Raw genomic sequence first — 107,500 nt, forward strand, 5'->3', positions numbered from 1 at the left:
TGCGAGCATGTGTGTGACAGTGAAAATGAGACAGAAGGCCAACAAAGGTTGTCATCACTTCCTGCTACGCTCTTGTATATATTGCTCCTGCTACCACTTCAAGCACAATTGCGGTTGTTGATGTTTCTCATAAAGAAAGTCTCACGCACACTATAGTGTTGGGCATTAAAAAAAAAAAAAGGAATGTACAACACACAGACACTCACACTCATGCACACACAAGGGCACACACACACACACACACACACGAAAGCCACCGAGTGTGAAAACCGCCTCTAAAATTAGCTGCACATTCTTTAAAAAGCGGAAGGACGACACAAACAGCCTGTGGTCTGTGGGAGGTATTGAAAATAACCATCACTTTCCATTCATCTGACGTCTGATACGTCCTGTAAACACAAATCAAATACACGTGGCAACTTGCTAACAGATCTAACCATGACACTGTTCTGATCAAGGACAGGATCTTGTAATTACTCACAAGCTTAAGATTTTTAGATCATTCAGAGATGGTTTGTCTTTATCTGTGTGTAATGTCACGTAACTGCTTAAAGATACATGAAGTATGTTTATTAGAAACGTTAACATGCTTTATTGGGCATGTGAAGGCAGCTTTCAATTTTGGTTGCTAGCGTAGCTTAACCTGAGCTGCTACGGACTTAGCCGAAGCTATGACTAGCACGTTTCCACAGTGGGTTAGTGGTAGGTCAGCAGTTACCGCAAGATCAAAAGGTTTGGTTTGACTTTAACTTTCCTACAAAGTGATATGTCGAAAGGGGGCCTTATATTGCACTTTTCCTTAGTTAATCATTCATGCAATCGCTCTGTAACCTTAGCAGGACAAAGTCATAACTCCCAACCAGAGCCTTAAATCACAGGCAGATAAACAAGCCATCCGTAACTGTAAATTGTGTAAATGTTGCAGTTTTGAAAACCAAGGATTCATTTGAAACACTAAAAATCAAAGCTCAGAATTAACAGCACTATATGGTGGCATCATGGCATACAGAGCTACATATTTTATACTTTTGTATGAAGCATGGATAGTAGCATTAATCCATTATTATAGAGCATCAAAACTACAAGTGGCGTTCAAATCAAACCAGGACTGTATGAGTCCTTTTATTTCTCTATATAATTCCCTGCTGCACTAATGCACTTATTCTAGCGTTGCACTAGTGCTTGGACACCATCATGGTAGAAAGTTTACTCAGTACACTGGAGCCATGATCTGGCCTGTTTCACATATGAAACCCAGGAACTTCTTTAATGGCCCAAACATGTGGAAATGGGATAACTGCTAGCTGAGTTCCTAATGTGCAAGTGGTGTGGGTAAATGATTGTGATGAATGATTTGCAACAATTTATTCGTCGACTTTCAAGGATCAGGTGTTCTGCCCGCTAAATGTTCACAGCAACATCTGCAATGGGCTTTGATCCACCCCGGCTGGGATCATCATTCACGGACATACATCCTTCTTTAAAATCCAGACTTGGCTTCCCAGGTTTGCACCAGTCAAATATTTTACCATGGCTAAGAGTCTCATCTCCATACTTGACGTCTTGACAGCTTCACTCACCAGAAATGGCATCACAAGTCCTAGTTTGACTTGAACACCCCTCGTAATAAAGGGAAAACAAAGATGTAGACAGGATAAAAAGCTATACACTCGCGCACACAGTACTTTGGCTTTAGCACTTATAACAGGTAAATCTAAATTGAGGTGATTCATAAACTATTCTCATGACTTTATTTTTTTCCCTGAGTGTGTGTTTGCACGCTATCAAACAGGATTTCCTGCACAAACATCTTCTTAGGTGCAGTCGAGTGCAAAAGTTTGCACCCTCCACCCCCGGTTTTTGGATGGCAAAAAAAAAAAGGAAAGAGAAATACCTTTATTTTGCACTTTATCTTAAAAAAAAAGATTCCAAGGTGTTGCAAGAGAAATGTGGGTGTATGGTGCAGAAAGACCACAATCCAAAACGTATTATTAATTTACCATGGTAATGCTAGGCTTTTAAATACTTTGGAGCAAATAATAATTATTAAATCGCATTAATAAAGTAACACATCCTATCATTTCAAATTATTGTTAAATTATTATCTATTAGTAAATGAATATTAAATGTTATTCATTTTTTAACAGAGAATATTTGATCTTATGATGAAAGGTCACCTTAAAATTTAACTAATTAAACCCACAAATCGTCCATGTTTTCTTTATTTTATTATCAGGGAATGCAAACTTTTGCTCTTGTGTCTATACTGTATGTGTCCTAAGAACCTGTTTTTTGTGTAATAGTTAAAAAAAAAAAATAGGATTTAGGATTTGTATCCTTTCAGCCTAATGAATCAGATCGAACTTCACACATGGTTGAAGGTTAACGTCAGCATCACTTCTTGGTGATCCGATCCTGACTGACTAAGGGATTTCCCCTTGCTAATTTACCAACAAAGCGGAAAAAACACACTCAGTTGTCGTTAGATGTATCAGGATTAACACTTTTAGCCCATTCTTTAACTCTACCTGCTACGTTACACTTGACATCTTCTTTTGTGTGCGTCTACGTGTAATGAATTACGTCTATTCTTGGTCACTGCTCTATGGAATATAGAAGAAGAATTGTATTTTCTCACTTCATTTAGAGTTAAATCTGTTTTTTATTAGGTGGTATAATAGCTGGCAGCTTTTTTCGAAATGGGTTTCATGCATTTTATTTTCAAAACGCTCCAACATGTCTAGCCTGATGTTAAAATAAAATATAGGAGAGATAAATCCAACACTGTAAACCTCTCACATTTGTGCATGAAAGAAGCATTAGGAATGTGTGTGTGTGTGTGTGTTTGAGAGTGTGAGTGCAGCTCGCCTTGCTCCCTCCTCTCGCTCTCGACGTGAGCGTCACTTTTCCGATCGCACTTCCAACAACTCTCTCGTGTGCAAAGTCGTGACGCAGCGTCTTGTTCGCTCCTTCCAAATAAGAGACATTCTCACCAACCACATAAAACAGAGGCGAAAAAAGGGCTGGAACAGAGGAAAGCCCACTTTAGCTGTCGCTTCTCGGAATCCCTTTATTTTTACAAGCACAACAAAGATTCCTTCACAATATCGAGTTCTATTAATAACCCGAACGGCGGCAGGCTCTTCAGCTCAAGTTATCCTTATTATAAGGGTGGTGTTTATTGTAAGGGTGGTGTGTTTTAGTCTTTGTTTTATTACTTTCAAAACGACTTTTAAGTCGTGACAATAATTGGACCAATATTGTAAAAGAAAAAAATGGACTCCTAAAATGTACTCGCTCCAAAAATAGCTTTTATTAGTCGAATATAAAAGACAAAGATGATGTTGAGGTCATTTTGAGAGAAACAGAATGGGTTTGTGCAGTCGTGGAGAAGACGTTTGGCAAAGTATGGGACTGAAAGTGTAGAAATTTCGGAACATTTGGAACATCGAATTCAATGACGGTTAAAGTTTCCAGACAATAAGGTTCTTTTACTGCATTGCACAGTTCATGATTTACAGACCTTTTTTTTTATTATTATTATTATTATTATTATTATTATTATTTTTAAGCTAGTAAATTGTAAAGTTTTTTTGTTTGTTTGTTTTGATTTGTTTTTTTAATTATACAAAACAAAAATTACTAAAAAATAAAAAATAAAAAATATATTATTTTTAAGACAATTATACATAAAATAAATCTTTAAAATATCTAAGATTTTTTTTCAGGGAGAAGGGGCACTTCTGAAATGTATTTATTCATTCATTTATTTAGTATTTACTTAGCATGGATAAATAAATTAATATCTTTTTATTATATAGTTAAAATTGTATATAGTTATAAATAAATATATTATTATTTATTTATATATTTATTATGAAAGGAACACAGTTGAGCAAGAATCAATAAAACTTATATTTAATAAAATGTAATATTTATTTACTGTATTTGTTTTTTTGTTTGTTTGTTAAGAAGAGGAACAACATTAAGTAAAAATAAATAAAAATAGTAATAGATAGATAGATAGATAGATAGATAGATAGATAGATAGATAACCGATTTATTTATTTAAAAAATAAATGCATTTATTTTAGAAAATAAACAACTCAGCAAGAATAAATAGAAATAGTAATAAAACAGAAAAAGAATGTAATTTTTATTCTCACCTACACACATGCATGTACTTGTGCACACACACGCACACATATTACATTAATTTTCAATTCCCATAGACATCAATGGGACGTCTGTACAAGCAGTAAGAAAACAGGGTTTAAAACAAAACACAAGACATGTCAATGAAAGCTTGTTGACCTCTCGTTGTGTAACTCTTTAGATGTTTCAGCCAGTTGTGGCTTTGTCCAGCAACCAAAACATGACTAAGCACCATAAAAACCAACGCTCTGTGTGGCACAACACTCACCACACACATAACGTGTCCATTTTCCAGGACCAACTGACCGTCTCATGCATACAGTGTCCACTTTGTGTATTCACAAAAGACTTCAAGACAGACATTTCTCCGACACTTGGTATGCATTAAAAAAGTAAATGATTTTTGAGGCGTCTCCTTTATTTCACCTTGACAGTCTTCAGAAATCGAGACGTTCTGTCCTGTACGAGCCGTGAAAAAGTGGCAGTCCAAGTTTAGGGACTGATAGTTTGCCAGGTTTGAGGAGGCATGCTGTTTGTCGTGATTGTGTGGAACTGGAACTAGCGCTGGCAGGGCAGGAGTTGGCACGGGTTCGGGCCGGTGACAGACACAACCAACTGGTCCATATTGATCGCCAGATTGCTCTTGCCAGGGGGCTTGTAATTATTACTAGGCCCTTGTGACGTAATTAAGAGTCACCTGTGTCATACGGAGACTCCTTCGTCCTTTCCTTCTGTCTCAAACTGCAAAACTGTGAGACTGCAAAAGTATGCTGGTTACAGTTTGTAGGTGCATACTGATAGGTACATATGCTAGTGTTTTGTACACTGTATACACTATTAATTTCATTTTTTTTTCAATACTAGGAGTTTTCACACATCTAACATTAATTACACATGAATATCTAATCGATTTTACACTCTGTATGCTAGAAAATAACTTAACTCTTTAGGGATTTAACAGAATAAAAGGTCCTCATTTAAGAAGGATCAAATAATTGGGCTACATCAAGCAAAGATAAAAACATCCCATACTGTCTATAGGATGAATCTCGTACAGGTATGTTTTGTTGGGTAGCATGAAGATGGGCAGTGTTATGAACTTGGGTTGCTTTTGCTCAGGACTAGGCTCAGCCACGTTATGTGGCAATAAAGTGAAGGCAGCCGACGACCTGAATGTACTAAAGGCCAGGTTAGCACATCTATGGAGATTTTGGCACGGACCCTGATGGCACGGACATCTTCAAGGACTCTTGAAAGAACAAATTGGGAATTGGGAACACAAGGAATAATTTTCACACATAAACTGGACACCACTGTGCTGTAATTAAAGAGTGTGTGATTCTTTTCATATATGTTATTTCATATACACTTACGAGCTGTAATGTTACTGTCCAACAGCATTATAGACAGTAAAAAGGATGTAACTTTGCATCATGAATGGTTGCGGTACAGGACATTACAGAAGCAGTGCTGGAGTCCCTCTGTACTTTGTGGCCACAAGAGAGAAGTCACCGTTTGGAAACATCCACTCCGGGCCTGATGATTTTTTATAGAAGTGATATAGAGATATAAAGAGATCCCCAAGATGTAAGAGAGAAACTGGAACTAGAGCTGGAGGAAGAACTACATGATGTTAGTGCCGTGAGAAGAAAAATAGATCCTTATCCGTGCTTCATTTTTGTTCATGTGCAGGTTTAATTATTAAGGCTCTGGGTGAGGTTGAAAAAACAGTAGAAATAAAAAGAACATTGCATCTGGGCTCGTCTTCTCCGATGGAGAGTAAGAGCTGGTGTTGTACCAGATTAGATCTGAAATACATTTGGTCCTAGACTAGGTTATGTCCGGATTTGATATTGATCAGACTTTTAATCTGTCATCAATCCAATGGTTTTAACAAAACTGTCATCGTTTCAAATCATCATAATTTTTTTTTTTTTTTTGGCCGTGGACATTTTGACTGCAGGGTATTGCATGTTGTTGAGTCCACCAGTCCTTCGTTAAAAAAGTAGAACATACTTATCCCAAGGTGACTTAAGAGCCTCACTCCAGATGCACCAAACAACAGCCCGGCCAGTGCTGGTAGGTGTAGTCTCTAGAGGAAGTGCTTAGGGAGAGCTGGAGATCATGGGAGCAGCTGACTCGCACCAGGCAGGGTGCCCAGGGACACCCACAGCACTCCCACGCCACTTAGAGCAGACAGCAATGACGTAAATCCATGGCGCGCTGGGGATCACGGGTGCGAAAGAACCATTTCGTTAAAAAACTAACAACCTAGGAACAAGAAAGTCCGAAATCTGACAGGGCGCTTGCTTGGGTTCATTCTACGCGTGGCTAACAAGTTGACTTAAATAGTCCTTGTACATAGATTCACAAGCTGTTACGTTGACCATTTGGGGGGAAAAAAATCAACAATTTAGTGTTAAAATTGGATTGGAGTCTTATGATGTGGAAGGTCGTCGATATCATTTCTGCTTACATAAACTGATCATTTAGTTTTTTTTTGTTTGTTTATAGACTGGATAGAGATGTGGAATACTGTATGTTTGCCTTGAAACCAAAAATGTAGAAGATAATTAGAATTAATTACCTGTATTATTTAAGTAAGTCAGTGTACTGAGGGAAAAAAAATGAGGGGTTATCTGAACTGAGGTGGCTGCTCGGTGGACTTCCTTTAGTTTTCCTTCTTCTAAGCCTCAGCAACCACATGCTGAGTGGACTCACTCAACCAGCTCTAAGTACCTAATCAAAAGTAAATCATTTTATTTCCTTTTTTTTTGTACTTTAGAACAATATTTGGTTATCCAACATGGAGCCCATGGGATCTAAAACTCCTCCAGCAGCTTGCTCCCTTTCAATATGCCTTCTAATTGCACATTAAAGCAGGAGACCAGCCTAAAGAGAATTTCAGTATTAGAGCCAGCTGTGAAGCTATCCCTGATGACTCATTGTTTCTACTTTTCTGTTTTATGTTCTGTGTTAAAATAACAGACTTCTCCAGCTCTCCTTATGAACAGTTGATTTGGTTTAATAGGGTATCCTTTTCACACTCACCATCTTTCCTTCTTACTCACTTTTATGTTTTTTTTCCTTTACTTACTTGCTTGCTTGTCCACGGTCTTGCTCACTTTACCCGTCCCCCCCTTTCTCTTGCAGTTCCGATGATAAAGACAGAGCCGGCTGATGATTATGAGTCCCGGATGTCCATACATGCAAATCCCTACTTCGGCCAGCAGAGACTGCCTACCATGATGCCTTTGGATGACCCTGAGCCCTGCATGGTGGCCAGCTATGCCCCTTGTGCATCTCGCCCCACCCCAATGCTATGCTCTTCCCCAAGCTCTAGCCCTAAACTCCATGACCTGTCGCCTGTACCTTTTCCTAAGTGCCTAAACAACAGCCCTACACACTCCACCATGCCTGGACGTATGGCATCCATGCAAGAAGCATCCACCCACCCTGGGCTGGCCCTGCCAAGCTCTCCTGACCCCTCCTCCCTCGCCATGCACCACCCTCAGGGTAGTCCACACCTTGGTAGTCCCTCATACCACCTCTACCCCAACAGTAGTCCCTCTTCCTCTCCTACCTCCCATCCCTCAACGCCTGGAGCTGCAGCTGAAAGTCCTTATCTGGGCACCTTTGGCTCCGCCCACACCAGAGGAAGCCCACCAACCCTGATAGCAGATGAACACAACTCCCCTGCACTGCCTGTTACCATCAAACAAGAACCGCAGGAGCTCGACCAAATGTATCTGGATGATGGTAGGTTGGAGAAACCATGCTCCTTTCATCACAAACTTATCATCTAGTTGGATGAAATGTGGCACACTGTCCTTTTGCATGGAACATCTCATCCAAAGGGTTAAGCTTAGAGCAAAACTACACAACAGATACTAACAGAACTTGGGTTAAACCTGTTTAGGTTTAGTGACCCATAAAAGAAAGACTTTATTGTCCCATATGCTTATATAGTAAAAGAAAATATTAATAGCACACGTCCCACAGCTTGATTTGTGTTATTAAAATTAGAGTTGCCTGATTCAGTTGGAACAGAGTTACTATATTCAGTGGTATTTTTTAAATACCAGGGTTTAGTAGCAGGGCCTAGAACAGGGCTATTCAACTGCAGTCTTGGATGGCCAGTATCCAGCACAGTTTGTAATTCACCTGCACATAAGGACACCCACGGAACCTACAATAGCAAATTAGTTGAATCTATTAGGTAGAAGAATCACCATAATGTGCCTTCCAGGAACCAAGAACCCTGGTCTAGAGTCTCTATAGTTATCTTGGGACAGGTTCTAAGTCTTGGGTTCTGATTGTGCTTTACAGTGTGCTTTGCTTACTGATTTGGCTCATTTGTCTTGTTGGGTCTTTTGCACTATCGGTTGTCTTTCTCTTTTCCACCTTTCACATTACATGTCAAGGTTCATGTCGAAGAGCAAATTTTATTATGAAATGAGTTCCATAGTTGTCAAATTTCCCAATATTTTCATGAGCTCATGCTGGTGATTATAAGAAACTGGAGCTTTGTATCTGGGGCATTTGTTGTTTACAATAATCATATCCATTCCCAAAGTGGCTTAAATTAAAACCTGTTACACACTGTTTATTTGGGCCCCACCAGCTGCAGGTGGATAGACACGTGTATGTGCGTAGATAGGGGAGTTACGAATACACCCGTTAACGCGACAGCAGTAAATTAGCACAGCGGGATTTCAAACAATCTGTCCAAACACACTAGGGTCAGGGGTCTGGCTGGGAGCGGCCGAGTGAAAACAGAGGCACACGCGCCGCAAGCCCAGACTGTTCACACGAGCTCTAATGAAGGAAGCAAAACAATGGGTAGGGGTTTCCTGAGGCCAACTTTTTTTTTTTTTCCAGAATTGGATTCATGGCCCCTTGTTTTCCCTCAGCCTCCTCTGTGGAGCCCTCCAGCTCTTAGTTGGCGTCATCAAGGGAGCTCAGGGGGCCTTGGGGTGCCCCCTGGCACTTCGCCTGCCAACACTCAGGGGGCCATTGGATGTTTGGCCCTGAGATTTCTCACTATTTCTCTTATAATTACCTGGGATCTTTGCCTACCTCGAACTTGGTCACCTGCAGCCACTGGCCTTTACATAAATATATGAGCATTAAGACAGCATTGTTTCCTTAGTGTACAGAATTTGAAAAACATTTTTAAAAGACAATAACGTCTATTTTATAAGCATAATGAGTATAAAATTTTGTGACCAGTTAAAGCCAAAAAGCTTTTTTTTTTTTTTTAATTCCAAAACATTTTCACTAACAGGACACATTTTTCTTTAATATATGGTAGAATTCGAGTGAAGTTTAAAAAAGTCAAAAATAAATTTAATGACTTTGATAATAGTGGGTAATGGTTTTCAACACTGGAAAAAAAATAAAAAATACAATTATGGACCTCAGTTCATATGCTTTACAATCCAATGCTGATTACAAATATAGCAAGTTAATTTTTTTTAAAGCGATAAAGAAATATTAATTGAAAATGATATCATAATATCTGTTTATATGGATATTCAATACGCAATGTTCTTTTCTTGCTAATAGTGAAAGAAGTGAAAGGAAGTTTAAAGGTGCCTGTTGTGGTCTTGATGTGTGTGTGTGTGTGTGTGTGTGTGTGTGTGTGTGTGTGTGTGTGTGTGTGTGTGTGTGTGCATATGTGTATATCTGACTGTGTGGGTGGGGAGTATTTAGGGGCTGAGCAGAAATCGAGTTAGAATGTAGCCTTCACTAAATCTGTCATCACCACATCCTCAGCTCATAAATAAACAACACGGTTGCAGCCGAGGTCATCTATTTGTCATCAGCCCCATTAATGACTTCAAACATGGTCAGATGTGACATTTTGAAAGTCATGTCAATTCACACTCAGCCAGAATTTATCATCTGTTGGTGTCAGGCAGATCCGTGCTGTTATCCTTTATGTGTCAGGAAACAAAAGAAATCGAATAACCTCACGGATATCGAGTGTAACTCCATCACATATTAAGTCTGTAATGCTAAAGGACATGTTTATTCGTGTGTTCTGAACTCTGGTGGTATTAAGCGAATAGAGCTGAAACTTTAGCTCGGGTCAATGCACTATATAAGCTCGTTATTGGATCGTTTTACCCAGTAGCTGCCCTGCAGCTTGGCCAGACGTGAAAGTATTCCGGATTTCCACCTGAAAAAAAAAAAAAAAAAAAAACACGTAACCTTGTTTTCGGTGTTTCGCCCTGCACCTCATTTTCGTTCACTTTAGCTCTCGTGCTTCGAAATGCATTTGGCCTGTGATTACACTTGCACTAAGTGAGCTGCAGGAATGCATATCGATTGGCTAGGGGGCCTCCAGTTCTCGTCCCAGGGAAAAAAAAAAAAGAAAGGAAGAAAAAAGCTCGATCGGGGCCGCCATCTCGCGCGCTCTAATGCTTGAATAAGCGTCTGTGGTCAGCTGCTGGAGTCCCGGTAAGTGTGCGGTGGTAACTGCATCCTCTGAAGGAATCTGCTCGCTCTCTGCATTTCAAACGAGCCGAGCAATGAAATAAACAACTCCGGTGCAGGGGTTCGGACCAGCACTTTGAAGGCCTCCTTTGCCAGGCTCCTTAAACATCCTGGAGAGTGAACCCCCAAGAAATCGGTCTGCTTCTCAACAGCTGGATATGAGACTAGAGGAAACCTGAGGCAGAGTGTGTGTGTGTATACAGTATGTGTGTAAATCCTTTCAAATTGCCCACCACTCAGCACTGCTGCTAACATCACAAGAGGACATGATGTTCAGGAGCAAAAGTACACGTTATCATCACCGCTCTCCGTTTTCACTAGCTGAACTCTTGCTGGGTTCAGCACGTTGCTCCGCCAAACGCAGTAGCTTCTTTGCTGAAAGGATCCAAATAAACAAGTTCTTCTCCGATCAAGTGTTGAAGGCTAGTCGGTCCGACGCCAAGACACAGAGGACACTGCGAGCATTTTTCACTGCTACTTGAAATCAAAAACATACTTCTTTTTTCTTTGCAGCGTCTCCATCTCCCTTTTTTTTTGTTTGCTGTGTCTAGCGCTTGCGTAATCCAGCCTGCGGTCTCCAAACTGAGTAGCGTCCAATAACAGTTTTAGTTGGGTCATTCCTTTTCATACTGACAGTGGTTTACAATGTACAAGGCACCCACATGGCATTTGGGGGAAGCATGTGAAAAACAGGGGCGTTTTAGATGGGATTTGCATCAGGCTAATTTTGTTTTTCCCTAATTAAACAATAAAAGGCTGGACGAGATGCTGGTGGGACGGGAGTGATATCATGCATCTCTTTTGTGTGTGTGTGTGTGCGCGCGCATGAGTTAAGTTACTGTCTGCAGTGTTACGGTTTTAGATCTTTCATAGTGGGTGGCTAATGATTTTGGATGTGTAAGAGTTCTCTCGTTTGGGTTATCAGGATCTGATTAGGTTTCAAGCATTTTGAGTGGGACTAATCAGTACGGTGGATTCACTCCAGCTGTTCACATGAATACGTTTCACCTGTTCATGTCATAAGATCCATGCTCATAACTATAAGTGGTTAAGCAGCTTTCAACTTTGGTAACAAATTATATATTTTGCTAAATATCACATATCGACAAATGCTCTCTTTCACTGATGATTATTAGATATAATTTCTGCTGTAGGATGACGTCAAAAACCTGCTTTGTGTCCCTCCAACCTGGCATCCTGAACCCAGCCCGAATCTCAAAATGTATTGTTTTTTTTTTGTTTTTTACTTCTAAACACTCGCTAACTATTATATATCTTTGTCTGGTACACTTGACAATACTTGAACTCTTTCTCTGTCCAAGTTTTACACTATTGTAGACTCCCTCTCTTTCTCTCTCTCTCTCTCTCTTTTTCCTAATGGAGCAGGGGTCTTAAATTACAGAGGATCCCTGTGACCCCCCTCTTCCTCCCTCCCCGATTTGCGGCTTCCCTCATGGAAACTTTGACGCGCTCTGGCAGCAAGCCCAGGGCAGCAGGACTCCACTCGAACCTCTAATGATGATTGAGAGTGCGTCCGGTCCCGTGCTGAAATCGCTGAGTCGCTAACATTGTAGCATAGAGCTCTGGGATGGGGTTTGAGTCTTGCATTAAGGGGGTGGAGGTCACAAACATTTTGGGAATAGCAGGGTCTGGAGCGTCTGTAGGGAGCTTGAGACGCGGCCTGAGGCTAGGATCGCAGCTTTTACCGCGTTCAAACTTTGACCTCTGTGGCTTGGTGTAAGAGGGTGGAGTTAATCGAACAGGAATCGGGGCTTTCTGGTGAAGTGCCCTCAGCCTTTATCGATAGGTAAAACATGAGGGTGAGGGTTTTCTTTATTATTCATTACCAGAGAGGACATGCTTGTAGTTGTAATGTTTGCGGATTACGAATCTAGAAGATGAGCGAACCGTTGGGAACCTACGTTATTTTTTCCAGCGATTACCGAAGACCAAAGCAGTGGCCGCAGAGGGCTTTTTGGGTTGGATAGAGTGCTAGGAAGGCAACCAGACTGTCAAGTCCAGAACATTTTGGGATTTGTCGCGGTGATTTCCATCATTGGAAATATAAATCCAATCCAATAAACATATGAACCCAATAGTGCTTTAAGTTAAATTTCCTCAGACGTCTGCTTTTGTTATTATCAGCCACGGACAAACACGCCACAATTTATGACCTGATTCATTTCTCTTTTGCTAACGCTCATGTCAGAGACAGGAAATGAAACAAATACACTCATTCACAGCCTTTTTATAGCATAAAGCTTGGGTAAATAGAGTATGAAAATATGAGCTGGTTGGAGGTTAGTGTCGTAAGGAGCTTCCAGACTTTGCAGAAGTGCAATTGATCTTTATTTATTGATCAGATTATGATCAATATAATTAATGGATTGTAAATCTAAGACTACACCATTTTCTCCACAATGCATTTTATTCGGACACACCAGGCTCCAAATGTCTGGGTTCTACTTCTATTTAATTTATGAAACTCAACTTTTGCGGCTCTTTAATGTGTCACAAAAAATACATGTGTTAAATAAATAAATAAATAAATAAATAAATAGTAATCCTATTACCCTATAACACTTTCACTCGACATTACTATTAAGATAAGGGGTCACAACAATGCCTGGCAGAAATTCGTTGGTAATTATGTCTTTTGGCCTAAAAAATAAAATATTACTTGATGGTTACCTGATTATCCCCTGGATTACCTAATGCTTTGTTACACCAGAGCATAATACAAGAGGAACCTAGCAATTGATAGCTTCTGTTTTACTAATTATTTTCATTGTGTTCACTGATCATATGTCATTGTGGACTTTGTAACTTATTCCAAAGTGAAACAACTGTGTTAAAATGGATGGAGCAGGTAATAAGGATATTAATTTTCAGAAGTTTGATCTGTCAAACCTGTGTACAAATATATGATTCGGTGGCGTTTGCTAGCGATAACGTTCGGTGCTCTTTCAGTGCGTTTGTTGCGAATAAGACGATGCTTATGGAATACGCTACGTTTAAGTTTCATAAAATGATGTACAGATAAAGTAAACTAATACTGACATTTCAAGCTTTCTAATTAATAACTAAATAACTGTTCTGGGGTTAAATTCCAAATAGTGCAAAAACACCAAGTAGTGCTCTTGATCAGGGGTTAGAGCCTTGTGGTAGAATCTAGTTAGTCCAGAAGTAGGCGAACCAATGGCGACAGGCTTTCAGACTATCCGGTGCAAAAGATCTTTAGCAATTGACTGTACGGTGGCTTAGTGGTAAGCACTGTCTCCTTGCACCTCCAGGGATCGTGGTTGGATGGAGAGTCCGTATGTTCTCCCTGTGCTTGGTGGGTTTCCTCCAGATTCTCTGGTTTCCATGCAAAATGTTGTATTGAATGATTCTTAATAAAGATTAAAATGACTTTGTAATTAGAAACAAGACAGTATTAGTTCTGAACCCTACAGTGTTATGATTATTAAGTATCAAGTCATGAAATGATTATCATAAACGATCATAGTTATCCAAATGATTACCATTGTTCATATAATTTTAACATTATAATGAGTTCTAAATATGTCAAGACTTCATAAAAAGTGCTACCTATATAATCTCACTTGTGTTAGCCTGCGTTCACTTTGTATTAGACACATCCCCTTTAGACCCGACAGTACGTTAACGACTTTGTGAAAGTCTTGGTCGGTATTTGGATTCTCGTTCTTTGAAGTCATCGAGTACTAAAGTGCTTCATGATGAGCTTAACAGTCTCCTAATGCTCGGTCTGACTTCATAGCCTTCGCTTCTCGCGCGAGGCTCAATCCTGTGGCGCGGCTCATTCGGCTCGCTCAGAGTGGTCCAGTTTCAGCCACTCCGTCATTATCTTTACGCTCGAGTCACGGCAATGGAATCCGTCTGGTGCGTAACGACGTCACTGTCTAAACAAATTGGCTTTCTTCATGTCTGATGAGGAAACCTCAAAATTAAAACCTGATTTTCTTTTTCCTTTTTTAAAAAAAAAAAAAAAAAAAAAGGGGAAAGGGTCGTCACGGTGTTCTGGTGAAAATATCGCAGGCTTGAAAAACCAGAGTGCAGGAATGTTTAAACTACGCTGTCCAAGGAATTAACTACGAATGTCTAAAACCATTTGATGGAAGAGAGATTGGTGAGTCCTGTCTCAGAGGGAGGAAGCAGGAGTCGGCATGCGCCGCGAGTTTATGTGGTGGAGGTTTGTGGGTTGGTACTTCTACGCTCCTGAGAGAGAGTTTGAGAGTTGTGGCTTGGAAAAAAAGCTTGGCTCTAGTCGAGTCACGCTCCAATCCAAAGCCTAAATTCAAGTTCCTGTTGGTTTCTTCAACATACCACGGAAAGCTTTATTTGTTATTTGGAGTTGAGTAATTGTGCCTATTTATTACTAGCCACATTGCTTAAGAGTTCAATCTTGAACCGTTCAAAATTCGCATTCAATCATATTTCCTGTTTATAATTTACCAGAGAAATTATGCCGTCGTGGAGGATGTAAACAGGCGAAGCCCCTGCAGAATGCGAGGCCAAGGGAAGCCGAGTGCGTTGCTGATCTTGGCTTGCTTCTGTCCTTCTTTCTTGCTTCTCTCACTCTCTCTCTCTCTCTCTCCCTCACCACAAAACCCTACTAGAAGAAAGTCCGAGAAAGAAAGCGTCATAAATGAAAAGGACTTTTCTTCCCTCTAGCTTGCACAGCTGCCTGTTTCTTGATTTCAGTAGAACGAACCACACACAGTACGGCCCTGCCGAGATCTGTAAACGTGGGGCCCGAAACAGAGCGGAAGGAATTTTCACGGCTCAATTTATTGCCTTTCTTTCCTTCATCATCTTTCATCCAGAATAAAAAGAGTTAGAGCTCTTGGCCACAAGCTCACAGATAGAGTGAGAAGAGACTGATAAGTCCACACACTCTCACACACGGACCCGAACACCTCCACCTAGACAATACATAGACACGCAGACACACTTAATCACACATATATATATATATATGCAAAAAGACAGCCAGACTGATAGGAAAAAGTGTGGATGGAGACGGATCGGAGCTCTGGCTTTAAACAGTGTGTAAGAGAAGTGGGGTTTCCACCTGCTTTTAGATCGATAGCGTTCACATGAATGGAAAAATGATGAAATCAAATTGGATAGCAGGTGAAATTTGAATATTTGTGAAAGTATACAAGGCAAATGACACGACGAAGTTCTAACGCCGGCCTTGTTGTTCGTTTATGTTGTTCAGGACAAGTTAATTACTCAGCTCGTGTTCCTGACTGTAAATCCCATCACACCACTCGCACAAAATCACCACTTTAGCTTGGCGTGTCCTACTAAATAACACACAGTACGCACACACACACACACACGCGCGCCTTTTTCGCTAGATGAAGTTAGCGCGCTTGAGTTCGGTGGCTTTCAGCAGCTCTCATTTAACGTATTCTGGCTCGCTCATGAATCACGGCATGTTTCAAATCCCATTCAGGCCTTAGACTCGTAAAAGTGTCCGCCGCACATATGTTGCACTTCATCTCGTTTCCACCTACGTAACTAATAACTCAGTAAATACGGATTACTTTGAGGCTGGATTATTCCTCGTGTGACTGCAGACAGAACAGATATCTTTACGAGCGAGACGAAAACACGAAGAGGAATTTTAAATGTCGCAATTTTCACGCTTGTCCTATTATTTATTTAATTTATTCATTTTTGGGAAAGTTTAGTGGTATAGTGCTACATGCATGATAGAGGCAAAAAAAAAGTTTTTTGCAATAAACAGCTAAAATTTGACAAAGGGACTGATTGATGTGATAACTAACGCACTATATTAGTGACTGTTTGTGTGGTGTAGTGGTTGGCACTGTGGCCTTACACCTCCAGGGCCGGGGGTTCGATTCTCGCCCTGGGTCTGTGTGCATGGAGTATGCAAGTTCTTCCCATGCTTGATGGGTTTCCTCTGGATAATCTGGTTTCCTCCCACAGTCCAAAGACATGCAGAGTAGGCTAATTAGCATTTCTTAATTGCCCGTCGTGAGTTTTATTCCTCAAACTATAATAGTCGATCAGTCTCCATTAAATAAACAAAAGGTTAAAAAAAATTGCACACGAAGTCAGCATCATAAGGTCACGATCCAGATCCTCAGTATCAGCTTACTCAGTTTCCAGTGGTCATTCCCAATCCTCCATCTTCCTCTTCATGGAATAGTTTAAGCATGGCGTTTCAGGAAAATGGGCCCCCTGGGGGACATTGTGTGCATCGAGGCTTATCATCGGTGTTTATGTTAAACCTGCAGGACTTTTACTGGAATCACACTCCTCGGCTCTGCTAAGACGCTCATACCCCGAGAGCTCGGGACGTAAAGCGATATAAAACCTACCGGTGATGAAATCGCATTTTCGAACGCGAGGTTGTGATTTATGCACGCCGCGTCCATGCTGCATGTGTTTGGACGTGATAAACCTGTGTCTGTTGTCTTCTTCATGAGTTATGAATATGTCTGTGCTGGGTAAGTTTTCATCTCAGCATGCATGGTGTGTGAGTACGTGTGTGTGTGTGGAAGAGTTGGAGGGGATGCTCAGTAGACCCTAGTGGATTCTGATCGTTGTATATTGCTTAATGGGTATTTCAGAGCGTCCAGATGTAGGAGCCGTAGAAGCATTTAAAGAATTCCTTAAAAAAAAAAAAGGAGGGAGAGTGAAGTGGAAAAGCCAGCACAAGAACGGGGAAACACTACAGATGGATTTCAAATATGCCAACCATTTAATATGGACAGATTCTGGAAGATTTTCTAGCCAGTAGTATTGTGATGAAATAAGAAAAGGAAGGTGCTGAAATAGTGAACAGTAGTATGGGTTAACTCTACTGAGATCTCAGTTTCAGCTCCATAACCTGAGAGAGCGGTAACGACACCACCTAAGGAGACGAACTCGCGGATTCTCTCCGCTCAGGCGTGATAAAATAAAATGAAATGGAATGAAAGAGATGGTCAGGAAAAATGCTTTGCACTGTCCCTAAGAAGGACAATAGAGTCCAATAAAGCCTACATTGATGTAATCGTTTTGGACAACACAAGGACCACATATATGCAGAATATACACCATGTTTTTGGTGACTGACAGGCGACAGGTGATTTAAAGAGGCATTGTACAAATCCTGATGTTCTAACTCCCATTAAACGCAACCGTGATTGCTTCAATATGCTCCTGCTTTCCTTGCTCTATCTGAATGTCAGATGACGAACCTCTTTTCTCAGCTTGTCTCGCCAGGTCGCGTTTGTCAAACGCTGCTTATCAGATGGCTGGCGAGCTTTTCTCATGAACCAGCGCATGTGGAAATGCAGACGTTTTTTTTTATTTTTTATTCATAACACATTGCTCTTTAAAAAGCCGTGCACTTTTTATTGGGGTTAAAACATCTGCGCTCACGGTACGGCTTCGTTTCGGTGTTGCACCGTGCCTCGTGATGATGTAATAGGCCAGCCAGGAATAAAAGGTAGTCATGGTTTTTGCATTCGCCGACTCCTTGTTGTGCAAAATGCTCAGTGAAATGATTGTGTGTATGAGAGTGTGTGTGTGCAGCTGAGCAAATAGTAAATAATTTCTGCACATCTCTGATTAGGGCACAGGAGAGCAGGCCTAACCATGTAAACACCCCTTGCACACACACACACATACGCCACCCTAGGGGACACCGCCCGACACATACACCCTGGCCTCCCTCGAGTCAGAAAGGAAGTGATTGCAGGAGAAGAGGAAGATAGCAGAGAGATGAGAGGGGAGGGAGGGGAAGACGAGCGCTGCAGGGAGACAGACTAAGGTTTGGTGGATCAAAGTGAAAAGGGGCCTTTCTTAAACAGAGCCAATGCAAACAGCCAGTGTTGTTAGATTAACCGTCTAATTTTGGCGACCGTTTCTTTCTGGTTGCGCGTAGGCAGAGAGTCGCATTGGAAGCATGTGTTGCGCGGAGGTTTGTTTTTCTTTCTGTCTTGTCTGGGTCGAGTAGACTCGTGTATCCCCTGGGGTTCCTCGCTCACCCTGGCAACTGTTGTAATTGATCATGCTCGAGGGAGCCTCAGCGCTCACACTTCAGCATCAGCCTCTATCAAACAGGTGGAGTGCCAGAGCTCATCGCTTTATCTGCTGTGCCTGCAGCAGATGAAGATCTGTAAGAGTGAATTAAGTGTGTGTGTGTGTGTGTGTATGAAGGGCATTGAGTCACAAAGGAGGGAGGGGCACACTAAAGGCCGAGGGACTTGCTATTACAAGTAAAATTCTATTTATTTCAATGGAATTTGCAGCAATGTGTTGTTTCGCAGCTTTGATACAAATATAGTTTGTGAGTAAAATATAATTTTCGAGTTCACCTTCGGCACCACTTGTCAGTAGTACAACTATTTTAAATGCATTGCTCTCCAAAGAGTTGGCATGGGAATTTACGTCATACCTCCCGAGCTGCTTAGCAATTTTTCAATAATGCAGTCAGCCAAGAGGTTAAATTTAATGATGTGACTTATTTCATGAACACTATTTCAACGTATATATTAATATTCTTTATATTTATTAGAATCAGTCATATTTCTATTCCTGAACATTCACGTAAAAAATGGATACTGTAGATACTGTAGGGTGAGTTATTTTTAGCTGAAGTCAAACTCCAGGACTAGCTGAGATCTAATTAGGGCTTAAGTGACTTAAGAGGGTGAAGTCAAATCAGCGTCAGAGTCAAAGTGAAAGCAATGAACACCAAAAAAATAATTTCTTTTCAAGGTTTCTTCCAAAGTATTCTTATCAGATGCTTTGGAGATACAACTGCAACCTAAAGAGAATATAACAGTAAAGAGCTTAAAGGCATGAGTTGGGGTGGCAAGGTTTATTCCAAGGATAGGAGTCGTCTTGGCCTCTCCGCTGTCAAAACGTACACAGGTAGTCTGGAGAAACTCCTTTAACCTCTCTTTCTCTCTTTCTGGGACACGGTGGGGATTTGAGAGGTTTCGGCAGCTGCTGCCAGGGCCTGGTGAATAACACACCAGAGTTTATTCAAAGCCATTTTAAAACAAACTCTCCCTCCTTCTGTCTGTCCCCCTGCTGTCAGCCTCTGAGCTGAATGCTTCCACATGGCCAGTGCAGGCTTTTCGAATCAGTCAAGTTTTTCTTGACGGGGCATGCTAACCATATACTTTTTTAATATTATTATTATTTATTTATAACCTGAACTGACTAATGACAGATCCAGTGGAATTTTTCATCATGTGTGTATTTGTTCTGTTTCTTAACCCCTCTAATGTCTTTCTGTATGGGGTTAAGCCAGGAGCTTGGCATGCTAGCTCCATCGCTGGCGCGGCTCCGCGCGTGGGAGGCTGCGAATGGCCCATTAGCGTTTCGGCTGAAAGCGAGAGCAGATTTGATATTGTGGGGAAACAATAAGTAATATGTAGCAGGAAATTCAATTGCCCTTCTCCTACAGCATCAAATTCAGAGTTAAGCTTCCTTTGCCAAATCAATTTCACGGGCGGTTTAAACAAGGTTAGAGCATTTCTGTGAAAGCCGCCCTATTGAACATATACAATTTCAGAGCGGGATATTGTGATCTCACAATTATGCCACAAACATGTTGAATTTCAGTTGATATTCAGTAGATATAAAAGGGGGCGATAGAGCTCGTCATTTAACGTTTTTATTTTTTTATTTTAGCAAATTTCAACAAATGCATTATCTTTTATTAATTGTAAACCATGCAAAAATAGTAAACAAGTTGCATCTTAGCTGCTGAACTCATCATACTTGATTGAAAAAGCTGGTCCGGAATTAGTTTCCCCTCATGCTCATCAAGAGAGTATCAGGTTTCATGCTAAGGATTGTCCAAGGTGTGATGGCCATCCATCTCAAACCAAACCACAGGCTCCCTGCTCTTACCTCTCGCTCACCTCGGTTAAACTTACTTTAGTAATCCCCCCTCTTTGTTTTTTAGGGATTAATGTACATTTAAGCACACAATAGGTCCCTAAATGGAGCTTCGATGTACAGATAACAGCTAATACAGCAGTACTCATCATGCTTGATTACGATAGAAATTGTCAGTGTTATGATGCCGGGAAAACTGTGGGATAAGCTATAACATAATAAAATATTCAGTTGTGAGTACTTTGTCTCCATAGTATTTGTTAATGTCAGATTAATGAATAGCTCTAGGCTAACTGTTTTGCTGAGTTGACCTACAGGAGTTTTTTCACTGACTGAAACCTGGATGAATTAATTAGTGAACTGTAGACTACAGACTAAAGACTACTTCATAAGTAACATAACACTAAAAGTTACCATCCGTTATCTCCTTGCCTACATGTATGTGTGAATAAGAATCTGCTTTTTTATTATTAATCATTTGCATCTAGTTTGAAAAGGATGTGAAACTCAGGATTCTGATTTTTTTTCTCAGAAATTGAGTTTTTTCTCTTAGAATTCTAACTTATTTTCTCAAAATTTGACTCTTCTTAGATTTTTTTTTCTTAGAAGAAACTCGGGATTCAGATTTTGTTTTTCCTCAGAATTTGACAGAATTCTGCCTTTATTTATTTTTGCCTAAAAATTCAGACTTTTTTCTTAAAATTCTGACTTTAAACTCAGGATTTGGATTTATTTTTTCTCAAAATTTGACCTTTTTTTCTCAAAATTCTGCCTTTTTGACTTTTTATCTGAATTATAGTTTCTCAGAATATTACCTTTTTTCTTAGAATTTGCCTTTTTTCTTTCATATTTGACTTTTTTTCTTTCAGAATTTGACTCTCTCAAAATTCAGGTTTTCCCTCATTATTTGACTTTTTTTTCCCTCAATAAGCTTCCTCAGAATATGACTTTTCTTAGAATTTGACTTTTTCTCAGATTTTTTTACTTTTAGTTTTCAGAATTTTACTTATTTTTCCCCAGAATTTTAATTTTTTGTCTCAGAATTTAGATTTTTTCCCCTCAAGATTTGATTTTTTTTTATTTTAAAATTCTTACTTTGAACTCAGAATTCTGACTTTGATCTTAAAATTCTGACTTTAGTTTGAAGTCAGAATTCTGAGATTAAAATTCTAAATTCAGAGGAAAAAGTCAAGATTATGAAAGAAAAAATTCAGAACTGAGCTTTTTTTTCCAGTGACACTTATCCTATTTTTAATGCTGACTCTAATCATCTTCCAGAAATTAGCTTTGTATTAAAGTATCTTGCTAGCTTAGTGGCAATTAGCAAATTTGAAAAACATTTTTCAACTGCAACTACAAACCAAATTTCTACAAATACAACCATGGCTGGTTTTTTTTTTAGATATAATGTAATGACTATCCATGGACGTATCTATATCTGTGGGAGTGGCATGTTTGTTGATAATGTTTAAGACTTGGTAACGTAAGCTTCGTTATAGGATTGTCTATATATGCGGTGGGCCTATTGTATATAAGAACTTATTTTATCATTAGGACACAACGCAAGATAGAAAAGAAGCAATTCCCTAACAGCTTGTGGTTTTGTTATCAGCATTTTTTTTTCCACTACCTTTTTGAAAGCTTGCATACCCAACTGATGAATAAGCTATAACGGAAAGTGCGTGAAACAGCTTCACATCGGTATTGACAGGAAAACAGTGTCATATCAAAGAAAAAAAAAACATGTCAGCTTGCTGAAAGTGAACAAAGCCGGAATTCCTGTGGTGTATTTTTAGCCCAGCAAACGTCAGTTGCCAGTCCCTGATCCCTGTACGGGGAATGAGATTTAAAGATACCTGAAACAGCACCACACCCAAAAGGAAAATCAGGAGGGATGGTTTGGCTGCCCTCCCTATACACACGTGTGTGCTGGCAGTGCCAGGATTACAGGCTGGGGCACTGCAGGGATGATGCATGTTTTAATAAAGCACCTTCTGTGTTCTGTCACACTTAGAAACACTCTGTCTGAAACCAGCCATGCTTGCTTGTTTGCTGGCTTTGGTGGGTTGTTGGTGTAATTGCTGACTTGGGTTATAGTCTAACAGCTTGAAAATATAATAATGTGCAGATCTGCTTGGTATCAGAGTGACACTTAAAATAAAAATAAAAAAGACTGGAACAACCCTTGAATCACAATGGATGCTCAGATTTTTCTACGAAACAAGATTTTTCACTACTTTTTTTTTTTTTTTTTACATATGATATTTATGCTGTGTTAATTAATCAAAGCTTTTGTAAAATGCTATTTTCAGCTTATAGTACTGTTTAACATTACTATTTTTACTTTACTCATTTCTAAGAATACTATTCCCACTGTGAAACATGGTAGTGGTAGCATTGTGTATTTCCCCCACACTTCACTTTCTACTTCCTGGGTTATTTTGTGTATAGTCATGACCTAGTTGCAAGTAGTCACACTCCAAAGTGCTGAATAGTTACTGAATACCTATCCTATATTTGTTTAAAGCCTACCATAAACTCTAGTTACTTTTAAAATTCCAGGCCCCATTACAATGCATTGCATCAGGTGGGCCCAAGCCCTGGAGACTATCCTACACCTCAACATTCAACCTGCTTTTTTTATTATTGGTATTTTTATCTTCTTTCACCATCACAAACAATTAACTGATCTTTGCCATCTTTTTTTTTTTTGTTGCACTTGTTGATCATATTAATAAGCAGTCTGGCAGACCATATTAATAGAACGCTATAATTAGCCACACATAGGTAAAGCATTGAGGTTTAACAGTTTACAGCATCCTGTTTCGGTGGCTTTTTGAACGTCAAAAGAGTGATTAAAAGCCTCTGGACATGTTTGCTGGCATAAATCAGTCTTTTTTTTCCAGCTCTTGTCTTTTTTTCTTTTTTTTTTTTTTGCAGTGGAAAAGCTGATGGCTTGGAAATGGAAAGTATTAGTTGATAAAGCAAAACAGCGCAATGTTGTGGTTGCTGTGTAGGTGTGAAAAATTTCGGAGAAAACCCGACCGTTACCGCGACTGACAAGAATAAAAAGGAAGCGAGCACTTATCCTTTGCAAGAAAAACTTTTGTTTAACATTTAGTGTTATTTTTTTTAACTCTACCTCCACTCTGTTTTGTTATTAATTTTTTTTATTCGAGGTTTTTTTTTAAGTGGAGACATTAAAGATTGATCACATAATTGAGATCCTGGGTTTGTGGTTTTATGTTTTTTTGCAAGTGTTTACAATGAAGAACATGGTTTCGGCATGTTAATGCCTGTTTTGCTGTGAGCTGTGGCAGGCACAAACAGCCAGTGGTGTTGGCTCAGCCTGCACTTTTCCACTGGGACTCCCTCATGTAGGAAAACGAGATCTGGGCGTTAGTGTGTCTGTGTGTTTGTGTGTGTGTGTGTGTGCGTGCCCACATGTGTGTATACCATTGCTGGAGGAGCTGATAAGGCAATAAGCCGATGGTGTTCTGTGATCATAAAGGCGTGAGTTATAATCCGCCCTGATTCTGTGGTATGGAGCACAGCCAGATCTTCCTGTGCTTCATCCACTCTTGGTGTTGGTGTGTCATTAAACAGCTTTTAGAGGTCGCTGTGATCTCAGAGGTCATCAGGAGCCTTTAAGGGTCACCCAGCCACTCTGTGTAGTCACTTCCTCAAGTCCAGCCAAAGAACACAGAGATAAGGATAAGTCTGGATGAAAGTGTGGGAAATGTGCGGGTGCAAAAGCCGGCCCAGTGCTCACTCGAGCCTTTCAGAAGAATTTATTTTGTTTGTTAAGCCACACAGTGGCCTATAAATCATTCGATTCTAAAAGAACTTAAGGCATAAACCAGTGAGAAACAGGTGCAGATGATGACAAATGATCAGGTAGTCATTAGAATAATGGTGATGCTGAATGCTGAGTGGTTGGAACAGATGAGAGGGGAAACGAGGTCGCTGCCAAGGTTGTTACATAAAAAGGGATTTTTAGGCACTTTGTGGCCTGTCGCAGTAAAAAAAAAAAAATCTGTTTCTTTCATTTAATCTGCATCAGTGAAATTTATTTACTTTGAAAAAATGGGGGTGGCTCAAAACTTTTGCACAGAACTGATTTTACATCATTTTCAACCCTAGCACAGCAGGGCGGGTTCAACTAATAAGAAACCATAGCCAGGGTTGAAATGTTTCATCATAGAATAAAGGGGATCAATTAGAAGGGACAGAGTATTGATTTGCATAGGAACTTACATCTAATTAGAGAAATGAAACAAAAAATAGATAGTAGTCTATCTATAGATAGATAGATACCCCTACAGCTTAAACAAACTGCTTTCCTTTAAAGTCACCAAAGAACTTTAAAGTTCAAACTGTGAATCTATCGCTGTAGCATCTCTGTAAATTTCCCTTTTTTTTCTAGTTGGTACGGAGTAGTAGTAAACCTCAAAGAGAAGAAACTGCACTTGCTTTGTAGTATGTAAATTAAATATTTTGTTTATTTTGTTAGTTTTCAGCATAGCAAGAGATCAATCTCAGTATCTAATAGTTGATGTCTGAATTGGACATTTTGCTTGGAACTTAAAATGCTTCTTCTTTTGTCTTTTTGTCTCCACAGTTAACGAGATTATCAGGAACGACCTATCCTGTACTTCCTCTCACGGTCACTCATAGATGGCCATGAACATGAAGATGCCTGACGAAAGAAGGGACCAAGATGTCTTCCCTCTGAAGCCACCCGCAATTGGACAATCAGTCCTCACGTTTCGAGGAACTTCTACAGTACGAGGATGACGTGACGTCATGTTTCACATGAAAGGCCTTAAATTTAAGGGTGTATAAAAAAAAGCACCATGACAAGAAGTGACTGTTCGTTTCATTTGTTGGTTGTTTCGTGTGCTTGTCCTTGCTCTTGCCTTAAACTATTAGAACTGCTCTACGGTGGACCAAGATCTCAAAGACTTTAGTCTTCTTCTCTTCTCGATGTGTGTACGTGCTGGCGTTCAGGACAAACGCTGTCGATCCGTAGCGATGCGTCCCGACTGGTTCATCACACGGGACAGATTTCTGCAGTGCCTTGCTGCAAGACCAAGCGGGGATGCAATTCCGTTCGTCTTCTTTTTAATTTCACTTCTTCTTTTTTTTTTTATACCTTTACATTTTGGTCGCTCATTTGTTTACAGTAAATATGAAAGGCTGGAATGTGTCGATGTGTGTGGAAACGTGTGAATAAAGTAGACCTGTGTTTAGACCATGTTTTTTTTTTTTATACCGCATACATATAGAGATGTCAGTAGTACATAGTCTTTGTATAAAAGTGTATGATTTATGTGCTGTATATATGCCTTAATGAACCTTGTGTAGTGCATGGTCTCTTGATGAAATCGGACCACCAATTGGACTACCTCCCTGATCCCCACCTACCCCAGTACTACAGCAAGAAACCAAGTGGTTAACGAGATTAGACCAAGAATCCAGTTGAATTCCAGTTGAGAGATTAAAAGAAAGAGCACTTATTCCTGCGGTAGTGGTCACTAACCGATTTCCTGGAGATCTCGGCTCCTCAATTTTCATGAGTCATAACTAAGGCTAAAACGGCCGACTGAGCTGTTTTTTTTAGGCTAGCAAACATTAGAATTTGGTAGCTTTGTGATCGTGTTAGACGTTAGCACATCTCGTACGATTTTATATTATAACACTCTTGAAAGATCTAGTCTGATTAGTCCAAGGTTGTTGATTCGTTTTCTATACCAACGCAGTTCAGACCGTGGTTCCGTCTACAAGGTTTTAACCCGTGGTCTCATTCTGATAGGTGTACTTTCTTTGACAGCACAACTTTTATACAATGGATGCTCCACGAATATTTTAAAAGACGTATGTTGATATCGGGGGGGGGGGGGGTGGGGGGGGGGGGGGCTTTCATAAAAAATTTATGAAAGGAGTCTCCAGTGTGAGTCTTTTGTTACAGTCACCTTTAAAGACATTTTGTTGTTGTTGTTGTTTTGCAGGCTTTTTTATATTTATTTTTTTATATTATTATTAACGTTTTAAGAAAGACCAAAAAGAAAGCCTGGTGAAAGAAGGGACGTTGATAGCTGCTAAATGGAAGTGAAAATAGTAGAAGGATGTTCCATAACATTAACATAACTTCAAAAAAATTTTTTTTTTTTTTTTTTTTTGCTTTAAAGAAAAAAGTGTGTCATTCCTTGACTAAATAAACAGCTGTAATTGTTAACTAATTTCTGTGGAAAAGTGGAATAAACCACTTTGGAACGTGCTGTTATTGGAAAATAACGTGGAACACATTTCTTGTTGACTCATATAGAGGTTTGGCCGAAGGAATCAGGGTTGCCGTGGAGTTCTCAAAAACCTCAAACCTTTTTTTTTTGTTTGTTTTTTTTTTAATTAGGGCAATTAATAAGGTGTAAATAAAACTGCTATCGTATGACAATCATAAGGTTGAAATGAAATTGTCAAATTGACCTGGGACTTTTTACTTAACAGCCCATAACCTCTGTTAGCATTTTGTCCTAGCTATAAAATCACATCCAACTTGGAGAATATCTAAGCATCACATTTAGGGTTTTAGTTAGACCACTTGCTGCTTAGCTGCATAAGGCATGTTCGATTTGGCTTGCAAATTGGGACGATCTCCAGCGACAGGGTTCGTGACCACTCCAAGGACGCTGTCTCTGCAAATGAGCAAATGGAACCGAAAAAAAAAATCATTTTGTTTTAATTAAACCATTTGCGCTCTGTGCTAGCATTACTCTAATGGGACTTTTTCCCTTAGCGCCATCACACATACAGAACTAGAATAATACAGCAAAGCCTGTTCTCTTTTAATAAGCATACAGCAATATGTGTAATTAATCAGAGGTCGAGGTTGGGTTCCATGGAGATGAAGACCAGCAGCAATAAATGATGCGACGACACCAAAGGATTTATTACATTATCAATGTTTTTTCTATAATCAGCCGTGTGTCCCTAAAAATGAAGAGGTGGACCTTGCGTGAGCTTCTTTGACAAATATCACTTGATAACGAAATAATAAGACATGTCATGCCTCAGACACATCCAGAGCTTTCAGTGTCCAGGACTGGAACTGGGAACGATTGTCTAGGAACTTCTACAATACCAAATCTGAGAGGTCTGCTCTCAACGAAGGCTCACTTGTCTTCTAGTGAAAGATGTCTTTCTAAAGCATGCACTTAATATCACTTCGTTCATTCTTGTGAAACAGATACTTTGGGATATTTTTTTTTCTTTTTGTTGTCTATGAACGCATGATCGTGTGCCTTATTCTGCTAAGCTGTTAAACTGAGCTGATTGTATTCTTTATTTTCCCCTCCTCAATTTAGGCACACGTTGGATCCGCTCCTCTATCTTCTCTAATATGGAATATTTATAGAAATCTCAAGGGTATTTTATGTATACAGTATGCTTTCTGCTAATTAAAGGAATAAAAAAAAAATATTTAAAAGGTATTGTGTTGACCGGTGCTTTTTGTATCTCGATATATTTAGACAACTTGTCTAAATACAGAAACACAATGTCATTGTCTCTATCTGTATTTGTATTTGGATACAAATAAACCTGAAGTATGCATAATGAAGGTTTTTTTTTTTTTTATCCAATCCATCTTTCCAGTCCCATTCACACATCCTAAATTTATGCAACTCCCAGTTTTATTAGCTACTGTACTTCTCAAGATAAAAAAAAAAAAAACAGTATTGTCGTTTAAACCAGTGGTCCCCGACCATTGCAGTCTCTTGTAGTGCAACTGAAACAAACAATCACCTATGGGTGGCAAAGCATTGTTAAATGATTTCCTGGATAAAGTCAGGAAATGGATAAAAAAATATATTTTAAGTTATCATTCCTAGCAGTGTTGGGTAAGTTACTCAAAAAAAGTAATCTACTACAAAAAGAATATCATCAGATTTCTAATTACGTTACTTTTAAGTTACTTTGAAGACACCTGTCACGGCGTGCTCCTGTCATGGGCGTGCACCTCAACCTGTTGTTGCATTCTCACTCACTCCATAGGCTCCCTACGTAGGCTCCCTACGTAGGCATTTCCCCCCTCCTGCAGGTGCACGAATGGGCAAGGTCACTAGGTTGGGCCGGCTGGCGATACATTACTGCAATATCAGGAAAAGTAATTAGATTTTATTGGATTCTAGAAAAACTGGAAACTAGTCAGAGAGGCTACCAAAAGGCCTACAGCAACTCTGAAGCAGTTGCAGGAATTTATGACAAAAAGTGGTCATTGTGTGCATGTGATAACATCACAAATGAGGCTTCTATTGCAAGAAAAATGCCACTCCTTACCAAAGGCAACATGCAGTCACGACTGAGCCTTGGTCAGATGAGACTAAATATTTCCATAACACCAAACGATATGTCTGGCAGAAATCCAATACAGCTCACCATCCAAATGACATCATTCCTATAGTAAAGCATGGAGATGGTAATATCCTGGTATGGGAGTGTTTCTTTGCAGCAGAGACCAGAGCACTTGTCAGGAAGGAAGGAAAATAGATCAAATAGGATAAAATACCATCAAATTCTTGAGGCAATTCTGCTGCCCTCTGCCAGAAAGTTGTCAATGGGAAGAATGTGACAATGAACCAAAGCACAAATCAAAACTTGAAGAAGGAAAAGTCCTTACGTGGCCTAGTCCGAGACCAAATTAATTTCAAATTTAAGTTTTGCAAAAAAGAGTGGGCAAATATTTAAAAGTCTAATATTGCTAATCTATCCAATTTTGCAAAGCTTTGTGTGCCATTGAAAAAGTGATTAGCTTCACCTGATGAAGTGTAATATATATATAGGTCAATCGATGTTACTAAAAGTTCCTCCGTGCACGTCTCTGCTCAACATCTCTGTCCTAACCAGTTAGGATACCTCCAGATAGGATAGATAGGAGTAATTTCCTATTTTATGTTGATAAATTGCTCTCCTACTCTGAAAAAAGAACCAAAGTTGCATTACTCTAAAACACTTAGTAAATATGGTCTCATATCTCAATTTAATAGAGCAACTTCGGGATCTGGTCGAACGGGGGATTCGAATCATGGATGTGTAGCTGACAAACCTGTAGCAAGATCATGATGATGTCATCGCAATATGGACCAAAACCTCTAAGGCATGTTTCCAGCAACTTGTTGAATCTATGCCACGAAGAATTAAGGGGCAAATGGTTTCAACCCAATACTAGCAAGGTATACCTAATGAAGTGGCCAGTTTATCTGTGAAATACACATAATAGATTAATATAATCTGTAAAATGTTTGCAATAAACCTAGACATTTTTTCAGTACCGTATGATTCCAAAAACTTTGTCGTCAAAACACGCAATCAATCACTTGCTGATCTCAAAATGTTGACAGTGTAGGTGTAGACTGTCCCAGAAGCATACCAATAGTTTCCATTTAAGAGGATTTGTCATGATTGAAAAGCAAGGAGTGTATTTTTGTTTTGTTTTTGTAACTTCGCCTAAGGCTTCGTTTTAAACGTTCCACTGATTACAAAGCTGAACTGGACAAGTTCTGGAAAAGTGTTTGGATATAAACAAAGTCAAATTGGAAATGGATGGATAAAGGTGGATCAAGCACATCTGTCATCCTGTTGTGCTTTGTGTTCCGTGTGCGTAAAAGTGCGTAAAAGTGTTGCTAAAATGGGGACAGCGAGCGTTTGAAATGCCAGCAGGGAGCGAGCGGGGCGATCATGGGAAAAACCATGGGCACAGTGCCACGGGACTCTCCTGTGTACCACCTGTCTGTCCTGCAGACTTTTTCCACTGAGCCATACTCTAAAGCAGCCATTGTCATGGTGACAGAAGGCAGGCCTGGGCGCCGCTCTCCTGTACAGTACGCCCGCTGCATTCCAAAAATAACGTCTATTCCAATATTGAATCACGCTTCTTTTTCCGGGTGCTTAGTTTAGCTTTTTAATATACTGTAGACCTCTTTCATGTGTTTGCATACTGTATCCCTGTATGTAAACTTATCACAATTTATAGTAAAATGACATCTTTTAAAAAGTTGTGTTGTACTAGTTTGACGAAAACAACTTTATTTAAAGTTATTTAACTTAAAAGGTGAAACTTATACTGTATATGGGATAGATTCATTACATGCTAAGCAAGATAGTTCAAGCCGTGATTTGTCATTATTGAGATGATTATGGCATACAGCTCAAGAAAACCCCAAATCCACAATCTCAGAAGATTAGAGTATTACATGCAATCAATACAACAAGGATTGTACATAGAACATATTGGACCTCTAAAAAGTATAAGTATGTATATGTACTCAGTACTTGGTTTGGGGCCCGTTTTCAGCAATTACTGCCTCAATGCAGTGGTGTATCTTGAAGCACTAACTCCAGCCTCAGTCCACTCCTTGTGAAAGTCCCCAACACTTTTGAATGGCCTTTACCTAACAATCCTCTCCAGGCTGCGGTCATCCCTGCTGCTTGTGCACCTTTTTCTTTCACATAACCTTCTAATAATGTGCTTTGACACAGCATTTGGGAACATCCAACTTATTTTGCAATAACCTTTTCAGGCTTTCCCTCTTTATGGAGGATGTCATTGACTTGAGTTTTCTGCACAACTGTCAGGTCAGCAGTCTTTTCTCATGATTGTGGTTCCTATTCAACCAGACTGAGAGACCATTTAAATGGCTTTATTTATTTATTTATGGCCTAATTAGCTGATTAGAGTGGAAAACTTTGAGCCTAGAATATTGACCTTTTTTTTACAATATTCTAATTTTCTGAAATTGTTGATGTGGGGTTTTTATGAGCTGTATGCCATAATCATCTCAATTATGACAAATAATAGCTTGAACTATCTTGCTTAGAATGTAATGAGTCTATCTGATATATTAGTTTCACCTTGTAAGTTGCATTACTATAATAAATGAACTCTTTGCACGATATTCTAATTTTTCGAGTTTTACCTGTGTGTATATATACAGTATAGTTCCCAGACTGTTGTTCAACTCGGTTGTTAAAATCAACTATAGAATCTACAACAAAACTTGGACACGGTACTGCCGCCAGTCAAAATTGTGTCCTTCAAGCTGCGATGTTTATTATGCTTTTCACATAGGATGAAAAAAGTGTTTCACTATTGCTTGGACACCATCATTGTAGAAAGTTCTCAGTACTCTGGAGCAATGATTGGACTGCCTGCTTCATGTCCGAAACACTGGCCTCCCGGGAGCTCCCTTAATGACCCAAACATGCGGAAATGGCTTGAAGCGAGGTTAGGACTGTACGGGGGATGTGGTTCCTGTACTGTGCGAGTGATGATCATGAATGATTTTTTGTACAGTTTCTATAGACGATGCATCTTTTCTGCAATCATCATTCCCGCCAGTACTGCCTTCCTTAAAACATTTTAAGTCTCATCACCACACCATGCTTTAAGTTTTCTGTGACCATCAATTGTTTTTTATGCCTTCATTCTTTTGCTCATAAGAGAACAAGTCCCAGTTTGACTTGAACTACCCATTTTAGGTGTAATGACGAAAAAAGTTAATATACTTTCAATTCAAGCTGCTTTTTTTACACCAAAGCAGAGAGAGGTTGCATACTGGAAAGCATGTGAGCCGTATGGTGCGACTCCAAACTTGAATATTCTCTTCTAAAATCTAGTCCAGTTTTTATAACATTATTAAAATATGGTTGAAATGTGGACTTCAGTGATGCAGTTTTGGTCAGGGAAATACAAAAATTTTAAACGTAGTGCTCCCCAGAATTATTGGCACCCTTCACAAAAATGTTTTCATCACATTCATCCTTAACCATGCTTAATGCAGTTTTTAATTAGATGTGTATTTTTCTTTAAAATGTCTATTACCTGATGTTGAACTCATACAAAATAAACCATATATCTCAATGCATATCCTTAAATACACTTTATTTCCCAGAATTCTCCACTATTGATCAGTCACATGACCTGTAATCTCAGTTTCTAATCACATACTGGTGTTTCAAATCACTGGGTCATTGAAATCCACACCTCAGACCTCACTGTTCACTACAAGCTATCACTCTTAACACACGAGTCAACAACATAGTGGGACACGTTGGTTCCTGTTATCCCTTACAGAAATGCTTTGTAAATGTCATGTTACAAAGAAGCTGCAAACACATGGTTCTCTGTCTCCATAGTGCAAAGCTTAATGCAAAACCTTGCACCACCAGTGCTATGGGTTCGAATCTCATCTCAGGTCTGTGGGTGTGGAGTTTGCATGTTCTCTCTGTGCTTGACTGGTTTCCTCCAGGTGATCCAGTCCAAAGACATGCTCTTTTAACCCCAATGTTAAGTTTAACCAACTTCTTCAATCTTATCAAGTTTTACCTAGGGCCACACCCCTCCAGCGCATTTGCAGATTGTAATTTTAGGTCTAATTGACTAATTATTGAAATAATTTTTGTTCCAGTGTGAGGTTCTGGAAAATGGTGTTTCTAAATTCATCATAGTGTATGATTGGATGCGTGTGTGTGCTTGCGATAAGTTGGCACCCCATCCAGGATGTGCCCTGTTTTGTGCCCAAAGTTCTGTTCCAAGCCCCCTGAGACACTACACAGGGTAAGAAATATAAACTTATTTGACCAGGGTGCTGTATAATGGTGTGCTAGGATAAGTGAAGAATAAATGATTCCACTGTTCATTATTGTATACTGTATGTGATGAATGCTGATCTTATAGAAAATTAATTAATGATTAAGTATTTTTCATTACTTAATTTCCTATGTGTTAGGTCTTTTTAGCATTAAAAGCACCAAGATTTTTCAAAACACTGACATGTGGATCTGGCAGTACTGCTAATTGCACACGAGAAAAGTAAAAAAAAAATGTTAATGAAATGTAAAAGGATACGTTTTTGTCCTATATGTCGCGCAGGTAAACTGTAAATGTGCTTATGTGCCATATGTTTAAAAGGTTTTTAATTAGCTTTCCACTTTTAATTTACGACTTAAGCCTTAATGAAAGGTGACCCAAGGGGAAATTATGAACCGTATGTGTATCCAGCATGGCTGTGGTTTCTTGTGTTAATTAGTTACATTAAACTTCTTTTATTTGTAGCGCGTTGATTTCTTTCAAAGCATCAGTCTAGGAGTAATCATTCCGTCATAGAGCTTTAACCCATCTGCTCTGCTTTCCGGACTATACGGATTATCGGATACTGTACATGTGCTAGCTGCTCTAAGACTAACCATTTTTTAAGCCGTTCCACATCCGGAAACAAGTCCATCGCACAAATCATGTTTAAATGACACATTAAAAGTCACTTTAAACTCAAGTCATCCAGATGTCATGGAAATATCTGAAACGCAAAGTTTTTTTCCATCTGTTAGCGCTCTGTTCCGTCTGCATCCGGTCCGAGGGTTGATGTATGTGTATAACGAGATGCTTTAATATTCCTCACTAATACTACTGTAGAGTCGCTAATGATGAAGGACGATCTTGTTGTTCAGTTTGCATGATTTCCTATTCGCTAATCTGCCTCAGTTAGCGATCACGTGTGTTAGCTAGCTAACACTAACACCTAGTTATACTCCAATCTGAGTGGTCAGTCTAATAACAGCATGACCTGTTCACATAATTTTTATTTAAAAAAAATTCTACAAAACTACATCAACTGCAAACACGACTGTTGTGTTTTCACCTGCAATATTGATAAGCGCTTGTGTGTTTTCCAGCCTGAGTATTTGATTACAGCAAGCTTTTCTCTTAATGGTTTAAAAGCAGCGATGGAGCAGCCATGGTTTGACCGCGCACCATCAGGCACAGACTTACTGCGGGCCCGCTCAGCGTTAGATATGAGTGCTGGACCACTCGAGAAGCTTTTCAGCTGTCCACACTCCTCAATCCTTACCTCATTTCCTCTGGGAGAAGCCGGAGTGAAGCCAGTGTCCATCTATTCATTCTAATGAGGCCTGCTTATTGATTACCGGGCAGGGAGGGGGCCGAGCTGGAGTAATGACCCTTTATTCTCTTCTTGCTGTCAGTCACGCTGACAAAATACACTCAACAGTTCCTCTAATGGACAGCCGGAGAAACCGAGAGACCTTGCTGGCACCTCAAGATGCTGCTCTGGTTTGCCTGCTTTACGACCACGTTTGCCCAGAGATTGACTTTAGAATTTGTACGAACAGCAACTTTTTCTTCCACATTCAGCATGAGTAAAGCATAATGTGGTGCTTGTGAAGCTTTGATTTATGTAAGAATATTAGAATGGGTAAAAAGTTAGAAGTTGCTTGATGATGTTATAAATCAAAGTTCTTCATTTGTTCTTCCACATGCATTACTGTGGGGTTTTTTTTCTTCTCGTATTTAAATTCTCTGTACTGTTATATCAAACATTGTGTGAGCCGTTACAAATAGTCCCTCAGTACATCGCGTTTTACCCAAACTGTGACAGGCCTCCTACTGTAGGAAGCACCACTGCAGTTTGCGGCGCTGTAAACATGGAGGAATTTCCTACTCTGACCGCAGCTCGGACATTCTGTTTCATGAAAATCCCTATGGTTTTTTCGTGCACATTCATAACAGCAGCTTATTATGTTAACAGAAACTCAGATGTGTGTGTGTGTGTGTGTGGTGACACAGAAAAAAAAAAATCAGACCTTATTAAGTGCAGGAAAGTTCTGAGCAGTCTGCGCTTCATGGCAAGGAAAAATATGACTCATTTTAATATTTTAATTAGAACAGTGCCATTGTAGCAAAATATGGAAATCGGACTTCAGCTCAAATTCTACGATTTTTTTCCCCCCAATGTGCTGGCATGAGAATTAAAGTGCATATGTATTTTTATAAAATGCTGTAACACCAAATAAGTGTCACTCAGATATCTATAGCTAAGCATACTGTTATAAGACAATGACACTACACTATATGGACAAAAGTATTTGGCCAAACCTGTTAATTAAACCTGTTTTAATCAGGTCCTCTTATCCCCAATGACGGACGATCTTAATTCTTCAGGATACCAAGACATCATGGACAATGCTATTCTTCCAACTTTTGTGGCAAGAGTTTGGGGAAGGCCCTTTTCTATTCCAACATGACTTTGCAACAGGGGCACAAAGCAAGGACTATAAAGACATGGTTTAATGGGTTCAGTGTGGAAGGACTCAACTGGCCCGTGCACAGAGCTCTGACCTCAACCTCATCGAGCACCTTTGGGATGAACTGGAATGGAGATTGCGAGCCAGGCCTTCTCATCCAACATCAGTGCCTGACCTCATACAGTAAATGCTCTGCAGAATGAACGGGCACGAATTCCCACAGAAACACTTCAAAATCTTGTGGACAGCCTTCGAAGAAGAGTAAAAACTGTCATAGCTTCTAAAGGGGGACCGACCACATATCGAAGTGAATGTATTTGGATACAATGCCATTGCAGATTTGGCAAAATACTTTCGTCTATATAGTGTATCACTTTTAATGCTTAAAATATCTGTATTTGGGTTTAAGGCCAGGGTGGGCATAGTCTAAACCTTTCAGTTGACTTTAAGAGCTCCTTAACCTCAGCTACAGCATTGGAGTTTAATTTGGTCTCAGCTACCTGACTTTTATTTTTAACCCTTCACAAGCTATTCATGTATTTGTCACTAAGCCTATGATATTTTTTCTAACAAATGTAGTTGTCCGTTCTGTTTCTCAGAATTTGAACAAAATAGTAATCTAATTTAAAGCTTCACAATCCTGACCAGGGCGGCACGGTGCTGTAGTGGCTAGCAGTGTCTCCTTGCACCTTCAGGGTCCGGGTTCAATTCCCGTCTCTGTGTGCATGGAGTTTGCATGTTCTCCTCGTGCTTTGTGGGTTTCCTCTGGGTACTCTGGTTTTCTCTTACAGTTTAAAGATATGCAGGTTACTCTATTTGGCGTTCCCGAATTGCCCGTAGTGTGTGTATGTATGTGTGCCCTGCGATGGATTGGCACCCTGGGTGTATCCTGCCTCGTGCCCTAAACCCCCTGGGATAGGCTTCAGGTCCCTGCGACCCTGAATACAGGATAAAGTGGTATAGAAGATGAGCTCGGGAACCCTGACCAGGGGTCCTTTCTTCGTACGTCGCTTGACACATCCTCGATGAGATCATCGTGCTAATTACGATCCAGCTAAGTTGGTTTTTCGAGCACACCTGTTGTTGTTGATTAGTATAGCTGGATTGAGTTGTCTAGGATTATTGTGCGTTCGTGCATTGGGTAAAAGGCGATATGCATCGACAGTAGAAACACTGATCACAACCCCTTAGATTAGTTGACGAAATAGCAAAAGAGCTGCTCAATTTATTTGGAACACGTGTTATGCGCTGAAATGCCCCCCTGCCATGGATTGCCACATAATCGCTATCAAATATTATAATAGAACATAATTATTTTACCGTTAATGGTTTACAAATAAGACAATAAAATAAAATATGCAATATGAAAATTAATATGTTGTATAAGAAAAATTTGAATATTAATTATTTTTTCAAATACAACATGTATACTTTTATATTGTTTATTTTATAATAAAATTTGTTTCGTCCAATTTTTCATTATAAAAAAATATTTATTTTTATTATATATAAATATTTATTTGCATATTCATGACAAACCCCTGAAAAATAAATGTGTTACAAAATAAACATTATACAAGATTTTGTATTAATGGTCTTTGTATTATTTGGTAAAAGAAAAGGATCTTGCATATTTATATATATATCTTCTCATACAGGTTCAAGCTTACGGATATGTTGCTATGACAACAAATGCGAGATGCGCATCGGAGAACGAAACAATCCAAGATCAGGACAAATCCACAACAATCAAATCCAGCTAACTGAGTTAGCGACGTACGAAGAACAGACCCCAGGCCGTTACTAAGAATAAACAAATATATGAACCGTTCAAAATGCAAACTCCATTTTTGCAGATTTGAGAAAGTTTTTGATAGAGAATATTTTAATTATAAGATTATAAGGCTATTAAAAGCAAGGGTCAAAAATTATTTGCGTTTCACAGTTCTGATTTTCTGTATAATTATTATTTTTAAAAAGCTATAACTCCACCTCTCTCCATTTTGGATAACTCAGCCAACAGTTGTACTTGTGGATATTTACTGTAAGTACACAATTTAGCATCAACAATATGTTGCTTGAGTTTTCTTTTTTTGTGTGTGTGTGTGATTTTGTCAATAGGAGTCAAGCAGAAAGTAATGGCTCTAAATTAGATCCAGAATAGACATTTTGTTGGACACAGTTTTAGTATTAAGAATGTTGAAGATCATAAGAAAGATGCAGCTATAAGCAATACAAAAATCTCAGTTTATATCATCAGCCTCCTCCTCTAAAAGTTTCACTTCTTCAGTATATGACAACAGCTCCCAATCTCAGTACAGACATGCACTGTTTAACCAACAGCTTCCCACACACAGAGAGTGCAATTCATGCCTCTTATTCACAATTTGCATGTGCTTATTGCTTTGCAACATTATTTCTTTGCTTCACCACCAGAAATCCACATATTTTTGTTAAGCATGTAGCAAGGTTGCATAATATCCTGTTTTGCAGAATGTTTTGCAGTAAGCCCCGCATATCCCGTTACTTATTACCGCTGGAGTGACTGCAGAGAGTAAATGTCCTTTTACTTGGCTTTAACATTTTTCTAAAACCCTTTAAACACATTTAAACCACTCAGTGAACGGCACTTTCTTGCACAAGAAGTATCTTCCCTTTATGAGTCCGAAAGAAGAGATTTGATTGGCTTGTTGTGGTGCATCAGCTATTGCTAGAAACTCTAGAACCAATGTGTTGTGCTTTACTCAAGATGTGAAAGTTTGAAAGCTTCTAACTAAGATTATATAGCAGTTTTCAAATTAAGTGTTTTGTTATAAAGAATCTTGTGTGTCAGAAAATAATAATCCTAAGAAAATTTAAAAGAAAGCTTTTATATGCTGTGAATACATCATATTCTGCACATACACATTTCTGCATGTCCATGTAAATATCTCCCATGTGGTCTTTCTTTGTTCGCAGACCTGTGTGAAAGTAGTCATTCATGAACCTGTGAGGAGAAGAGCTGTATCTTTTGATCATGTCTGTAGTATTTATATTGTTGCATCCAAACTAAGTAGTAAAGAAAAGCAAGGGTTAAAGGAAGTTACTCAGCAGCACCAACTGAGCCAAACCGCAAAAGCATCCTGAAATGGAAGCATCTTTTTAGCGTACCTGTTCTCTTTCTCTGAGAGACCGACACACACTCCAGTGAACTCTGGTTCGTTGCTCTCTTATGTTCAAGAATGCCCAGGTGACGCACATTACAGGCTTTAAAAGCTGCAGCCTGAAAAACAACGAGGAGGAACATTAGGCATCTCGGTTATTGATCGGCACATTCTGTCGGGCCTCTGCTGAGGCACTAGGCTGAGTGGCAGGGCCCGCGGGTCAGCGGTCAAACCATGAGCTCACTTTCGCTCTTCTCTTAAAGGAAAAGTCCAGGCTGAAACATATTCAAACTGTTTATAGTCTAATATTTGCAATGTGTTTAGTGATTTGAGTGCTAATTTGTCAATTAGTTAGACTATTATTATTATTATTATTATATAATAATAATATATGGTTGTTCTGTTCTACTACTATAATGGCTAGCACAGTTGCCATTACAAGTGTCAGTTTTTTTTTTTTTTGTTTGTTTGTTTATTTTTTGTGGTGTAGTGGTTTGCACTGTCACCTTGCACCTCCAGGGTCCGGGTTCGATTCCGGGCCAGACTCGATTCCCGTCTTTGTGTGCATGGAGTTTGGATGTTCTCCCCGTGCTTGGTGGGTTTCCTCCGGGTACTCCGGTTTCCTCCCACAGTCCAAAGACATGCAGAATTGGCATTCCAAATTGCCTGTAGTGTGTGAATGAGTTTGTGAGTAAGTGTGTGTGTGTATGTGTGTGCCCTGCGATGGATTGGCACTCTGCCCTAGGCCTCTTGGGATAGGCTCCAGGTCCCTGCGACCCTGAATACAGGATAAAGTGGTATAGACAAGGAGTGAGTGAGTGAGCTTTTACATACAAAACAAGAATTCCTTTTCTAACTTAAATATATATATATTAATCTAAACTCACCATTATAATAAGTTCTAGAATTACAAAATTTGCAGTAGTGCTGAATTACGACAGATATTTTGCTTGGCAGGTTTAGCAATTTACAAGATGACAAGCAACGTGGCGCTGACTGCAGTATTAGCATAAAGTCTAAGCCAAAGAAATTAATTTTAAGGGGTTTGAAATTGCCGATGATCGAAGCCGGGAAACCGGTTGAGCTTTTCAAAGACGTTTCAAAGCACAGTACAGTGATGAGACTCTTAGACACCGTTCATGTTTGTACAGTGCAAACATTTCTAAAGAAAGCCATATATCTGTGAATGAGCAGGTGGAACGCCTGATCCATGAAAAACGACGGATAACTTGTCGCTAACTTGCGGAAGAGACACATTTGTCTAAGGGAACTGTACACACAATCATTCACCAACACCACTTTCCCTGACCTTGCTTCAGGGAGTGCTCCGGGGAGCGTTTCAGACGTGAAGCAGGCAGCCCCGATCATGGCTCTGGAGTACTGAGAAAACTTTCTAACTTCATGGTGTCCAAGCACTGGTGAAAGCCTGGGATAAGTGCATTAGTGTAGCAGGGGATTATATAGAGAAATAAAGGGAGTTCTTAAAAGTCTCACAACTTTGTTCTGTTATTCTGCACAATCAAAAGTCGCGGTTTGACCTGAACGCCCCTCATAAAACAAAAAAATAAATATTTTACACTAGATGACATGGATTATAAATATTGACATGCAGGTTGTTCTGGGTAGATTTGCTTTAGCTGTAAGAGTAGGCAAACAAAGGACGTGCACAGTCGCAGACAGACATGACTTAACGTTATACAGCATGACGGCGTCGCTATCGCTTTCACACGTTTCCGTCTGTCAGAGTCTATAAGAAGGCTTGTAACATAGAAAAGAGTCACGAAGGCGCTACGTTGTTCCCTGTTTCTGGAAGACTAATAAAATGTCTCTGGAGTTTCACAGTCTTCTTCTTCTTCATTTGGACATCGGCAGGAAGTTTCCAGATCTCTCCAGAGGTAGAGAGTCTAATAATCAGGTCTACGTCTTCCAGAGAAGAGTTTAATTTGCTGAATGTTTTTGTAATTGAGATCACAATCAGTGTGAACAGGAGCATACAGAGAGAGATAAGCGAGCAGACAGATGAGAGAGAAAGAGAGAGAGAGAGAGAGAAAGAGAGAGAAAAGGCGCATCTGTCAAAAACGTTTAACAGACAAACAAAAACCTTTGAGCCGATTTTGCTAAAGCTAGTCCCCTTAGCTTTTCACCATGGCTGACTAAAAAACACACAGTGAAGCCATAATGCTGCTCAAAATGTAGATAATCTTTTTCTATATCCTGAACTTTCCTTTCATTAATTTCATTAAAAAGTTGTGTGAGATGCTAAAATCTCTGAGGAACTATTGGCTATGCTAGTCATTTATGTTGTTTTTGCTAAGAATTCTTCCAGTAACCAGTTAGCATTCTGGCTATATTACTGTATGTATCTAGCCAATTTTTTATGCTAGCATTTTCTAGCTATGCTATGTTAAGATATTTATTTAATTTTATTATTTTATTTTAACTTCTTGATACATATGTCAGTCAGTGTTACCTTTATTACACACATAAATATGAGCTAATATAGCTAGCTATCTTTATAGCTGTCAGACAATTTGCTAGCTTTGTCATTCAGTACATGATACTATTAGCAAAAGTAGCTAGCTAGATCATAATTTTAAGCAAATTTCCTGTGCAAGCATTTGCTGGCTGTGTTACATTAGGCTGTATTTTGACATGCATCAAGTGTTAGCGTAGATAACCAAAAGAATTATTAGCTGATGTAGCTAGCTAGTTTGCCATATGATCTAGCCTTGTTTCTGTCCAACATTTGCTAGCTATGTTAGCATGCCAAGTTACAAAAGTTATTTCACTAAGGTTTATTAGTTGTTGTCAATGTCCTGAAAATTTTAAAAGGATTATTAGCAAACAAAATTAAGTAGATAAATAAACCAACATTTCCGTGTGTGTGTGTGTGTGTGAGCGTAAGCATTTGCTAGGCGGGTTAGTTTATTTATTTGACAACAGTTTACCAATTGTGAGTCCATGTGCTTGTGATATTCTCAAAAATGATTCACAAATACAGTTATTTATGTCGCTAGTTATATGAGCTATTTTTTGAGCATGTTTGAATTTAGCTGTTTGATCAAAGTTAATGCAGAATTGGTTTGTTTTCACCAACTTTTTTGTTTTAGATTCTTTAATTAATCTTGAAGTAAAAGACTTGTTTTTAGAGACAAAATCGATACAAGTCTACGTAGAACTGGAGCACTGAGGTGCCAAACTCCCGATAGACTCACTACTCCCCAATGTACTACTTCTTACATCCAAGACTTTCTCTCTCTCTCTCTCTCTCTGTCTTTCTCCCCACTCACACACAAGACTGACATGTGTGATCCAGGGCACAATGAGCCTTGCAGATGGAGTATGTGCTCGTAGTAATCACTGTGTGAATCAGTGTGTAACTATGATAAAGGATTAGGGACAGACAGAAAGATGGAATCTTCACGTAGATGCAGCAGACATGACTCCATCAGCTGGAGGAAATACTCTAGGGTCATAATCACAAAAGAAGGAAAAGGATTTTGTTGAATTACAGAATATAATGGCGTCTCTGGGCCAAAACGTGAACTGTCAGATTTATGGCAAGTGGTCCAAATATCATGGATCTTAGACAAGAAGAGAGAGAGAGAGAGAGAGAGAGAGAGAGAGAGAGAGAGATTTTCATAGTCTTTTCATAGCAGGAAAAAAGGAAAAATTAATAGTTTGAATACACAAAGCGATATCCAAGTTACTTAAAATATTATTATTATTATTATTATTATTTTAATAAAACAAGAACAATAAATCATATTTAGAATTTATATAAACAGTATATATTAATATATTCTAAATATCATTTTTGTTCTTGATTTATTTAAAGGATAATAATAATATCATTAATACATATTATAATCTCAAACAAAAACTCAGTAAAAACTACAGTGCAGTTTTATTGTAAGCCTGACTCGCCCTCTTGTGGACAGTGTAGGTAAATGCACATCTCATTATCAAGTTGATTTATCATTTCAACAATATCTGAGACATCTGTACTGTACATCAAACTACTTCTGGTGATACTCGAGTATCTGTAACAAAAAAAGGGTGAAATTCAGTGCCATAACAACTGCATGTTATAAATAAAATTTCTAATTGAAGAAAGAGGCAGAAGAATAAAAAAGAAATTAAAAGATTTGTTTAAAAGATTTTGTTTTGCTTTGTTTTACTTCTCCTCTTTACCACTAGAGACTGCGACTGAAACTTTCCTCTCCTTTCTCTCCTCATCCATAGATCTCCTTTGCCCGCTGTCATCTAAACCAAGGAAGACATCTTGTCCTGCTCCTTGGCTATCTGATGTACTGCGCAACAACAGGAGAGAATTAAGACTTGCTGAGAGAAGATGGAAGAAATCGCAACTTGATGCAGATCTCATCTCTTACCAGACTCTTCTCTCCAAATTCTCATATGACGTGACTTCTGCCAAAACTACCTTCTTCAGAGAAAAGCTGGAAGCCTCTGCACATGATCCTGGCAAACTCCACAACATTTTCTCCTCACTACTTAACCCACCGACTCCTCCTGCCCCTTCCTCTTTGACTGCTGACGATTTAGCAGAATTCTCCAACCTGTCATCTGATGAGGTTCAGCAGATCATCTCGTCATCTAACCCCACCACCTGTTCATTAGACCCAATCCCTTTCACAATGCTCCAGGCCATCTCGCAAGACCTCCTTCCCTTCACCACAACCATCATCAACCATTCCATATCATCTGGTCATGTTCCTGCTGCTTTTAAGAAGGCAAGGGTTATTCCCATCCTCAAGAAACCCTGCCTGGACCCATCAGAAGTTAACAACAATCGCCCGGTATCACTTCTCTCTTTTATTTCCAAAATTCTTAAAAGAACTGTTTATAACCAAATGTCTCTTTATCTCTCACAGAACAACCTTAATGATCCCAACCAATCTGGATTCAAAGTGGCACATTCTACAGAGACCGCCCTTCTGTCAGTCACTGAGAAGCTCCATGCTGCTAGATCTGCTAAACTGTCATCTGTCCTCATCCTCCTGGACCTGTCAGCTGCATTTGACACCGTGAACCACAAGATTCTATTATCTATTCTTACAAGCCTTGGAATTTGTGGAACAGTGTGGCAATGGTTTGCTTCTTACCTAGAAGATAGGTCATATGAGGTAACATGGAGGGGATCTACATCTGTCCCACGTAGACTCTCTACTGGTGTCCCGCAGGGCTCAGTACTTGGTCCTCTTCTGTTCTCCCTCTATACCCGGTCTCTTGGTAAGGTTATATCATCGCATGGATTTTCATACCATTGTTATGCAGACGACACCCAACTTACTCTCTCCTTTCCTCCCTCTGACACTCGTGTTTTCACCCGGATCTCAGCATGTCTGGCAGACATCTCATCCTGGATGGCTGCTCATCAGCTGAAGCTCAATCTCAGTAAAACAGAACTGTTGTTTATCCCTTGTGACTCATCCCCATGTCAAGACCTTGTGATAACCCTGAACAACAATCAAATCACTCCCTCAACCACTGCCCGCAATCTTGGGGTAACCATGGACAATCATTTGTCATTTTCCCCACACATCGCCAACCTTACTCGCTCTTGTAGATTTCTTCTTTACAATATCAGAAGAATTCGCCCATTTCTTTCTTCACAGGCTACTCAGGTGCTTGTTTAGTCCCTTTTTATTTCAAGACTGGACTACTGCAACTCACTCCTGGCAGGCCTGCCTCTGTCCACGATTCGTCCTCTGCAACTGATCCAGAATGCAGCAGCACGTCTTGTTTTTAACCTTCCCAAGTTCTCCCACACCACACCACTCCTCCGCTCCCTGCACTGGCTTCCTGTAGCTGCCCGCATTAAATTCAAAACTCTGATGCTTGCCTACAAAGCTAAAAATGGCCCAGCACCCACTTACCTCTCTGCTCTAATCACACCACGCACTGCACCACGTTCCCTCCGATCCTCCAGCACTGCTCGCCTCATTCCAGCATCTCTCAGGGATCGAGGGCGGCATTCATCCAGGCTCTTTTCTGTTCTGGCACCTAGGTGGTGGAATGAACTTCCTCTAGATGTCCGTACATCAGAGACTTTGACTATCTTTAAACGACGACTCAAGACGCATCTGTTTCTCCAGAACTTGAAAAAAAAAAAAAAACTCTTCCCAGTTGTGTTGGACTAATGGCACTTAGTTATTAACCTAGTTAACCCAGTGTAAGTATGTATCCAATGATGTAGACTTTAAAGCACTTTTTGTAAGTCGCTCTGGATAAGAGCGTCTGCCAAATGCCTAAATGTAAATGTTTTGCATTCACTGTAGATAATAATGTTCTTTTCTTGTAATGTTAAAAATAAAGAATTAATATTTTAATAATGCTTATAAGGCAGCGTAGTGGTTATCACTGTGACCTTCAGGGTCTGGCTTTGATTCCCCTGGGTTTCCTCCAGGTACTCCTGTTTCCTCCCACAGTCCAAACACATGCAGATTAGGCTAAACAGCTGTCACAAGTTACCAGTAATGTGTGTGTGTGTCTGTGTGTATCCTGCAATGGATTGACAACCTTATTAAGGGTGGATAACGGCTCTTACCATGGTTCGCTGGAGTCCCAAAGCCTTAGAAATGGCTTGATAACCCTTTCCAGAGAGATACATGTCAATTACTTTGATATTCATCTGTTGTTGTAAAAAAATTTTAGATGTCAGATTATTTGAGTGATTTTTAAATTTTTTTATTTAAACTTCATCATCAGGCCTGGGTTTGGTAAGAGAAATAGAACTCAGCTTTCCAAAAAAAAAAAAAATTACAGTTCATTCATGATTTAGCAGGGGTTTATATATGATTTATATATATGGGTTTATATATATATATATATATATATATATATATATATATATATATATATTATATTATATATATATATATAATATGTATATATATATATTATATATATATATTTATATATATATTATGAATGATATATATATATATATATATTCTATGCATATGGCTTGTAGAACATAAATGAATGAATAAATAATTTATCATAAATGATGAATGAATTAATTAATTGTGCTTTCTTTTAGTGAACATGGTGTCGTGACGGAAATCTACCTCTAGATGGCGGTATTATAACCATCCCATTTACACCTTACCAAAACGTTGGCAAAGAAGAAAAAAAAGTGAAACTAGGCTAAATCCCATATCGCTCCGCCTCGCCCTACTTAGTGTGTGATACCGGACGAGTGATGTATCCTAAATAGTGCACATATGTAGTGAATGTGCTGCAATTTGGGACAAATCCGATCACCTCGCTGCCAAAGAATTAGCTAGCTTCCGTTGCGTTCCTTTAGCTTAGCCTAGTTAAAACCTTTTCGGCTGTTCGGTGTTGTTAATGAAGTGAATAAATCATAAATAAACCGAACTAGTTATGTTTTCAGGTTTTTGGTGAGACTTGACGCTGTTTGTAAGTAAGAGGAGCGGCCTGGGTCGCAGATAAGAAGAAACAGGTGAAGGTAAGCGAGCGTACGAGCTAACTGGCTAATCAGGCTAGCATGACTGTTCCTACGTTAATGTTGTTGGTAACTCGGTTAACTAGCAGCGCTTACTGTAACTCTGCCACACCTACCCGTTTAACATTCCCCTAAAACAAAATTTTGAAACTAATGAGTCATACTGTCTAATTTAAAAAATACAGTAAGAATTGTTGTTTATAAGTTATTAGCATCACCTCCAATGCTTAGTTTTTAAGGAGAAACACGAGGTTTTTTTTTTTTTTTTTTTTTGCTCATGTGTTAAGGTTATTCTCTCACAATTAGACACCATGTCAGGCAAAACCTGTCATTTTAAACCCCTCTATAACTCTACAAACTGTATGTACTTTCTGAAGCTAAGGTGTGCACAAAAATAGATAAAGCTGGGGAATTTTTAAGTAAACATGTGGCAAATTTCTTTACAATCCTGATAATAATAGCTTATTATCAGGAAGTAATCGAGCAGGCTTATAGATCATGGTTGACAATATACAGTATATAGAGTCAGCCAAAAACATGTATACACACATTATTATGTCACATTATTGTCATATATATATATATATATATATATATATATATATATATAATCAGATTTTATGTAATATTATATTATTATTATTATAGTGATATTATTATTTCGGGTTGAAGCTCATGTACGTCTGCCTGTTTTTCTGTACGGCAGAACTCTATGGTTCTAACTTATTAATACAAAGAAAAAAACTTTTAAAAGCTTAAGTATCTTATGCTTTGTTTATGCTAAGTTGAACTTCTCTTTTCGTCAGCCAAATACACTCCCTGCTCGGTAATCGAAGAGTAAATCGGTGATGAGAAATTGAATAGGTAGAACGGAAAAAGATAAAATTTTGTCTTAAAAACAACTCCAGCACTGTTATTTCAGCACTTAAAATATTAACTAATCCCAGTAAAAATATTCAGTTTAGCTTTTCTAATTAATATTTATTGGTGCAGATGTTTGTGTACATTTAACAAATAACTTTTTATAAAGTCGATTAGTAAATCCGACACATAACTGATTTCACTTATAGTGCAAGTTGAACTTCCGTCAGATATCGAAGTACTGCAAAAGTTTCATTAAATTTTGTCCAGCGGTCGATTTCTGACACGCCCAGAGTTTGACGCATTCACAGTACGCTGTCAAAATAATCTACTGTTTATAATCTGCCACAAAACTGCTCAGAATTTCACTTCATTCACATTCATGGTGCAGGTTTAACTCCAGGCAAATGCCAAAGTATATATCAGTTTTGTATGAAAAAACAGGCTAGGCAGATAGCTGGACAAAAAAATCTTGAGACTGGTTTTGGGTCCTCCAATGTATGAAACGTAAATAGTGAGTTCCGACCAATGTACAGACCTTTCTTTTATTTATGTAGATACACACACACACACACTTCCAGACAAAACTTTTTTTCTAAACAACACACCTTCTAATTCCATGTTTTTTCCTGATTTTTATTTTTTTTCCACACTGTAAAACAATGTTGAATATGTCCAAAATACCATAGAACAGTTGATATTGAGATTTATCTTATACTATTGTTTTGTAATTCCTTTATAACGGCTCTAATCTGAGGTGCTGTTTGTTAATTGGTGATTTCTGAGGCTGGTGACTCTAAATGAACTTCTCCTCTGCAGCAGAGATAAGTTTTGGTCTTGATTTCCTGGCAAGGAGTTCATGAGAGCCTGATGGGGTTTGCAAATGTACTTGACACAATACTGTTCTTGCAAGAACTGTTCCAGAACAGCTGACCATTTATGTCTTAAGATATCAACTGAATTCTTGTTATTTAACTACATAATTTTATGTTTATTTTATAGTTTAGAATGTAAAAAATAAATTACTCAGAAAAAAAAAACATTGAGTAAGAAGATGTGTCCAAACTTTTGAAGAGGTACTGTATATGTTGTTGTTGTTGTTATTGTTGTTATTATTATTATTATTTAAATCTTTTAACAAATTTTTATTAGTACGTTTATCAGTAGTACGTTTGATGGGAGAACATATTCATATTATTATAATAATAAAAAGCATGATTTCAAGTTACCTAGGTTAATCTGCATACATTTTGTTTTCCTTAGGGTCAAACATAAATATCTAAGCTATTATAGGTTGTCATATTTTTACTGTTTATTATTCTGTAATTTGGCTGCAGACGTGTTGAGAAGGAATGGATCTGTCCATTCAGTCATTGTGTTTTTTTTGTTTGTTTGTTTTTAATAAATGTAAACAATATGTATATAAATGTTTTTTTTTTCTTGCCCTACAGTGTTAAACCTGGACATATCATATGTGTCACCTGGATAGCTGCGATAATGGCAGATGACAAAGATGTACTCCGAGATGTATGGTTCGGCCGGATACCGGCGTGCTTCACACTTTATCCAGATGAAGTCACAGAGAGAGAAGCAGAACCGTTTTACGTGAGAATCACACACACTGTATAAACGTGAGGTTGATCACACGATCACACTAAATGCTTGATTCTTTTACGGATAAATTTACATGTACAGGCTTTACATTCAGGACAGTGGAATTTAGATAGTTCTTATTTTAGTGCATCACGATAATTTATGATTTCTCACTGAGATGGGGGGGATTCAGTGATGTATCGTAATTCTTTTGTGTGGCAAACATATCGCCAAAATGACTCAAATCGATTTTTCTAATTACTTTATTTCCATTTTTTATTTTATGTACATTTGCGTTCGATGTAGTTGCTGTTTCACTATGATCCAACAGGTGGCAGCACAACCTACTGTGTGGTACAAGCAAATTACAGTACTGTATTTGCCAAATTAAATCAGCACCTATGTATTGTGATATCGTATTGGGAGTTCCCTAGTTTCTCAACATGAATGAATTTAATTTCTTCATATGTTGGTTTTTTTAACATTTTAAAAGTTTGCTAGTTTTGTAAAACAATAAAACCGCCTCCTGTAGTATAGGGAGCTTATACTTAACTAACAGTTTGCAAAAAAATTATCATCTTTTTAAATGTGTCTAAATGATTCTTAACCTGCTTTCAAACATTCTGTTTTTCTGGTCACGCTGGAGCATCTAAACATTAGCTTATCAAAAAAAATACTGCATGACAAGAAGTGACGTTTGTTTAATTTTATATCTCTCGACCAAGGACAAGGTGCAGGTGGGAAAAAAGATGGGGGGGGGGCGGGCATAGGTAATACTCCTACGCTTAGTAACAATCAGAAACAACAACAACAAAAAAACATAAAGAAAAAAGGGGTGGGAATATTAACCATCAGAATATTTCCAGCATTTAAAATAACTTCAAAAATAATGTTTTTGTTTTGAGATATTCGTTGATGCATGATGTTGCATTGGACTTTAATGCTGTCAGGTCACAAGCTGTTCCATAATTTTTTTATTCATCTGCATTAATGAAAATAATACACTTAGAAAAGAAAGCTAGTTCAGTTAGTTATCCAGTACTACATGGATTGGTAAGAGTGTCAGAGTTACAGGGTTATGGCTATCAGCACAAAGTCTGCTCCAGCCAGCACTTTTTCGGCGGAAAAAGGGCAAGTATTATTTTACAATCACATCATTGGGACGAGCTTTATTTTGAGCTACTTATTTCTGAAATGAATGGTGAGGCAAAGTTTTTACATTTAAAGTTATGTTAAAGTGTAGTGACGTATGACATTTGTATGAGTAGTTTTACACACATTAATTGAACAAATGTTAATATCTGGTGCAGACTTTACGAAAAGCAGGGAATTTTTGCCAGATGTTTGGATGAACATTTTGTCCTAACAAGGTTTCTATCTCTTTAAAAAATATCACTTCACAAAATATCCTCCACAACAATAATATTTAATACTAGCTGTTCCCATGACTTAGTTTACGTGGAATGAAATTCCACACTCATAAGCGTGCATTAAAAACTGCACAGCACCATCTGTTGAATTTTGAGTTTTCCATTTAAATATTAAATTAGCATATCTTCTCTTCCCATGGGCCAATAGCTATCAAATACAGCCTATATGTTACCTCTAACTCGGCCAAATACACCTGTGAAATCCCCATTAAAATTGTTTCCAAACAGACAGTCAAAAATTTTAAAAACCATCTAGATGTTTACTGGTGTGAGAAAAACAAGAAAACGTGGAAATTACACATTTGTTTTGTTGGTTTACAAAAAACCTAATGATGTGGGAGGTGTTTTAGTTTTTTTGTCGTTGTTGTTTTTTTTTAACACATTAGCCATGATTATTTCATGATGAATTATTCCTCTATCTGACATAACACTTGTTTGTTTTACCTTTTTTGCAGCTTCTCCTTCCACGGGTGAGTTATCTGACGCTAGTGACCGACAAGGTCAAGAAGCACTTTCTGAAAGTCGTAAAAGCCGAAGATGTCGAGGAAATGTGGTTCGAATATGAAGGGACGCCTCTGAAATGGTAGGAAGTCACAGAGTCAAGCTATGCTTTGTTTGTTTAAAGAAGGGTCAGGAGAATATTTCCCATATTTGATTATAGGTTTATAAGAAACTCTCTTACCACAAGGTGGCAGCACAGACCAAGTTTTATAATATTCACTAAAGTACTGATTTCTGTACTTTAATTTTTGTGTTTTTGAAGGCACTATCCAATCGGAGTATTATTCGATCTCCATGCCTCAAATATGTCTCTCCCCTGGAGTATCACTGTGCACTTTAAGGTGTGTGATTTGCTAGCACTACTTAGTAATTGTTTTTTTTTTTAAGCACTTGCTAAATAAGTAATATTCCAACATTATAATGTGTATTACAGCATTTTCCTGATCGTGATTTACTCCGCTGCCCTTCGAGCGCTGTGATAGAAGCCCACTTTATGTCCACCATTAAAGAGGCAGACGCATTCAAGCACAAGGGCCAGGTTATAAACGACATGCAGAAAAAAGATCACAAGCAGCTGTGGATGGGCCTACAGAACGGTGAGTCACTTAATTTCAGTACTTCAGTCACATTGGCTCCGATGGTGTTTAGGGCAGTAATTTGTTTGTTTTCAGTTCTCTTAAAAAGAGACGGGTAAAGAGAAAGAAAGTGTTCATCTGAGACTCAGATCTGAGAATCTGAGCTAAAGCAAGACATGCGAGGGGAAACAGAAACAGAATGCTATCTAATTTAAGGTGAAAATACTTACCGTGGAAAGTGAAAGGGCTGAATAGAGTTTCAGGATGTAACAGTCTTTGTGATGGTTGGCTAGGCAGCCTGTCGTAAACAATCTGACCTTGTAAAGCTCCAGAGTACAGGAAGAATAAACAGGGAGGGAAGCAGGACCGGAAAAGGAGTGAAAGTTACAGTAGCAGGCCTGGGATTGTAAAATAGGAATGTCAGAAGTAAGTAAACGCTCTTAGACTTATGACAAAAGATTTAATTGTTATGCAATATTAATAGGAACCCCCCCCTCCCCCTTAAATTTAGAGCCGATACCAATCATATATCATAATTTGGCCGATAGTTGAAGCAGTACTGCAGATTTTTTTTTTTTTTTTGCACTTATTTTTTTATTACCCATTTTTGTAAAAAAAAAATTAAAAACTCATAATAATAGTAATTTTGAAATTCCGCACATTTAGGAAAGCACTTATAATAACCTTCTTTCACACGACATTGCGTTTGTGGTGGTAAAAATCCTGCAGGTGGCCGACTCTAAACTGTTCACACATTACACATTACACATTGGCATCCAGCACAGCATCCTGTATATTTGTGTGTGTCTTTGTGTGTCTTTGTGTGTCTTTGTGTGTCTTTGTGTGTGTGTGTGTGTGTGTGTGTGTGTGTGTGTGTGTGTGTGTGTGTGTATAACTAGGTTGAAACTTTATATATATAAAATGTACATGGGTCTTTATAAACATTAACTGTTTTAAAAGCCCTTTTACCCCCTTATTCAGCTGTCTGCTCACTAAGAAGAAAATTTCAGTACTTGCCTAGCACCCAAAAAGCACCCTTTTGTGAAAAATAAATGTAAAAATGATTATGGGAAAAAAAAATTCATTACCTTCTTTTGAAACATCAGTAAATACATCTTGTTGATTTTTTCCGAAGCGGTGAAACACTGGCGTCATTTTCCAATACGCGCACACATTGCCAGTGTTATGAGAGGGGATTATGGCACCACCTATTGGTTTGTTCCTAAAACTGCATCTGGGTTAACTACAGTTGTCCGAGTCATACCACAATTACCCAACATCAGCCACTGGAATAATTGAATGTCATCTTATTGGCCAACAACCAGATAACGGTCAACAAGGCAGATGAATCTGTGTATCAGTGTATAGTTAACACTTTCTTTTAGCGACTTTAAGAGTAACACCTCATCTAGGCCTAGAATGAGAGGGATGTTCTTAAGAGATTTTTTTGTTTTATATGTACAGCATGAACATCATGGACCAGGTCATGATGGCATTCCTGCCGTTTGACCATAAACTATGCAGGTCTGTTTACTTCTTACATTCCTGTGTTAGTTGATTCACTGGCTCACACCAATCTCTATTTCCTGCTTTCGAAAGGTACAATTTAACAAAGTTGCGCACTAAATTTTGATTGGTCAGTAGATAGTACTTCTGTTCCATAAAAAAAAAAAAAAAATTACCAACAGTAACAGTGGCTGTGTTTACAGGACTTCTATTTAAGGTGTTTTTTATTGTAACAGTTACCACTGACAAGTCTAAGGAAGAGCATAATTTGTCAATATTGTGAAAAGACATTTATTTTACGTTTATGGAAGGAGCTTTCAAGTGTGGGTCAGAGGTAAAGTTTTACGACACAGTAAAAGCCTTGAGGACCGAGAGCTTTTTGGATAGTCATCTTATTGACCAACAGGCAGATGCTGGTCAACAAGGCAGATCAATCTATGTATCAATCTATGTATCACTAGTAAACACTTTCTTTTAGCGACTTCAAGAGTTAACACCTCACCTAGGCATAGAATGAGAGGGATGTTCTCGAGATTTTTTTTTTTTAATATGACAAGTTACAGTGCTATGAAAAAGTATAAGAAATCTAAATTTTTTTGTTGTAATTTTTTATATTTGTCACATGTAAATGATTGAGATAATTTAACAAATTTTAATACTACACAAAGATAACTCAAGTAAATACAGAATGCAGTTTTTAAATGCTGATTTAATTTGTCATGGAAAATAAAAAGCTTTTCAGACCAATATGGCATTATGTAAAAAAACGAAACATAAAATAAACAGGACATAATGCCATAATTGAGGGAACCATTGATTCTGCGCTCTACCAGAAAATCCCGAAGTAGAATGTCTGTCTTGAGTTTGTGACCCCAAGCTCAAGTGCACTTGGTTTATGCAGCAGGACGGTGATCTGGAACACACCAGCAACTCCACCTATAAATGGTTTAAAAATAAAACGTTAATGTTTTGGGGTGGCCTAGTCAAAGTCCGGACTTAAATCCATTTGACTTAAAACCCTCTAATGTGTCTAAAGCAATTCTGCAATGAAGAGTGAGACACAATTCATCCACAGCGATGTGAAAGACTCACTGGAAGTTAGCGTAAACACATAATTGCAGTTGTTGCAGCCAAGGATTTGTCAACCAGTTTTGAGCAACTTTTTTCCTTTAATAAATGAAATCACTTTTAAAAAATGCATTTTGTATTTATTCGAGGTATTTTTGCATAATATCAAATTAAGTTTGAATCAAAGTATGACAAATATGCAAAAGATAAAAAAAGGGGAACGAGACAAATACTTTTAGCATGTAGCATTGTACTGTGTTTTATGTTACTAATGTTAAAAGCAAGGACTGGTAAATGCTGGATTAAAGTGCAACATTTTAATTAAGTAAGTTGTAATAGTAAGCAAGTTGATGCGCCATAAGAGTTTCTGGAGATGATGTTTATTTATAAAAAAAATTATAAATATGTGGAAAATAATTTTTTGGAGTTAGTAAGAGTGGGTTGGTGAAAGACATCGGTTATGAGCATCCACTAAGCAGTTGGTGTGGGAGAGTTAATGTGAATCTGCTGTTTATAGGATGTTTATCCAAATGAACAGAAATACAGTAATTATTGTCTGGTTTTTATTGCAGATAAATTTGACCAGTTCTGGGCCATGAACCGCAAACTGATGGAATATCCATCCGAGGAGGGCGGCTTTCGCTATATCCCTTTCAGGATATACCAGGTAATTTATCTGATGCACTGAAAGTTCACATTGCAGCCATCGGTGTCTCACAGGATTTTGCACTCAGCAGTATATTTTATTTTACCAGTAGATGGGACTCTTGTTTAAGTTTTTTGATGTTAAGGAAAGTATCTATTAAATAGAAACTCGTCACTGATGGGATTGTTTAGGCCAGAAATTGACTTCTTTGTCTCGAAAGCTGGTGTTTAATTTAAAACATCTGGTGTGTGTTAATCCTTTAGTCTTCCTATTAAGTCTTCAGGAGTCTCTGGAGAAAATTCTAAATGATTAAAGAGCAAATTGCAAACTTTTCCTTTGACAATATTGGAAAGCCTTGAAAGCAGAGTTGTGCTTTGGTTATTTATTTCTTAATTCGTATTTGTTTTGAGCGACTTTAAGTAGGACCAGATCACTTGCCAGTGCAGGTTAGTAGGACGGGGTTCTCAAGATTTAAAATTCTTTAAAAAGTGGTGTTTTATTACGCGTTGGAAACATAGTTAAATGTTCATAAGGAGTATAAATCCTTTGATTTTACAAAAAGTAAAAGTGTCTTAGGGTGCTTAGATTTTTTTAAAAGGAGTTTAGGTTTCTGATGTTACATAAAACCTTTGAATTACTAACATCTTTTATCCTTGGGGTCAATTTGACCCCAGCAATTTAAACCTCCAGAAAATGATCATAATTTAAATTTAAAAATTGTTACACAAGTTTATGTAAGGTACTTAAGTGTTTATTTGTAGACTACTTAAATATCCCTTTAAATTTAAACAATACCCCCTGCCCACCCCTGTTATTCATCCAGAATACTTATGTGACTATGGAGAAATATGCAGATCAGCCTTAAAATCTTACTGATTGACCTAAAATTGGAGATGGATATCTTTTTGGTGTTTTAATGACTTTTTATATTATTTATAAATACATATTTGTGTTATTTATAACATTTGGAAAAAAAAAGTATTAAAGGTAGTAACATGTTTTATGTTCAAGGTAAATTTGACCCCAGGAAAAACAAACACAATTTAAAATTTTTTGAACAGTTTTGTCATCATTTACGTAATTTTACATTTACCCAGTTATCCCTATTAAATTAGGAAAAGTCACTAAATATGAAGCAAAAAAAATTGTCAATCATTTATTTTAAGACTTTAAACATTGAATAGGGTCAAAATGACCCCAAAGATAATAGGAGGGTTAAGGTTCCCGGAATCACTACCTACATTTACATGGACAATATTTCATCAGTCCACTGTTTGTGTGGACACTGCTCTGATAAGATGCGTGAAGTGTTACTGGAAATCAACACATCACAAATCAGCCATGACATTATGACCACTGACAGGTAAAGTAAATTTCATCGAATTAAGCATTTAGTAAAAATGGTACCTGGAAGTGGGCGGGATTCCTTATGCAGGAAGTGATTATTTTGTTTTAAAAGGTAATGTCTTGGAAGCAGAGAAAAATGGTAAAGCATACAAATTTAAGTGACTTTGACGTGCACCAAAATGTGACGTCTAGAACAAAGATAAAACTGCAGGTCTTGTGGAATGCCCCTGGTCTGCAATGATAAGGACCTACCAAAAGGGGTTCAAGGACAAAAAAACCAGCAAACCAGTAACAGGGTCATGGGCAGCCAAGGGTCACTGAGGCCCGTGTAGGCCGATCCAATGGAAGAGCTACTGTAGAGTAACTGCTGGAAAAAAATTATGTTGGTTCTAATAGAAAGGAGTCAGAACACAGGGCATCTGGGTAGCTGCAGACCAATCAGGGTGCATATTCAAGTTCCAAGTCCACTGCCAAAAGCTCCTACAATGGGCATGTAGACCACAGAGCAATAAAGAAGGTGGCCTAGTCTGATAAATCACATTTTCTTTCACATCATGTTGGATGTCCTGGTCTGTGCAGGAAGGAAGAGAAGACCTAGGATGCACAATGGGAAGAGGGCGAGCCGGCGGAGTCACTATAATGCTTAGGACAGAGTTCTGCTGAAAAACATTTGTGTCCTGCTTAGGGCTGGGCAATAAAACAATAACGATATGTATCGCGATACACGTCAATCGATATCAATAAAAAATGTGTTCGATAAAACTTTTTTATTCTTTGTCGGAAGAAAACAGAGGTCGCGAAGCTGGTTTGGTTGCTCTCATGTGAAGTAGTACGGTCGCGATTCAGGAAGTATAAAAGGAGACAAGATGGCGCTTCACATCGCTCAGTCATTGAGTCTGCCCATGCCGTTTCCGACACTTCGCCGGATCTTATGTGATTTTGGGTCCAATTCCTAATTGAGTGTGTGTTGCTAGAATGCGGTGTTAGCTTCTCCGCTTTATTTTGTGGTTTCTCGCGGCAGGGCAACAGCTCGTTAATTCATGCCCATGCAGTTATTAGAAAGACAAATGAGTCGATGCATGTCCATTCTTTTATTTTCTGCGTTGTCAGGCGATATTACAAACTTCCAGGTCAAATCAAACCAAAAACTACTAAAAGAAAACAGGTTCAGGCTTCATATTCCATATTCATATTCACGCACATTGGACTGCATTACCCACAAAGCGTTGCCCGCACTGGACTACACTCCCGTAAACAGCTGCCGTAAAATCAACCTCTCTCTCGCAACAGCGGGTATAATTGTGTAAACTCTTGCTCTTGGCGTGAGAGAGTTCTTACAATGACTCGCGTGGTTATCCTGTCTGTTCACGCTATTTCCGTGTTTGGATTTACCGTCCACGCTACAAGGGCTAACTGCTAATCTTCTGGTCTGCTTCCGGTTACCCGTGACGGTTGCATTAACAAAGGCACTCGCTCTCTGGTAACCTAGCAACGTAGGGAGTGATACACTAACGTCAATCATGTAACAGTATCACGTTTGGTTGCGCCATGTCATTGTCTCATGCTGGTCTGCTGGATTCCTCTTCAAAAGCAAAAAATGCACTTTGCACTATCTTACATTTTCTTTCATTTTGTACCTTAGATGTTAAGAGATAATTGTTAAGTGTTCATTGTGACTTTAGACTTATGTTTACATTTTAATTATTTGAGTTTTCCATGGTTATTGACATTTCTGTCTTAATAACTGAGGGGACTATGATCAGAGGAAGGTTAAGTTTAAAATCAAAATTTTAAATGTAATATATTTTTCTCCTGGTCCTTATTTTAAATGGGTCATAAAAATATCAATAATTATCGATATCGACTGATATGAAACACTGATATCGTGATATAGTTTTCAGCCATATTGCCCAGCCCTAGTCCTGCTATTTATGTTGGTGTCTGTGAAAAAGTCTTAGGCTCCCTGTGTCTTTGTGCAAACTTTGCTATACATGTTTATTTTATGATTTCCTTATTAAGTCAGGTCAAGAAACATTTTTGATTTCCAATTATTAGTATTTAAAAAAATAATAATAATAACCCCATAGGAAAATATCTATGGGTTAGAAAAGAAAGCAGCATATTATGTGTAAATTAAGGAGAACAATGGTTTTGCATGTCATCAGTTACTAATTCCTCAGAAGGACTGTGACTGGTTCTGCAGTATGCTCAGTAAAAATAAACAGCTAATGTAATTATACAACTTGCAGCTGATACTACATTTTCTAACATATTAACAACTTTTTAGAGCTTTGTAGTAACCTCGTTCTACAGCAGTTATTTGCGGCTCCCTTTGCACAGTAGTAAACGTAAACATTGTTACTGACAAAGTCCCCCCTCCCAACCCCCCCTTCATAGGAATGGTATTCTCTGACATTAGTGGCCACCCTGTGGAAAAAGTGGTTCAAGAATGGTTGAAGGAACACAACAGTGAAGTTATCTCAAACATTGGGCATCTGTGGGATGTGTTGGAAAAACAAGTCTGATCCAGGGAGGCCCCACCTTGCAAATTACAGAACTTAAAGGATCTGCTATTGATGGCTTGGTGCCAGATAAAACAGTATACCTTCTGAGATCTAGTGGAGTCTAAGCCACGATGGATCGGGACTGTTTTGGTGGTCAAAGTGGACTTTACTAAATATTAGGCAGATAGTCGTAATTTGGTGTATATTAGAATAAGAACATTACATTTTTCCAGCTTTGAGGTTAGGTGAGACTTCCCAGCCTTTCCAATATGTTTTGTCTGGTTGACATGCACAGAGGGAATATATTTGTTTTAACAAGAGAGAAACAATCAGATCCGTTGTTTGCACGGCTAATATTAACCTATTAAACAGATAATTAAATGTTTACAACACCACTCTCATTCACATTGAAAATTTCTTCCTCTGGCCGGATCGGGTCATGCTGTTCCGCTTGAGGTGTTTATTCCCACTGGTCCGTTATTCCCATTGTTAGTGGAATATTAGGGTCTATGAACATCTAATACAGAACATTAATCATATGATAGAAGTAATTATGTTAAATATCTAGCCAAAAGTAAATGAATAAATAAAAAATATATCTTAAAAGCCTTAAAAATGTCTGGTTGATTGTTTTGTCTCGATCTATGCCACTTTCTTAGTTGAGAGGCAATTTAATTATAACCCTCCACATTGTCTCTGTGTCACACACCATACTTAACACTTACACTGCCCAGCAAAAAACAACAAACAAACAAACAAAAAAAAAACTTTACCACTTCAGAAGAGTCAACTTTTTTGGCCTGCATCAAGTTCAAAAAGCAATTAAGGAGATTTTAAATGACTTGACTTGGCTTAAGAGCACATTATTAAACCTGTAAGGACAGTCCTAAACCTTCGACTTTGTCGACTTTGTAAAAAATTTTATGGAGATTACTTACATAGTAAAAGAACTGACAGTAGAAATCAGAGCTATGTTTAATAGTGAGAGTTAAAAGTATTTCCTCCTGCACAATGTGACGAGGACTCACGGGATTGGGGCTAAACAGCTGTGTGTCCATAAAAAAACCACTTGTTCGTGGGAAAGATCAGGAAAAAACACTTAAATTTGCCTGGTCTTTGGAGCAATGAAAATGGTCATGTGGTCTTATGAGTCCAGACTGACCATATTCAAAAGCGATGGGCGTGTCAGGGTAAGAGGGGAAGCGCATAAAGTAATGCATTTATCATACAGTAAATAGTGTGCACTGTACAAGTCTCTGGAGGCAGAGCTATGATCTGGGGTTGCTTCAGTTGCTCAGCAATGTTATGTTGCAATAAAATGAAGTCAGACCTAAATGTGAGAGCATGAGGAATCATTTTCACATGTGAATTTGCCACCACTGTGTGCACCGTAATCAAGGCTTTTATTTATTTTATTTATTTATTTATGCTATATACTGTATTTACCCTTTGTGTCTAGGCAACATGCTAGTTGTCCTGAGACACCCAGGTTAAGAGTGCAAATTGATAAAATTGGTCTTCAAATTTTTTGTTTGTTGTTTGTTGAGATGGTTATAGCTAAAATATATACTACTACTGTCAAAATGTCCATAAATCACTGTTGAGTCAATAAGCCAACTTTGCTGTATTGACTTGTACCTAAATGGCATTGTAATTAAATCTAGAGTTAAAAATGTGTTCCGTTTATATTTTTACCTCAAAGAATCACAATAAAGTAGTTTAAACATTTAATTTTGAATTTAAACATTTGTAAAAGCCAAATGTTTAAATTATTATTTTTTTGGTTGCAACTGTTTGTATAATTTGATAGCCCTTCCAAAATAATGCCCAATAAACAAATAATAAACAATGTCTAATATTTTTCATATACAAATATTTCACAAAATACATACTTGGTCACGTGACTAATCTAAATCAAATTTACAATGAGCTCCAAAGTTAGATTTTAATAATAGTTCACATAAGACAATGCTATAATTTTTCAGTTTCACTCCCGTATCTTTGGCAAGTCATGCTCTTTTCAAAAACTGAAATCTAACTGCATTATGTATGTACTGTATGTGTGTGTGTGTGTGTATATGTGTGTGTGTATGTATATATATATACATACATATATATATATACACACACACACACACACACACACAATGGAACCTCAGATTGCAAGTAATTGCAAGTTTGCGATTGTTCCACAAGACGAGCAAAGATTTTGACTTGAAAAACAAACAAGTCTTGGCTTACGAGTACCAAATATCATGTATCACGCATGCGCTTCTTGTTTTGACGCAGAGTGTCACATGATCACAACTGAGCCAATAGTTTTTCTCTATCTTGTGTTGCGGAATTGTGGGTAATCGTCTCCCCTGCTGGGTTTTTAGTATATTTAACATACATGCGCGCGTGTACTGTTTATCATAACACTGTGACCACGCGTGTGCGCGTAAAACATATTTTATTTTGTGTTTGTAAGAGTGTTAGTACAGCACGCATGTACTGTTTGTGTGCGCGCGTGTAAGGCAAAAGAAAGTCTCACTAGAGAGGTTAAAAATCTATTTTCTCTCTCAGCCCGTCGTTGTGTGCCCGCGCACGTAATTTGACACCGTGCCCCTACACACACACACACACTCACCTTTACTTTAAAGTGCGGGTTCATTTGTTTTTGTTTTACTTTACAGCAGTGATTCCATTTGTATGCATTAGCAATGTTTCTTTCAAATTTTTCCGACAAAACAGGCTTTCCGTTAGTGTGTGTGTGTGTTTGTGTGAAATTCAAATAAGAGAAGAGTAAGGTTAACTGTGTAAGATGAGAAGGGGTAGGCTGATTTCTCCTCTTACTTCACACACATACACACACACACAGCGCCTACGCGCATAAATGGAAACACTTATCTGTCGGGATTTATTTTTACTTTTTTTTTAAGGTAAAGTGCAGGTTAATTTCTTTTTTTATTATTTATTTTTATGTATCTGTTTTTGGGGGCTGTGGAACAAATAATTTGAGTTTCCATTATTTCTTATGGGAATTCTTCAATTTGATTCACGAGTGTTTTGGAATATGAGCTCGCTTCTGGAAAGAATTATGCTCGTAATATAAGGTGCCACTGTATAAATATAATTTTTTTTTCCACTTTTACTGTCTCAAAACAAATGTCTGACTTGTTTTACATGAGCACAAAAATCATAAAGGGTCAAAACAAAATCTAATAAAATAAACTAAAAACATCTCAATTTAAATGTTGATTAAGTCTGGGGCCTTGTTGGTTGTTGCCGGTATTATGGCACATTTACAAAGAAAATTAATTTGTGAACACAGAATTCATGATGCTTTTACAAATATTAGTTATAATAAACAGTAATCAAATGATTGTGGTTTTTGTCATAGACAATGATGATAAAGCTATAATTGTTTCCTTAGTTCATTTAAATTGTTCGGAATGGCTGGAGCCAAATTGTCTGACCATTCCACTATGTAGTTTATTAAATAAAAAATACCTTTTTAATCTTTTTTTTTAAAGCAATTTGATAAATATATAATCTGTTTCGAATATAATAACTTTTAATTGCATAAAACATAATTATTTTTATTTATCTTACCCATTTGACATGCTGAACTTTTCCAAGTTGTCACATGATATTTAGTGACCTGAAATGGCTTTCAGGTCTGAATCAAGGTCCACTTATTACTCTTAGTGGTGTGTGTGTGTGTGTGTGTGTGTAGACTAGTTGCACCTCGCATATCCAAATTTAGTATGCATTTTATTTAAAAAAATGTTTACACCGTAGTGATAACCATCTTAAATTTTGTCGACGTTTACAGTACAGTCAGGAATCACTTCCGTCCTAGCGTCGACAAGGTCACAAAGTTACTCTCGGTTCACTTCTCTAAGTCTACATTGGGACATCCGAGCAAAAACCTAAACCATTACTTAGGAATGAAAGGTCGGTGTGAAGCGTACCCTCTCGTGAACTCTGAGGTCAGATAAAGACCAGCAATGCTTCATTGCCCGTGTGGGCTCTTGCCAGCTTATGTGTCTGGGAACTGAAAAGAAAGTGTCTGCACACACAGTATCACACTTCTCATCAGTATTAACAGGCCTTTGCGCCGGCATCGGCCTTAATAATTGATTGCAGCATTTTAAAAATGCATCAAAGTAGCTGTCACTTATCGCACTCTCTCCGTTCAGGCCCTACAGTTAATCGCACGCAAGTCGCCGCTAACTTGGATGGTGAGTCAGGTTTTCTGGTAAGGCGATCTCGCACCGACGCATCCTGAGCCACCTTCTCTTCCCGGAGCTCAGGTACTCAAGTTACAGCTGCGACACCTGAGCCATCCGTGTCGCCGGTTTCCTTTTCACACCATTTCACACCGTTGGCTTGTATTGTTAGTCAGCCTGCTGTTTCACATTGTCGGTCGCTGACTGCATGTGAAACCGGGGACAGAAAAAAAAAAAAAAACTGAACCTTGTCCAGCACTTGACACCTCAGAGATCAAAAGGCAAGGCCTTGCACGGAAGGAGCTTTTCATTTCCATCCAGGCTTCTCAATCTGTGTTTGATTGCGCCAGGATGTTTTTAATGCAAATAAATACAGACCGTAATTTAAGTCAGCTGTCAAAAAGTTCGGTTTAATGATTAGTGCTCCTAACCGAAAAGCTAATCGACATGAAAATATATAAATATATATCATCCACTCTCCTGTTGTATGCAAATCTTTCATCTTGTCATCATACAAATTTTTATAACTGATGTAAAATCTCCTGCTTTCACAGGCTTTTAAAGAGCTTGGTTTATGTCTGCATGTCTGTCCTGATGTTTATCCATGAACTCTTACTGCACTTAGGTGTGGATTTGTTTCATTGCATGTTTTTCCCCACTTTTTTTTTTCTTTTTTTTTTTTCCTTTGTGGATCCCTGATTTAATTCCAACACGGGATGAATCCACTTCTCTCGAACACACACACGCACACACACATTGCTAGACACCAGTTAGTCATTGCTCAGCACTAGCATGAAGCTGGATAACACACGCTCAGTCACGATGATGTGGGGATCCCCGGCTTCCCGCTCGGCCTGCAGCCTGGGGGCGGACCTGGCGCATCTGTACGATTACGAATCCACAAATGGTTAATCATTTTCCCCTATGACTTGCCAGATAATGAGGAGCTCAGCACTGTAAAATGGATTTACTGATATGGAAACCATTTTTTTCTTAACTACTGGTGATGGGTTGTAAATATGAAACAAAAAGTGTGTGATTTATTTTTTTCCCTCCACTTTGAAGTATGGGAATGCTTTTATATTAGATTTAAGTGATTGACATTTAAAGCTCATGTCATCAAAAAAAATTTGCTCCGTGTACTAGGAATGTCGCTAAAATGTCTTCAGTCTGTATGTCACACCAGGGTCTATGAAGAATAAATTATCTGGACCATCCAGTCAGGAGAAAAAGAGATGTCTTTGCTCTCTCCTGTCAGTTATGTTGCACCTCCTTTGTCAATAACATTTCTCTATTCTGGAGTAATGGACATTTCTCTGAAGAGGATAAGTAAGCAGTCAAGCGAGCATTTTAAGTTTTATACTAGCTTATGTTAAATTGTCTTGCATCTCCTACTGATATTCTGACCTTTGTTGCTGTAATGGTCATGATTGTAGTATGCCCCGCTCTCAGCATCCTTCACAGCGAGAACTCTTTGACTGGAATTCTTCTTTATGCCAATTCCAAAAGTAAATGCAATTTACACAGACGTTAATGAATACAAATGCAAAAGTTCAGGCCTGGTACCAGCGGTTTGATAAACACACGAAACTCATATTACAACTTTTATTACATAATTTTTTTGTTGTTGTTGTTACTCAGACAATTCAAAACAAAATTTTAACTTTAGCTTAACATTTCTTCTACATTCAAAAAGTTGTTTTAATGCTTGCTTTTCTCATACGATAACAACCAGTCATAAAATACTAAATGTATTCATGATTTCATCTACATCAAACTGTTTAGGCGGGGAACCATGTGCCCCGAGATTGTGGGTGGACTCAAACTAGATCAGGCCACTCCCTTTAGGATAGGATATTATTATTATTATTATTATTTATTTATTTTTTTTATATAGGACAAAAGTGATCAAGTGACTGCTTTTTCCTTTAATTTGTCCCATAGCTCTGTTTCTCTGTTTATTTCTGATTAGACATAAAAGTGTGTTAATTCTTTAAAGAGCTGCTGGAAGCACTTGGAGTTTACAGACGCTTATTTGTGCATCTGCTCTAGACGCTGAGCAACAGGCCGTTCATCCAGAAGCTGTTCCGGCCCGTTTCTTCCGAAGGCCACACTCTCACCCTGGGAGATCTGCTCAAAGAGATGTTCCCTGCTGCCCTATGCCAGGATGGTAGGACATCAGAGTTAGACACACACACTTACACACTTACACACATACAGGGATGTTGGATGGTAAACTAGCCATCTTACTATTTTCTAAGATGTTTTATTTGACAGGAAGTTCAAAGAATCTCTGTAAAACATCTTTCTTTTTTTTTTTTTATTATTTAATTGTCCAGCAGCCCTCCCAAGATTTAATCCAAAGATTAAAGATATGCGTGACAAAGAGGGTGAGCGCAGAAGAAAAGAGAAGAAATGAGAAAAAGAAAGCAGGCGGTATGAATAAGGGTCACAGCCAAAACAGGAGCTGTTTGGCTTTCTCCTCAGAGGAAGTCAGATGTGCTCCACCATGCAGGCTGTCCCACGTGCGGGCGCTGTGTTCCTCGCTGCCATTGTCCTCTTATCTAAGACCAAGGCACATGAAAGTAAAAGGGCCACCACATGCGCGTGCGCGCGCACACGAACACGCACTCTTTTTCTCCCAGCAGCGGCATTAAAGTGAAAGTGCATTTGCCGGTTGTTTGGGCTCCTTCGCTTCCATGTTGAGGAGATGGGACATGCAGATAAAAGTCTTTAGATCAGGAGGGGAAAAAAATGAGTATTCTGAGACTCCTATGTGTAATGGATGTCATTGTTTAGGAGGAGTGCTGAATTTTCTGGTGATAAGTGGTCAACCGATGCTTTCCCGTATGTTTATATATATATATATATATATATATATATATATATATATATATAATATTTTTTTTTTTAGCTCATGGAAAAACTTTGATGTCAGCAAAACCTCAAGGATGACTTAGTACAACACACTGGGCTAATTTAACCGGGGAATCCCATGAAGAAAACAGCAAGACCGAGCCAAGAATGCTTTCGCCCACCAGTGCTAAGATCAGCAATTGCTGTTAATTAGCATCTGGCCTCAGATACAAAGGAGCACTCTATTAATTTGGCTGTCTGAAGCGGATAAGCAGAGACACGCAGCCGAGTGCGCCATCTCCTACGCCTTTCAGCATGCGAGATTTCAAAACAAGACGATCTTTTGAGAAACAAGAAATCCCCAGGCTTTAGAAGTCAGCCAGAACAGTGAACTGTTTTTTTTTTTTTTTTTGGGGTGTTTGTTTTATTTTTAAATATTTTTAACCATCATCTTAGAAAATGAGCAATGGTGGTATTATTTCAAATAAATGATTTGCTCAGAAAAGCCCCCGCCCATCAAACCTTCACATCAGCCCACACTCTTAGTGGGGAAACCTACAGCTGGCCCACCCACCTATGCACTCTCAGCATCACTACTGAGCGCGCTCTCTTTCAGATCTCTCAGGCTGAGTGTGTGTGACAGAGATGGGGCATTCCGGTTTGCCACGCAGCGCTTTGCATCGATCGTCTCCGACCATAGCAGTGGAAAAGGGTCACTCTTAGAGGAGGATTACAGGCTGGAATAAATAAGTCAGATTTATTCAGAAATTCTCTGTGGGTTTCACAGCGTCCCCGTCATAGATGCTGTGTTTGTGTTCGCCTCGTACTGCTCGACCTCTAGGGCCGTGTAAATGGGAAGAAATGAGAAGTTGTGGTTTGAACAAATAAAGTGTTGGCCATGCTTGAGCAAAAAACGTTGTAATGTTTGGCCTCTCGGCTCTGCAGCACTCGACCGCAGTGAACTGTGTGTATCAGAAGCAACCTCAAGGCACAGCTAGAGAAAGCAGTTAAAAGCTCTGCTTTTCAGAGGCCTGTTTTTTTTTTTTCCTTTGGCGTTTATGATTAGCATCTGGATTTAATTATTGTCTGTTGGATGAAAAGCCTTTCGTAAAGAATTATTCTCAATTCTCTCTTAAAGTGACACTTTATATTAATAAGTGCAATTTTTTTCTTTATGGATTACTTCTATCTGAACAATAACTTGATGTCATTTATAAATGAGTGTATATATAAATAAATGCTTATTAGTTTACAATTTACTTTTCGACAATATGCTTATATGACTATTCCTAACTTTTTATCCAATTTTAAATAAGGCTACGTATGATTTGAGGCCAGACTATTTTTATTTAATGATTTGTCATACACATGGGACGCAATATCAACAATAATAATACATTATTTCCATTATTATTATTTTTATTTATTTTTTGTTTGTTTTGTAGCTTCAAGCTAATCAGAAAATAAAAAAAAATTAGCTTTTAGTTGTATTTAATGGTGTCTGTCATCATTTGGGACCTAATATCAACATTGTGATTGTTGTTGTTACAGTAACAACAATCAAAGAAAAAAAAAAAAAAGATTTTTTTTTTTAAATCTTTGATTTTTACGATCTCGCAACCATTTTCTTATTTAGATTTTTTTTTTTTTAATAAAGAAGTTGCACTTTTTAAAGAGAACAAAAAATGAAAAACAAACAGTGAGTTGCCCCAATTAGAAAGTGATTAATTATCCGGATTGTCAAAATATTCACGGTTTGATCAAGTGCGAAACATTTTTGGCCATGTGGAACCTTTTCGTGGTCCTGTATTCAGTCATCAAAAGTACTGTATTTTTTTTCCCCCTGGTTTTTACTTTTCACACCTTCCTCCCCAAGTTTTTTTGTGTTTTGACTCGTTAAGTCTGTAAATTGGCAAAAATTGTATTGTAGGCATTGTAGCATGGCCTTTCCATACTCGCATAAAAATCAAAATATGGACCTGCACGTTTATTTAAACAGGCAATATATGCAAAGTCTGGAATTTATGTAGTTTGTCAGTAATTTTATTTATTTATTTTTTGTTTGTACTTAAAGTTGTTTCATAAATATTCAATAATAAGATAATTCTTCGTAATTAATTACTGTTAGTCTAGATAAATGTTTTAATACAAAATGGTACATTTAATGTCGCAACATATTGCAGTTTAAATAATTGAAAGCCATGTCAAAATAATTGCAAAATTATTATTATTTATTTTAATCAGAGTGCAGCCTTAGGTGTGCCACTCATTATTTTTACTTCTCTGTGGCAATCTGTAGGTTCAAGAGAAGGTGATGGGTGTGGCCAGGCAGAAGACATTCAGATATCAGTGTTGTTTTTCTCTACAGTTGGGCAAAAGGTCATAATGGCAAACCATTGAATACTCAAAAATCATAATGTTTCCATAAAAAAAAAAAAGTATACTGAGACATCATTGAATTAAAGTCCAAGTCTTCTGCTTTGGCACAACCTGTAGGTTTAAAATAGACCGATGTTATCTCTAAACTGATGCAAAGTCGTCTTCCACTCACTCACACAAGTGCTAATACGATAAAAATATCCACGTTTCTTTAGAGACGTGTTCAAATGACTGTTTACTCCAAACTGGCCACGTTCTCCCAGCAAATTGCTGAAGGAATAACCATGACGTACTCAGTTCTAGATTATCTGCTTTTGTGTTGCCGGCTCATTTCTGTACTCTGTACTCCATGACTTCAGGTTTCAGTTCTGTTATGCCTGTTCTGCTTGTAAGCAAGAAAACTTCGATAAACAACTAGTAAGGCTGTTCAGCAGAACCGGAGGTGTAAGTTGCTTGTCAAGGCGTTCCAGGTATGAGCCTCACGGAAGACCACCATCACATCATTTCAGTTACGCTGTAATTCGATGGAATCTTTAGAAAGCGCATTAATGGAAGGAAATCCTCATGGCTCAGCCCAAGTGCGAGCACATTTACGGCTCCAGCACGAAGCTATGCCATCATCATTCTCCATCTGTACAGTAAATAGAGCGCTGATGCCACATCCACCCCGCTGCGTTCAGAGCTGGTTTTAGGGTTTCCTGTTTCTGCGGTGTCGCCAGGCACTTAACCGTGTGAGCGTAATCAACAGGTGTTGTGAAATCTCAACATTTCATCCGCCTGCGCAGCAGGATGGTTTCGAATACTAAGAAATTGTTACCAAATCAAGATCTACTCGTACCAGCGGACCCATTTTTATTGGGTTTAATGTTACTGGTTTCAGAATGCATAGAAAAGAAACTGGTGGGTAGAAAAGAGGCTCTGATGACTTAATTACTTTGACCTGATTATCTTTAGACTGCGTTCTGAAGACATAAAAATGGTGACTCCTACCTCGAGCCCTTTTTCCCCCCCTGAATGTTTATTGGAACTCGGCAAGACCGATACCGACACCGAAATTGCTAACCTACTAAGTTTGTATTCCATTCTAGGAAAGTAGTAAATATATTAGTGTAGATCAATCTGGGGGTTTATAAAACATTTTTCATGTCTCGTTCCCTGGTTTACATATTGGTAAAGGTTGATATAAACAACGGGCTGTAAAAACAAATAAATAAGAAAAAGAGCAGGACAAACCCTGTGATGTCACTTTTTGGTTTTCTAAAGAGCTTTTTTTTTTTTTTTTTAGCTTTTCTTTATTGAAACTCAACCTTGGGAGCTCTGGTCCTACAGGAACTGACTCCGCCAAAACCCTAGTTAATCCATAAGCGGGCAAATGGGCAGAACAAACAGAGCCCGGCTTTTGGCACAAACAGTTATCACAAGCTAGCTAACGTGGGTTTAGCTTAGCTAAAATGCTAAGATGGCTAACATTAATTATATACGCTAATGTTCCTTTGCGTTTGATTGAACTCATTGAACCCCACACGTCCTCCTGTGAATATAAGGTCTACTCAATTGAGAGTTGAAGGTCACTAGAGCTAAATTGTTGCGTAGCTAGCGGGTTGACGCCTGCATTGCAGCCGTTACTCAGATTGACCTCCCTAATTATTCATAATTTTATAACTTCGCGTAAGTACTTGTTGACAGTTAAAGTTTGTAGAAATAGTTAAAAGGGTTAAACTAAAAGTAATCTGATGATTTTTAATGTAATTAGTGATCTTATTAGTTCAGTCTGAATCCCATGTACATGTCTGTCTGTCTTTATGTACAGCAGAACTCTCTGTCTAACTTATTAATACACAGAAAGCACATTTTGTAAGGTTGTGTATCTCACGCTTTAGCTCCAAGTTGTACTTCTTTCGTCATCAGCCAGATAAACTCCCTGTTCAGTAATCGGAGAGTGAATCACAGATCTGTGAGATCGAAAAAGTAGATCAGATAAAGATTAAGTTTTGTCTCAAAATGACTCCAATGCGTTCGAATTAACTTATGCCACTTCAGAACTGGTATTTCTGGGGTGAATAAATGAACTAATCCCAGTAAAAATATTTAGTTTAGGTATTCTAATCAATCTCTTTTGGTGCAGTTGTTTGTTTATATTGAGCGAGTAGCTTATTATAAAGTAGATTATTTTATTAGTAGCTTATTTTAAAGTATATTATTAAATCAGGCATTTACCACTTTGATTTCACTTATGGTGAAGATTAAATCTCAGGCAGATATCCAAGTACAGTACTACAAAAGAAATTCTGTTTAGCGATTGATTTAAGACGCGCCCACAAAAACACTAGATGCTTTGACGTAATCTGGCTGGACAGACATACAAACATACAGATAAACATTTTTATGAGACTGGTTTCAGGTCCTTCAACGTATGAAACTTAAAGATATCATTGAAAGAGGTCTGACTAGTTCACAGACACTTTTAAAAAAAATATTAATATAGTTTTATTTTTACTATATAACAGAACTCAATCCCTGTATGTGTCATTATGAAGGAATCTGATTAAGGAGAGTTGGTACTAGACTTCAAACATTCATTTGTTTCTGTTGCAAAGTTGAACATTTTAAATATGTGGATTGACTCACTTTTGGAGCCACTTTTCCTAGTGGTCATTTAAGGAACTGCATGTTTTGGCACTTCTGCATTGCACATTTAATAGTCCACTAAAGTGCCACAATTAATCTGAGTCATTTTGTTATGTCATGTTTGTCAGTGATTACTGAAATTTATTAGACTTTATGTAGTTCGATTCAATTAAATGAGTCAGTGGTCAGTTCTGCACCCAAATTAGTTGACCCTTTTTAAATAATTTAGTTAAACTTGCAATGTTAAATTGATGGATTTCTTATTAAAAATATACCAAAGCTTTAGCAGAAAATTTGTTTCCATCTTTATGAATACACCTGTTTTGTAAAAGGGTGGTTTGTGAAATGCTGCCATCTACTGGACTGGAGTCTGGAGAAGGCGATTGGCAGGAAAAAAGTTTATCGCATGACATTAAAAAATAAATAAATAAATAAAAATCAAGACGTTACCCAACACCTCAGTGATTATTAACTACAGTTAGTAGTTTTTCATATTTAAAAAAATTTCAGGATCCCCTATAGGGAAAAACAATCAATATAAACAATATTGATGCAAACAGACAAACAAAAACCCAACACTTGGCACGTGGGGGTGAAAGATGCAGGGAATCCTTCGACGATGTAAATCACAGTGTGGTTTCATATTTACAAAGACCAGTCATTTTAAACACTTTTATTCCACCTTGGAACTCAGGCCAGGTTTCACATTGGAAATATCATTTTGATACGAAGTCCGATATTAAAAAATCAAAAACGTTCCATAAAGAAACTGGCGATGGAAGCGACGTGCGTAGGGACACGTGGGAGTCTGTGCTCACTTTAGGATCCACTGTATGACCATGTTGTTTCTTTACTGTCATTGAATTTCCCCTTTGTGTCATTCTGAGAGTGATTGAGGGGAAGGCACCCACCCGCCAAGAGAGAAAATATGAGGGTTAGCTAAAAGAGAAAAGCTGTTATAACGCCCTTCAACTTTTACTCTCTGTTTTCAGGTGTTGTGGTTTGGTTGGTGATGAGGGAGCATTGCTTAAATCTTCCTGTTACTTTCTCTTTGTGAAAAGAAGTCTGTTTGGAATCAGGTATCAAACCCCTCCAGATTGTTTAATACAGGTTGATTCTTCGATGTGCCACAAATGCCTTGTTTTTGTTTGTTTGTTTTGTTCAGATAAGATATCTATAAAGGTTATCGTGAATAGTCGTTAAATAGTTTTGTTTGGTTTTGGCTCTTCGTTGTTTTACTTCCGTTTAACCTTTCTGTCTCAGAGCTGGGCCATGTTTAACGGTCAAACCGCCCTTATAACGGTTATCTTGTTATGATGTGTACTTGCATTTTAGTTTTGCACCAGGGCCGGGATTAAAACAGTCAGGCTTTTAGTCATGATGAGTTGCTAGAGCTCCGCCCTTCGCCTTGCACCAAATTGAAGTTTGGTATGAGTGGACGACAGGGTGTGGCCTCCAGGAGCCTGACGCCAACTTTGTCTTGTACGTGTCTCCTTCGTTGTTCTCACTCTCCGTGAACTAGCATTAACCCCAGTTTCAGCGCTTCGCTTATAGCTAGAAGGTGACACAGCTTGATTGATGGAGTTTGATTACCAAGGCGTGTGTGTGTGAGAGAATGGGTGGGTGTGTTAATTACAGACTGCTGCGGTGGAACACTGTTGAGAATCAGCCATGAAAGAGTCAATTGCCAACATGTTTATCGTGGATGATCCAACATAGATTATATGATGTTCATTAGAAATGGAGTCACCAGTCACTTTCCGATACTATATTATTACAATTCTTAGGTGCCGATGCGATTAAAATTTTTATTTTACAAGTATCGTGATTTTATAAATGTTCCCATTTGATATTACATGTTCATCCAATTTTTATTACAATTTTTAAAAACTTTTTTAAAAAAGTTTAATGATTAATTAATTAAATGTAGCTCATTCCTTATAATATTAGTTTTCTCATTTACAAGCCAAGTGCAGCATTTAAACAATACATTACTGTCATCCACTATAATTATTATTTATAAACAAACATAGCAAATAACTCAGTCCTACCCCACAAGATGAAAATGTGTAAATAGTTTAGCTGTAGGATTATAAGGAAACGGTGACCTTTTACTGCCTCAGATGCCTCCAAGGTCTCAAAACTCATCAGTGAGCATGCAGGTTAAGTGGCTTCGAGCAGGTGGGCACGTGTGGCTTTTGTTGCGGGCATGCAGGGCTTTTATGCATAAGGTTTTTGACTAATTAGCGCTCTCTGTGTTTTGAGACTGGTGTAGGCATGTTTTTGAGGCTAATTTGCAAGAATGGCCAAAAACAAGGCAAATCGGAGGCTTTTAACGCAGGTATTTTTATAATGTAACGCTCGGTACAGAATCCTTCATATCTGAGGCGGATCAGATGATCACCAGTCACGTACAATCAAACTGAAAACCAACTAATTCTGGTCACTGGCCAATCGACCTGTTCTTCTTTATTATAAATGTAAAAAAAATAAAAATAAAAAACACTTCAAAAAAATGAGTCAGTGTGGCAATACCTGAATCGCCACACAAAAGAATCACGATTCATAGGTAAAAGTATCTAAGTACCAGTTTCAAATGTCATCATCAGTATCTTAATAATCAATGTCAAAACTTATTTTCTTATTGTGAGCATTGTGATGGAACTGGAAGCCACATGATTTGCGAAAAAAAAAAAACACACACACACACAGCCTACTATTCATTCATGCATCTTCTATACTGCTTATCCTGTATACAGGGTTACAGGAGACTTGGAGCCTATCCCAGGAAACTTCGGGCACACTCTGGACAGGGTGCCAATCCATCGCAGGGCACTTATGCACAAACCACATACTCGTACTCATTCACACACTTCAGGCAATTTGGGAATTCCAGTTAACCGGAGGAAACCGGACTACATAGAGGAAACCCACCAAGCACAGGGAGAACATGCAAACTCCATGCACACACACCCCGAGGCAGGAGTGGAACCCACAACCCTGAAGGTGCGAGGCCACAGCGATAACCACTAAGCCACCATGTCACCCCCTGCTCTTCAGTACTGAAGTTGATGAGTTGGCTAAAGAAAAAAAGGGCAAATGTAAGGATTTGATGTCCTCCACCAAAAGAATCTACATTGTCTTCTGTTGTTTTCTGAGAATCGAGACATGATATTCTTGTCATAATGCCCACCCTGGTGATTAAAATAAACCGTTCCATGTGGTTACAGTATGTAGGTGGCACTTTTATCTTACTTACCAGTTCAGATACTATCGAAATAAGTAAGAAATTTATGTTGGGGAGGAATACAAATAAGAAAATATTCATCAGTCAGGCTTGATTATTGCTATAATTTTATCTTGAGAATCTTTTTTTTTTTTTTTTTTTTTAACAATACCAGTAAAGCATGTTAAAAAGACTTTGGTTTGGTAAAACATACATGAAAAGTTTCTTGTTCTTGATATTGGGTGGAAATCTTTACACAGATTTAATCCTGTAAAATAACCATTTAACACAGCAAAAACGTATGATATTTTCATTTAAGCAACTAAGATGATGTTATAAACCTTTTCGCTGGAGCAGCATGGCTCATAAGGTTGGATCTATAGGCAGAACTGTTGATGTTGCATGCCGAGGTGATTTCCTCCTTTAGTCCACCGCCTGTTCTGGGCCAGTTGTGATGGACTGCTGACTTCAGATGACCCCAAAGACCAAAAAGTCAAGTGGTGTTCTAGTCCATCTTCCATTGTTAGTGTAAAAGACATCTTGGGTAAAAAGAAAAGTTTCAGATTACATGTATTTGTATGGATCCAAATGTTTGCTCGACTTTAAACTTAAAGTAAACGTAATAAAATAACCAACCGTCTATATCTTTTATACAACAATCAGTTAGTAGTGCTTGTTTTCTATTGGTGGTCTGTTTTTTTTTTTGGGAATTAATTCTGTAGTAGAAAAAAAAAGCTTAGAAAGTAAAATCAATAAAATAATTATCATTACCTATCAAAGTTGCTATAGTATATCCATGCCTTGAAATGTAGTATCAGCTGTACAGTTTGTTTGGAGATGTATTGAACTGTGATTGGTTTCCGCAGCCTCACTGGAAACTGTATGGGAACACGCACAGGATCTAGACCTCAGGCTATTGAAAGTGCCCGAGTCAGTTCAAGCTGAAGCGGATCACGGTTCAGGTCAGCAGTAGGAGAAGGTCATCCAGTGTGTGCGTCGGCGGCTGAGCCGGCGTTTTGCTCTCCCCCTGCCGCATTAGCTACTTAACCTCACCTCCTTCCCGTAGGTCAGCGGGCTAATGTTCCTGCCTCCAGCATTCGCCCTCGGCTTTCCAGTGTGAGCTCAGCACAGATCGTCATGAGCAAAAGAGACATGATGGAGAGACAGTGGCTGTTGTGCGCTTTCCAGCACAAACAGTGGAGCTATTCATGAACACATCCATAAGAGCCAGCCACAGTTTTTGGGCACAAGACATAGTGAGGGTGTGGTTAAGGGCTTATGGTCGGCAACTTGTAGCACCAAAAGTTTGGGAATTAAACTATTCCGACTTTCTTTTTCCAGTAAGAAATGATAAACAAGTTAAATTCTCAAATATTTATATATAAAAAAAATAGGGGAACATGCTTAGACTCACAGGGGCTGAACGAGACTAACTTACATCAGTCCTTGTCATGACCATTTGAACCCCTGGGTGCCCTCTTGTTTTTCAGACAAAATGATGGATGAGGGACTCGCAGGCACATTTAGTAAAGGAGGCAAATGGACACTTGACTGAGCCACAGGCTGATAAGTCACTCACAGTTCATCTGTTCATCCAACAACTCTCTCTGTCTCTTTTCATAACAGATGAGCCAAAGAAATACCAAGTGGTGGTTCACGGCATCGAGCCGCTGTTCGAGACGCCTGTCCAGTGGCTCAGCGAGCACCTGAGCCATCCAGACAACTTCCTCCACATCTGCATCGTCCCGGTGCCGAACGACTAAACCCGCGAACTGCCCATGTGGCCCGAGAACGACTCTGCTGCTCCCATCATCCAGGAGGGACCCTTCCAGAAGAGTGTATTAACTTTCTCACACTTCCTGCATTCACATTTGCCCACCTGGCCTGCCACACCTACTTGCTACGAGATTTGGTGGAATGGAAATATTCTTCTTTTCTTATGCATGTCACAGGGATGTAAATTCCACCTTTTACTGTCTCGGTGTCCAAGTATTACCGTGGTATTTTTATGTACGAGATTATTAGTGACTGCTGTGCGCTCAGAAATGTCGTCTTTTTTTTCCAAATGAGATTCATATATTTTCTTCACACCATGTTTAATAAGATAACTAACCTTTTTACATCCCTGGTATGCATCTCTCTTTCTCTCTCTCTCTCTCTTTCTCTCTCTGATGAACTCTCTTTACATGTTGCCTTAGAACTCGCTCACCTTCATGATGAGTCGGTACACTCCTGATTTTGTCCTGGTTTTGCTGAATGACGGTTATCCCTGGCTCAAAAAGGCCAGAGCTTAAGTTTTGATCAGCCCTTCACTAGTACAGCATGTTTTTCTTTCTCAACAGTCTCAGTATGGTACTTTGAACAAAATAATGATTTCAGCATTAAAGCATTAAACCTAACCTCGCACTAATTTTAAGATCCAAGATTAAGTAGTTTTCTTTTAGTTTTCTTTCTTTTATAACACGTAATCAAAGCTAGTAATAAAGTTTACTAGACAGCACGCTAACATGAGGTACCAAACGCTTTCTCTGTACGCAAAAGTTGATTTTGAAAGAAACAAAAAACGGTGTCTGTGCTTGGAGTCGTTTACATTTAATCATTTTGTTTTGCATAAGTCAGCAGAGTGTAGGAGTGTCTTCTTTTTCAGGTTGAATCTACATTCCTGCCTTGCAGCCGTTAATAAAAATGTTTTTGTCTCAGTTGCTCATATATATGCACTTTGGTGTTATAGCGATTATAGTTAGTGATTGGCTGATCAAGTATACGCTAAGCTCCGCCCCAGGGAAGCATGTGATTCTGCAAAATGAGGATGTACATCAGTGCAGAGTATTTACAGTATTCACAGCAGTTAGCTAATACACAAATTTTTCATTTAGATCTTTCCTTGGAATTTGGTTCATTATCAGGAAAACCAGCATCCCTGGAACAGAAAATTTATTTTCAACGATTTTTATCGGCGCACACAAAGGAGGTCGAAAAAAGGAATTGCATCCGAGTTGTGGTCGCAAATTTTTGTTCAGTTCCTGTGTGTGGGCTTAGTCTGGGAACTGGAACTGTCATTCAGAAATGATTTACTTAAATACTTATCTCTAATCCAAATCATACAACATGAAAGAGAAAATAACAGCCTGTTCATGTGTTGCGGTTGACTCCGGATGTCTGTCGTAAGAGAACTGCAATGTAGTCTCCTGATTGGAAGTTTAGTACACACATTATATATATATATATATGGAGAGAGGGAGATTTATAAAAAAAAAAATGTAACACATTATTATAGCTGATGCAGGACAATATTTTAAACAGCTCAGATTATACAACTACTAGACATAACTGTTTAGCCTGGTAACATTTGTTTGTGTTTATTTCGTTCGGAGAGGACGTGACGGAGGAGGTCGGAGCGGGGAGCAGACGATTAGCAGCTGAGAATGATTATTCGCTTATAGGAATAAGTGAGTGTACACTCGCAGACAGATGGGGAGAGCGAATACTCAAACCACACCAGGTCACTTCTCAGCAAACTGACTGGAAAACCTGGGGCTTTGAAACTTCGCAATGTGCGTGTTCGGGGATTTTTTAAAAATTATTTTCCTTTTTTTTTTTTTTTTTATTCAATTGGACTCCAGATGTGTGCACTGCATTGACTGTATTTAATCTGCTAAAATGTCGATACTGCAAGCCACACGTTCTTTCAGAACAAATGTGATCAAATGAAAATTTTCTTTCTTTCTTTCTTTGTTCACGCTTGCTTTTTCTGTCTTTTGCTACTTAACTACTTAAAAATGCTTAATATATAATTAAAACAATATTTTGTAACTAAGGTAACTGTCTTCGATCTAATACTGGTGTGTGGGTACAAAGGTAGAAGGTAAAGTGCCAAATATTTACATAATAAATAGTTTTTTCCTGGAATCAATATTGTGTAGATGGAAAGAGACCAAGTATTTCTGGAATGTTCTTTATTAAAGTTAACCAAATGACAGCACGGCTAACAAGGCTTGTTTAGTGCCTGACGTGCAGAAGTACGTTCCTGCAAAGAAGTCATTCACTCAAAATCTGGTCTATAAATATCTCAGTAAAACCACATCCACGTGTTCAGTTGATGTCTCTCAGACTTGTTGTTGTGATTTAAGAAGCCGTGTGCTTTTCCTGTAAGCATGTTAACAGTGGTTTTGGCCCGATTCTGCAGGTTGATTAAGGTCATGCAATCTAACTCGCTCCTTCTTGTTTTGTGATTCTGTGGGAAAACATGAGAGTGGTTCACTCTTCTAGCTACAGATGATGAGTGTGTGTGTGAAAGGAGTGGGGGTGTTTCTCCCTGCCTTTTTTTTTCCCCCTGCTGTAGTGGACATCAAAGGTCGTCTTCATGACTTCATTAAGTAACGCTGTCCTTGCCTCGCTCTCATATTCCTGTAAAGCTGTCACTAAAAGAGATCAGAGGGCGCCATCTCCTCCTTCCCTTCCTCTCTCTGTCATTCCTCTTGGCTCTCGTAGGTGTCCGTACGTCCTGCGCCGTGCCTTTTCTCGACCCTTCCTGCGCGAGCGAGGAGACTTATGGCACTTTTATCCCGGAAGCACTCTTTGAAGTTCACATAATGATTAAATGGGGAGGCCTCAGGTCACCCTGTGTGTGCGCTCGCATACGCATTTGCTACACCCTGTTCCTTGTCATCCACCAATTTCAGGGTGTAATAGCAAAACGGAGATGGCTGGAAGCCCATAACCTAGCCGAGGCCCTGTGAACTTATATGAGGTGTTAGGAGAAGAACTTTCCCCTCTGTCCTCCCTTGCACCCCTTTCTTCACGTACACCTGGAGAGGAGTAGCGCGATGGGGGTCGGACAGCGTAACATACAAACAACAAAACTCTCCCTACTCCTTTCTAAAGTGCCCTCTCATTTTCAGCCCACCACTTGGCCAGAGCTAACCTGTCATTAACCCAGGCCCCTAATTGGCAGGTGCTGAGGGGCTCCGAGACACTGTGATCACTTAGAGGAGAAGACCGACCGAGAGGCCTCTCTTCATTCACGTCCTTGCAATTTGCTGCGCTCTTTGTTTAGGCCCCTATCTCCTACCCGGGACGAGTCATCGCTTTCATTCCTCAGGTTGTACATGACAAAAAGCGTATCTTTTCCTCGTGCGGCTGGAAGACAAAGAAAAATCTGTGGCCTCTGGTCAAAATAAACATTTATTGCATTCATCGTGTGTGAGTGAAAGAGAGAGTGTGTGCGCGCACTTGTTTGCCTGTTTAGCAGGCTGGATGTGTGGTTTGTGGCTCCTGGCTGGCTGTGACAAAAGGAAGACTGTAATTTGTTGTACAGCGAAATAACACAAGACTTGGCATAGATGAAAATGGAAGAATTTGAGTTCCGCAGCCAGAAAAGAAAAAAAAACATAAAAAAACAACTGGAATCTTTTAAAGGGTAATTGAAAGTAATTTTTGTGCTAAATGTGAAACCACTACATGTTTTGAACAGTCATGAGACATCGGAATAATTCTGTTTGTCAGAGACATTCTCCTGTATCGCGTACCAAACTCAGCCCTGTGTTACCAACCGTTCGAGAATTTCGACTCCAAACATGCTTGAGGACATCATCATTACAGTAAATAACACTCGCCTTATTTAGAAAGAAATGCCTGTATTCGAAAAGGCACGTGATTTTTGTCGAGTCTGGTGGTTTTACTGACTCATGCTACTGCTGCTGGTGGTGGGACCTGGCAGGAAGTGAAGAAAGCCTATTATCACACACAATTCATAACCTGACACATGCGGCCTGTGAATTTACATGGAATTTGAATCGGTAGTCAGATTTTCTTTTCTGCTACAGCTCTTGTTTTCTGCAAGGTTGGCGCATGCGCTGGTTTGGATTTATTTTGCACCACTAAACAGCAGAGGACCAAAATTACTTGCAATCATTGCTCTAGTCATTGCAGCACTTTAAATTCAAGTCAGACAAGGTATCTTGGGTATGTTTTTTTTTTTTTTTTTAAATAGTGTTATAAAATTTGTGTAGGTTGGGTAGGTTATACAAGCTTCCTTGAAATCAAAGGAATAATGAGTCTTTGATTTAAGGAAAACAATGGCTATTGCATAAAACGTAATATCACTATTGCTCTTTATTTTCCTGTGACGTTTTCTACCACCTGATAACTTGTAACCTGAAAACTGATGCTCTGGAGAAGTAGATGTTAAAATCTATAAAAATTTAATTTTATTCATATAACGCTTTTAACAATGGTTGTGGTCGCTTTACAAAATCAAAAGACAGAGAAAACGAGTTTGCAATATGTGAGGGAATGTGAATAAATTAAAATTCTCAGTCCCTGATGAGCAAGACGATGGAGACGGTGGTGAGGAAAAAAACTCCCCGAGATGGCAATACGAAGAAACCTTGAGAGGAACTAGACCTGTATTCTAAACCCGAATCGTACCGAGAACGAACAAGCCTATACTAAACAAATTTTTAGCATCATGCATCTTGATATTTAATTCCAAATTCCTAAACAAATGACTCAATTTATGAAATGAACAAATAGGATGAATGAGTCATGTTGTGTTCAAAACTCGCAAATGACGCATTATACCTAGACCACATTTATTGACGACGTCTTTCACCTACAAGTTGTTTTGCCTCTAAATGGTTACCTGGCTATTGAGGACACACTGGTTTTACGGCAGTTACAGTAAGAAAATATAATAATAAAGTGCTCCATATAGTTATTTCTGCACAATTGCTCTACAATGTGCAGTATTTTTCAACGTGTATATATTGTTTCTTACAAAATTGGGCAAATAATTGTGAACGCGAACCAAGGAATCATTATTGGTGAAGTTAGAAGGTAGCAATATATTTCAGATGGGTTAGCTGGTAAAATTTGGATAGACTCATTTAGGCTCATTTGTTGGACACTCCTAAATAGTCGTCTGTTCATTTAATTCAGGGGTCTTCAAATCCAGTCCTGGAGGGCCAGTGTCCAACACAGTTTGGTGATTCTTCTTCTTAAACACAGCTAATTCAACTAATCTGTTAATTACTAGGTTCAGTGGGTGTGTTTGGGTGTTGGTGAATTACAAACCGCTGGTCACTGACCCTCCAGGACTGGTTTTGAAGACCCCTGATTTAATTAATATTTTTTGTTTAATTGATGCATGTTTTGGCTTTTTAAACAAGTTTATATAAAATTCCTCAAACTGTTTGGTTAAGAAGAAGCACCCTGGCAGGAAGCTGTGTTCCCAAGGTTCTCTGAAACGCGTGTTCAAAATGGTTTGTTTTCAACCACAGCCTTTATCATACATTTATACTGGCCCATATAAATGCAAGGCCTTTGTTGGGGACGGATGTCCTGAAATTTCCCCCTTGTGTCTGGGCCTGGTTCCCATCTGTTTCTTCTTTAATGTGTATGGCCACACTTCGGGCCTGATGGGATGCATGGGCGGTTCATTACAGAAAGGCCCCCTGGGTCTTCTTGAGTCACTGTTGATTGTACTGTGTCATTCAGTGTTTAAAAATTCTTTGGTGCAACGTCTGTTTACCGTAAGTGCCATTTGCAGTGGCTGTTTTCCGGAAATTTCTCAGGCGCCCTGAAAGACGAGCATTCTTTCCGGGGAGGGAAGAGAAAAAAATATAAATAAAATGTTTGTATCAACATGGGTTAGGCAAGGGTGTGAGAACAAGCATCACCTCATTATGATGGAAATGTGAACCTGATTAGTGCTTGTGGAAAATAATTTAAGAAGTCTTGTAAAAAAATTGTTTTTTGTACTGTAAGGAGTAAAACATTCGAAAGTGCGCAGTAAGAGGAAAAAAAAATTCAAAATTTGGATTGCTGTGATGCAGCAAGTTGCATAGCGAAGTTACTCCCACCATCTAGTTATTAAACTTTTAATGTTGTGGAACATGTATGAAACAAGTTTCTGTTATCACTTACATCATTGCAGCTGTAAACAGTCATTTCCTTACAAGCCTCCCCTTTTTTTCTCTCTCTTGAATTTAATGAGACAAAAGAAAATGCAGCTTCTAGTGTTGTCTACAAAAGGCTGTGTTTAAAGTGTCTCAAAACTCAGTTGCCGCTTTCTCTTTGACTGTACCAATCCAAAATTGACAGCAAAAGTTCAGCAGAAATCATGCCTTAGAGGAATAAGAATCATCAGAGCTTCTGTAAGAGTAGAAAATGAATCAGTCCCTTTAAATGGTCTGATATTGACATGTACAGTATAGAACCACTGTGAGATCAGATACCTCAGTGATTGGGCGTGATATTACTTGAGCCTAACTTTAGATGCCTTACTCTTTTATGTTACCAGGTTGTTGCAGCGGTATGCCTCCGCTCCTTAGTTTTGCCCCATGATTACTGGGGCAGTGGAACCTTCTGTGTTAATATCTGAATGTTCCATTTCCCTTAGTAGTAATAATAAGCTATTGGAAAGAGAACCATGTGTCAGTGCAAATGCAAATTGAAAATGATGAGTAAGACGACGAATTCCATGATTCGTCCAGTCATTTCAGTGATTTTCAAATCAAATCAGACTTAAGAAATGGTCTGGCGCATTTTAGATTAGTAGAAGATATAGCTGAAATTGCACATTTGTATTTGTACGAGACTCATCAACAGTATTACTTCTATGACTTTGACTAAATAATTTGTTTTTTTTTTCCTCCTTTTAAAAAAAATGACGAGACAGATGTTTCATTATGTCAGTGAACATTTATATAATTTACATTTTAAACAAGTTGCACTTAAATAACTATGTAAACCTGTATGTAAACAGTTCCTTTTTACATCATTTCATTTAAAGCTGAAGATACGGGGAAGACTTTGGTCATACTTCAGAACAGAGCTGCTACTGCTTTACGGCACGCCTCGGTGCCTTAGAGAAAGAAAGTCAAGGTCAAGCCATCAAAATGATGACATTTACAAAATCTGGATTTTAAAGACAATCAAAAGAAAAATACAGAAAATGACCATGAAAATAAACCAGTGCATATAAAAACCAAGGCACTTTGATTTGTGCCATCCATGAGTGTAAAGAGGGCAAACAAAAAATGCGTAGAACAGACAACATCTAAAGAGCGACTATCACCACTATAGATACTCACTGCTCTTTAAGTGAACTTTGGTAACTAGCTCAGTATTTTAGCCCCTACCTACCCTCCCTCCCAGTCTCTTGCTCCAAAATTATTAGTGAGTGAACAGAGAAGTACTCTCAGCTTCATAGCCAGTGTGCTACATGCTACCAGGCTCATGTTTTGTTTTGTTTTTTGGACCTTGTAGAGACCTCTACTCCAGGGACATTTGGTTTCTTTTTCAAGTAGAAAAGCAATAAATACCATATATGCCTTTGACTTCCTTCTGAATACACTCATAGCCTACATACACACATACACGCACATACACACATATATACACACACACTTTCAGTTTGAGGTAACTTGTTGAAAATCTACAAAATGCCCTTTTTGTGTTACACCAAAGATGAGGAGTGCTCACTAGAACTTAAGAGAAAGGTTTGTAGGTTATTTGAAAATTAAATTTCAACCCACCTCCCCCTAAGCGTTTAAGACATGGTGATGGTGGCATTGTGAAAAAAATTTCACTCTGTTGTATTATGACAGCCTTCCTCAAAAGAGCTTCTTAAAAATACAACAAACTAAAAACCCTAAATCAAGGCAAGCTCCTCAAATCTGGTACGCATTAGTTCGTCACAATCAGAGGGCAAACAAACATCTAACTCAGGCTCCAAACTATGTACAAAAAGAGTGACAATAGAAAATATACAGAACAGTGAATTACAATGAATTACCCAGTCATTGTAAACATTGACAATAAATTAAGGAGGTTGCATAACAAACTGAACCAAATATTATTAAGGAATAACAATAGCAAAAAAAAAAAAAAGTCAATGACATCAACAATAATAATATTAATATGAAATAAGGAAATAAATGATTGTCTCTAAAGTAAGTGTAGAACACACTAGACCACTAGTGGCCTGGAGCAGTGTCTCTTAGCCCTGAGTATGATAAGTCCCTGAAAGCAAAGGTCTGAGCCTGTCTACTTATAAAAAAAGGATTGTGTACACCTGTGACTGCCAGACCGGGCGAACCGATGAGGCTGTGGAGCAGCATGTCTTAGTGAGTGTGTGTGCGCTAGGGCTGGGGCTAAGATTCCATTGCCTCCACAGTCTCTTGTTTGACCTTGACAGGTAGAAGCTTGATAACTGATGTTTCACTGCTTGGCTCATACAGGCTGTAGGCATTAGACGGGTGTGAAGGAGGAAGCAAATCCCCTCCTGTGCTGCCTTTGTGGTATGATGCCTTGAGGTCCATTTCGCGGCAGATCAGGCTAAAGATCTGCTTCTCCACCAGCCTTTCCACATCAACACCCTCTATCTCCTCCAACCGGTCAGCATGGTCACTGATGTTGAAGCGCTCAATCTCCTCGTTCATGCGGTTTAGTTCGTCAAGGCTACAGTGAGGGGAAGGCATGGCAGCCAGGCAGTAGCCCTTAAGATGGAGGCGCAGGCTGCACAGATGGATGTAGTTGCGGTGGCAGTGTGGACACTTGTGAGGGCGCTCTCGTGTGTGCAGCCGTTTGTGCAGTTTGAGGTGGACAAATTGGGTGAACTTAGCCGGGCAGAGCTTGCACTGATAGGGCTTCTCACCTGAGTGCAGCCTTAGATGGGTCTTCAGATTACTCGTGCTGCTGAAACGCTTATGGCATACCTGTAGAGACAGAACAACGAGCTTTAGGACTGGAAAAGAACCTTCAAGCAGCTAACCAGTACTAGCTGACAGATGTTCAGGTATCAGAGAATTAGTCTCACCTGGCATTCATGGGGCTTCTCTCCTGTATGAACCAGGTAGTGCTTTTGCAGGTGGGCCAGCTGAGTGAAGCCCTTATTGCATGTCTGACACTTAAAAGGGCGCTCTCCACTGTGGACACGCAGGTGCACCTGAGAATAGTGCAGAGGGGGAGCAAGGTTAGAGACAGGGTCCCATTCATAACAGGCATAACAGGTGTGTAGAAGTGAGGGATTGATGGAATTTTATTATTTTTTTCCAGTTTTTACCTTAAGGTTTGAGAGCTGCCCGAAGGTCTTGCTGCATACATTGCACTCGTACTTAATTTTGCCATTCTGTTTCTTCAGTGGGTACGGCAGCGTCTTGTATCCCGCAGGGCCTCTCTTTATCTTGCTGAGATTGATTGCCTCATCTTCTGAGCGCCGGATGCTCGGCTGTGCTGAGGTTGGATTGGCAGGCTGCTGATCGACAGAGGCACCGGAACCTGCTGTGGGAGAACCGCTAACAGGGGCATGAGGGTGGCCATGCAAGGGTTTGTCTTTCGGGGTCGTCGCTCTAGAGAAGGCACTCTTGGCTGGTGGAAGCAGGAAGTCCCTGTGGGGCGGCAGTAGGTAATGACGTCCTCCCTCAGGTGGAAGCATGCTGGGTGGGACGGGCATGTGAGGGGGAAGTATGCTGTTGTAAAGGGGGTACATGCGGGAGAACACATTCCCGACCGGTGGTGTTCCGCCCATGGGGTAAGGGGCGAAGAGGTAATGGTTGTGGTAGAACGAGTGAATTGGGTTAGGTGGAGAGGATAATGACCCAGGATAGCCAGGATAATGACCCAAGCTGCTACTGTAGAGTGACAGGGCATCCCGGGAATCTGCTGGAGCAGGACTGTTTCCCGGACTGGTTTCAGGGCTGCTGCCTGCCAATGGGCTAGGGGTGGCTGAGGACAGTGCAGGCGAGCGAGTGGTAAAGCAGATACCTGGGTTGGGTTTCATGATCGGTCGGGGGTAGATAGCACGGGGGTAGATGGGTCTGTCAGGGCTGACAGGGCAGTGGGGACGTGTGGCCAGGGGTCTCGTGGGCCATGTGTCTTTAAGGATTTCTGAGACAGTATGCTCTCTTTTGACAACAGGCTTTTCTTCTGATTCCTGCTGCTTTGCTTCGATCAGACTCTGCTCTGTAGAAACACAGTAAAAGAGAACATTAGACTACAGACCTAACATTCCTCAGCCACCATAATTACGTCCAACTATCTGCTCTTTTGTCACACATAGATCCTAAATACATCATTAACAACTACAACAAAAACAACCTTAAAGTATATATTTACTGAGCTAGGTAAGGTAATTGACTCCTCCCACACTACTGGCTTCTTGCTGCTACAGAACCATTGTGACAGAGCACATAGATCTTCCCAAGGCAAAGAAGGTTCAGAACACAAAGTAGCCTAGTCGTTCAATTAGGGAAGACAGTTTGACTGATTATCCTGAGGTAGGGGCTGCAAGACAGGATGTAAGGAATGACAGCAGATCCCGGTCAGGGTGGTGGAGTAGGCTGGATTCTGCTCGGAGCACTGATACTATCTAATGGATGTGGCAGCAAATGATTGAAAGTTTCCTTCTAATAGGAAGCCACAAAGCCATGACTCCAGTTACCTCACACACCTCAAAGGCAACTTAAAACAAAGTGAACTTGAACGCTCCTTTAGTACCATAGCTAAACTATAAGCTTTTTTTTTTTTAAGTTGGAGAATACTTGGAGTTGCATTTTCCTATTAAGTGAAATGTGCTTAAAGAATCTCATGAGGCAAAGATTTACCTCATTTTCTGAGACACACCTCATAATAGAACCTGCTTTAAAAGAGGAAATAAATAATCGTAATCACTTCCTGCTACCTTTACTGTGACCTTTTACGAAAAGTTCAGTAAAGTCTTTTTCTTCTCCGGGATGTTTGTGTGTGGTTTGCAAGATGAGTATCCTCTTTAAAAAAAAAAAAAAAAAAAAACTCCCCATTCTTAGAGCCCCTATCCTTCTGCTTCGTGAGCAATGTGTAAACGCAGTTAGAGGTTATCAGTAACCCCCCCCCCCCCCCTCTTTTCCAATTCTCTTCCACAGATAGCGCCATTCCCCAGAGAACTTGTGCAAAACAAACAGGGAAGCAATCCCAACAGATATCAATCTGTCAGCACAGCCCCGCCGCCAGGAAGTTCAAGTAGTCAATGAAGCCCTTTTTTTTCTGCCTTACTCTCTCTCTTTGCCTCGCTTTTAAAGTGCCAAATAAATTACGAGGTTGCGCCAGAGATCTGTCTGCACTTCCCCTGTGTACGCGTATGTGTGTGAAGGAGTGGTTACAAAATGCGACTTGATAAAGGTTCTTGAAAGTCTTGGCTTAGCTGAAGCATCAATTTACTTCAGAAAGCTAAAGAAGTTTAGTGAACCATGGAGTGAGACAGCTTTTCTAAATCAATCCCATGTGGGAGGCCCTGCCAGTCATCTCAGCCCATTCCATTATACTGAGTCATTTGCGCAGTGGCTGTGAGCCTGTTCGTGCTATGACTCTGGTTTGAGAGACGGCAACAGATAAAGAGATTGCTCTTACTTTCTCAGGTAGCAGGTACGAGAGCTTAGGTGTCAGTGGTAGGTCAGAAAGCCTAATTATATACTGCTTTGTATTTCTGTGCATCGAACTCAAGGGGAGGGCCCAGGCTCCCGTACCCTGAGGGTATGCGCATGACCGAGGGGAGCGGAGCCACAGAGACTGCTCTGTTCCCGCCACACCTGAGTATTGTCTCCTTCCTCCCCTCCCTCTCTCTCTTTCTCTCTCTTCTACAAAACAAAAGGTTTCACTTTGAAACTTTTATTGCTGGTTGAGCAATAACAGATTGAGCGTGTAGAGAGAGCTTTCATGTTGAAAGATCGTCTAAGGAAAGATGACGGGCATTCGCATCTTCTTCCGTGTGTAATTACGGTCAGCGTTACTACGCCTGAACAGAAACATTACCAAAAAAAGCAGTGTGTCAAGAAATTCTGTTCTTAGACAAGATGAAAGGGAGAAGAGCATGTATGATAATGACAGACTCAGCACACTTCCTCTTGGTTCATTATGAAGTAAGTATGTAAGAAAGACGAGACACGAAAATACCCCCAGGATCAACACAAATGACTTAACCTGTTCGTTCTCATTGTGTTCTGTTAATGCTGGCCTTTTTTTTTGTTTTGTTTTGTTTTTGGTTCTACTTACTGAGCTTTTGCATCATGAGATCTCCTGAAGGAGGGTAGTGAAGCCGGTGTGCGAAGTCAGTGCAGTACCACACGAGAAGCTCGTGATCAGCAGGGATGGCCTTCACCGTGTAGAAGTAGATGCTCATGCCGTTCTGGCAAGCGGCCAGGTTCTGCTCCTGCTGCGAGTGAGCTGGATTCACATAGCGCATCCAGTTGCTCTTCTCCTCATCCAGGCCATCCACGAAGTGATGGAAATCTCCTTCCGCGTAAATCTGAGAACGAGCAGACGAAGCACGATGCTTTTAGCGATTTTAAGACGAGCACTCGCCCTTGGGACGACCAGACAGACAGACAAGTGGGAGACACTACAGCTACAATCTCTTTTATAAAAGCCACATGGCTGACTCAGTAAGCACACCCCCACCAATACTCACACTCTCATGTTGAATCTGCATGTCTTCTCTCTCTCACTCATACACTCACAGATGCGTGCGCGCACACACACACACACACACACACACACACACACACACACACACACACACGCTTATGAAGTGGAACGAGTTGTTTTGGGGTAGTTCTAAGGTTAGAGTCTGGTTCACGCTAACTTCACCATTTCCAGGAACCCTTGACATCACTAGCAAGGCTTCCCTCTGTGACACCGATGCTATGTTGCTGCTACACATTTTACTGTACCATCCCACCCCCTCCACACACACACACACACACACACACACACACCGCCCTCTCATCAGTCAGTACTACTCCAGTAACATAGGAAAGATAGCAGTGTTTGTTAGCAGGTAGAGAGAAGCATCTTTCCGTAAGGGGATCTCTGTGGTCTTAAGACTAAAAAAACAATTCTGAGCAAATAAGAAAAAAAAAATTACGGTCATGGTTTGGATCGCGCTAGGATGACATGACACTTTCGCCATGACGACATCTGTATGCAACAGCTGAAAGCCGCAGGCAGGGAAGAGCGCAAGCACACCTCATGCCTTACTGGCAGTGGCTTGATGACAACCTGATGTGACAGCCTTTCAGAGAGAGAGGTTTCAGACAGCCACAGTTTGTGTCACACGGCATCGAGCTTAAAATCTAGTGCTGCCGAGTCATTCGCCCTTTCTTGACGTTCAGAAAGAGCACAGTCAAAACAAGATCACACAAGACGAAATAAAACTTCACTCTCTCACTCAGCCAGAGCCGCCGACACAAGCAGTGGTTCTCAAAACATTACAGTCTAACTCAGCATTTTTTTTTTTTCACAAGCACGCTCTGCTCTCGCATAAGACGTGCACTCGTCATGTCACTCAGGAAGTAAGTCAGTGGAACAGGAAGTGACCTGTTCGCTTGTGAGTGTTTTTTTTCTCTCTCTCGTATTTTTTGCTCCCCCTTTACTGAAAGTGAAGCTTTTGAAAAAGAAGAAGAAAAAAAAAAAAACAACTCACCCTCCAGAAGTACTTCCTGTTGGCGTCTTCGGGGACATTTTCTGTTGTGTAACTTTCCCCCACTAGAGGGCCAAAGCGAGTTCCTTTTGGTATGTACTCGCGGCTGATCACACCAATCACCTTGTGTAGAGAAGGGGGGGAAAAGTGCAGGAGGTAAACCAATTATTTTATGAGCCAACATTAAATTCTTAGCAGCAATTTACAAGTCAGGACGAGGGTTTACAAGACATTTATGAGGATGGATGACTTCGCTTCTAAGAAATTCATTGAGGATTGTTGTCAGATTAAAGATGCAGTCAGAAAAAGTTGTATTTTCTTTTTAAGGCATTCTTTGACACGTCTAGGTTAACCAGGTTCTGTCCTGACATCCACTAAAGTTTGAGAAAATGATGTCTCATTTGTCCTCTCTCACCTCTCATTAAGTGCCCAGACCCTCCCTGCCGTACTCATTACCAGGCCTCCTTCCTCACCACATCAAACACTACTACAACCCTCAAAGCATAAATCCACACCTACGATTACAGCTTGCGCTTCTTCCTTTGAGGTAAATGGCATCAGAGAAACCCAAAGGCGGATGGAGCAGAGAACCACCGCCTGGCCTTTCGGATTACAACAACCAGACTTCGGTCTAATCTCCTCGAACCAAGATCCGCTCTTCAACTGCCCCTCCACCACCTTTCTTCCATATTCACCCCGAAACACAAACAGGCATGCGGATAAAGCAGTAGGAAATCCCCTCACATTTCTCGAAAGCCTACAGCAGAGCAGCAGCTCAGTGGGGAGATTAGGTCGTCTTTTTGATAACTCATTAACAGAGATTTAGTTCGGCTCCCGAGCTTCGTGCCAGAGAATTTTTTTTTTTTGTACCACACTTCCACAGTCTCTTTTATCCTCTGTCTCTTTCTCTCTCTCCCTCTCTCTTTTCCGTCCTTGTCCCATCAATTTTCATAAGTCGGATTACATTTTCGTGTGTGTGTCTGAGTGTGTCTTAAGAACTGGGATAAAGATAAGACCAAAAAAAAAAGGAAAATCTATTCAGCTGATATGGTGAAAGCGCTTAGAGGTGTTCAAAGGTTTCCTCGCTTCAAATCAAGGGGAAGTTTGCGCACCGTTACTACTACAGTCATCACTGTCTGTCTAAGATAACACGATTGATGTGATGGGAGATGGGAGGCATTCTGCTTACAGAGCCATGTGAAACGGCACAAAGAGACAATCAAGCTCACAAAGGAAGCACTTCTATTTTTCAAAGATTAAGAAGATTAATTACGATTGTGTGATTTGAGCATTTTTTTTAGATAAATGAAAAACTTCCTTCTCCGTTTATTCTCAAGTCTGAGACTGTAATTTTACCCATCTTGCGTCAATATGAGCCGTCGCTCTAATAACTGGTACACTCACTCACAGACTACTTTTTTTTTTTTACAAGCAGATGGTATATACAGTACTATGCACAAATCCGACACCACAAACCCAAACGCCATGCTGCAGGCAATAAGTTCCTCAGTCTGTGAGAACATGATGCACTAATGAGTCATTACTGCCGTACCTCTTTAGAGTCAGGGGCATATCTGAATGCCAGGTTTCTCGGCAGCGAGGTCTGTGCGCGGGGAAGATCCGGCTTGTCCATGCCGTCCCACGTGTGGTCCTTCACTATGTAGGTGCACTTCTCTTCAAACTCGGCTTCTGTCCACTTGAACATATCAGCGTCCTCGACGGTCATCTTCAAATCCACCTGGTCGGCGGTGTTCGGGGAGCCCTCAGTAGTCAACATGACGGAGCTATGTTGAGAGGCGGCCTGGGAGAAAGAGAATCGGACAAGGCCAGAAAAACAGGGAGAGGAAATGGAGAAGGAGAGAGAATGAGTGGAAATTCATATTCTTAAACTGCCTTAAAAGGAAAATTAATTAACCGAATACTAACACACAATTTTTTCCAGTAAATCCTAATTTGCAAGAAAGGTTAGATTGTGTAATATTCACTCGTAATGATGAAATGAAAATGCACAGCTAAACAAAGCAAAACACACACGAAGCAAAATGAAAAAAAAAACACATCCTCTTTAAACAGCACCTCTTTATATGCAGCAATTATTGTCTCTATTTACACCTAGCTTAAGTCTTTCTTTCACTCTCGCCATACGTTCCCGTTCCTGCCCTCCGTGGAAAAAAACAAAAACTCAGACACGGACGACAGAGGAAGGAAGTGGCGTCTACGTCTGAATGGGCTAAAATTGGAATCGGAGTTGTAAAGCGGCGGAGTCTATAAAACATCCCAGGGAATAACTGCGTGTGTTCATGTGTGTGTGTGTGTGTTTGTGTAAGAACAAAAGGCATATAATCTCAACTTTTTTTTTTCCTTCTTTTTTCCCATAAGGGGCACATAGCAGCGCAAACAAGCTTCAAACATTTCCCACCCAAGATAGTCCCACACACATACACACAGGCTGAACGCTGTCGCACTCACCTGCGCCTGTCGTGGAGACGTCTTATTTCAAAATCTCAGCTTTTTTTAAATCTGGTCTGTTACACATATTTTGTATATACAGAATGTATATATAATAATAATAATACTAATAATAATAATAATCCCATTCTTTTCAGTCAAGCAATATAATAAATTAGTAAAAAAAATAATAATAATAAAATAGAAAAATTTACAGATTTTTAAAAATTAAGAAAAGTCCTCGCATTTGTTAGGTGTTTAAATTATCTATTTATACAGTCCTATTTCCATGAGTCAAAAGAAAAAGAGACAAAAATCCTGCTTGCTGTCATTTAATTCTCTGTGTAGGACAGCTGCAAGATCAAAACTAATATTGAAACCGAGAAACTGAACATGAACAAACTGGGCAACCGTATTTTTTTCTATTTTTCTTTTCTTTTTTTTTCTCACAAGTAAATCCAAATTAAACTGAACCAAACTTTATCTAAGAATGTGTCTAAAAATGACAGAATTTCCTTTCTTATTATTTAAGATTACCTTAAAACTTGAAATGAATAGATATATACTATTCATATATATTTACTATATATAGTAAATATATATAATGTATGTATGTATATAAATATATGTAATGTTTACTATTTTACTACATAATAATGTTTACTATTTTATCATGAGTTTAAATTAAAAGTACATGTTAATTGCTTAAATTGAACACTTTTCCTTTTGTACAGAATAAAGAAAAGTTTTTTATATAAAAATTATTTTTTAGGACAATCACATGAAAAAAGTTACAAACAGAATACATTAATCGAGTTTTCAGCTTTAAGTCAAAACGTAAGGTATCATTCAAATTAAATTCAAATTAATAAAATAAATAAATAAACTAACTAATAGAAGAATCAGAAAAACTTAAAAACTGCTAATATTGTGACAATTAACTTTCTACAGAACAAACTTAACAACAGAACATATTGTAATAAAAAAAAACTTTTTGTTTCTTTTTTTTTTTTTTTTTTGCAAAGCTCAAAGATAAATTATCCAAGCAGTCTCACTCACCAGCAGATTTTGGTTCCAGCCGCACATAGAGCCGTCTGATCTCTCCCTGAGTGCGCTTGTGTGTGTCTGTGTGTGTGTGCGTGCGTGCGGCAGAAAGAGAGTGTGCCCGTGGGACAGGTGCAGATCGCCCTCGATCCCTCTCTTGTCCAGCCGCTAGTCCAGATGGCGACTGTGTTCTCCTCTGAGTGTCTCGAGTTTGACTGCCTGAGCATGTTTCTTTCTGACTTGTTGAGCTCTCCTTTTGGCTCCTCCCACTTTTTCCTCCACCCTTACTCCCTCCCTCCTCCTCCTCTCTCTCTCTCTCTCTGTCTCTCTTTCTCTCTCTATCTTTCTCTTTTTCTCTTTCTGCCTTTCTCCACCCTCCAAGGTCATGACAAATGCATCATAGACAGGAATAATAATCTAGATGTTATAAAAATTCATTCTGAATAAAATTATACGAGAAGGAATGGCATGTCTTTGCCTTATCTGCTGACACAAAGCTGATGAGAGATTGCCTTGTTTAAAGAGAGGAGAGGAGGAGGGCGGTGTTGATCCCTCTTCCTCTGGTTCTCTTCCTGAGAAGGAAGGACATCCTGCGCCAGTGACTCAATAACCTGTTGCTGTTTACTAAGAGCGGAACTGCAGATTGATGGCTGTTTCTCCTCGCACCTCCTCCTCCACCTCCTCCTTCTGTTCCACAGCTCTTGGAACCACTCTAATATCCCCTAGGGGGTGCTGAATTCTGTCTCTCGACACTTCTACACCTCTACAGTTTAATCAGAAAGGAGATGATAGTGAGGTATGTACAGTAATCATAAAAGGGAAGGATGTATCACTCTCCCTAAGTAAAGTGACAGAAGTGAAGCTTTGTAAGCAGTTCTAACCATGGCTTCAGATAAAAGAGCTTAGATTTGTTTGGGGGAGAAAAAAAATTGAGCAAAGTCCAAACAGCAGACAGAAAGGATCTCTGGTGGCCTGCCACTATAAGACTCTCCCAAAGCTGCGCATGCTTTTCTGTTTAAAAAAAAAAAAAGAAAAAGGAAATCCCCTAGATCTCTTCCATTCATCCATCTGTGGGAGGAAGAGCTGGGAAGAACAAGTAGAAGAAGAGAAAACTGGCCTGGATGCAACAAGAAAATGGAAGGCGAGTGAGCCTGGTGGAAACACACATCCCTACACACACACACACACTCACATGCACCCAAGCTCTGCTGGTGACAAAGATCTGACCACATCATTCGCTCGTTCGCTGCCTCCTACTTCCTGGCGGCGGACAACCCATAAGATCGAGGCCCTGCAGGCCCGTTTCTTCCTCCAGCCTCGACCCGAATCTGGCCTCCAGCTGGGCCCTGACTCAATAACAAGCCGCAGAGGAGAAACAACAACAAAGCTCTGAGATTTTCTAGCGAAAACGAGCGCTTCCTTTTGAAACTGCCATGTGGTCTGGACTCGGCGACTGGGAACAATCTGGCAAGTAGTGAAGTTGGCGTTTTCCGCCATTATCGTCAGCACCAGCTCATAACGCCATTTGGTATACCTCTCTCTCTCTCTCTCTCTTTCTTTGCCCATGTCATAAAGGAAAGAGTAGGCCGGGGGTGAGGGAGGGGTTTCTCAGCTCTGAAGTCAAATTCAAATGGGGGCTTTATTTTGGCTTCTGTAGTGGGTTTTAATGTGGCCTACATGCCTGCGAGGGAAGAAAGGAGCCAAACAAAAGCGACAGAAGGACTTCCAGCAGCTTTGTTAGTTTTGCAGAGGGTCGCTATCAAACCCACTGCTGGGCTTTGCCTGTAGGGCTCCGAGCACAGGTGAGAGAGTGAGTGACAGTAAAAAAGAGACACCATGAAGTGAAGGTTTGGTGTCCCAGCTCCTGATAGAATACAAATGTTTCCTTTTTTAATACATTGTTTTTTTTAATACATTGAACAACTTTTTTTTTTTTTTTTTGCTTCCTTTCAGGCATGAGTGCAAACTGTTTGCCACTGGGCATTTTACGGGCAAACCACATCCCATCTGTGTCCTATGATGTTCATAAAAAAGTGCTCATTTGACTCCTTCCCATTCAAATATCTCAACTGCATTATTTGCATTTATATTTAAACCTACCCCCCGCCTGCAAACAAACAGTCCCCAACACGCCCAGACCACATACCCCTCCTTTTCCAAACAAACACATTTACAACTGTACGTTATCTAAAAGAAAAAAAATTGCAGAGTTGCACTGCAGCTGTTTAGATTAACAGATTGTTTCATTCCTCTTATTAGCCCAGGATGAGGAGGTTGGAGATGATGGTTCTGGAAGGGTGCGGGGGGGAGGGCTCTGTATGTGTGTGTGTGTGTGTTCATGAGTGGATGAGTAGGGGGAAATGGCCATTGTTCTGGGAAAGTTAATCCACAATGGTAGCGTAATGTCTGTGTACGTTTAGCTTCACACATGCCTTGCATGAGGACAGCTCCGCGCCCCCCCTAAAAACCCAAACCCTCCCCGCAAACTTTGTCATCATCTGGGAAGCCTCGATTATAATCCTGCCAATCCATGCCTGCCATCTGGGTACACTTGTTCAGTTCAGCAATGCACAATATGTTTGTTTAGTCCGGATTATTTTATTTTTTGTTATCACTTGCTGGCATGTTACACCTCTTTTAGTAACACTTGATTGAACAGTATTAACATATGTTGTACACTGCACATACTCTTGGCATCCCAGGCTTAGCCGCATTTGTCAACCCTGAACATTTCGGTCTAACCATAACCCATTGGCTGAAGTGCCACACACTAAAGAGGTGATTCTTATGTACATTCTATACTTTTTAGTCATATTCTACATTTCATTCACATTAATAATAATATTATGATTATTATTATTGTTATTATTACTATTATTATTATATACTGTTATTAGTATGAAATAGTGGAGGTCAACCTGGATCCTCTTAAAGGGTTAAGATTGCAGGGTAGCCTATGGAGCCTATCCCAGGAGACTTAGGCCATGAGGCAGGGTGCACGCTTGACGATGTGCCAATTCATTGCAGGGCACACACACACACACCCACTTACTCACACACTACAGTCAATTTGGGAACGCTAGATAGCCTAATCCACATGTCTTTGGATTGTGGGAGGAAACCGGAGTACCATGCCGAGATGAAAATCGAACCCGGACCCTGGAGGTGTGAGGCGACAGACAGCTAACCAATAAGCCATTGTGCCACCAACCAGGGTACAACCTTTTCTTCCTTTTTTTTTTTTTTTTTTTTTACCCTTTACTATATATAAAGTATATTTCCCCTGGCAATGTGGACCTTTTTAGAGTAAACTTTTACACTTCATACACACATGAAAGATACACACAGGTGTGTGAGCGACACAGTTCAGTTCAGTATGCATTTCTTCTCTTTTGAGAGTGCACTTTTCTTCATAGTGTTCATGACCCTGTAAGTTCTGCGGGTGTGCGTTTTTTTGCGCGCAAACACACCAAAACGTCGATAGTAGACTGGAGATAGCGCTTCCTTAACCAGTGCTGGGGCTCACATACACCACACACACACGCGCGCGCGCGGTGCGCATATACTTGTGCACATGGACGCGCCCGCGCATCCATACACACGCACGCGCTTCGAGCGCAATAGGGAAAGACAGTGCGCAATTATTATTATTATTATTATTATTATTATTATTATTAATAAATGATTTGTTTGTTTTTTGTTTTACTTAAATACATGACCTGAAGCGTTGTTATAGCCACCCCCCCCCCCCCCCATACATGTGTGTATGAGCCTGTTATGTACATAGTGAACCAGGTAAAGATTCCAGATTACACACACACACGTTCTGTTTTAAATCAAAATCGACTAAACGATTTAAAAGGGGGAAAGTCAGGAAAAACCTTATCTGAAGTCAACGCATCGACTCAGACACGTGAGCGCGCCCGGAAACGCACGCGCAAAAAGTTTATTCCATCAGCCCAAAAAAAAAAACACAAACACTGACACATTTACTCTCCACTCTGTTTCCCACTATCTGTGTCACTGATAACAGCTTTACTTGTGCACACACACACACACACACACACACACTATGCTCTTTGTGCGTTCATTCAAATAAATGCAAAAATATACCAAAAAAATAAATAAATGAACAACATTAAGAAAGAAAGAATGGAAAAGTTAAACTCTTACCTGTCTCTATTTCCATGCAAGTTTTAGTCTTAACTTTAGTTCTGCACCTCGCTGATTATTATTATAGAGCTTCAGAAGAAGAGGAGGATTATGGTTCAGGAAGGAGCTCGGGAATAACACACTCTCTCTCATACACACACACACACACGCATACACACACGCGCGCTCCACCCAGCGCGCCGTAATTAAGATCAATACTTGACTAATTAACAAGACAAACTTTTGTGCGAATGAAATCAAAAGCGCATGAACAAAAAAACTGATATAATTATATAAATGATGAGATGACACGTGAAAAACAGAACAAGAATAAATATATCATAGTATTTAAATATGATTAATATAATTACAGTTCGGGAGCACGGGAAATCGGATTATATGTAATGTTTTTAATAAAATAAAGTTGTTAAATGTATTTTAAAAATAAAACATTTCTATTTATTTATGCTCATGAAGTGAAATGATGAAATATGTATGATAATATTAATACTAAATAATAATAATGGTTGATTCGTTGTTTTTACGTAAATTGTACACGCTTTTATTAAAAAATAAAATTAATAACCACAAAAAAAGCGAGAAAACAAAGCGGTTTTACAGCGACTACACTGAAAGATTGGTAATCTAAAAATCCTGAAAACATTTTAATAATCATATTAATAATAAACGCATATTAAAATATAAGGAAATGTTATTTGCGCATACCGCGCTAATAAAAACAAAACGAATTCGTCCCGTTAATTCATAAAAAAATACGGTTTCCATTTTTTTTTTTATTTAATTCAGGGAAGAAAACAATACAATCCTACGTTATTAATTAATATCTGCACATTTTCAACCCGACCTGCGTGTTGAGTTTTAAATAACCTCCAAGTACAAATTTAATACGAAAAGATCCGTTTATTAAAAGTTAATTTCACCTTTTGGTAAATAAGCGTTTTTTCCCCGGTATTTAACAGTCAAATTCAGTGTTTCACTGAGACTTTAATTTCCCTTCAGATCTTTCATTTCTAATCTGTACGCAAATGAAGCTGTTTTGAAATTCTAATGATCTAAAATGAAGTTTGTGTTTGTCTTGTCTCTTCTTTACATAATTATTATTTTGGTCGTTTTGTTGTTGTTTTTTGTTTATTGTAGTGTTTCTTCTTTGAACACAATCAGTCTCATCAGAGGTGAGTGAATGAATGAATTAATTCCATCTCTGAAACATCAGCAACATTGGATGTTTAAAACATATAATTACCCATTAGTGTTATTTTACACATAACACTAATTGAAATTTCATTTCTTTAGATTTATCTATACATCTGCATTTACATCTGTTCATGACTATTATATTCACTTACGCATCATTTCTATCGCTTTATGCTGTATACAGGGTCAAGGGGGGCTTAAAGCCTATCTCTCTAGACTTAGGACAGGGGGCAGAGTACACTCAGGACAAGGTGGCAATCCATCGCAGGGCACACACACACACACTCACTCACACACTATGGCCAATTTGGGAAATTCCAATTAGCATAATCTGCGTGTGTTTTGACCGTGGGAGGAAACAGGAGTGCCCAGAGGAATCCCAACAGCACGGAGAGAACATGCAAACTCCATGTACACAAAAGCTGGTCGAACATGGCCGGTAATCGAACCTATTGCTCTGGACCCTGGAGCTACAAGCCGACAGTGCTAACTACTAAGTCCCCGTGCCACACTTTCTTATACTGTAGTAAAATGTGTACTGTAGGTAAGATAGTGTGTGTATACTGTAGTATAAATGCATTAAGAAGGTTTGTGTCAATTGTAGAATTGAAATGTGAGAGTGAGCAGAGGTGATCTGTGTGTGTGTGTGTATGTGTACAAGAGAGAGTCACACTTCTTGTTTAGTACTTGTACTAGCTCACCATCTTCATAAATAGGTCTACCTGTAGGATTAAACACATATTGCATACGCACATACACACACAGAGAGAGAGCTCACAACGGAGATTAAGATGACAAAGATCTCATCAAAGAAAAGTGTAGGATGAGCAACAAGTTGTCATCTTGAGAGCAGACATGCTTCCTCCTAATCACCCCAAAGTCTGAGTGTGGTTAAAACACACACACACACACACATGTACACACATCTTTTAACCACCCACCTCAACATGTACACATTTATTCTGTTTTTAGATTTCTTCTTCTCTTCATTGATCTTTTCACACATAGAGATACACACACACACACACGAACACAGGGGAGCCCTGTGGCTCTGTGGACTTGTATGAGTATGCTCTCATCTAGAAGAAATATTTGGCTTGGCCTGCTGCCAGAAAAGCTGCCAAGTGTTCAGCCCTTCCACGCGACAACGCGGCCCAGCATTACAGCGTGTGTGTGTGTGTGCGCGCGTGTGTCTATCAACAAGGATCAGCAGATCAAAATGACACCTGCATCCCAAATTATTATTAAAAACCATATAGAAAATTACATGCAATAAGAGTCCATGCACTTTTTACAGCCCTACTGTATGCCTGCATTCAGCATTGTGTCTCATGCAACACGATCCCTCTTCCTTTCCCTTTATCTGTGTGTGTGTGAACACACAGAGTTGGCCTTGCTTTCTGAGACCTTATCGGCATGATCTCGCGATGAAGCAACCCAAAAGGAGAACACAGAAGTGCAATAAAGCAATTTCACTTTCATATTTTTCGAGGTCACTGGGTTTGGGTTACAAACCGGCTCTTTTATAGAAGCTTTCGCTAGATAATAGACGTAATAGATGTTTCGTCAGGAAAGAAAACCACTGTACTCTTCGCTATCAGATCTCACCTGAACCAGAGAACCGCATGATCAAATTGCATAGTGTGTGTTACAGAAATGTGTGAAGACGTAGTGATAAGTATCTATAAAGATTTGGCAGAAGGGAGAATGAAGCCGCATTTCGGCTCAAAAGAGGTTAAGAAAAAGTTGATGTAATGTGTATTGGAGACGTGTTTTTTTTAACCAGATTAAGTCTGTTTTAAAATTTGGATCATTTTTCATGAGCTACGCTACACTGATCAGCTACGAAATTGATACCCACCTGCATCCCTGATACTGCTACAACCTGCTGGTTATCGTTTTCTTGAACCTCTGTTTGTTGGTAGTCTAGACGTCCCAATTTGCCCCCTCTCAAAGTTGCTCAGATCCTTACTCAAGTCTTATTCATTTTTCCTGCTTCCAGCACATCTACTTCATGAACTGACTGTTCACTCACTGCCTAATAGTTCCCACCGCCCAACAGGTGCTAAGATAATCAGTGCTTCACATGCTAACTCATCCTGGATTTAATGCAATACAGTGTATATACTGTATGTAGACTCAGTAACAGTTGCTTAGTTATAGTTTGTGATTAAATGGAAAAAAAAGTTCTTTAGTGATTTCCTGCAGCTGTTTCGAAAAGAGTCGGCCATTTTATATGACAGCTAATAAAATAAATTATGAGTATTACACAAGGAATAATAATAATTTTTGGGGAAAAATACTCTTCAATCATGATCATAATATGCATTGTGTATTGCAAATGGGTGTCAGTTTCTTTTATTACATCTGTTTGATTTATTACACACATGTTCCAGCACTTGACAAGGTTCCAATATCTCTCTAAAACAACAGCTGCAGTAGGATTTTTGATTGCGCAGAATAACGCAACACAGTTCTGAGGGTTAAAAACTCCCTTTATTTCTCTATTTAATCCCCTGCTACACTAATGCACTTATCCCAGTGTTTCACTAGTGCTTGGACACCATCTCAGTACCGCCTGCTTCACGTCTGAAACGCTGGCCTCCCAGGAACCCCTGTAATTTCTCCTCCAAACATGTGGAAGTGGCTTGGAGCGAGGTCAGGACTGTACAGAGATGTGACCATAATGTGACCCAGATAAGTTCATGTAATGCGCAAGTGGTGCTGGTGTGTACAGTTCCAACAAACAGATGCGTCTCTCCTGCTAGTTGGTGACAATTTATCCAATAATTTTCAAAAGATCAGGTGTTCTACTTGCTGAATGTTCATGTAATGGGCTCTGAGCCACCTTAGCTGGGATCGTCATTCACGGAAATAGGGGCTACATGGTAAAATGTGTTATAGGGTCCTAATATTTTAATAGTGATTAGGATACATTTGTCACATGTACCACCAGCACAGTGAACATTTTTTTGCCTATGCCTGTTAGAAAGCTGGGGTCAGAGTGCGGGGTCATTTAGGATACAGCACCCCTGGAGCAGATAGGGTTAAGGGCTTTGCTCAAGGGCTCAACAGTGGCAACCTGGCGATGCTGGGGTTGAAACCCCCACCCACCTCCAACCGTCCAAACATTAGCCGTTTGAGCCACCACTGCCTCATTACTTACTGATATTTATCATTGAATAATGGTGTATCACTTGTTTAAATGAGCCTCCTTATATCCTATATATCAGAACAGTCAAAGCTACAGCTCCGAATAATCTTTACATTTGAACCTTTAATGGTTTCAAGATTAAAGGTTTTTCCCAGTTTGCGCTTTTTCTGGACCGGTTGCAATGTCTTTTCATGAAGCCAGAGAACCAGCCAAGACCTGCCACTGATTTTTCATCCCAAGACTGCAAGTGTTCTTCTTCATTGCCAGGTGGTATGCATCCTCAAAAATGTAGAATAAAATGCTGACTTTGAAGATCAAAAAAGCCTTAGTGACAGATCTGACTGATTTTCCAATGTCTGAGAAATATCAGTTTGTTTTTTAATCTGATAAACAATCAGCTCGCAAAAGGTTTGCTGAAGCATCTGCCTCACTTCCTTGGCAGAAAACGGCTCCATTCGATGCAACTGACCTGACCTGAGCAGATAATTCTACACACATACTGTAAATTCGCCCCAAAGAGCTGCTGCTGTAAATACAACCCCTTGTTTGTTAGTCTACATCTGGAGTTCAGGAAACCTGCCTTAATACAATGACTATTGTTAAATAAAATTGTGCCAGTCTGTTTTCGGGATCTCACACAATAGTTAGTGCACATTTACACTTAGTAGTGCTGTAGTTATGGTTCTGAATCAGTGACCAGAAATTTGTAAGTGAGTCAGATAAAGCTTTTGTAAGCAAGACTTTTAAGCTTTAACTGCTAAGCCCTGTGCTTGAATTGTTTTCTGCCGGACTTCACTGTCCAAAAAAGACATTTCTTGAATAAAGGAAAACGATTTCATGTTTCTTATGATATTATTTGTAGATAACAAAATCACTTAAGCACTTAAGCTTATTTCTAGACTACATTTACTTTATTTTAAGGTAAGAATCATCTCATTTTTTGATAGAACATTATTTTAAGTGTTTATAGTAATTATCTGCCAATTCAAATGAGATAATTATTAGCTTGAAATAAGTAAAAGGATGATAAGAAATGATAAATTCTAAACAACTGTATACTTTTCTTCATTAGATTAGACGTATAAAATGTTAAAACTATCATTTCTAGACATACTTTACTTCAAACTAATAATCATCAATTTTTGGGCGGATCATTACTATAAACACATGAAAATAGTAATAGAATGAAGATAGAAATGAAAAAGTCTTAAAAATTGTATGTTTTTAATCTAATAAAAAGAAGTCAAATTTGCCTGTATGTACGTTATGTTTACTTGCTATCATTTTTTTATTTTTTTTTACTATGGTGTGCGTCAAATCATCTGGTGAATCAGACAGTGTAATGCTCTTATCGATAGACGTTAGGTGCAACTCATTAACGATGACTCCTTTTAACCTACAGATTAACTGTCTTTATCTTATTTGACCTGATTAAACATATGAAGCTTAATTTGCACTGGAACTGCCAGCTGGAGAGCCACAACAAGACACACAGGCCCGAATTAACGTTATTGATTTTTGTATTACAAGGAGCCTGGACGTAAATTAGATACAAGACATGAAATCTTCCCTGTCCTTCCTAAGCTCCTTTCGGCCCATCCTGCGCTTGTTTCGGCTGCAAACTGGGTGATAAATTAAGTCTCGGGTGGATATGACAGGAGAGGGGAGCGGAGACCCCACCGTCCCGGAGTCCCTGCTTAATCAGCATCAGAGGGACAATGAGCCTATTTAACCTGCTGGTGGCCCCTAATGAGTGACACTCAATCACTGCTCCATCTCATACACACACACACACACACACACAAACGCATGCACGCCACGTGCTCATGCGGTCAGACACGCGTGCCCGCTGAATCACCCACCACCAGGTCAGCTCATTGATTAGTGATTAATGATTTATTATTTAAGAGAGACTTAATCAAGTTGTGGGAATAATTGTTTTATTTTTTTGTCAGCAGGGAAAATGTAGGAAATGCCTCAAATATTATACAATTTGTTTATTATGTGTAAAAAAAACCACCAATATTGTAACTTTTCTATTTATTTCTACAAATGATATTCAAATTAAAGCATACAATATTATATAATCAAACAATATCTAAAATGCAAATAATTTAGACAAAAAATTTATAAAGATTAGAACAAGATGTAGGATGAAGTAAAAAGTTTAATAATAATAATATGAATATGAATAAATTATTTTATACATTTCAATTTAAAATATTAGTAGTATTCTTGTTTTTTTATCGTTTTAATTCTTTCAATGTTAAAAAATACAGAAATTATATAATGTACAGTTAATAAAAATTTAAATAATAAAAATCTAAATAAGTTGTATTATATTTATTCGATTACTGCAACATGTTAGAAATTAATTTATAACTTTCTATTTAAATGCTCTTCACTTAATATTAAGATAAAATATGTTTTTGAAAACTCTAAAGGCTTTTAGGATTTGCTCCCCTCCTATACGGACCCTCTTCCCTCTTTTCTCCTCCTCCTTCTTTCCTACAGAGAGTCTCATGTGGTTCTATTGTCTGTAGAAGCGTCACGTCCGTCACACTTACTGTATATCTGTGCCACTTGGCAAGAACCCCCCTCAGTCCAATGTGCCCCACCCACAGTGTGTCCCTGTGTGTGTGTGTGTCACTGTGTCAGTGTGTCAATGTGTGTGTACTTAGTCCTCAGTCTTAAGTGACTCTGAGTGGATTACTTGTTGTCCGTGGACTGCTCAGACTGTGACAAGTACCTGTTGTACTTTTCTCTATCAGACTCATCACGGTCACACATTTACAGACACGAAGTCGGGATATCCATTAGAATACACGCACTCAGATTTGGCACGAGTGTATTCAACAGTACTAGCTCCGATGGTGGCCCGCCATGTGTGTGTTTCTGTCTTTGCCTGCTTAAAAGCCACTTCCTTTCCACAACCTCAACATGTTTGACTCATTTATTTTGGAAAAAGTCCCAGTGAAGTGTTGGGGGGGAATAAAAAAAAAACATGCCACTTTCCCTTTTTGTGGATCTAAACTCTTTTTATAGTAGGAAGGAAGATGAAGATCCATCAAGGACTTAAAAACAACCTCATTCCTGGTTCACTTCAGGTCAGGTTTTTTTTCTTTCGAATAGAAAAAGAGACGACTTTTATACATTTTAAAGGCGAAAACATAAAGGTGTGTAATTAAAAAATATATATTTGGATCGTCACTTTACACTTGGCTCCTTTCCACTTGGTTGTTTAATGCTCTTGTTTAAAACCTTTTTCTATTTTATTGCAGTTTTTTTCCTGTAAATTTTGTCTCCTCTATTATCAATATTTCATCCAAGACATGTGTTAATGTTTCTGTAAACAGCACTAAACTGTACTGAAAAAAAAATCCTGCCAGATTAGGAAACACTGATTTTTTTTCATTCCCATGTACATTTGAATAAATTAGTAACTATGTTTAAGCTGACGAAAATCTGAAAACGATAAGAAAATTGTGACAAAAACAACAAAAAAGCACATGAGCACTAAATCATCCAAAGCAGCTCAGCCACTGCAGCGCATCAGCTACCATCAACTCATCCTTCTTTCTTAGGGTGCTATTACTTATTTCCTTAAACTGATCTTGTATATCTAATTTGTCCTAATGTATATGTTTGTACCGTTTCTTTCTCTCAAGTGACGAAAAACATAAAATCACTCGAGATTAACAACACGTTTCACTAAATTCCGGTCATGAGTTGAAATAAGGCGATGTAACCTTAACAACGAAATAATTACATCAAATTGCAGTGAAATAAACTGGCGTAATTATTAGATTTATTCAAATTATAAATAATAATTCTATTTTAGGAATGTTTCTCTAAACTAAATGTATTCTCGTAAAATCGCTTTTTCTTCCGTGAGCGCTTGTGAGCAATTTACGAACATTTTGGTTCAAATCCCTTTTGCTAAACCAATCTCAAATGATAACAATCTGTCAGATATTTTTTAACCTTCTAAAAGAAACATTTAAAATAAATAAATTGACATTACGATGACAATAATAATTCTCCTATTTTCTTTAAATTCTCCTTTCTTGTGATTATTTATTTAGATTACTTTATTAAACCGAATCCTATTCATCATGAACAGAGTTTCAAGTTAGCGAAAGGCTACTGAGCTAATCTGTCTTTCGGGCTGGATGTTTTGGATGTCCTCCACTCCCGTCTGAGGCTCCAACTGCGGCGTCCTCGAGCTGATTAGGCCTCGTTTTGTAAATATTTGCAGGAAGTGGCGAGGAGCTTGAGGAGCTCTCCTGCCTCTATGGAGACAAATAGTCGCTATCCGTCAGTGTGCGACTACGTTCCGGAGTGGCTGATGTGAACGATATACACCCCCCAATTTACACACACAGACTTGCACACACCCACCGCTCGTCAAACTCTTGTGTGCCCTTAGCATGACCTCACCAGGTCACTGCCACAATTACGGGCATCCGTAGCGTTCACTGGCAGGGTTCACACCAGTCAAGCGCTTGTTTTAAGTTGGAGATGTGTCAGGATTTTTTTTATAATTGTCCAGATCTGATGAAAATCTTCACACTTTTTTTCTCAAATGAGATTCATTTTCTACGTCGTCCTTTCCCTTCGTGTAGTGAAAGGAAGCCGACTCGATGCAGTCATCCCTCTTATGTCACTACATTCCAGAGCACTAATTATAGCTGGTGTAGTAGTGAGTATGAGTGTGTGTGTGTATGTGTGTGTATGCGTGCGGGAGCATTTGTGCGCTGTCCAAGTTGTTAGCAGAACAGCTTTACATATCGAGACAGCAAAGCATGAGAAGTGATGACTCTCTGCTTCCTCATCGGCTTACATTCCTGCAGATCTTTTTTCCCTCGCTTTTTTCCCAAACCAGACCGACCACAACAGAGCGAAGGCAAAAGCAGGAATCACTCGAAAGGGCCGGAACACCAGAACAAGGGTAACGAGGACAGAAAGCAGTTTGTTTGTCTGAAAATGGCCATAAGTGGGTTATGTTTGTCCTTCTGTGTCGGATTAAAATCAGCCGGACGTAAGCGGAGCCAGAACCAGAGCCAGAACCTATGAGGCGTCTAGTAAATTGTATGAATAGAAGCATGTGATCTCATGAACTCTCCCTGAAAGAGCTTGATTTCTTTTTCTAATCAGAGACAGAAGCTAAAGAAGAAGTTCAGCATTTATACTGTATGCATTTAGATTTCAACCTAAAGTACTGTAGATGTGGTCTAGACCTTAAGGGTTGCTCTTCCATCCATCCATCCATCCAACCATTAATCATCTATAAGCTTATCCTTATATAGTGTAGGGCCTTGGTGGGCATGCAACCTGTAAAACAATGCTGAAGGCATCCAGGGAACAAAGCTGAGTGCCAACGCACCTACACACCCAACCATACATCGAGGACGATTTGAAACCTCCAATACGCCAAACAACTTCAATACTGTGTGCCTTTGGACTCTTGAACAAAACCGGTGTACCAGAGAAACCCCGACAAGAGTGATGAGAACATGCAAACTCACTCTCACTCACACACAGACCAGAGGGATGATTCAATCCCCCCTATCCTGGAGGTTTGAGGCAACCCTTCTAACCACTAAGCCATTCTGATGTCTAGAATAGTTTTTTTGTTTTGTGGATTTTCTTTTTTTTTTCTTTTTTTTTATCTATGCCTGCGAGACATCCTTTTATTTTTAAATCATGCTCATAAAGTATCCCATAATCTGTCAGTATCTCCAACAAGATCAAGCTTTGATTGAAATAGTCTTATCGAATCCACTGCAACTTTGATCAGGCAGTTACTAAGAACGAACGAATAGATAGATAAAGTATCTAAATCTTTGCTGCGGAAGATCCAAGTACGATCCCCTTAGGGGAGGCCGTGGGAAGATTCTTGATCCTGAAGACGAACAACATCTTGTTCCTACAGTACCAGTCAAACGTTTGGACACACCTTCTAATTTAATGTGTTTTCGGGATTTATTTTCTACCTTCTAGAACAATACTTTCTTTATTTTTTTAAATGTGAAGTATGGCATTATAGGATTAAGCAACAGCATCAAAAATAACAGTTATTTTTAGAGGTGATGGTCAGCTGTTCTGAAACAGTTCTTGCAAGAACAGTGTCGAGTGCATTTGCGAAACTCATCAAGCACCATGATGAACCAGGCTCCCATGAAGACCTTCCCAGGAAAGCGAGACCAAAACGTTACCCCTGCTGCAGAGGAGACGTTCATTTAGAGTCACCAGCCTCAGAAATCACCAATTAACCTCAAGCAGCACCTCAGATTAGAGGCGTTATGAAGGATTTATAAATCATAAGTCGCAGCTACAGCTCAATATCAACTGTTTAAATGAGATTATTGTATTTTGTATATTTTGGATACCCCTGGCCCCAGCTTGA

General features: G+C 39.1%; 3 protein-coding genes across 4 annotated transcripts in view; 2 read left to right on the forward strand and 1 right to left on the reverse strand.

Annotated features, from left to right (window-relative positions):
• LOC128512774 (nuclear factor of activated T-cells, cytoplasmic 1-like) overlaps positions 1–26,317 on the forward strand; it is a 63,542-nt gene extending 37,225 nt beyond the window's left edge. For both annotated transcript variants that reach the window (XM_053486187.1, XM_053486188.1), the window contains exons 9-10: positions 7,309–7,914; positions 25,178–26,317. In XM_053486187.1, the coding sequence (XP_053342162.1) occupies positions 7,309–7,914; positions 25,178–25,233 (662 nt within the window). In that variant the 3' untranslated portion in view covers positions 25,234–26,317. The remainder of the gene's footprint in view (positions 1–7,308; positions 7,915–25,177) is intronic.
• Positions 26,318–46,034: 19,717 nt separating this feature from the next.
• On the forward strand, positions 46,035–77,438 carry atg5 (ATG5 autophagy related 5 homolog (S. cerevisiae)). Its single transcript, XM_053486858.1, has 8 exons — positions 46,035–46,290; positions 48,600–48,753; positions 50,627–50,754; positions 50,935–51,013; positions 51,106–51,268; positions 54,394–54,488; positions 64,585–64,702; positions 75,248–77,438. The coding sequence occupies exons 2-8, from the start codon at positions 48,646–48,648 to the stop codon at positions 75,382–75,384; spliced, it is 828 nt and encodes a 275-aa protein (XP_053342833.1). The 5' UTR covers positions 46,035–46,290; positions 48,600–48,645; the 3' UTR covers positions 75,385–77,438.
• A 4,866-nt stretch (positions 77,439–82,304) lies between these two features.
• Positions 82,305–92,825, reverse strand: prdm1a (PR domain containing 1a, with ZNF domain). The gene is made up of 7 exons (XM_053486937.1): positions 92,586–92,825; positions 90,631–90,879; positions 89,082–89,201; positions 87,653–87,905; positions 84,690–85,588; positions 84,444–84,572; positions 82,305–84,342 (listed from the first exon to the last, which is right to left on the reverse strand). Exons 1-7 carry the CDS (start codon positions 92,610–92,612, stop codon positions 83,779–83,781), a joined length of 2,241 nt encoding a protein of 746 aa, XP_053342912.1. The 5' UTR covers positions 92,613–92,825; the 3' UTR covers positions 82,305–83,778.
• Between the last annotated feature and the right edge of the window lie 14,675 nt (positions 92,826–107,500).

The sequence above is a fragment of the Clarias gariepinus genome, chromosome 25, assembly GCF_024256425.1.
Source record: "Clarias gariepinus isolate MV-2021 ecotype Netherlands chromosome 25, CGAR_prim_01v2, whole genome shotgun sequence".
In the NCBI taxonomy this organism is placed as follows: domain Eukaryota; kingdom Metazoa; phylum Chordata; class Actinopteri; order Siluriformes; family Clariidae; genus Clarias; species Clarias gariepinus.

What these genes read in the sequence shown, in the direction of transcription:
- atg5 (XM_053486858.1), top strand. Translation starts at nt 48,646, where the DNA reads ATGGCAGATGACAAAGATGTACTCCGAGATGTATGGTTCGGCCGGATA. An exon ending in TCCCTTTCAGGATATACCAG is followed by an intron (nt 54,489 to 64,584) that starts GTAATTTATCTG and finishes CATCTGCTCTAG; the next exon opens with ACGCTGAGCAACAGGCCGTT. An exon ending in TGCTGCCCTATGCCAGGATG is followed by an intron (nt 64,703 to 75,247) that starts GTAGGACATCAG and finishes TTTTCATAACAG; the next exon opens with ATGAGCCAAAGAAATACCAA.
- prdm1a (XM_053486937.1), bottom strand. Translation starts at nt 92,612, where the DNA reads ATGTGCGGCTGGAACCAAAATCTGCTG. An exon ending in ATGCCCCTGACTCTAAAGAG is followed by an intron (nt 89,202 to 90,630) that starts GTACGGCAGTAA and finishes TCTCTACACAAG; the next exon opens with GTGATTGGTGTGATCAGCCG. An exon ending in GGCAGCTCTCAAACCTTAAG is followed by an intron (nt 84,573 to 84,689) that starts GTAAAAACTGGA and finishes CACTATTCTCAG; the next exon opens with GTGCACCTGCGTGTCCACAG.